Below are 135,815 nucleotides of genomic sequence, written 5' to 3'. Positions count from 1 at the left end.
ACACCAGGAAGACCTGGTCTGTGCTAGGCTCACAAACTGATGTGCACCGCCATCACTGACCAAAAAAATCCTGTTTGCTTATTCATATTTTCACTAATTTATTCTTCATTATATATTCCTATTGACGCATTTTGTCCCCCCTCTTGTAGAGAGACGGTGAAGAGACGGTCAGTGGAGCTGATCTGCCAGGCCTACCACCTGATGTACTCGGCCATCACCGACCCCAAGCACGACTACAAGGATGCCCAGACCGCTGTGCCACGCACCCCGGAGCAGGTCACCAAACTGCTGTCCTGAGCCAGGCAGCAGACGTGGTGGACAGCCAGGGAAGAAGCACTGTCACTCAGCGCCTGCCTCACCTGGCAGTGGCTGTATCATCAGAGGAAAAGAAAGATGGTGTTTTCTTGGTGGGGGTCGGGAAGGCAGGAGGGGGCAGGGGGGTGGGCTCCACCTTGAGGTGGTTCTGATCTTTTTTTTTTTTCTTTTTTTTTGCAGGGGAAAGGTCTGATCTGTAAAGTGAATGAAAGAACCAAACAAAGTGTCGTTTCCCTTGCTTTTATTGTCTTGTGCCGGTTTCGGTTGGGTTTTTGTTGTTGTTTCGTTTTTCACAATTTAAAAGGGTGTTTAGTGTCTTGTGTATCAGGGCATGTGAAAAATGTGGGATTTGGCTTAGGCTGGGTGTAGATTCTCAGGAAATGTTAAGTATTTCTAACGAACAAGTTTTGAACGATGGGATGCGAACATGTAGTTCAGTCTGGGAAGGTGGTTTCCAAGCTGCTATTCCTTGGAGAAATATACAGATGGTTAAGTCAGTGAGATGAAGAAGAAGAAGATTGACAGTGGATCTAGTGACTACCTTGGATGGTTTCCACAAGAGGAAGAGTACTGATACTGTGGTGACGAATGATGGTAGTTCTAAGTAGTCAAAACAAAAAACGCAAAAAACAAAAGTATACCGTAAAATTCGGACGATCAGTCACAACTTTTCCCCCCAACTATGACCCCTGAGGCTAAAATAACGATGCGGCTTGTTTGTGGTATTTTTCTGATGTTGCGGGTTTTCCTGATGACATGTTCAGGTCAAAACAAGTGTTGCTGTCAGTCTCCAGTCTATTTTTGATTCACAGTAGGTTTCAAAACTGGTTTTGACTCTTCTTGAATTCAAAACTCACAGTTAAAGTGTGCTAGTGTTAACAGTTCATGTTTTTTTTGCTCCAAATTTATACATGGCCTATATGCTCATGAAAGAGTCAGTTGATCGCCCTTGCTTTAAACAACTTCCACCATTTAGGCAGCTGTTAACCGGTTATATTCAGGTAGGCAGCCTTTTGTGCAGTGAGTCTGTAAAGTGCTTAAAGTTTGGTCTTTGATGGAACACAGGCACCATATAAGTATCAGTCACAAATAATAACTTTTACATAACTGTTAACCCTCCAGATTTTTTTTTTCTTTAAGGAAACTCCCAATTAAGGGGGGAAAAAAGGCAAAAGTTAAGTTTGTGAGACAGAAGATCAACTTTGATTTCATTGATAGATGATAGATAGATAGCACAGTCACTTTAGTTTCTTGGCGGGATTGACCCCTTACGCCCTCCTGCGATTCCATGACCCTCGCCACGAGTGAGAAATTAGTGATTCTCACAGGGTGGCAGCTATTGAATGGACCAGTGTACATGCTGACTGGAAGAGCAGAATAGCCGTAGCTTGAATTTGGGTGTCATTTTGCGAGTGAAGGTTACTGTGCTTTTTCTTCTCTCTTTTTTGTGTGGTGTTGTAAGTCATAAGCATGGTGTAGTTAGTGTCACTGGAAGCATTCTGTCCAGAATTGGTATTTCTTTTCTTGTGATTGCAAACAAGAAAAATCAATGTCATGCCATCTTCTTACCAAACACAGCCTGTGTTCGGAAACTGGGAAGCAGTAAATGGTGGGTTTTTTTATTATTCCAGAACAAGCCTTAGCAAAATAAACCATCAATCATCTGGAAATATGGCATAATTCGGGAAACTTTTAACCAATTATTGGTATGACTGTGAAGATTTTTTTTTTGTGTGTTGTTGTCAGTCATAAGCATGGTTTTTAGGTTTACATGGTGTAAATCCTGATGTAAACAATTGTGTTACAAGACATGTGGTTCTCTGGAGACTGCACACATGATTTGGTCAAGTTCCCTCAAAGAATGAGTGGTGTACAGTTTTGGTGTTGAAAGTTCTCAAGTTTTTATTTTGATTTTTTTTCCCCTACAATGCGTACGAGTGAGTGAGAGAGAGAGAGAGAGAAAGAGTGTGTGTGTGTGTGTGTGTGTGTGTGTGTGTGTGTGTGTTTCACATGTGCATACATTGAAAGAGAGCAAATATTGTCATGTGTCATGGGGGAATGAATGCATGCTTGCAAACTAAGGACTGTGATTAAATTTGTTAACATTTCCACGTTTGGGCAACATTTTCCAGGTGCGAATAAAATTATACCAATTGGAATTGTTATCCGTACTGTTGTTTATATGAAGTGGAAATGTATATGAACACTGACGCTTGCTTGTTCCTTACATCAGCAGTAATTTGTATGGAAAGAATACACACACACACACACACACACACACACACACACACACACATATATATATATATATATATTACCACTTCTTATTATCATCATTATTATTATCATTATAATTATTCATGTGTTTGCATGCATATAAGGATGTCAATCTGCTTGTCTTTGTAGACATGCACACCGCACACACACACACACAATATCTGTGTGTGTGAATACATATATGTGTGCGTGTGTGTGTGTGTGTATGTGTGTACAAAGACAGATTCACATCCTTATATGCATGCAAACACATGAATAATAATGATGATGATAATAAGAAGTGCACATATACACATACCAAACAAGTACACAGTTTCATGCCTATAGACATGTTTACACACACACACACACACACACACACACACACACACACATATAAACACACACACACACACGTTTGCACACACACAGAGATACACACACACCAGATAAAATAATAAGAAATGATTACCACATCATAATGAAATATCTGATGAGAACAAGAATGAGAACTACCCAACTTGAAATGTTGGGTCAGAACTTCTTTTTTTTTTCAAAAGAAAAAAGTGAGTTTAAATGTATTGTGCATTTTTTGTCAGAATGTGTCAACTTCTACACACATACACAGAAATAAAGGTGAGAGAAAGAGACACAAAACTATGAAAAAGTGGAAACACGGTAAAGTATGTGTCGTTGAAAGTGGAAAATGAGAAGTGAAGAAAAAAGAAAAAAACAAAGACTTCAGAGAAACAGAGAAGCTCCACCAAGAAAGATTCACTGCTTTCTCATAGCAATGTATATAGACTAGACAGTAGTTTGATCAAGCTTAGTTTCTGTAAACAATCCAGACTCAATTTGTCAAGTGTTGTTCCTTTGTTTTATTGTTTACCCCACATGTCAGTTGGTGATAATACTGCGAAAATCATTGCACACACTACACACACACACAGAGTTCACCTTCTGACTTCACTACAATGTTGACAACCACACACTCCAAACTCAAAATCAGCCACTCATCATTTGTGTCGGGGCTGGTTGTATAAATACACACATACACACACACACACATGCCCACCCCCACACACACATGAACAATATAAATGTTTGCAAGAATATAAATGCTTAAAAGCAACATGGAAAAGAAGAGCAAAAGGAGCTCTTAGAGTTTCCAGCTGTTAAAAACAAGTACGCCATCCGGGAATTCTCTTATTCATAATTATTATCGTTGTGTCTGCATTGTTGGTCATGTAAATTAAATAATATCTGATACCGAAAATGTATATTATCCAGCATTATGAAAAAAGCTAAAATATACATTTAAAAAAATCCTCTGTTCATTACTTGATGTTATAAAAGAAAAAGTGATGGAAAACGATAAAATGTCAGCACTGTATATGAATCTCAATGTTAACGAATCTCAACTGTTGTAGTTTGATAAAAAATCCAAAGGTAAGCATAAAATGTACTGACTAGAAATGTAACTGCCTGACTATTTATATTTTTGAAGGTCTTGATTATTGTTTGAATATGGTTACCTTTTAACGTTTGTCTCTTGCCTACCGCTCCCTCTATGTATACATGTCTACTTCTCTCCCTGAATCAGTTAATGTCTTTTTTCATTGTCAAGTTATATAATTATCGTGTTCTTCTCCTGTTCCATTCAGTATTTACTGCTTCGATATGACGCTTTCGGATCTGTTCGGCTCCTCTTCTGCTTTACATGGTAATTAATACCAAGTCTATTCTTTCTGTACAAAGACCTGTTCCTGTCTTTGAAATATAAACCATGAAGCGCAAAACACATTTTCACAGTCTTTCTTGTAAACTTTAACAGAAACTGTACACACACATTGTTTCAGGCCTCACTCATCACTCATGCCTCCTGCGTAATTTTAAGAATTACTCTAAAAACTGAAATATCAGACAGGTATCTCTCTCCCTCTCTCTCTCTCTCTTGAAATGAATCTCTCATCTCTCTCCCAATTTTTTTTCTACTTTTTTTTGTTGTTGGTTTTGTTGTTTTTTTCCTTTCTCATTCTTCTCACAAGGCATACACTTGATATTTCACAAACATTTCTTTCCAAACAATCTGAGCTCCACACGATGACATCAGGACATAGAACTAGTAAGAGTACATCTTGGTTTTGTGGATCTCCTTGTCTGGGCACTCTCTGGTTTTGTTGAAGTAGTAGAAGCAGCCATCACGTCTCACCAGCTTCTTCACATATCCGTTGTGAGGCCAGCGATCAATCTGAATTTGGAGAAATGTAGTTTGTTCATCAGTCAGTCAATAAAACATCAGGGTTTCTGAGGGGTAATGGATTATATTATAGTCATTCAGATGAGATGATAAACCAACGTCCCGAGTGCAGCATGCACTTAGCGCACGTAAAAGAACCCACAGCAACAAAAGGGTTGTTCCTGGCAAAATTCTGTAGAAAAATCCACTTCGATAGGAAAAACAAATAAAACTGCATGCAGGAAAAAATATTTTAAAAAAGGGTGGCGCTGTAGTGTAGCGACACGCTCTCCCTGGGGAGAGCAGCCCGAATTTCACACAGAGAAATCTGTTAGTGATAAAAAGAGAAATTCAAATTCAAATATAAAAATAATAATGATCAAATAATTATAATAATAACAATGATAACATGTATTTATGTAATCCATGCCATAGTGTGGTGGGTTTAGAAATGAAAAGATACTTAGCATACACACTTAAAAACACTATGGCTGTGACAATGTAAAAACAGTCATGTATGTTTAAGTCCACTGGTACAAGTGAACATGGGAGTTGTGGCCCACAAACACAATGGAAAAAAGAAGAAGAAGAAAACAATATCTGACATGGAAAGTATACTTGCTAAACAGTGAGTATATAAACATAAAGGACTCCCCTTGTTGTGAATGATAATTAGACATTATCTTATGTCTATGCATACCAATATATACTCATGTATTAATATATGATGTAACATGTTAAAAAATCTATGTGCATACCCTGACACAGAATCAAACCAGTTACTATAGCAGGATTTTATCAGTATCAGTAGCTGAAGGAGGCGTCACTGTGTTCGGACAAATCCACACATGTTACACCACATCTGCCAAGCAGATGCCTGACCAGCAGCATAACCCAACATGCTTAGTCAGGGCTTAAGAAAAAAAAAAGAAGAAGAGGTAATTGAATATCTAAAACATATATATATATAAAGATAATAAAAATAATAACAGTAATAATACTAAATAAAAATGAAATAAAAAGACAATAATCATAATGATAATAAATAAATAAGCAAATTAATGTAAAACATACAGCCTACACACACACACATAGACACACACACATACACATGCACAGAGCTCTCCTGACACGTGTACACTGACACACCGCGCATGCATACATGCACACAAAGACACAAACGCGCGTGCGCACACACACACACACATACACACACACAAACACAGGTTGCCATTGACTGGCCACAAGAGGGGTGGGAAAAGATCTCTGATGCCAGGATTTTTTCACCAATTGGTAGCATATAAGCCTTTGTCTTTGGTTTCCTTTCCTTTCCTTTTTTCTTTTTTAAAAATAATAAATATAGATGATGATGATGATATGGATACTTATATAGTGCCTATCTTCAGTCGGAGACAGCTCTAAACGCTTTTCAAACTTGGGATCATTTGCACAACAGGCTGCCTACCTGGGTAGAGCCAACACACGGCTGCCATTTAGGTGCTCATCATTCGTTTCCTGTGTCATTCAATCAGGTTTCAGTCACGCACACATATACTCATATATGGACATATAACATTTTACATGTGTGACCATGTTGTTTATTTACCCAGCCATGTAGGCAGCCATACTCCATCGTTTTTGGGGGATGAGGGTGGGGGGGGAGGGGGGGTGCATGCTGGGTATTTTCTTGTTTCCATAACCCACCAAAAGCTGACATGGATTACAGGATCTTTAACGTGTGTATTTCTCCTTCTGCATGCAATACACACAAAGGGGGGTTCAGGTACTAACAGGTCTGGACATTATGTCGACCTGGGAGATCGGGAAAATCTCCACCCTTTACCCACGAGGCGCCGTTATTGAGATCCAAACCCGGGACCCTCAAACTGAAAGTCCAACGCTTTAGCCACTTGGCTATTGCACCTGTCAATCAGTATGCATACTGTCAGCTTTTGAGTAACTCATACAAATGACAACAAACAAACAACCCCCCACCCACCCCATCCCACACCCCCTCCCCCCCAAAAAATCACCCTGATCCGTGCTGGTGGACTTACTTGCTCAGTTTTCTGGATCTGTTTGTACTCCACAGCATCCCTGTAGCCAGCCACCTGGAACCTGTATGCCTCCTCCACATCCTCATCCCACACCTTTGGGCGGACCATGGACTTGGGCTGTAAAACAGCTGTATTGGCCATGCTGTCGCTGCAACAGGGCGTATGATGTAGGTGATAAAAAGTTAGATTTGGATAAAGTACTGAAGTTCAATCAAAATAGTACTGTCATATCGGAAATGGGTAAGCGGATAGGTATCACACACACACACACACGATATATATCAGGGTAGATAAAATATGGCCATCGTTGCAACAGACTTGGGAGAGTGCATGCAACAAAACAAAAATAAAACCAATTAACTCTACTGGAAAACAGTAGCTGGCAGGGACCTTTTGCAGTCGTCCCTGCACACACAACTCCTTCTTCCAGCTGATTCCATTCTGCTATTGTTTTAAAAAAATTAGTTCTTTAGCTGGTTTGTCCTGCAGAATATATATATATATATATACAGGTAATGTATATCATTCATAACAAGGGGTGTTCCTTTGTATACTCACTCTGTGTGTGTGTGTGTGTGTGTGTGTGTGTGTGTGTGTAACACATATAAGCAGATATGGAGGCATACGCATAACTGGTTAAATGATAAAAAAAAAAGTCTAGTGGTTGCTTATGAAATGAAAACATTACTAAACTAAAATAAGATGCAGCCCTTTGTGCGGGCACTTTAGTCTCAATAAGACTTTTTTCAAATATTGAAATCTATTCCACTAACCCACATTTCAATGCCAATGCCAGTTGTTGTTGTTGTTTTTTTTCACGTACTATGGTACAAAATCCAAAGAACTGCAAATCACCTTGTTCGATGTTGACTTGCAATGACATTCCCTCGTTCTCTAATAGAGACAGACAGTGACACAGTCACTGATGGTCGTTTGATGAATGGGGTAGAAACAGAATGTTCAGCACTAGTGGATGGAGGGTCTTCTGACATCATTACACACACATACCAAAGGAGAGAAGAGAAAAAAAGAAAGGAAAAAAAAAAGAGAGAGAGAGAAACCCTGAAACCGGTACGTTTACCCCTCCCTGGATCCGTTAAATTTTGCATCTAATTATTTGTGAAGACGCGTTTTATTACTGGCATCATTCTTTTCTTTAACGCCTGTCGGTTGAAACATCGACACAGGTGAACATAAAACCGTGAAAAAAAAACCAACACATAAATACTTACATTACACAGCTGTTCGCTTCAGTTATGGAGAAGGTGATAAAACTATTGTGCACTTTGTTGATATCGTTGCTTGACAATCTTCAACAGTATCGCAGCGTTTAACAGTGCTTGTCTCCGATTGGTCAAATATGTGGGAGAGTTATTTGGGAGAGTTATGTTTTCTTGAAGCGGGAAATTATCACGGGTAACCGCTTTTGTTGTGAAATTGATGCTTAAGGTTGGCCTGTTTTGAGCGTCTGTGCTCTTCAAAAGCTTTTCATGATATGGAGGGTAAAGTCCTTTTGCATCCTAAATTCATGAGCCTATGTTACTGGCAATTTTTGTGCATGTTAGATATAATATATATCATATGAAACGATATTAGTATTTATTGAAAGCAATGAAACCATTTTCAGTGGATTTCGACTCTTTTTAAGTTATTTTGTCCGTTATTATACTCAATTTTGATGCGGAGCACTGAACTAACATGCCACCATCTTGTTTTTTCATTATTTGGTCCCACAAACCATGAAACTGTAACTTACAGGTGCAATAATTCTACAGAATTCACACACACACACAGAGTTAATTACTTTATGGTCCATACTGAGGTACATAGATTTCACAGAATCACAGAAATGTTTGGCTATAGGCTAAAAGCCTTTTGCCCTCGTAATCAGTGTCCATTTATGTGCTTTTGGATCACTTGTTGTGAACAAACCCTTGTTTAAATCTGGCATAGTGTATACTATATTTATCTACAGCTCAGTAAAGATTTAACTCTGTGGAAAATACATGGTTCTTAAACTTTTTGTCAATGTGATTTTTGAAGGCGTTTACCGATGGTGCATTGATGGTGTCATAGGAAAGGTTATTCCACAGATTTATGATACGGTTAGTAAACAATGAAGAGGTGGTGCAAGGATCATAAATATTGTGCATGATCTTATATACTTCAATGAGATCACCTCTTAATCTTCTAAACTCAAGGCTAGGCATATTAAAAAGAGCCAGACGCTCCTCATAACTAAGATCACGAGTACTAATAGTATTACTAGTTATACACTTGGTAAATCTGCGTTGAACTCCTTCAATCATATTTATGTGCTTTTTAAGGTAAGGGCACCATACTGAGTTTCCATATTCAATAATGGGTCTAACCAGAGCTTTGAACAATGGAATCATAATTTCGGGAGATTTATTAGTTATAGTTCTCAAAAGAAGACCAGAAATTTGATTTCCCTTTTTCACTATATTATTTATATGTGCCTCAAAGCATCGTGATCCCTAAATCTCTTTCTGCTGTTGTACTATCCATTGTTCGAGTTACCCCCTTTTCCTGTATCATGTACTGATACTGTGGATTATTCTTTCCAAGGTGCAGAACTTTGCATTTCTCGCTGTTAAATTGCAACAGCCAAGTATTTGTCCATTTAACCAGATTATGTATACACATTGAGTGACATTTGCAAGTGATCTCTATCTTCTGTATTTCGGATGGCAGAGTAAGCCTTGGTGTCGTCTGCAAAAATTTTTACTTTACAATCTACCTCACCAGGCATATCATTTATAAAGTATATGAACAAGGTTGGGCCAAGAACACTACCTTGTGGTACACCACTAGTTACCTTAACCTTTGAAGATTTACTTCTATTTACACTTACAAACTGTGATCTTCCATTTAGAAAATCTCTGATCCACAATAGTAGCTTGCCTTTTATCCCATAGCCTCCTAGTTTATTCATGAGTCTGATGGGAAACTGTAGCAAAAGCTTTCCTTAGATCAAGGTAGACTGCATCGACTGGTACCTTCTCATCTAGCATGACTAACCAATCTTGTAATGTAACAAGTAGTTGTGTAACACACAAGTGCCCTCTGGTAAATCCAAACTGTTCTCTAGATAACAGATCATGTTTGGTTAAATGTTGGCAGAGAGCGTCTCGAATAAAACCCTCAAAAACTTTACAGACAACTGATGTTAGACTGACTGGATGATAGTTACCCGCAGAATTTTTGTTACCTTTCTTAAAGATAGGACGTACTTCTGCTTCTTTGCAAGCTTTTGGTATTTCACCCTTATCTAGTGTTCTATCAAACAAGATCTTAAGTGGGTGAGCAATAACTTCAGCAAGCTCTATTAATACTCGTGGGTGTATCTCATCAGGTCCTGGGGACTTTGATGGGTTTAGGCTCTTTAGAGCTTTTTTCATCTGTTCAACTGTGACCTCCACGTTGAAAATTTCAGTAACCTCTGTCTTACATGAAAACTCTGGGACATTTACGTTACTCTCCTCGGTAAAAACACTAGCAAAAAATCTGTTTAGCACAGCTGCTTTTTCTGAGTCATTTTGTGTTAAGGTACCATCTTCCTTTATTTGATTAGCAATTTGTTCTCTTGGCAGAGTTTTACTTGCAACATAACGGAAGAATCCTTTTGGATTGTGCTTAGATTCTTTAGCTAATATAGTTTCCTTAGCTTTCACGTTTTTTCTTGACTCCCATGTTACCTGGTTTCTAGCACGTGCATATATTTTATAGTTCTCACTAGTTGGATATTTCTTATATTTTTTAAAGGCTCTACGCTTTTGATGAATTTTATCTAAAAGTGACTGGGGAATGGGATCACGTCTTTGTTTATTGGAGGGTCCTTGTTTGAATGATTTTTTTTGAATAAATTTGTTCATGGACTTTATTATTACATCATGAATAAGTTCCCAGGTTTCATCCACAGATGTCTCATTTTTCAAAAGGTCATCCCTGTTTATCTCACCTACGTAATGCTTCATGCCTTCGTAATCTCCTTTATCTAGTTGATATTTCACAGAGTGACCAGATGGATGTTCCCACTTGATCTGAACATCAAAGTAGAGGGCAGAATGGTGGCTCTTCCCCAGAGGGGGCCAGTAATCCAAAGTGTAGATGTTTTCATAAGAGTTAGTAAACAACAGATCTAGCACATTAGGTTTTTGTAAACCTCTATAATGAGTGGGCTCGGAAGCCATTTGTACAATGTAATTTTGTTGAACACAATCCAAAAATTTCGTAGCTGGGTGGTCCTCATTTTTACAACTTATCACATTTTGCCAGTCAATTTCTGGATAATTAAAATCTCCAGAGAAAATAACCTTGTTTTTAAAACTGTTAAATACATAGTTTATTAGTTTGATTACACTAGCATGATCCTCATAATCTGAGTTGGGGGATCTGTACACTACACCAAAGATGATGTGCTCGTTACTACCAGGTAATGATATTTTACAAAAAATTGAAGGAGAAAAGATCCTTTCAATTTCTACAATCCTGGACACCTCCCACCTTTCCCGCACGAACAGACTGACACCTCTTCCCTTGTTGTTTGTAAAACCTGTATAACCAGGAAGTACAAAATTTTCAGTTTTAACCTTGGAGGTTTTTGGTAATACTTCAGTTAAAGCAATAATATCAAAGTTGTGTATGTTACACAATAGTCCCAGTTCATTTAGTTTGTTTGTCAGCATGTCAGCGTTTGCATAATAACATTTAAGAGAAGAAAACTTATGAGAAAAAGAAGAATTGTTTGCTGGTCTATATACAAAACACGTATTTACATTGTTTGTTCCCTCGGCACTGGGAAGTCAAATTTGGGCAGGGCTACTTGCCACTGCTCCTCCTGCTTCTTCCCTCCCCGCTAAGTTCCCGTCCCTTCCGCTCTTGATTAAAGCATCTCTTTCAGCACGAGACATCACATCACCTTTATGCCAGACCACATCCTCTCCATTGTCTTTCCGCTGTCTGAACTCATCTCTCTTAACTTTATCTTCTTGTCTTTCTGAGTCTTGTCAGCAGCAATGCCAACAGACTTGTATGAGTCATGCTCTCTCAGTTTCCTGGCATTTCTCAGGATGTGTGTTTTGCATGCAGTATTAGTCAGAATGACCTTGATGGGTCTGGGTCTGGGGTTGGGATCACTTTGAGTTTGATCCCTTTTTCTGCCGAGTCGGATGATGCCATTCGTAGCCACTTTGCTACTGTCAAACTCTGGACTTAAATGTGTAAGGATTTCTGAGATCTGCTTTGCATCATGCACAGCTGTGTCTCCCTGTGCCTTACTCTCACATTCTTTTACATTGAACAACACAATGTTGTTCTTCCTTTCCTCCTTTTTGTGCTGCTCATCGAGGTACTCTTTGACCTGCACCCGGATCTGATTTTCTATTCTGTCCTCCTTTTGCAGCAGCTTCAGGATTGCCTGGTTCTGCTGTTGGAGGGTTTTAACAATTTCAAAGAGTGCCTCCAGCTTTGCCCCCTGCTCTGCTATTCTGCCTCCAGGAGTGACATTTTTGCACTCTACCTCACAGAGGCTGCAGAACCATTTGAAACTTGTCGGTTTGGCAGTTTCCAGGAAGTCGTACTCTGAGGGAGACACCTCAGTACACCCGAGATGGACCCATCCACTACACCTGTCACATTTAATAGATCTGGCATTTTTGCCAATTATTTTTGTGCAGATGCGGCATGGGGTGGGTACATCATCATCGTCCAGGTATACTATAGGGGAGGTGGTGCCGGATGAATGGCACTCAGCTGCAGAGCTCCCGCTCTTTGAGCGAGTCTTATCTCCAACTTTGGTCCAGTGTGCTTGACTGGCCGAAGGTGCCTTGGCACTGGCTAAAGGGCTACCATCATAACTTTTGTTACGTACTCCCTTGTTTCTGGTGTTAACCATCTTGAAATTTTGATTTTCACACACTCAGTCCCTTGGGATAAAGCAAGTTAAACTCAGATAAGATGAACAAATAGACCACTCACCTTTATTTAGTGCCCAACAAATTGAAGAAAGTTTTTGTCAGGAAGGATAGTCAAAATAAAGAAAAATGAAAAGCAGTGCAATAACAAAAAGTGGTTATTTAAGAGAATGGTTAGAGTAGTCGTGTCTCTGTTATGTGTATGTCAACTTCACTTGTGTAAAGCTTGGCTGACACAACGTGATCGAGTTCACTCAAGTCATGCCACCATCACATCCACCACACAAACTAGCTGTAAGAGCCACTCAATGGGCTTATTTCACCCTTTCTGCTAAGACCAGTTTGTTTTTTTTACACCACAGAAATAATAACTAAATAATTTGATGCCCAAACAATTAGAGAAAATGAGAGAAATAGGGTGAAAAACTGAGGCGGTAATTCAGTACACGTCCGCCATCATATCAAGGGCAGTCACTGATTTGTTTTTTGGTAGCATTTTTCCAACATAAAAACAAGCAAATAAAAGAGAGAAAAAAGGAAGGCACCAAACAGTTGAGTTACGCAAGATCGACATCACATCGTTCGGACAAATCTATACGTTCAACACCACATCTGGGCAGATGCCGAACCAGTAGTGTAACCCAACATGCTTTGTCAGGCCTCAAGGGAAACTGAAAATAAAACCAAAAATAAATAGCTTTGCACAGATTATTGAATTCCCATGCACCTCCATTGCAACACACACACACAGACACACACACACACACACACACACACACAACCACACAGTTTGCAGATGCTACAATGCATAGTTCACTTATAAATTCACAAATTGAAATATCAAGTGTAACATTGAATTGCAACGCAGCACTTCCTGAGAGGCAACACAGTAAAACAACTGTAGTTCATCCATACTAAACCAACAGACCACTAATATCCCTTCTTCCCCTACCCCACCCCCAAATCCTCTCCCCTACCCCTCAGGTAGAGAAATACCTACATGCCTAAGCTTATCCCCACCCCCACCTTACTCCCTTCCCTTGCACACACACTTACAGTTTGTAAATACAAAAAAAGAAAAGAAAAAAACCCCACCTAATTTAACAAAAGAACACTTGCAGGAACTTAAGGGACTGATTTTTTTTTTTGTTTTTTAAGCGTATCGTGGCCAGGCGAAGGGGGTGGTGGTGATGGAAAGGTGACACCTCACTGGGGGAGGGGGGGGGGGGGGCAAAGCCCTCCCTGAAACTGACAAAAGAAAAAAAAAGTTTACAAACCCCAATAAGAGTGCAGGGATCACCAATGTTTCATTGTTCTGCAGAGGTCAGTATTTTCTTTTTTGTTAAAAGCACATAAACATAAAAAAAAGTTTCCTGTAAGCCTACAATCTGGTATAAATTTAAAAAAAACAAAAAACAAACATTTTCTGCTGGTAATGGAGATGAATCTATGGTACTTCATATATAGATCTCAGATCTTAATAACTGTAGCCATCATGTGTATCACATCATCGGCTGCTATAATTTCAGCACACATTTTGCCAGAGGACAACAATTAAATCAGTTAATGACTCCGCTTTATCCACATTAACCTCTCTGTGTGACTGGCAGATGCAGAGTGAACATCCATGCCTTGTGAACACTCAGTACTCATTCCATCTTGAAGGGAAAAATTGCAGATATTGCCAATGTCTTACATTGCCATGGTTTCTTTTTCTGTGAGCCAAGTGCATGCTGCTCACAGGATTTAGGTCTATTGTCTCATTTAAATGACCAGATCAGTAAATGCTCAGCTTGATTTTTCAGTCAAATTGGGAAGAAAGGGCAAGACCAGGATAGGATTCAAACTCAGACCCAATGTATTGGCAGATAAATGTCTTAGCTTTTTTTGCCACCATCCCCCTTTGACTATAACATGCACTCAGTTCAAAATACCTTGTCCGCTTCAAACAAATCAAACAAAAAGTTTTCTTTTGGCTCACTGAAATACCCAGTCAACAGATAAGAAAAATATAACATATGATACAGGTTAAATAGAAGCAAAAGAATAACCGTACACCCCTTCTTGATTACTTTGTAAATTTGAATATCATCAGGTAAAAGGAAAGCATTCAGGTAAGAAGAATATGACATTTTAAAACCAGTCAATTACAAATGAATGAATAATCTGAACACCTGTCCTTGATTACAATAGTAATACATACCAATCATGTAAAAAGAAACCAACCACTGATTAAGGTAAGAAAAAAAATAAATTCCAGGACAGGAGTGAAAAAAACAAAACCCAAAAAACTGATTCCCTCCACAACCACCATTCCTGGCTCTTTCAGTCAAATAATATAGAGCTACAAGTAATTACAAGCTGATATATTATAAATGTTCATGTACAAACAACACCTAGTGGAGCCTATGTGATGGTTATACTACTTCTTCTTCAGTATTCCCAGGCCATGCTCTGAAGGTTATACAATTTCAGAGTGTACCAACACCTAGTACAGCCTGTGTGAAGGTTATACTATGTCAGAGTGTACCAACACCTAGTACAGCCTATGTGAAGGTTATACAATGTCAGAGTGTACCAGCACCTAATACAGCCTATGTGAAGGTTATACAATGTCAGAGTGTACCAACACTTAGTACAGCCTGTGTGAAGGTTATACTACGTCAGAGTGTACCAACATCTAGTACAGCCTATGTGAAGGTTATACAATGTCAGAGTGTACCAACATCTAGTACAGCCTATGTGAAGGTTATACAGTGTCAGAGTGTACCAACACCTAGTACAGCCTATGTGAAGGTTATACTATATCAGAGTGTATCTACACCTAGTACAGCCTATGTGAAGGTTATACTTTGTCAGAGTGTACCAACATCTAGTACAGCCTGTGTGAAGGTTATACTATGTCAGAGTGTACCAACACCTAGTACAGCCTATGTGAAGGTTATACAATGTCAGAGTGTACCAACACCTAGTACAGCCTATGTGAAGGTTATACAATGTCAGAGTGTACCAACACCTAGTACAGCCTATGTGAAGGTTATACAATGTCAGAGTGTACCAACACTTAGTACAGCCTGTGTGAAGGTTATACTACGTCAGAGTGTACCAACATCTAGTACAGCCTATGTGAAGGTTATACAATGTCAGAGTGTACCAACATCTAGTACAGCCTATGTGAAGGTTATACAGTGTCAGAGTGTACCAACACCTAGTACAGCCTATGTGAAGGTTATACTATATCAGAGTGTATCTACACCTAGTACAGCCTATGTGAAGGTTATACTTTGTCAGAGTGTACCAACATCTAGTACAGCCTGTGTGAAGGTTATACAATGTCAGAGTGTACCAACACCTAGTACTACCTATGTGAAGGTTATTCAATGTCAGAGTGTACCAACACCTTGTACAGCCTATGTGAAGGTTATACAATGTCAGAGTGTACCAACATCTAGTACAGCCTATGTGAAGGTTATACAATGTCAGTTTCAGTTTCAGTAGCTCAAGGAGGCGTCACTGCGTTCGGACAAATCCATATACGCTACATCACATCTGCCAAGCAGATGCCTGACCAGCTGCGTAACCCAACGCGCTTAGTCAGGCCTTGAGACAATGTCAGAGTGTACCAACTCCTAGTACAGCCTATGTGAAGGTTATACTATGTCAGAATGTACCAACATCTAGTACAGCCCATGTGGAGGTCATACAATGTCAGAGTGTACCAACACCTTGTACAGCCTATGTGAAAGTTATACTATGTCATAGTGTACCAACACCTAGTACAGCCTGTGTGAAGGTTATACAATGTCAGAGTGTATCAACACCTAGTACAGCCTATGTGAAGGTTATACAATGTCAGAGTGTACCAACATCTAGTACAGCCTGTGTGAAGGTTATGCAATGTCAGAGTGTACCAACATCTAGTACAGCCTATGTGAAGGTTATACAATGTCAGAGTGTAACTCCAATGAAGGTGTGGTAATGACCAGGTGTAAAAGCTGATATATTATGTTGGACACATATAACCAAAAATTGACATCAGCATAATCCCTGTATTTGTAATCATCAAAATAATGAAGAAATGCCCTATTACTGTACCTCTCCAATCTGTTGTCTGAAACTACTGAGGGTAAGGAAATGAGACCTTTAACAGCACTGGCATCAGTAATTAAATCATTAACATTGGCATGCTGTCAGAGAGAACAGACTCAAAAGACTGTCAGAGGGTGCACACAGATGAACAAGGGGCAACCTATGAGTTCCCCACCAGCTTTTGGCATCAGCCATATGGTAGTAATGATCACCAACTTTAAATCATTGAAATATTTGATTTATAGCAAACTTATTGCTGTAATTGTATGTAAACCTTATGTTAAAACACAAAAGTTGGTGTGTGTGTGTGTGTGTGTGTGTGTGTGTGTGTGTTCCTTTATTGTTTCTCGGAAGGTGTGCAAGAATTGCCTGCAGAGGCCCCTCAGCTGATGCTTCAGACTGACATAGTGATAGGGAAGGAAAGTTCCTGAGAAGAAGAAGAAAGGTGGATCCAGAGAAAAGGATGACTCGACAGCTCCTCAAAGATTGTACTCACCTCCGAACAGCTCCGCAAGTGAAAGGTTCAGGTATGAGGGAGACACAGCATCAGAAGGAATGGCCAGTGATTCTGCCCGAACAGGGACCCTGGATGGTCAGCACACACAAAGGGGACAGCTGTCAAGGACTGCCGGCACCAAGGCGGCGAAGAGAATGAATCGCCCAAGAGCCAGGGGAAAATCTGGGCTTGCGCAAGGTAAAGCACAGCAAGATTTGTCCACTATCTTTATCATGTTTTATGTTTTCACTGGTGATTTACACCATGCTTGTATTGTTCCACATACAACTGACAAAGTCTGGTTATTTTTTTTTATTAGTGAAATATTATGTGAAGTGTTGGCCTAGAGGTAATGCGTCAGCCTTGGAAGCCAGAGAATCTGAGCCATAGTTGCCAGTATTTTCTCCCCCTCCACTGGACCTTGAGTGGTGGTCTGGACACGTGTCATTTGGATGAGATGATAAACTGAGGTCCTGTGTGCAGTTAGCACTTAGTGCATGTGAAAAAAAAAAAAAAAGGCAACAGAAGGGTTGTCCCCGGCAAAATTCACAGGAAAACAAATGAAATTGCAGGCAGAAAAAAATAATGGGTGGCACTCTTGGAGAGAAATCTGTTGTGACAAAAAGAGTAATACAATGCAATATGATAAATTAATAATGATCAACGCTGAATCCAGCACGTCGGTAACTGTTGTATGGATGCACAAAACAAAAACAGTATGGTTTATTCAAATGTTTTCATGCATAATGTGAGGAAGATGTACAGAATATCTGCCTTCACTAAAGTTCCCGAGGAAAGATCATGCTTGGAATGTTAAGTGGTACTGTTTTAAATGAGCTCCACAGTGATGCTCTAATAGTAATATATTCATATATATGATTTTATGGAGAAAATCACTTCAGTCAAGAACATTGTTTGTAAATCGAATATTGTCAGAATCCACTTGCTCATTTCCCAGAGGGGAGCAGCTCTGAATTTAACAAAGATGAATCTGTTGTGACATGAAGCTAATGAAATTGAAATACATAAGAAAAATAATCCTAGGCTGTCCAGCAGTTAATCAAACTGGTACAGAGGAAGAACTAACACAAATGTTAAGTCATCTTCTTTTACCTTCTGGCCTTGAATCAGTGGAAAGATCTAATCAGCTTACCAAGACAGTTATTTCTCACACATTTAGATTTTTACATCCAGTCATACAACTGTCAAAAGAAGAAAAAAAAAAGAAAGGAAATGAAAAAAGGCTGAGAGATCTTTCCAGTTGTAACCATGGCATACACAAACAGCTGCCATTACAAAATAGTTCTGCCTGTTATTCTTGGGGGCTGCTGTCATACCATTCTTGTTTGTAACTGTGTTACATTATTTTGATTTCACAACTTAAAATGGCCTCCTCACCAAAGAAATAGTGTCACAGAGTGCATGGCAAGATTACTTCGAGGGCCAAAATAAGCTGGTTGCTTACCAAATAAGTTGTCTGTCCCCATCCTCTCTCCCCACCCCCCCTCCCTCTCTTAGCCATCCCCTCATGGATTGACAGTGGTTTCCTTTGGCACAAGCAAGGAACATACTGGTGGGATGTTTGGGGATAGGGGGAATAACGTGTGGTTTAGCTGCCCAGTGTGCAGTGATGTCTGATTCGCTTTTTTGGGTGGAGAAGTGAACAGGACTTGTACACTCGTAACACAGGGTGCTTGGATGAAGCGGTGATTGTTGCCGAGTGGCAAGTGAGGTCATGTCATTGAGAGTCAAGTGAAGTGTCTGTCTACAGCTCATCGTGTCTCACCAATGACAGCAGTCTGTGGTTGATGGTGGGATGTCACTGTCATGTTTAATATGCATGGTCAGATACAAGCTTCCTTGTTTGGGAAAATGTGGCGTTGCAATGAGTCGTGTAAAGACTTCTCTAAAAAAATCCACCTCTTTTAATATGTATTGATATTTTATGTTATGTGATGTATTTTAGAATCGTTGCTCACAGAAGGAAAGAAGTATGGAGACAAAAAAAATAAAGAGGCTTGCACTGCACACACACACACACACACACACACACACACACTGCACCACACCACGCAATGCAAAACATGACACAGATGCATTCACTCTCTCTGTGTTCAGTGTTCTCTCTCTCTCTTTATCTCTCTCTCTGACAGTCTCTATTTTTTCTCTTCTCTCTCTCTCTCTTTCTCCTCTACCACCCTCTCTCCTCTACCCCCCTCTCTCTCCTCTACCACCCTCTCTCTCTCTCCTCTACCACCCCACTCTCTCTCTTCTACCACCCTCTCTCTCTCTCCTCTACCACCCTCTCTCTCTCTCTCTCTCCTCTGCCACCCTCTCTCTCTCCCTCTACCACCCTCTCTCTGTCTCCTCTACCACCCTCTCTCTCTGTCTCTCCTCTACCACCCTCTCTCTCTCTCTCTCTCTCTCCTCTACCACCCTCTCTCTCTCCCCTCTACCACCCTCTCTCTCTCTCACCCTCTCTCTCTTTCCTCTACCACCCTCTCTCTCTGTCTCTCCTCTACCACCCTCTCTCTCTCCTCTACCACCCTCTCTCTCTCTCTACCACCCTCTCTCTCTCTCCTCCCCTCTCTCTCTCTCCTCTACCACCCTCTCTCTCTCTCCTCTACCACCCTCTCTCTCTCTCCTCCCCTCTCTCTCTCCTCTACCACCCTCTCTCTCTCTCCTCTACCACCCTCTCTCTCTCTCCTCCCCTCTCTCTCTCCTCTACCACCCTCTCTCTCTCCCCTCTCTCTCTCTCCTCTACCACCCTCTCTCTCTCTCTCCTCCCCTCTCTCTCTCCTCTACCACCCTCTCTCTCTCTCTCTGCCACCCTCTCTCTCCTCCCCTCTCTCTCTCCTCTACCACCCTCTCTCTCTCTCTCTGCCACCCTCTCTCTCCTCCCACCCTCTCTCTCTCCTTTACCACCCTCTCTCTCTTCTCTACCACCCTCTCTCTCTCTCTCCTCTACCACCCTCTCTCTCTCTCCTCTACCACCCTCTCTCTCTCCTCTACCACCCTCTCTCTCTCTCTCTCCTCTACCACCCTCTCTCTCTCCTCTACCACCCTCTCTCTCTCTCCTCTACCACCCTCTCTCTCCTCTACCACCCTCTCTCTCTCTCCTCTACCACCCTCCCTCTCTCTTTCACCCCCCTCTCTCCCTCTCTCTCCTCTACCACCCTCTCTCTTTCACACCCCCCCTCTCTCTCTCTCTCCTCTACCACCCCCCTCTCTCTCTTCCACCCCCCCCTCTCTCTCTACCACCCTCTCTCTCTCTCTCCTCTACCACCCTCTCTCTCTCTCTCTCCTCTCTCTCTCTCTCTCTCTCTCTCTCTCTCTCCTCTACCACCCTCTCTCTCTCCTCTACCACCCTCTCTCTCTCTCTCCTCTACAACCCTCTCTTTCTCACTGTAATGGCTCTAACCACCCCCCCCCCTTACCCCGTGTGTATAATGTCATGACTGAAGCACATTACAGATTTCATGTAAACCATCTGAGCCCCATTCTCCCTCTCCCTCCTTCTCTTTCCCTCCCCTTAGTCCCTCCCTCATTAAAGAAATTGACTCAAGGTTCCAAGATTTGTACTATGTCAAGCCTGTGGCCTGTCAACGCGGTAGATATGCATGATGTCATTGACACACATGATCAGCACATGAAAGAAAAGTATGAATTCTGCCCAAACATATTTGTCATTCTCAAAGTTATTGGTGCTATTATTTCTGCCCAGAGGTAAGGACCTGCTACAATCAGTTCTGCTTTTTTTTTTTTTTTTTTTTTTTAATGCACATTAGATGTGTGAGAGATAGAGACAAATAAGAACAAAGATCTCTCTCTTTTTCTCTGTGTGTGTGTGTGCGTGTGCATGTGTGTAATTGTTTGTTGCTTCTACAGTTGTTTAAATGTTGTTTTTAATGTGCATGCTTTTTCAAATTCAAAATATATTACTTGATGTTGATCATTATCTTGACATATGTTAATTTCTTTAAAAAAAAATTTTTTTTTTAATTTACCCAGAGCTGTCCTCAGCACAGTTTTTAAATTCTTCCACAAGTTCCAGTATCACCACTCTTCTTTTTATTTCTTGGCAGCTGATTTGTAGAAATAGAAAATTTTGTTTACCATGTTAAAAAAAAATATGATTTTTTCTTTTGTTGTTGTTGTTGTTTTGTCCCCAAAGAAATCTGAAATAACTGAATGTAGTTTATGATTTATTGCAGTTTTGCTGTCACTGGATATTATTATTAAAGTTATGGAAACATGTACAAGTGTGATATACGAAGTGAATGCACTAAATGCAGTGCCTGTGTAATAACAAACTTGTTTAAAGAAAAACTGTTTTGAGTTGGATAAATTGCATCAGTGTTTTGTCAGTGGTGGTGCATGTCTTGAAAAAGGGCCATTTAGGTGAGAACCAGGTCTGTATATAAGTTTAAATTCTGAATGGTTTATGATGGGATAAAGTGTGTTGAGTGTACGGTGCACACTGGTGATGTGTGTGTGTGTGTGTGTGTGACAAAGGCCATTATGGTTGACAACACTAGGGTCCAAACTGCATCCTTGTGGTGAAGAGAGGCCGTCTCACTGGAGCCAGCAGAGGTGAATGATAGCGAACTGTACGTGTGGTCTGTACAAGTGGAGACTTCCCCCTCACTGTCGTGTTTAGAGTCCTGCCTCGAGAGGCCTGCTTTTGGTTTGCTTCACTTCCTGGTTGGGGGAAAAGGAAGGACTGTTTGTATGGCAACCTGCTCTAGTCAGGCTGGGGAGGAAAAAATAAGTTCTTGCTGGGTGATGGAGAGTGTCTAGTATGTTGGACTTGTTATGTATTATCGTAATTGTTGGTGATTTTGCTGTGTGTGTGTGGAAGGGGTGGAGGATGTACGTGTGCATGAAGGAGGGGTTCAGGATGTATGTTTGTGTGTATGTGTGTGTGAAGGAAGTGGGAAGGATGCATACATGTTCGTGTGAAGGAGGGAGGGAAGGATGTATGTATGTGTGTGGGGTGGGGGGGGAGGGGGTGGGGGGGGAGAGGATGTGGGATGTGTGTGTGTGTGTGAAAGAGGGAAGGGTGAGGATGTATGTCTGTATGAAGGTGGGGTGGGGTAGGGAGGAGGATGTATGTGTGTGTTTGTCAAGGAGAGGGGGAGGATGTATGTGGGTGTGTGAAGGATGGGGGGAGGATGTATTGTATGTGTGTGTGTGAAGGGAGGGGGTGAGGATGTATGTGTGTGTGTGTGTGTGAAGGATGGGGGCGGGGGGAGGATGTATGTGTATGTGAAGGAAGGGGGAGGATGTATTGTGTGTGTGTAAAAGAGGGGGGGAGGATGTATGTGTGTGTGTGAAGGAGGGGGGGATGTGTGTGTGAGTGTGTGTGAAGGATGGGGGAGGATGTATTGTATGTGTGTGTGTGGATGGAGGGAGGATGTATGTGTGTGTGAAGGATGGGGGGAGGATGTATGTGGCGTTTGAAGGAGGGGGAGGATGTGTGTGTGTGAAGGATGGGGGGGAGGATGTATGTGTGTGTGTGAAGGATGGGGGGGAAGGATGTATGTGTGTGTGTGGGGGGAGGATGTATGTGTGTGTGAAGGATGGGGGGAGGATGTATGTGTGTGTTTGAAAGATGGGGGGGAAGGATGTATGTGTGTGTGAAGGATGGGGGGGAGGATGTATGTGTGTGTGAAGGAGGGGGAGGATGTATGTGTGTGTGTGAAGGATGGGGGGGATGTATGTGTGTGTGTGTGAAGGATTGGGGGGGGGGGGATGCGTGTGTGTGAAGGAGGGGGGGGGAGGATGCATGTGTGTGTGTGTGTGTGAAGGACAGGGGGAGGATGTGTGTGTGGAGGAGGGGGGGAATGTGTGTGTGAGAGAATGTGTTGTTGTTTTTTTCTTTTTAAAAAAAAGGGGGAAAAAAGTCTGAAATAGTTTTAGAGAGATTGATGAGAAGAATATATATGTTTTACTTTTAGTTTTTAAAACATTCTGAAATTTTACAGTTGAAATGACTGAGGTAAATCACCATTATGGACCTGAAAGTTCCTGATCTAAACAGCACAAACGCATGCATGTATGAATTATGTATAATCATGCATGCGTTCACATATATGAACACCATGTGTACATAATTTTCAAGTATTTTGCCTGTTCACAGAAATATTGAAATGAGAATGAAGCAAACATGATAAAATAGATTTTTTTTTTTTTTTGTAATGTAAAAGAGTCAGTGTGAGTCATTTGTGAATCCAGTTTTATTTCTCTCTTTTACCCCCAAAACAGAGTACGGCTGCCTGCATGTCGGGGTAAAAACAGTCGTACACCTATAAGCCCTCTCGTGTACATAGGAGTGAACGTGGAAGTTGCAGCCCATGAACAAATAAGGAGGAGATTTCTCTCTTTTGACAGAATGGGCAGGCCATAAGAAGGAAGTGATGCGACAGTGGTGCTGTCTGTGTGTTGCTAGCAGAGAGGATGGGACTGGCCGTCAGTTCAGGCAGGGATGGCCCAGCGGAGAGACGTGGGCGCCATGGGCTCTGCTGCTGTGTGGCTGGTCTGTCTGGGGTTGTGGGCCGTGCTTCAGTGTGCCTGTGCTGCCAAAGGTAAAATTTTCAGTGTCTCTTTTTTTTGCAAACCCCCTTCCAAAGCATTTCTGGGTCTATCTGATTGTTTTTACCTGCTGAATTGCAACATTTCTTTTTTGCAACTTTTACCTGCTGAATTGAAATGATTCTTTTTTGCAACCCCCCTCCAAAGCAATTTAGGATCTGTCTTGATTGTTTTTACCTGCTGAATTGAAATATTTCTTTTTTGCATCCCCACTCCAAAGCAATTCAGGATCTATCTGATTGTTTTTACCTGCTGAATTGAAACATTGCTTTTTGCATCCCCCACTCCAAAGCAATTCAGGATTTATCTGATTGTTTTTACCTGCTGAATTGAAATGTTTCTTTTTTGCAACCCCCACTCCAAAGCAATTCAGGATTTATCTGATTGTTTTTACCTGCTGAATTGAAATGTTTCTTTTTTGCAACCCCCACTCCAAAGCAATTCAGGATTTATCTGATTGTTTTTACCTGCTGAATTGAAATGTTTCTTTTTTGCAACCCCCACTCCAAAGCAATTCAGGATTTATCTGATTGTTTTTACCTGCTGAATTGAAATGATTCTTTTTTGCAACCCCCCTCCAAAGCAATTCAGGATCTGTCTGATTGTTTTTACCTGCTGAATTGAAATATTTCTTTTTTGCAACCCCCCTCCAAAGCAATTCAGGATCTGTCTGATTGTTTTTACCTGCTGAATTGAAATATTTCTTTTTTGCATCCCCACTCCAAAGCAATTCAGGATCTATCTATTGTTTTTACCTGCTGAATTGAAACATTGCTTTTTGCATCCCCACCCCAAAGCAATTCAGGATCTATCTGATAGTTTTTACCTGCTGAATTGAAACATTGCTTTTTGCATCCCCACCCCAAAGCAATTCAGGATTTATCTGATTGTTTTTACCTGCTGAATTGAAATATTTCTTTTTGCATCCCCACTCCAAAGCAAGTCAGGATTTATCTGATTGTTTTACCTGCTGAATTGAAATATTTCTTTTTTGCAACCCCCACTCCAAAGCAATTCAGGATTTATCTGATTGTTTTTACCTGCTGAATTGAAATGTTTCTTTTTTGCAACCCCCACTCCAAAGCAATTCAGGATTTATCTGATTGTTTTTACCTGCTGAATTGAAATGTTTCTTTTTTGCAACCCCCACTCCAAAGCAATTCAGGATTTATCTGATTGTTTTTACCTGCTGAATTGAAATGTTTCTTTTTGCAGTCGCTCTCCCCCAGCCCCTCCCCAAGCATTTATTGCTGGATTTATTGTATTGTATTACTCTTCAGTCACAACAGATTTGTCTGTGTGAAATTCGGGGCTGTTCTCCCCTGGGAGAGCATGTCTGATTGTTTTACCTGTTGTGTGCACATTTCTTGGTGATAATTGTTTTGGTTTTCTGAGTTGTGTGTTGCTTGGTAAGGTTTTATTTATGTTCTTTTTTTTTGGTATGGTATTTTGTGTGTGTGTGTGTGGGTTTTTTTTTTTCTTCTTCCAAATATTGTTTTGGTTTTGATTTTCTCAGTTACATGTTGTTGTGTAACATTAATTTATATTCTTTTTTTTTTAAGGATTGTTTTGGTTTTGATTTTCTGAGTTATGTGTTGTTTGTTAAGGTTTTATTTATATTTTTTTTCTTTTCTTTTTAAGTATTTTTTTTATTTTGATTTTCTGAGTTATGTGTTGTTTGTTAAGGTTTTATTTATATTTTTTTTCTTTTCTTTTTAAGTATTTTTTTAATTTTGATTTTCTGAGTTATGTGTTGTTTGTTAAGGTTTTATTTATATTTTTTTCTTTTCTTTTTAAGTATTTTTTTTATTTTGATTTTCTGAGTTATGTGTTGTTTGGTAAGGTTTTATTTATATTCTTCTTCTTTTTTTTTTAAATATTGATTTGGTTTTGATTTTCTGAGTTGTTTGGTAAGATTTTATTTAAATTTTTCATCTTTTTTTAATTAAAAAAAAAAAAAAATCTCTTACTGTCTCTTTCTTTTCCTTTTTAATCGTTTACATTGTTTCCCACATATATATGTTGCTGATAACCTGCATTATGATAAGGGTGTTCTTTATATGTTCTTTATGGCCGTCGGTTTTATTTGCTTTGAAAATTGTTTGATGTTTTTCGTTGTTTGTTTTTGGGTTTTTTTTTTTGTCTCTGTACTTTGTTATATTACATCAGTCTCGCTGGCTCCTGGTTGCCTTTTCTTGGTGTACAAATTGTTTGAGTTTGATTTTCTTCATTCTGTTTTGTGTCACTGGCAAAGGTGATGTCCAGTTATTGTGAGGAATTTTGCTGTCACTCAGGACAATCACACTGCAAGGGTGGGCTCAGTGAGGATGGACGACAATGCAGTGCAGGCTGTAAGTTTGGTTTCGCAACAAAAGGCCCGGTCAGCGTGTGCAGCACTAACATATGTAAGTGTAAAAACGGTTCTGCATGTGTGTGTGTGTGTGTGTGTGACTGTGAGAGAGAGAGAGAGTTAATGACTCTGTGTGTGTGTGTGTATGTTTGTGTGTGTGTTGGGTGTGTGTGTGTGTATTGTGTGTGTGTGTGTGTCTTGTGTGGGTGTATTGTGTGTGTGGGTGCATGTGCATGTATATACATGCAAGGGATCAGTTGCAATCAGTTCACACGGTCCACACTTCACTCATGCATGATTAGAGTATGGGATGTGTCTGTGTGCGCTTGTGTGTGCATTTATATGATGTGTGTGCCTGAGTATAGTATATCTATATTATATTTGTCATACATTGAGTTAATGTGGTTTATATATATATATATATATATATGTGTGTGTGTGTGTGTGTGTGTGTGTGTATCTCTCTCTCTTTATAATGCTGCTTTCATGGCTGAGTTTGTTTTTTTTCCACTTCAGAACTGCACCTTGCTTATTTGCTCATATCGAAACAACCATCTGTCAAACATTAACTTTTGAAGACACACACACGAAAAAAAAAACAAAAAACAAAAAAAAAACAAGAACTGTTATCCTAAGTACAGACTGCAAGGTTTAAAAAAAAAAAAAAAAAAAAAAAAAAAAAAAAAATTGGAAGGAAAATATTAGCAGTTGTTGCACTGAACACCACCACTCCTTCCCCCTGTTCCCTCTTCATGCCTTCTTGCCTAGCACTGACGTTGTTCTTCTTCCCATTCCCCTCTGAACCCCTTCCTTCCCTGCCCTTCCTCCATTCCTTTTTGCTTGTCTACCACGTCCCTCCAACGACACTACCCCATGAGACTGCTGACACAGAAGACCTAAACAGGAACTCACCACCCCCTAATATGGAAGTGGAGGGTGTGGGGGTGTGGAAACTGAGGTCATCATCTGCCCACATGGCTAATGGGGGAGAACGGTCAGAAGTGTAAAAAGCCCCTTGGTGGGTCTGAGTGAATGTGGGAATCATTGTCTACAAATGCAGTTCTGAACATGTTGTTTGTTTAACAGAGTCTTTGTCTGAAAGTGTGGTGGACATGAAAGGGTTTGACCATCTTGTTTTGTTGTTTTTTTTTTTGCTGCTGTTTGTGCAGTGATGCTTGCATACAGGAAATGCGGCGAACCAGCTGGTTTGAAGAGAACACAGCCTGAAGACTATCATCCAAAGATGAAGTGTACCAGCTGTAATAGAGGCTGGAGTGGCGCCTTCTGCAGACAAAGTATGTTTATATTTTTGTGTCATGACGATTGAAAAAACATAGCGTAGGGGTTGAAATGCATCCCCCCCCAAAAAAAGTATATAAGCCAGGTGTTAACTTGAATGCTTTTTGGTGTGTGTATGTGTGTGTGTGTGTGTGTGCATACATGTGTATTTCAGTTTAATTTCTTTCCACTTCAAGTGATACCAGATGGGGAGGGGGGGGGGGGGGGGGAAGAAGGATGTGTGTGTGTATGGAGGGGGGATAGAGAATAGAGAGAGACAGAATTTTGGAGAAGAAGAAAAAGAGAGACATAAGCAAACTTGAAAGAAACACCAACATCAAACATCTATAACAAATGTCCTGTATTGGACTGTGCAGCAAACCTTCTGCAGTAACAAATGAAATTGTCAAAAACACATTCACAAGAACTTTCCAAGAAGTTAGGTAAAAACTATTTTAGACTCTTGACATTCAAATATTACGTGTTTGAAAGAAATAAGTTCTCCACATATGCATTTGACATCTGTGCTGAATTAAGCTATATAAGCGTTCAACTTTATCCTGTTTGATAATGCATGAATCTGCCTTAATCTGATTAAATTACTGTGCGTATTTGATTGATTGATGGCTTCCAGTTGTTGAATATTAATTATACTATGATTTAAAACTTTGTCATTTTGCTGGTATATTTCTCTGAGTTTGCACCACAATGCTGCTTCTAGTAATAGGTAACCCTCTTGCACAGACAAAGGCACATAGAGTTCTGTGGTTCCCTGTTCCTGTTTTGCACCTTTTCTTGCAGCCCTGTCAGCCCATTCTTTATAGAGTAGACCAAGGTGTGAAGGAACCCAGAGAAAAGTAATGTGTTCCTGTCAAACTGAAAAGATATGCTATGTGACTGATTTCTATTATAATTTTGGACTTGTTCTTACAATTTGATGACTAGAGCATAGGGATGGATTTTGAATCAGTGCAAAAATTGATAAGACTTGAAGAAGGCAAACTGGAAGACCAAGAATATAATTTTAGAGCCATAAGAGCAGCAGTAAGTTCAGCTGTGAACATTGAATGATTTTTACCAATATAGTATGATTTTTCAGTTTTGGCGAAGCTGAACCTGTTTGGCTTTTGTCTAGGAGTGAACTTGTGAATCTGTAAACGATCAGATATCTATTCTGAAAGTGTAATCCAACTTCCATTGCCATGATACTTGGATTTTCATGTTGTTTTTTAAATGTCAGTATGATTAATATCCACCTGTGCTTTACTCATCTCAAGGGGCATGGACTTACGGTTTTCTCTGTGTCTACATCACCCGAATTAATTTCAGACTTTTGGAAACAGTTTGACTCAAACGTGCCAATGGGTGTTAAATAAGATATGTTTTTAGCTCTTTTTGGGAAGTTGCTTTCAGATGTAATTCTTACCTTCTCTGATGTAAAACTTTCAGTTGTTGAGCTTCTCAGTGCCCATGTGTGTGCATCAAAACCGTATTCCGTTGAGTATTAGGATTAGAGGGTTGAAAAAAAAAAGTATGTTTGTTTCATTTTCTGCCTGCTCCTTTTCCAGTACCATGGCTTGATGCCCCCATGCATAGTTCTGCTCAGGTTCAAAGCTTTTGACCATGTTTTACAGGCTATATTGCAATACTTTTTTTTTTCTCAACTTAGTCAAAGTGTATCATTAAAATCTGTCACTGCCCTGAATCAGAAATTATTGTATCGAACTTAACCTCGATATGTGAAGTGATGGCTTAGAGGTAACGTGTCCGCCAAGGAAGCGAGAGAATCTGAGTGCGTTGGTTGGAATCATGGCTCAATCGCCAGTATTTTCTTCCCCTCCACTAGACCTTGAGTAGTGGTCTGCACGCTAGTCATTCGGATGAGATGATAAACCAAGGTCCCATGTGCAGCATGCACTTAGCACATGTAAAAGAACCCACAGCAAAAAAAAAGGGTTGTCCCTGGCAAAATTCTGTTGAAAAAATCCACTTTAATACAAAAAACAAATAAAACTGCATGCAGGAAAAAATACAAAAAAATGGGTGGTGCTGTCAGTGTAGTGGCGCACTCTCCCTGCGGAGAGCAGCCCAAATTTCACACAGAGGAATCTGTTGTGACAAAAAAAGAGAAATACAAGTATGATGTTTGAGGCAGTGAAAATGAATAAAACTTTCCCTTGAATCAGAATAAAAACAGCTCATGAACGATAACTCACTTTCAAACCAGGCTGTACTGTTGATGGAAGCTAGGATCATTTTATGTAAATACTTACATACTCCGGTTGTTTTTTTAGTCTGGCTTCTTGGAATCTGTTTTGACTTTTATGTTTCTGTTTGCTGGTGCCATAAGTAGAAAATTCTTTTTACATCTTTCCATTTTGAGCAATGCTACGGTGAATCGAATGTGAAATGCAAGAATGTTCTTGTCAAACTGGTGAATGTAGGAAGAAAAAGTGTGCGTGAAAGTCAGAGGAGTCTGTGTGCATTGTAGAGGATCCACGTTGTAAGGGAAGGATGATTGTGTGTGATGGAACTCAGTTTGAACGTCTCCCTTCTGGAAGATGCTGCTGCACATTCAAATCGTTGGCCTCCTTCCGTCTCGAGAGATGATGGCTGCACCAGAAATGTAATCACTGATGGGCGTTGCACTTCCTGCTGTGGCTGTGTAGACCGATGCTGGAGTGGAAATCTCTACTGCATGCGGGACAGTTACAGGAAGAAGCTGCTTGATTTACAGAATTTGACATGCCAGTGGGTCTTTTTCTCCTTAGCGAGTCAGTGCGACTTTTCTCTGTTTGTTTCACCCTTCTCTGAAAGGCAGATTTCCAGGGTCCACATGAGTCTGCAAAGGTTTTCCCAGGACTGCACATCAATACCTGTACTTTTCAGGTCGTCCCTGACTCAGAGTGCTACTTGAATTGAAATGGAAATAAAGTTTTGTGCAGTACATGAATTTAGATCTGTATTTGAGAAGGAAAGAGGGAGAGAGATTGCTCTTTGATATATTTTAACTTAACTGTTCATAGATGATTTTTTTTCCTTTTATTTTTTTGGTCAAGCTTATTTGATATGATCTCATTAAATATTCAGAGAAGTGCATTATGTGTTGTTGAAGTGGGAACTCTTTTCAGATTTGGAGGAAGCACCTTGACACTGAAGCACCTTGTAGTCAGAGAAATACAGCAGTCCACATGACTTCTCCACTGTCAGGCTGCCACCAGGGCATTGATGTTGATAATTGGGATTGTGATGAATCTATCAACCCACTTTCCATTTCTCCAACTCACTCTGTTTGTTGTTATTGATATATATAGCTTCATTATTTTGAGGGGTTTTTGTTGTTTTTTCTACAGGGAATATTTCATACAACAATACCAAGACGCTTCAAGATGAGAAGATTAAAACGTGTGAGCAGCTGACAGGAAGTGCAGAAATACTGCTGAACAAAGACCGCTCCAACTTTTTGGTAGACCTGTATCCGAAAGGTTGGTTACTGTTGTGTTTTTTGGTTTTTTTCTCTCCCTTCCTTCTTCAATTTCTCAGTTTTTGAATTATGTTTGTATATTTATTTATTGAATTATCACCCGTAGATCAGCTGTAACTTTTCATCTGTCTTAAACCAGTGAGTAAAAAGTCAATGATAATGTGAAAACCCACCACACCCTCCCCCAAAAAACAGAAGAAGACCCTCCCCCCCCCCTAAAAAAAAGGCTTGCTGTGATTGCGGTCAAAACAACCCTTCCTGTGTGGAGAAGAGTTCTCTTTGGAAGCTTTAAAAAATATTTTTGTGGTCCCTTGACTTATTTATCTTCCAGATAAAGCCATTAACATTTAAAGTTCCTTAATTTCTGGACTGTAAGGCAATGCTTTATTCTTGATTTTTGTTGAGGGTTGCCTCATAATCCAGAGAGATTTGTTCATGGCTGTCTAAAAAAACCCAAAAAAACCCCATAAAAACATGGTCAGTGTCAGTACATTCAGCTGGGAATAAACAGACTGAAAATGGAGGAGAAAGCCTAGGAAAAGCATATCATAACCTGCACACAAACTGACAAAATATTTCAGGGTCAGAAGTCATGGGTGCAGTAGCCAAGTGATTAAAGTGTAGTAGGACTTGGGTTCAAATCCTGGTCACAGCACAGGGAAGGTCAAGGGTGGAAATTTGTCTTCTCTACCTGGTCAACAGATGTGCTAATTTGTTAGTGCCTGAACACCCTTCATGTGTATATACACGCAGAAGATCAAATATGCATGTTAAAGATCTCAAAATCTCAGTGGGTTTTTGAAACAAAAAGAAACCCAGCTTGTGCACCCCTGAAAATGGACTATGGCTGCATACGAGGTGTGTTCAAAAAGTATCCAACCTTATTTTTTCGTGCGTAAACAAATGAAGCTAGGGAGGTGTGGTTTGGTGCACTTATGAAGGTGACCCTTATGCGCATGCATAAATTTTTTCCCGCCTGCAGAAGCTGTCAGTCAACGGCAGACCGCCGATGAGTGAGGAGGTGTAAGTGAGCGCCATTGGATTTTTGTTTTTGACAAAATGACTGAAAAACTTGAACAACGCTACTGCATCAAATTTTGTGTCAAGCTTGGTGATTCCCAAGTGGAAACGATCCACAACATTCAACAGGCCTTCGGGGACGAAGCAATGGGCATCACACAGATAAAGGAGTGGTACAACCACGTTAAAGATGGCCGCACCTCAGGAGAGTGAAGCTCTTTCTGGTAGGCCCTCAACATCCCGAAATGAGATCGTCATTGACCAGTTGAGGACCCTGGTGATGCAGGATCGTCGAATCATGATCAGAGAACTTCTAGATGAGGTAGGCGTCAGCATTGGATCCATTCATTCCATTATGCAGGAGGATTTGGGCTTGAGGAGAATCTCAGCAAATTTTGTACCAAAGCTGCTAATGATTGAGCAGAAGCAACTCCATTTGGAGATCGCACAGGAAATGCTGGATCCCAGCTTCCTCAACACAGTGATCACTGGCGATGAGTCCTAGGTTTATTGGTACGACCCAGAAACCAAGTTGCAGTCATTACAGTGGAAGCATCCAACATCCCCGAGGCCAAAAAAAGCAAGGCAGGTCTGCAGCAATGTCAAAGTCATGCTGACCGTCTTCTTCGACTCCAGTGGCGTGGTTCATCACGAGTACACACCACATGGCACAACCATCACCAAGGAGTATTACCAAGAAGTTCTGCGTCGCATTCATGATGCTGTGCAATGCAAACGGCGGGACCTGGCAGTTGGCAGCTCCATCACGATAACACATCCGCCCAGTCTTCACATTTGATACGGAGTTTCCTGGCCCAACAAAACACACCTGTGCTTCATCAGGCTCCCTGCTCTCCAGACATGACTCCGTGTGACTTCTGGCTGTTCCCACAGCTGAAAATGCCCCTGAAAGGTACCAGATTTCAGTCCAGAGAAGACATCATGCAGAATGCGATGGACCAGCTGCACCCCATCCTAAAAGAGGCGTTCCAGCGCTGCTTCCAGCAGTGGCAGAACCGTTGGGAGAAGTGTGTGGCAGCCCAAGGGGACTACTTTGAAGGAGATTAGTGTAAGCTTGTTGTATCTGGATACGAGTAGTTTTTATGAGCAAAGGTTCGGATACTTTAAAATTTAAAACATCTCGTACATGTTGAGGTAAGAAAAAACGGTCATTCATGTTAACCCTTTCGCTGCCAGAAAATAAGATTTAAGTGAAATCTATTTGCCAGGGTTTTTACACAAAAAACGGGTATAAATTTTCAAAAAATTCTGTGCTCTTTGTTATTGGAGAAAGACCCATAAAAGTATATATTTTCTGAAAGGTAAATGAATAAAGAATACAAAACACACGCTGTTTTCCCATTTTATATATTTTTAGTGACATGCTGTTGTTTTCAAATCAGTGTTTTGTTTTTTGTCACATTTTCAACTTGTTCATTACAAACATTAGTCAGGTAATTTGCACAAAAACATCATATTTTCTGGACAAATGGATATCTGCAAACACAAAATCATACTAGAACAACCACAATATATATATATATTTTTTTAGAGATAGATACACAATACATTGTGACTTCTCCAAGTGATAAGATGGATGTGAGGCCACGCCCCCTCAGTCTCCCCCCCCACGCCCCCCTCCTCCTCACCCCTCTCACACGGTCACTTGATTCAGTTCTCATCAGACCACGTTGGCTGCGTGCCAAGAATATCGCTCTGCTGCTAATTCGGTCATCTGTCGTCTGCAAACATCTGTACAGCTGGCATCACTCACTGACAGTCGCATCTTGGCCACTCTCTTGATTACTCCCTTTATTTTCTATCAGATCGTCCTATAAATGTTCATCTCTATCTTCTCCTTCGAATTTACGCTTCAATTCTTTCTGAGCATCAGCTAAAGAAGCAAATCATGGTTGATTTAGTTCGTCACGATCGCATGTCTTGAGCACGGCGTCAGTCCGACATTTTGTTGAGCGAGTGAGGAGAGAAGTCAGGCAAACACTTGGACAGTGACCCAACCAAAACGTTCAAATAAAGGACTGCTTCATGACGTAGATGGGGTTTCTAGCTATGAATAGAATCTAGAGAGATTCCCCAGGCTAAAGCTACCACTATTTTTGCCAAGGAAGTGAATGCAAACCAGGGAAAAGTCAGAATATTTCGATGACGAGTTATCTCGTCATGCAGGCAGCGAAGCATACATGCTTGCCATGACGAGTTATCTCGTCATGCAGGCAGCCTAGGGGTTAAAGCCCACTCACAGATCTACGCAAGTGAACATAGTAGTTGCAAGCCATGACCGCAGTAGAAGAGGGTGATCAGAAGTGATGACAAAACTAAGGACGCAGCTGCACTTCACCGGAACTTCCCATGTATCTTTGAAATCACACGGGAATAAAGATTTTTGTCCATCAAGTTTCACCAGTTTTGATATCAGACGGGCTTTCTACCACATCAAGTCTTCTCCCCTTTTACAATAACCTTTTTGACTCACTTGTGCAAACAAAGTGAGTCTATGTTATAACCCGATGTTCAGGTGTCTGTGTGTGTGTGTGTGTGTGTGTGTGTCTGTATGTATGTCTGTGTGTCCTTGGTAAACTTTAACATAGCCATTTTCTCTGGAAATACTTTGTCTGTCAATACCAGATTTGGCTTAAAAATAGGGGAGGAAAAAATCTTCACAGTCATGCCAATAATAGTTTGTAAGTCTCCCGAATTAAGCTGTGTTTGCCGTATAATTAAAAAACTCCACATTACCGCATCCCAGTTGCAGTAGCATTGGCGATGCTTAGTAAGAAGACAGCGTGACCTTATTTTTATTGTTCACAATTAAATGGAAAGAAATACAAATTCTGGACAGAACACTTACATTGACACAGACTGCATCAACGACATGTTTACTGCATATGAATCTTTAAAGTGGATCCTCAGTTAACTAAAAATAAACATAAAAGAGAAATTGACCGTGTCATACTTTCCCGGCGAGTGTAACTAAACTTGTACATCTATCTAGAGCCAGAGAAAAGGGCTAAATGTTGCAGTGTGATTGCGGCATTAGTAACGTCTCCTTTACCGCAGACTTTAAAGAACTCTTAAATGTCCGAGATACACCAAAATGATATGATTTAAACAGCGTTATCACTTTGAATACCGCAATCAATTTATTGCCCTTAAAAAAGCATGCTTAAATGTTAATTTTTGAACATCATTCATGGATCGGCAATAGTGCAGTGACTAAGACAATTTCATCCCACCTGAACATGCCCCGGTTCAAATCTCCACTCAGGCCTTTTTTTTTCTTAACCCGATGCTTTACAATAACAAACACAGAACACATTTTAATGATTAAATTTATTAAGAATTTTTTTTTTTTTAAGTGTATCACAAGTGAGTCTTGAAGGCCTTGCCTCTCTGTTTTCACTTTTCCCTCAAGATGAGAATTGTGCCTAAACATCTGTGCTGAATGTATGCTACTTAAAAATAAAAAATAAAAAAAGCAAAAAAAAGCAATGTATGTTCTATTTTGCACAGACAATTCGTCCCAGAAGATGGTGCAGAACTGTTGGATACCGGAATGTAATAATAGCTGGATCCAGAGGCCCGATGGTGTGCTGAGAATGAAGTGCAGGGACGTTACAGGGACCAAGCTGCAGATTAAGTGCCCCAAACCTGTGAAGGTTTGTGAAGTCAAGGTTCATGGTGAGTGTTACTGATCACCTTTACGCCTGTCTCTCTGTGTGTTAGTCCTGCCAGTGTAATGTGGACACGTTTTACAAGTCGTCTGGTTGGTTTGGGTCAGGAAGAGGATTTGTTTAGTTGTCTGACGGGCGCAGTAGCCGAGTGGTTAAAGCGTTGGACTTTCAATCTGAGGGTCCTGGGTTCGAATCCTGGTAAAGGCGCCTGGTGGGTAAAGGGTGGAGATTTTTCCAATCTCCCAGGTCAATTTATGTGCGGACCTGCTTGTGTCCCTGAACCCCCTTTGTGAGTATACGCAGGCAGAAGATCAGATACGCATGTTAAAGATCCAGTAATCCATGTCAGTGTTTGGCGGGTTATGGAAACAAGAACATACCCAACATGCGCAATCCCAAAAACGAGTATGGCTGCCTACATAGCGGGTTAAAAGTGGTCGTACACGTAAATCCCACTTGTGTACGTATGAGTGAACGTGGGAGCTGCAGCCCATGAACGAAAAAGAAGATGATGAAATTTTATGAGTCGTCTGGTTTAGGTCAGGAAGAGGATTTGTTTATTTGTCTGTCTGTCTGTCTGTCATCTGCCGCAAAGAAAGTCCAGTATACTGAGTCTGAGCTCAGTAAAGCTCCAGTTTGCTATGCTGTCCCGTTCTGTGTCTTCTCTTTCGTTTGGGTTTGTGTTCTGGTTTTGAAATTTATAGTGGGTATGTTGTTGATATGTTGTTGAGTTAGAGTTAATTTACATTTCAGAATAATGACCCATTGCAGACTAGTTTTGGGACTTGCACACAAGTGCACACACACGACTGGATGCCATAAAAACAAAATCTACTTCTAATGTGACTTGAATTTGTGGCAATGAAATTACTCCCGTGCATATCATCCATAAATGTGAACAGTTAAAACCATATTTACCTATCATTTACAAAATCTGCAGTTCCATCTGCTTCCATTAGAAATGTCTTGTATGATAATCAACATGTGTTTGAAATAGTTCAGAGTTTAATTTGAAGCCCAGTTGGCTCTTTGTTGTGATTCTACTGGTTGACTAGTTAGTTTATTTTATATCATTTATATTATTCTTCATCTTTTTTTTTAATGCTAATTTAGGAGAGAGGAACAGGGAAAGTATTGATGATTTAAGGCATGGGTGGGGTGGGGGAGATGACCTAGTGGGTACAAGTGTAATAATAATAATTATAATTATTATATTTATATAGCGCTGAAACTTGCACAGAGACAAATCAAAGCGCTTTCATACCTGTCATTCAAATGCACGCATAACTTTTAAAACTGGAAAAACTGGAGACTAGGAAGAGGCAGGGAAGGGAGGCTATTTTGGGAAGAGGTGGGTTTTAAGGCCAGACTTGAAAGAGCTGAGTGTGGAGACCTGACTAAGTGAAAGAGGAAGTTCATTTCAATTACAAGGTCCAGAGACAGAGAAAGAACGGGGCCAACAGTCGAGTGTATGAATCTGGGTATGCGTAAACAGAGTGGATCCGAAGCCGATTGTAGAGAGCGAGATGGAGTGTAGAGGTGAAGGCATCCACAGAGATAGGAAGGGGCAGAGTTGTGAATACATTTATAACATAGAGTGCTGATCTTGTACTTTATTCGGTGTGAGACAGGGTATGTACCTTTGGATGGCTTTCCAACCATTGCTGAAGACACTTCCTTAAGACTTATGGAAATGCTGCCAAATAGATTACCAAAACTATTTCTGTCTGAACAGCATGGAAGCCATTTTGTGAAAGTCTGCTCGATTTCCGTCACAGTCGAAGTAATTTCAGCAAGACCAGTGGGCATGTGGGTTAGCACCGACTTTTTGAATGCGGACTGCTTCTGGCTGTCAAATGACTGTTGTATGTTTGCTGACATGTTCCTGAAGATAACACCCTATCCCTGATTCTAATGTGTGTTGTCCCTGAAAAGTATATTTGGGGGTAGTCATGGCTGCATACTTGTGCAATAGTCAATACAACATCACATTTAAAGGACAGGCATAGAATAGCATACTAAAAATAGACATGACATTACATAACAATCTGCCGTTCAACAGTGTTTTGATTTCAGATCTCACATTCCATACACACACACACTCTGGCATACACGTGTAGTGACAAGTGGAGGATGGTGGTACAGGTGGAGGTGAGAGGTGACACAGCATTGTGTGTCTGACGTGAAGTGTTTGTGGGTTGGCAGTGTGTGCAAAGTTCTGGACAGGGCTGGAGAGTGGCTGCGATACTCCCTGCAGCTGTCAGGATGGACGAGCTGCGATCAGTGGACTGGGGTGTGCCCACGTGGAAAAGGTGTGTGTGTGTGTGTATGTGAGTGAGTGAGTATGAGTGTATATGTGTTAATACATACTGTATGTATGTGTGTAGGTACATACTGTGTGTGTGTGTGTGTTGTTGTTTTTGTGTGTGTGTATACATACTGTTTGTATGTGTACAGGTACATACTCTGTGTGTGTGTGTGTGAGTATGAGTGAATGTGTGTAAATGTGTGTAGGCACATATTGTGTTTGTGTGTGTGTGTGTGTGTGGATACATACTGTTTGTATGTGTTTTGGTACATTGTGTGTGTGTGTGTGTTTATACATACTGTATGTATGTATGTAGGTACATACTGTGTTAGTGTGTGTGTTTGTATGAATACATAATGTATATATGTGTGTAGTTACATACTGTGTTAGTGTGTGTGTGTGTGTTTGTATGAATACATAATGTATGTATGTGTGTAGGTACATACTCTGTGTGTGTGTGTGTAAACATATACTGTTTGTATACGTATGGGTGTATGTGTGTAAAAACCCCAAAAAACATACCGAATCTATAAGTATTGTGTGTGTGCAGATATATACTGTGTTTGTTTATGAGTAAATACATACTGTGTGTATGTGTTCACTGTGTGTGTGTGGTTGTGTGTGTGTGTGTGTCTGTGTAAATACAATATATATGTGTATGCATGATGTACTCCCATGCTATATGCACATATGTGTGTATGTATCTGTGCACACACGCACACACCAGCATGCAATGTGATTGTGTTCCTGCCTGCTTCCCTGTTGACTTCCTGGCTGATGGTTTGGGTATCTCACATGTACTGTGCGGGAGGGGAAGGGAAAAGTGAAGAAGAAAGAATCTGATCTGTTTTAATGCGCAGTTGTCAGAAGGCTCAGAGATGCTAACTGTTAAGATTTCACAGTATTTTGTTACGCTCCCTCGCAGTTTGTTCTGATGTTACACCAGCATCAAAATTGTTCCGACGAATTCATTTTCGACTGCATAGCATGGTCACATGCTTTCCTGTTGTAACATTACCCAGACGCTCTAGACCTATCAGTCACGAGGCCAGGGCAGTCACTACTGACCTTGGTCTCACGTGATGATGCTCAGCTGATCACGTGCATGTTTATATATTTAAACAGCATTGAGTGGACCAGTCAGCTTAATCATTTGCCCAAGCAAGAGAGAATGTGGTTAAATCCAGTCTCAGTCAAACAGTGGCTGTGCCCGGTGGATTAAGCTCTGGAGTGCAAAGAAGGAACAAGTGGCTCGAGACAAAGAAAGTCAGACATGGATTCCGAATGTGAGAAACAAGACGAACAAAGACCATGTACCAGGGAAGCGACATAGTGCCATAGATGTGTCAGCTGTAAAGAAGCAGTGGTGGGAACAGAAGTTTCCCCACATGTGTTTGAATGCTTTGTAGATACAATGTACGTTTGCTGATGTGGCTCGGTGTCTTGAGTGTTCCCACCAAATTCAAAATGTTTCCACCAAATTTCCTGATTGTTCCTACAAACACTTGACAGGGGTTAACATCTCTGTGAAAGGCTGGTGCAAAATTTATCTGTGGTGTGGGGCAGATCTGAGTTTGGGAGTGTGGTGTGTGTGTCTGGTGCACTGATTTCACTGACCATTTCTGTCCAGTTGGGTGGCCATCTGAAGTGAACAAGAAAAAGTACTGTGTCATAGGGTTCTTTTCTGAGACTTTTCTTCTTCCGGCTGATGCCTATGGTCAACCAGTTGACCAGTATCAGCATTTCGTGGTGGTGGGTTCCAGTTCAGAAAAAAAAAAAAAAAAATCAAGTGGCAGTGAATCAGCAGAGTGCCACCTTCTTAACGAAGGTGGCAAGAGTTGAGGCATCAACAGTCTCCTGGGGCTGGGCGTTCCAATCGTGGATTGATTTTAGAAAGAAGGCATTCAGCCTGATGTCTGCTGTACGGGGGATTCTGTCTTCTTCTTCTTCTTCTGCATTCACTCGTATGCACACGAGTGGGCTTTTACGTGTATGACGGTTTTTACCCCGCCATGTAGGCAGCCATACTCCGTTTTCGGGGGTGTGCATGCTGGGTATGTTCTTGTTTCCATAACCCACCGAACGCTGACATGGATTACAGGATCTTTAACGTGCGTATTTGATCTTCTGCTTGCATATACACACGAAGGGGGTTCAGGCACTAGCAGGTCTGCACATATGTTGACCTGGGAGATCGTAAAAAGTCTCCACCCTTTACCCACCAGGCGCCGTCACCATGATTCGAACCTGGGACCCTCAGATTGACAGTCCAACGCTTTAACCACTCGGCTATTGCGCCCATCGGGGGGATTCTGTCAGATGTTTTGATGTGAGCTCTTCTGGCCCGTTGTTGTTGCTGGTGGAGGTGTGGGCACTTGACTTTGGTCATGCCCCTGCCGATCTTGTATAGCATGACCAGTCTGGCTCTTCTCCTACGCCGTTCCAGGGTTTCCCACCCAGTGTCTGCAGCGGTTCGGTTTTCATTCGATCACTGACTAAAATGAATGCATAGTGAGATTTTTGCACCAGTTTGTGATGAGATCTTTTAAACATTTTTTTTAGGGGGTAGTGTCGCAGCTGTAATTGACTGAATTAAATGAACTGATTGTAAGAGTTTGCATCAGTTGATGATGAGATCTTTGGGAATGGCATGGCTGTAAATGACTGAATGAAATGAATCGACAGTGAGGATTTTGCATCAATGAACGATGAGACCTATATTCATCATGTTATGTTTTTTTGCATCAATGAACGATGAGATCTATATTCATCATGTTATGTTGTGCAGAAATACCAACAACCACCACCACCACCACCACCACCACCTCAAGAATGGACCCAAGGACCTCGGAAACACGCTGGTCTTCAACAACAGCAGCCACTGGTCTCCCCACCTCTGCGCTGGTGTCGGTGACAGACACAACGGCGACCGGTCAGGGAGTCACTGATGGCGACACCACCCACCAGCCACTCACCACCCAGGACTCTCTCACCTCGTCTTCGGTCCCACCAAGGCTGACAACAGACAAGGTGACGTCTCAGCCGTCCACCCTTGGAGAAATGACTGCTACATCCGTGCTATCCACCCCTGAAGAAACAACTAGTACCCCTGAAACCACTGTTACCCCTGAAGAAACCACTGGTACCCCTGAAGAAACAACTGGTACCCCTGAAGAAACCACTGGTACCCCTGAAGAAACAACTGGTACATCCAAGCTATCAACCCCTGCAGAAACAACTGCTACATCAGAGCCATCCACCCATAAAGAAACAGCTGCTACATCCAAGCCATTCACCCCTGAAGAAACAACTGGTACCCCTGAAGAAACAACTGGTACTCCTGAAGAAACAACTGCTATGTCAGAGCCATCCACTCGTGAAGAAACAACTGCTACATCCAAGCCATTCACCCGTGAAGAAACAACTGGTACCCCTGAAGAAACAACTGGTACTCCTGAAGAAACCACTGGTACCCCTGAAGAAACAACTGGTACATCCAAGCTATCAACCCCTGCAGAAACAACTGCTACATCAGAGCCATCCACCCATAAAGAAACAGCTGCTACATCCAAGCCATTCACCCCTGAAGAAACAACTGGTACTCCTGAAGAAACAACTGCTATGTCAGAGCCATCCACTCGTGAAGAAACAACTGCCACATCCAAGCCATTCACCCGTGAAGAAACAGCTGGCACACCCACCCTCACCACTAATCCAGCAGAAAGCAGCGTGCCCAGCGCGGAGCCGACGCCTACCCTGAAAGGAAGGGGTGGCTTTGGGAACCAGCAGACGCACGAGGGAGGGAGCAGCCGGAACAGCAACGGGCAGGGTGGGGACAGCGGGGGCGGGATGACGGGAGTGTGGGCTGCAGTGGGGGTGATGGTGGTGGTGGTGGCACTGGCTGCGGTGGCCGGCATCGTGTACAAGTGAGTACCAGTCACCACACTGTTGTCTAGCTTTAGGAGAAAGGTGGCACAGTGGTTAAGATGCTCAGCTGTCAATACAAAGTCTGTTAAGGTGTGGGTTTGAATCCCCCTCTCGCCCTTTCTCCCCAAGTTTGACTGGAAAATCGAACTGAGCGTCTAGTCATTCGGATGAGATGATAAACCGAGGTCTCGTGTGCAGCATGCACTTGGCGCCCTGAAAAAGAACCCATGGCAATGAGAGCGTTGTCCTCTGGCAAAATTATGTAAAAAGAAATCCACGCTGATAAGTACACAAATATTTAAATTATAAGCATGCACTTAAGGCCTGGCAAGCGTGTTAGGTTATGCTGCTGGTCAGGCATCTGTCTAGCAGATGTGGTGTAGCGTATATATGGATTTGTCTGAACACAGTGATGCCTCCTTGAGAAACTGAAACTTGTGTCTGGCTTTGTCTTCACACAGCTGAAAACAGTCATGTTCAGCATCAGAAAGAAAGAGAGAAATAAAAAGTTTTGCATTGTTCTACTAGTTTTGTGTGCCACTAGTCGGATTGAACAGTCTGACGAGGGGTGCAATAGCACCTGAGGGTCACGGGTTCGAATCATGGTGACGGCGCCTGGTGGGTAAAGGGTGGAGATTTTTACAATCTCCCGGGTCAACATGTGCAGACCTGCTTGTGCCTGAACTCCCTTCTTGTGTATACGCAAGCAGAAGATCAAATACGCATGTTAAAAATCCAGGAAACCATGTCAGCAATCGGTGGGTTATGGAAACATACCCAGCATGCACACCCCTGAAAACAGAGTATGGCTGCCTACATGGCGGGGTGAAAACGGTCATACATGTTCAAGCCCACTTGTGTACATAAGAGTGAACATGGGAGTTGCAGCCCACGAACGAAGAAGAAGACAGAAGAAGAACACTGTGGACATGACAAAGACAGGAAATCTGGAAATTGCATTGGTTCGGAAACTTGTTTGTATGAAGGCTGTATCACTGGCAAGCAGCTGTGTGATTGCCACAGTATCATGTTGCAAAGTCCTTTTTTAAATGAAAACAGAATCTGTAAACAGCTCTGTCTGTCTGTCTCTCTGTATTTGTATGTATATGTATAGATTCTCTCTCTCTCTGTCTGTCTGTCTGTCTCTCTCTCTCTCTCCCTATATATATATATATTGGTAGGTATTCTTAGGTATTCTGTTTTTGTCTAGGACACAAATTGGCTTAAAGTGTGTATACCTTTAAAAAAAAAAATCTTATGGTTATGTGCAACAGATATTTACACAATTATCACTCATTTGTGTTGACTGCTGAGAGATCCCATGTGTGTTGCATGTTTCTCCAGAGAGTACCCCATCCCCTTTGGAAAAAAAAATTATTGAGAGGTACATTTTTGACTCACTTGTGTAAACAAAGTGAATCTATGTTTTAACCCAGTGTTCGGTTGTCTGTGTGTCCGTGGTAAACTTTAACATTGACATTTTCTCTGCAAATACTTTGTCAGTTGACACCAAATTAGGCATAAAAATAGGAAAACTTCAGTTCTTTCCAGTCATCTTGTTTAAAACAATATTGCACCTCTGGGATGGGCACAAAAAAAAAATAAATGAAGCCTAATTATATGCAAACTGCATTTACTGTTATATTTATATTTTTTGTATTCTCTAAACTTGGCACTTAGATCTGATATTCTGACCCAACAACAAGAGCAGTCATAATGATCATTTTTTGTTCAAACAGGAACTTCTTTTGCTAAGCATGGAAGTTTCATTTATTTTGCAAACGTTTTGGTGCAGAGAGTAAAAAAGGGAAATTACTCTGTAATTAATACTAGGGGACCTAATTTGCTTTAAACTGATCTTTCTCATCTTAAAAAGCTTCGATTTTTTTTTAACCCTCAAAGTGCTGGATATAATAAAACATACATACAGAAATCATGCTTAAAACAAAGGGGTAGTTTGCCTCCGCTACCTGTGCTCTGATTTGGGGCATTTGTATGCTTATCAGTAAGAATAAATAGGTAAACCTATACATTTTTGAAAAGTAGAGTGAATGAAGAATCAGATAAAAGTAAGAAAAAGGCTGTACCTTGTAAGTAGTTGGAGATATTCCACAGGATATAAACAACAAATTTTGCACACTTCTTTTTCCAAAAACGTCAACCACAATGTTTATAGGTATTTTCACATCTTTTACAGAGTCAAAATCTCAAAATTGGCATTAAACTGTGCAGAAAATGTTCTGGCTGCAGAATCATGATATGAATATAACTGAAACAATGAAATTATAAGCATTGTATTATTTGTTTGAGACACGCCCACCGACGCCATGCACGCGCACATCTACAATACTTTATGCAATCACAGGCAAAAACAGAAATAAATGTTTTCTTTTAGCTCATGTTGCTTTCAAAAGCAGCAAGAATGCTTTAAATCAAAATAATTTCCAGTTTTCTAGCTTGATTTGGTCAAGAAATCACAATAGACCCATGCCTAACCCACTTTACCACCCCTCCCCACCCATCCCCCAGTTTTTGTGGCTGGAGACACAAAACTGAATGAACAACAAGCAAGCCAGCATGCCCAAGTGTCAAAATAACAAAGCCGTTTTCACCAGAATCCCTGTCAGCAAACGAATCATCACTAGTGACAAGGTCACTCATTTCCTGAGCTTTGTCAACTTCAGTGTCACTCATTGTTTACAAAAAATATGAAGAACTGGACTTATAAACTCGGTCAAAGTTTGTGCAAACACAAGCAGGGAGGCAGTAACACCAGAACGAGGCAGTTTTACGAAGGCTGCCGAGTATAGCCGTACGATGTCGGACCTTATGTAAACAGAGCCACGATCGTGGCCCATCGCACTTTACCGGGAAAGCCACGATCGTGGCTCATCGCGCTCTCCGGGTTAAGTGTATCACAAGTGAGTCTTGAAGGTCTTGCCTCTCTTGTTTTTGACTCACTTGTGTAAACAAAGTGAGTCTATGTTTTAACCCGGTGTTCGGTTGTCTGTGTGTGTGTGTGTGTCTGTGGTAAACTTTAACATTGACATTTTCTCTGCAACTACTTTGTCAGTTGACACCAAATTTGGCATAAAAATAGGAAAAATCCAGTTCTTTCCAGTCATCTTGTTTAAAACAATATTGCGCTTCTGGGATTGGCACAAAAAAATAAAGAATGAAGCCTAATTATATGCAAACTGCATTTACTGTTATATTTATATTTTTTGTATTCTCTAAACTTGGCACTTTGATCTGATATTCTGACCCAACAGCTAGAGCAGTCATTATTATCATTTTTTGTTCAAACAGGAACTTCTTTTGCTAAGCATGGAATTTTATTATTTTGCAAACGTTTTGGTGCAGATGGTAAAAAGGGGAAATTACTCTGTAATGCTAGTGGAGTTAATTTGCTTTAAACTGATCTTTCTCATCTTAAACATTACATTTTGAAACAAGAGAGGCAAGGCCTTCAAGACTCACTTGTGATGCACTTTTTTTTTTAAAAATCCAAGCTTTTTATGTATTGAGTATAATTTTAAAATGTAATGTTTAAGATGAGAAAGATCAGTTTAAAGCAAACTAAGTTCCCCAGCAGAGTAATTTCCCTTGTTCTGCTATCTACACCAAAGCGTTTGCAATAAATAAAACTTCCATGCTTAGCAAAAGAAGTTCCTGTTTGAACAAAAAATGATAATAATGACAGATCCTTTGTTGGGTCGAATATCAGATCAAAGTGCCAAGTTTAGAGAATACAAAAAATATAAATATAACAGTAAATGCATTATACTCAATACATAAAAACATGGATTTTTTTTTTTAAAGTGTATCACAAGTGAGTCTTGAAGGCCTAGCCTTTCTTGTTTATAGCTTGTGTTGGCCTTGCTGTGGTAGTTTACTTGTGGTTCAGAGATTGCCTTAATGTGTTGGCATGAGCGTCACTGTTTCAGAATATTTCTGCTGTCAGAATTATTTGGTGGTTATTATTTGGGGTGTTCCTTTAAGTATTGTTTAATTTTTATTTATTTATTATTATTATTATCATTTTTTGTGAATTACAGAAGGACACATGTGCCTAAACCAAACCGTGATCAAACTGCATGCGGTGAGTGTGAAGATTAATGTGCTTTTTTTGTTTTGTTTTGTTCTTTTTTGGTTTTGTTTTGTTTTGTTTTTAATCCTGTGGCTTAGCCTGTGACGTAGAATAGATCTAGACTTCTTATAAGTCAATGTTTGCTGTGTTAATGATAGTGATGATGAAATACACTGGTGATGGATTGAAATTGGCTGTTCTTTCTCTCCCTCGTGATGAAAGTTTCAGACTTTACTGTTAAATAAATTTAAAAAAACAACTAAAAATGATGGTGGACAGATTTCAGGTGCGACTAAAACAGATATCTGTTAACCAGTATAATGTTATTTGCAACTTAGAATAACATGTATAATTAAAAGTTCATTGTATACTAGTTTCAGTTTCGGTTTCTCAAGGAGGTGTCACTGCATTCGGACAAATCCATATACGCTACAACACATCTGTTAGGCAGATGCCTGACAGCAGCATAACCCAACGTGCTTGAGTGACTAGACGCTCAGTTTGATTTTCCAGACAAACTTGGGAGGAATGGCAAGAGTGGGATTCGAACCCACACCCTCTTGGACACTCTGTATTGGCAGCTGAGCGTCTTAACCGTTCTGCCACCTTCCTCCTTCCTCCTAATAATATTATGTTACTTTGTGTTCAATCCCTATCGTCCCTGTACTATGGCCACCTATGTGTCAGACAATACTTTCATCTAATTTCCTTGAAGCAGTTAAAAATGAGATACTCTTATTTCGATGATTTGGCACTTAATTAAGGTAATGGAGAAATATTACAATATATGAATTATTTGGTTTGTAGTAGGTTTTTTTTTTCCACAACAAATGAGCATTTCAAAAAACTGTGTATAACCTGTGTGTGGATATTTTTTAACATTTTTGATGATACAGACTTCAGACACAAGCTAGAATTTGCATATTGGCCCACGCACTCGCGTGTGCACGCACAAACACACACACACACACACACACACACACACACACACACACACACACACACAAACACACACACACACACACACACACACAGAGAAATACACACACCAAACGCACACCTACACACACAACACGACACACACACTCTCTCATGCTCACTCACTCGTTCCTGTTATTCTCTTAGTCTAACAATCATTGTCTCATACTGAGAACAGAGAGGTAGTGGAGAATAAAATTTGAATTATCCCATTAATTTTCCATCTGTATGTGAGAGACTGAGCGAGAGAGGGTGAGAGAGAGGGAGAGAAAGAGAGAGAAGGAACGAACCCTAAAACCTTGTATGCCCCCAGCCTCCTTCCCCGCCCGACCCCATCATCTCCCCACCCCCGTCCTTCCCTTGCTCCCTTCCCTCCCCTCACCCTGTTTTGAATTGTGGCCCATGGCCAATGTTGAATAATGAGAGAGAGAGGGATCTTTTATTCAATAACAATGACAATTTGGTTCGTAATGACAACCTGTTCAGTAGCGCCGTTGATTCTGTGGACAGTCGTGGACATGGAGATGAACGACTTGACCCCGTCAGAGTCAAAAGACGATGAAGAGAACGAGTATGGCAATGCAGAGCCGTTCACCGTGACGACGGAAGCCATCCCTCTGGACGCCTTCAGAAACCATCTGAGTCACATGAAGAGAGTCGGTGGCTACAGCAAAGAGTTCAAGGTGAGTTGTTAAGTCCTCTGTTTTTGTAGCTGTTAACCCATTTCATCCCAAGTTAAACTCGGTAATCCCTTGACTCACCAGACGAAGTTATTTTTCAAGCTGTGAAGGCTCAGAGAGGGTTAAGTCCGAAAAAAATAATCTTTGAAATTTTGTTTCTGAATATCCGGATTGTAAAATTTGGTGTGCGTGTTGTAAAGTGATTACTCAAGCACATGTAAAGTGTAAATTGGATAAGCTGGTAAGTTTGTACTGTCATAAACAAAACAAAACAAAATAGAACTATTTTGTAGTTAGGGGAGCTAACCGGCATTACTGAGTGAGTTAACCTTTGACATTGTTGTACAGGAGCTTCCCCATGGGATGCACAGACCCGTCTCAGCTGCCGAGGAAGTCAACAATGGGAGTGTCAAGAAAAACCGCTTTAAGGACATCTCTCCTTGTAAGGCCTCTTTTTCTTTCTATGAGTGCGTGGAAGGTTTGTCTCTTTGTGTGTGTATGTGTGTGTGTGTGTGTGCGTGCGGTTGTGTGTGTGTGTGTGTGTGTTATCTGTGATCATGCATGTGTCTGTCTCTCTGTCTCTTTTTGTGTGTCTGTCTGTATCTGCATGTGCACGTGTGTGTTTGAGTGTGTGAGAAATTTTTTAACTTTTTTACTTTTTCTATTTATTGATGATAAGACTGAACTACAGACACATTGAATTGATGCAGAGGTACTGTGAAATAACGTTTGTTTTTCTGTCAAGATTATTTTTGGCTGTGTTTTTTGTTTATGTTTTTGGCTTTTATAGTACATCTGTTTTTGTTTTAAATGATTGCAATTGTTTTGCTGTTGAATGTGTATACTGGTTTCTTATTTGAAAGGGGAAGGGGGGTGGCGGAGGGGGGGGGGGAAGCCTGCTTGAAAAACCAGTGAGCTAATTGAAGAATTTTGGATTAAATATTTTCCCTTCTGTCCATCGACAGATGATGAGTCACGGGTGATGCTGAAGAAAGAAGAAGACTTGGACTCAGATTACATCAATGCCAGCTACATCTCTGTGAGTGCTGATGTTGTGTTTTTCTCTGTTCATGGCTCTGTGTGTGTGTGTGTGTGTGTGTGTGTGTGTGTGTGTGTGATGAGACTGGGGGATTCTTCTTCTTTTGCGTTCGTGGGCTGCAATTCCCACGTTCACTCGCATGTACACGAGTGGGCTTTTACGTGTTGGACTGTTTTCACCCCACCATGTAGGCAGCCATACTCCGCTTTCGGGGGTGTGCTTGCTGGGTATATTCTTGTTTCCATAACCTACCGAATGCTGACATGGATTACAGGATCTTTAACATGCGTATTTGATCTTCTGCTTGCATATACACACGAAGGGGGTTCAGGAACTAGGAGGTCTCACATGTTATGTTGACCTGGGAGATCGGAAAAATCTCCACCCTTTACCCACCAGGCGCCGTCACCAAGATCCGAACCCGGGACACTCAGATTGAAAGTCCAACGCTTTAACCACTCGGCTGTTGCACCCGTCAGACTGGGGGATAAACAGGGAAGGAGAGAACAGAAGAATTTTCATAAAGATAAGATCAATAGAATGGTTGGACAGAAGTCTGGCATGTGTGTTCTTCGCGTGCAGCATTCACTTGGCGCACTGAAAAAGAACCCATGGCAACAAGAGTTGTCCTCTGGCAAAATTCTGTCGAAGAAATGCACTCTGATAGGTACACAAATATATACATATGCATGCACTCAAGGCCTGACTAAAAGCGCGTTGGGTTATGCTGCTGGTCAGGCATCTGCCTAGCAGATGTGCTGTAGCGTATAATGGATTTGTCTGAACGCAGTGATACCTCCTTGAGAAATCAAAACTGAACTGAACTTTTATGCGTATACACATTTATATGTGTTACCAACAAGTACAGATCCACCATATGGTTAATTTTATCCCTGAAAACAACTGTGGTTGGCTGTATGTACATTGTAGATGCTTCTGTTATGTCATTGTCAAATGTGTAAGAATGTGATTGTAATTTGAATTATGAATAGGCGTTGCTTTCATGCAGTTCAGTTATGCATTGTTACAAAGCACAATAGGCATTGCTTTCATGCAGTTCAGTTATGCATTGATAGAAAGCAGTATCATGATTTTCTAATCTTATTTTTCTGTCAGCCGTCTGTGAGATAAATTTGTGTGAATCTTTTTATCATATTTTTATTTGCTTTTTAAAAGAAAAAAGTATTTGAAGGAAATTTTGATAACTGAAAACTTGTAATCCCTTAATTGTTTGTATATCATGCATTCTTTTTACTTTCTTTTTTCTTAGGGATTTGTTGAAGTCATGGCCTACATTGCTGCACAGGGTGAGTTTACATATTTTTTTGTTTTGTTTTTGTGGGAGGGGGATGTCATCATTTTGTATTTAACAGATGAAAAAAGATACACTACAGAGGAAATTATATATATATATATGTTTTTTTAAAACAGAATCAAAGATGGATCCTTCTACAGATACCAAGTTGTCATTCCCATCCATAATTGTTTCATTAAGTTATGACATTTTAACTCTTTCGGTGCCAAGCCTAGCCTACTACATGCTCAGTGGCAACTATTTGCCAAGGGATGTTTTGGTCACAGGGGGTAATTATCATTGTAAAAAATCTTGTGTGCAAATTGATAGGAGAAAGTATAAACTTTCTTTTTCTGAAAGGAAAATTAACACACTTTCCAACAATGACAGTTTCTGGTGAAATTTAATGATTTTGTGATAGGAAAATTATTATAATGATGGAAAATTCTGTCCTAGGGCATTCTCTTTTTTTAACACCTGGATGGGGCAGAAATTTCTGTCCTTGACCTCTCAAGGGGTTAACAGGTTAAGGACGTAATTTGTGCCCCAGATCATGACGCTTGTTACAAAATTTGATAGGAAACGATAGACACAGTGACTTATTGATACTCAGTTATCCTTTTTTTCTTTTTTTTATTATGAATTATAAAATACTGACAAATAAACAAAAAAAAAAAAAAAAAAAAGAACCCTTGATTACCATAACATTGAAAGCAAGTTGTGGTGAAACTTTATTTGCCTTTTTTTTTTTCAGGTATTCATTTATTCATTTTCAGTGCTGTGTGGTGATGATTTGTAACCCATTGAAGAGATGATATAAAAGTGAGAGCAATGACTTGTCAGCTTTTGTCCTTTCAAAGTGAAGGGGGGAAGAGATGGATACAAGTGTGGTGAGGTTAGTACTGTTTATTTTGTTTGTGATTGGGGTTTTGTTGTTTTATTCTTTTCTATAAAACATCATTTGTCTGCATTTAGATGTCGTTTAGATATCTTCTGTGGTCATGGTGAGAACTTCAGAATGGACTAAGAGAGCTGCCCCCTTATTGGGCATATCTGTTATTTTCAGTCAAATATATACAGAGATGCCAACTGTTACGATGTAGCTCTATTTTGTTACGCTGGATCACAGTTTGTTCCGACGTTACGCCAGCGTAAAAATTGTTCCGACGAATTTGTTTTAGACTACATAGCATGGTCACATGCTTTCCTGTCGTCACATTACCCAGACGCTCCAGACCTATCGATCACAAGGCCAGGGCAGTCACTACCAGTCTTGGTCTCACGTGATGAGAGGACCAGTCAGCTTAACTCACTCAGTACGGCCAGTCCTCTCTTCTCCTCTACACAGAGCCCTCGGATGTCCAGTGGGTGTCTGAATGACCCAACCTTTAGCTTCCGTCGTCAGAATTGTGGTATTCTTTGTCAACATTCACCTCTTCAGTATAAGAGCCTTCCGCTTGCAATATTTTGATGATGGTAATTGGGGTGAAACGCTGTTTACGTCGTCTCTTTCGCCGTTCGTATGGAGAGAGTTAATCGTTTGCCCAAACAAGAGAGAACATGGCTGAATGAAGTTGCGTCTTGGTCAAACAGCGTCTGTGCCCGTTTGTTGATGTGGCTCAGAGTCCGAGTGTTCCTACCAAATACAAAATGTTCCTACCTAATTTCCTGATTTTTCCGACAAATACTTGACAGAGGGGTTGGCATCTGTGAGAGAGTGAAGAAGTGAACGTCTGGCGGTGTGTGTGTGTGTGTGTGGCAGGTCCGTTGCCTGAAACAGTGGGGGACTTCTGGCACATGGTGTGGACTGAGGGCTGCAGCAAGATCGTCATGCTGACCAACTTGGTGGAGGGCAACAAGGTGTGTGGGTGTGGGGGGGGGGGAGGGGAGGTTTGTGTGTGTGTGTGGGGAGGGGACGGGGGGTTGTGTTTGTGTGTCGTGTGTGCGTGTTCGGGCATGTGTGTGGAATCAGAATCATATTTATTTGTCATGAAAACCGTAAATGAAAGGTTTATAGACACAACAATAAAGGGTAAGAAACAACAATAAATAAAATTAAAATGTATCGAAACAGGGAGCAATTAACTTCTCTTTTTCAACCTCTCCTGCAGCATTTAAAAAAAAAAAAAGGAAATGCATAAAAAATTAAAACATTAAAAACTTATTCCGAAGAAAATGTGGACACGAGAAAAGCATATAACTCCACAGGAATACACGCATGCAAACAAGTTACTCACACATGCCGTGATAGACATAAAGCTGTGACAAAGAAAATATGAACAGAAATGATTAGAACACAATGTCTTTATTACCAAGTGTACCGGGGTCACAAGGAATATCGGAGGGAGGATAGTGCATGAAAAGCTACCAACATAAATCGAAAATCATACACAAACATAGATACAATGGAATTTGGACACACACATGTGCGTATGAGTATAAGAACTTGTGCCTGCATACTCTCACACACACACACACACACACACACACACACACACATCAAGTGCACAAAATGAGAGACTAATATATTTATAGAGAAGGAGCACACACAACTGGAGAAAAAAAAAAGAGAGAAAAAAGGATGATAGTGTAGAAAACAGACACAGTGACCAAATATACATAGCAACATGTATGCTTGTTATGTTGCGTAGCTACCGCATTTAGAGAAACGACTATTAGTTTCAGTTTCTCGAGGAGGCATCACTGCATTTGGGCAAATCCATATAAGCTACACCACATCTGCTAGGCAGATGCCCGACAGCAGCATAACCCAACGCAGCTTGTCAGGTCTTGAGTGCTTGCATATATTTGTGTACCTATCAGAGTGGATTTCTTTTTACATTATTTTGCCACAGGGCAGCACTCTCGTTGCCATGGGTTCTTTTTCAGTGCGCCAAGTGCATGCTGCACACGGGACCTCGGTTTATCGTCTTATCAGAAGGACTGGACGCTGAATCTGATTTTCCAGTCAAACTTGGGAGAAAGGGCGAGAGCAGGATTCGAACCCACACCCTCAGGGACTCTCTGGCAGCTGAGCATCTTAACCGTTCTGCCGCCTTTCTCCTGAACAGCCATTAATTATCAATGAGCATCTGTTTTTATAACCTACCAATGAGTTAATGAACAGTCACATTAGGTATGATTATTGACTCCTGTCGTCTGTTTATTTATAGCATATTATATTAAAACATACATATATACACTTCACACAAATGTCCATAAACTTTTATTCCCTGTGTGTCTCTGTTCTTAGTTAATCAAAACAACATCAACAAATTACATATGTCCCACCGTATGTTTTCGCTGTTGGTTGTGGGAAAACACGCACACCGAAACGCAGCTGTATGCATGCACGCGTTTTTATATGCATGCATACACATGAACAGAAACACACTTGTGCATGCCTCGCAACCCGCTCCCACACACCCACACACACGTACCTCATAAAAAAAACCCACCCAAGCTATATACGTACAGACACATTTGTGCATGTCTTCCATCCTCCATCCCCGCCTCCACCCATAAAATTTTTTTTTTTTACACGAGAAAAAAGCAAGCCATTTTATCTGATCCCAGCAAGGGTGCTGGCCACGGTTTCAGATCAAGTGTGAGCGTTACTGGCCAGAAGGGGAGGGCACTATTCAGATCTTCGGCCGCTACAAGGTCACCTTGGTCAAGGTCGTCCAGAAAGCGCACTTTGTGCATCGTCTTCTGAGCATTGTCAAGCTTGCCGGCCAAGTGAGCAGTGTGTGTGTGTGTGTGTGTGTGTGACATTTTTCACTGTGTGGACATTTTCTTCTCTATGTATGTGTGTGTGTGTTTGTGCACATGCCAGTGTATGTGTTTTGTGTGTGTGTGTGTCTGTGTGTACAATGTTTTCCACTGTATGGATACGTTATCATCAGTGTGTGTGTATGTGTGGTATGGGTTTGTGTGTGGTGTGTGTTTGTGTATTATTGTGAGTGTTTGTTTACAGGCATGCATGCATTTGTATGTGTGTGTGTGTGTTTGTGTGCACATTCATGTGTGTGTATATGTGCAAACACAAGCTTGTGCCTGAAGTGTGTATTCTATTGTGGGAGCATTTCCTTCAAATGTTTGTGGTGTATGCGTTTTTTGTGTGTGTTTGTTCGAGTCATGTGCTCGAGCATGTGGATTGTTTATGTTTTGTGGTGTGCCTGTGTGTGTGTGTGTGTGTTTAAACACCATGGAATAAGCAGTTATTTCATGAGATATAAAGATGGTATTCTGTTTTGAAAGTAATGATGACAGAACACTAACTGAAAATCCAGCATATTCCGTGCATGGATACTACGGGGTTATTGATTATTTATCAATTTATTTATTGACTTGATTGTTAGTGTAGCTCCTTTTGAACAGGTCCAGTCTTCGGAGAGCATTCATTGTTTGTATGGCTCTGTGTCTTGTTTTGTCTTTTTTTTTCTATTCATTTATTTGCTTTTTGACTCATCTGTGTAAGCAAAGTGAGTTTATGTTATAACCGGGTGTTCAGTTGTGTGTGTGTGTGTGTGTGTGTATGTATGTCTGTGTGTCCATGGTAAACTTTAACATTGCCATTTTCTCTGAAAATACTTTGTCTGTCAATTTGGCTTAAAAATCGTAGGAAAAAATCTTCACAGTCATACCAGTAGAGTTTGTAAGTCTCCCGAATTAAGCTGTTTCCCGTATCATTGATGGTTTATTTCGTTGAGGTGATTTCCGGGATTCTGAAAACACCATATTACCGCATCCCAGTTGCAGTAGAGTTGGCGATGCTTAGTGAATAGACGGCATGCCTCGATTTTCTTGTTTGCAGTTAAATGGAAAGAAATACAAATTCTGGACAGAAAAGACAGTGACACAGACTACATCATCAACGTGTTTACTGCATATAAATCTTTTAAAGTGGATACTAAGTTAACTAGAATGAACATGACAGAGAAATTGAATCAACTGTGTCGTACTTTCCCGGTGGGTGTAACTAAACTTGTACATCCATCTAGATCCAGAGAAAAACAGCAAAATGTTGCAGCGTGATTGCGGCAATAGCCATGTCTCCTTTACTGCGGACTTAAAAGAATTCTTAATTGCCCTTAAAGAATTTTTAAGTACTTGAGATACACCAAAATATATTGCCCGAGATACACCAAAATAATATGATTTAAACAGCATTATCACTTCAAATACCGCAATCGATTTGTCGCCCTTAAAAAAGCATACTTAAATGTTAATTTTTGAACGTCATTCATGGATCGGCAATAGTGCAGTGACGAAGACAAATTTCTTCCCACCCGAACATGCCGGGTTCGAATCTGCACTCAGGCCTCTTTGTTTTTCTTTTCTTTTTTTTAACCCGAAGCTTTCTAGTAACAAATGCAGAACACATTTAACAATTGAATGTATTTAATTTTTGTTTGGTGTCATATACTGTACCATGTCAAACTGATCCAAACTAGGCCTATCGGTTTGCTCTGCTTGGCCAAATTTCGCGTGGCTAACAGTGAAAAGACCACCCGTCTTGCCCGGTCCGCTCTTAGCCAATCAAACGCCTCTGAAAGCTGTAAGCACTGAATCATTCCTTTGGCCAAGGCTCTCCATGCCATCTTGTCAGGTTTTCGCTCTGTCTATCTAATTTTTGTTTAATTGTATCACAAGTGAGTCTTGAAGGCCTTGCCCGTCTTGTTGTTGGTTTGTTTCTTTTCTTTCTTTGATCTTCCTCTTGTTATGTTAAGAAACAGAAATAACCTTGCAAGTTAATTGTTGCTGTAGTACTCTGTAATTGTTCATGGTGTATTCTGTCTACAGTGATATGTATGGACGTGCAAAAAATTCTGGTAATGATGATGATGATGTTTCAATGTAAGAAATATAACCTTCAGTGCAAGGGAAATAAAAAAACCCAACAAAACAAACAGAAAAAAAGAACCTACCTTTGCCTGGCTCTGTTGCACACAGAGCATGGGAGGAGGGGGGGCGGTGGCGCGGGAGGTGCACCAGTTCCACTTCACGGCATGGCCAGACCACGGGGTGCCGTGCCCTGTGGCCCTGGTTCGGTTCTGGGCCTGTGTCGTCCTGCAGCCCATCAGGTTTGGAGGGCCCATGCTGGTACACTGCAGGTGAGTGTACAGTGTGTGTGTGTGTGTGTGTGTTAAGGGTGTATGTGTGTGTGTGTTAAGGGTGTGTGTGTGTGAGTGTGTGTGGGATGTGTGTGTGTGTGTGTATGTAGGGTGTATGTGTGTGTGTAGGGTGTTAAGGGTGTGTGTGTGTGTGTAGGGTGTATGTGTGTGTAGGGTGTGTTAAGAGTGTATGTGTGTGTGTAGGGTGTGGGAGTGGGTCTGTGTGTGTGGGTAGCGTGGGGTGGGTGGGTGTGTGTGTAAGGTGTGGGAGGGTGTGTGTGGGTAGTGTGGGGTGTGTGTGTGTGTTTGAGTGTGTTTGTAGGGTGTGTGTGTTTGTGTGTGTAGGGGGTGTGTGTGTTTGTGTATATTGTGTGAGTGTTGTGTGTGTGAGTGTGTGCATTGCGTGTGTGTGTTGTGTGTGAGAGTGTCTGTGTGTGTGTTGTGTGAGTGTGTGTATTGTGTGTGTGTGTGTGTGTGTGATAGGGGCAAAATGGTCAGTAAATCTGAAGACTTCTTGAGCAGATCTGGCTTTTTTTCTGAAATGAAATTGTGGTTATTGACAGGGGTTAGCTGTGGGTTAGCGATGCATATGGAACCGTGTTTTACACAGTACAGCCAGATCAGTGATTTATTGACAGGGGTTAGCTATGGGTTAGCGATGCATATGACAATGACGATGGCAGCAGCTGTGTGTTTATTGACAAGGGTTTGCTGTGGTTAGCGATGCATATGACGATGACAGAAGCTGTGTGTTTATTGACAAGGGTTTGCTATGGGTTAGCGATGCATATGACGATGACAGAAACTGTGTGTTTATTGACAAGGGTTTGCTATGGGTTAGCGATGCATATGACGATGACAGAAGCTGTGTGTTTATTGACAGGGGTTAGCTATGGGTTAGCGATGCATATGACGATGACAGAAGCTGTGTGTTTATTGACAGAGGTTAGCTATGGGTTAGCGATGCATATGACGATGACAGAAACTGTGTGTTTATTGACAAGGGTTAGCAATGGGTTAGTGATGCATATGACGATGACAGAAGCTGTGTGTTTATTGACAAGGGTTATCAATGGGTTAGTGATGCATATGACGATGACAGAAACTGTGTGTTTATTGACAAGGGTTTGCTATGGGTTAGCGATGCATATGACGATGACAGAAACTGTGTGTTTATTGACAAGGGTTTGCTGTGGGTTAGCGATGCATATGACGATGACAGAAACTGTGTGTTTATTGACAAGGGTTAGTTATGTGTTAGTGATGCATATGACTGACAGAAGTCATGTGTTTACTCAAATTACTAACAAGGGGTTAGCTATGCAGGCATGCCTACCATTACTGAGTGCCCGTATTTGTCCCGGAATATTGATTAAACAGACAGGGTGTCCTGGAAGTACGGATATTTGCTGCATGTCCCAGAGATTTAAAAAATCTGACCGTAACATTTTTTTTCCGAAGCATCTAGTGGGAACAAGTGTTCCCTGAGATGGCTTTCCGACCATTGCAGAAGGCACTAAGACGTATGGAAATGCTGCTGAATATTACTGAAGTCACATTGTGAAAAGCCGGAACTGTCTGATCAGTACTGACGCCATTTTTGTGAAAGTCCGCTCGCTTTCTGTCACCGGTGAAGTAACTTTGGCAAAACCAATGCACATGCGGGTAAGCACTGGCTTTTTGAATGCAGACGTTTTGAAAGTGGAGGCATGTTTCCATGTTTACAACCGTTGCTTCTGGCTGTCAAATGACTGTTGTATGGCTCCTGAAAATAGTACCCTGTCCCTGATTCTAATGTGTGTTGTTCCTGAAAAGCAAACTGCGGGGTAGGCATGCCTGGCTATGGGTAGAAGCGATGCGGGATACGATGCTGACAGAAGCAGTGTGTGCGTGTGTGTGACACAGTGCAGGCATAGGGCGCACGGGGACCTTCATAGCCCTGGACATGTTGACTCACCAGGCAGACACCACGGGCAAGGTGTCCGTCTTCCCCACCGTGCGACGCCTCAGGAACCAGCGCGTCAACATGGTGCAGACTTTGGTAAGGGAGACAATTGTTCATTCATGGGTTGCAACTCCCACGTTCACTCGTGAACGGGAACATAGAGTACAGCCTTGTAATGTCGTCCCAAACCTAAAGTGGACCTCCAGGGCATCAGTCATCATCATCCCTCTTCTTCGTTCGTGGGCTGCAACTCACACGTTCACTTGCATGTACTTGAGTAGGCTTTTTTAACGTGTATGACTGTTTTTACGCCGCCATGTAAGCAGCTATGCTCAGTTTTCGGGGGTGTGCATGCTGGGTATGTTCTTGTTTCCAAAGCCCACCAAACGCTGACATGGATTACAGGATCTTTATCATGCGTATTTGATCTTCAGCTTGCATATACACACACAGGGGGTTCAGGCACTAGCAGGTCTGCACATATGTTGAACTGGGAGATCGGAAAAATCTCCACCCTTTACCCACGAGGCGCTGTTACCGAGATTCGAAACCAGGACCCGCAGATTGAAAGTCCAGCACTTTAACCACTCGGCTGTTGCACCCATCTGGTAAGGGAGACAGTTCAACTGTCAGTAATGGCCTTGGGGTTTACATGTTGTGGTGTGCAGGGTTTCTGATGAGTTTGAAACCTCGGCAGCCCTGGGTAATCCTTGTGGCATGGATCTGGGGGGTCCCAGACTGCCTTCCGAGGGTCACTGTCATGCAGCACACTCTGATCAAATCTGCATTGCCACACACAGTTACAAAGGGAGACTGAAACCCCGACACACTTGTGTTTTTGTTTTTACTGTTTTTGTGTGTGTGTTCTTACTGTTTTTATGTGTTTGTTTTGGATACTTTTATGTGTTCATTCTCACTGTTTTTATGTGTTCATTCTTACTATTTTTATGTGTTTGTTCTAGACATTTTTGTAGTGTCCTAGGGACACGTTCATTGAACACGCACTGTGCCCTAACCATTTTCAAAGCGTCAGGGATGCATGTTTATGTGTTATCATGCCCTAACCATTTTCGAAGCATCAGGGATGCATGTTTATATGTTATCATGATCTAACCATTTTCAAAGTGTCAGGGATGCATGTTTATATGTTATCATGATCTTACCATGTTCAAAGCATCAGGGATGTATGTTAATATGTTATCATGCCCTAACCATTTTCAAAGCGTCAGGGATGCATGATTATATGTTATCATGATCTTGCCATGTTCAAAGCATCAGGGATGTATGTTAATATGTTATCATGCCCTAACCATTTTCAAAGCGTCCGGGGATGCATGTTTATATGTTATCATGATCTTACCATTTTCAAAGCGTCAGGGATGTATGTTTATATGTTATCATGATCTTACCATGTTCAAAGCATCAGGGATGTATGTTTATATGTTATCATGATCTTACCATGTTCAAAGCGTCAGGGATGCATGTTTATATGTTATCATGATCTTACCATGTTCAAAGCATCAGGGAAGAACAACGCTCTCGTTGCCATGGGTTCTTTTTCAGTGCGCCAAGTGAGCGCTGCACACGGGGGCTCGGTTTATTATTCAAACTTCTTTTACCCTAGCCATACCTCATGGGATGAAGGAATGAAGGGCTGGTATATGTCACTGATATCTTTAAACCTAGCCATGCCTCATGGACGCTCTGAAAGATCAAGTAAATGTCATTATTTCATGGCATGAAGGAACAAAGGTCTGGTATAGGTCACTGATATCTTTAAGCCTAGCCTATGCGGGATTCAAACCCGCATCCTCCTCACGGACTCTCTGTATCTGCAGCTGAGCGTCCTAACCACTGTGCCACCTTCCTCAGAGTCAGTACAAGTTCCTGCACGAGGTGGTGCAGGAGTGGCTGTCGTCCCGGGAGGGGGACATCATCAAGGACGACCTGCAGCACGGATCTCGCTGGAAGGTGGAGGAGGGGGAGACCCTCCCAGCCGCCGTCAGACAGCAGTGTGCCGCCCAGTACCAGGTACCCTGTGGGGAGGGGGGGGGGGAATGGGGCAGGGGTAATGTATGCATTTGGCACATCCTTGTTTGGTTTAACTCATTCTGGACGACGGAACGCTGTAGCGGTTTCGACAGTTAAATTTTTTTCCATGTTTTCCTCATGGGGTAGCATAACAATCACAGCTACACCAGGCATTGCGAACGTGTCAAGGGTCGAATGGAAAGTTTCTTCATGGGATTCCGTAACAACACACGCCACACACTCCGGCGAGTTCAGGACCCCACACGACAAGCTAATCTGCATACGTATCGAAAATGGCATCGCAGGTGATACAAGTGGAAATTTTTGGAGCAGACTAGATCATGACAGCGGCTTTTACCACTGCTGAAGTGATTGAAATGCTTCAAACTGAATGTTTTGACATCAACGAGGATGATGAAGACATTGAATAAAGGATCTGGAGTGAAGAAAGCTACCAGCAAGTAGGTAGGTACTGATAGCGATTCAGCTTCTGAGAACAATGAAGAAGGAGGGGGGTGGGCGTTCACACAACGTGAGGAGAGGGGTCAGTGGGTTAAGTACAGTGAGTTTCATTCAGTTCCTTTATGTTTTGTGTTTTTTGTGATTTTTTTTCCTAACGCAAACAAAATGGGTCGTCTGTAGGGAAACGCAAGGGAGAGAACTCGTTGTCCGGAGTGAGTTAAGCTAACTGGAATAAATACTTGGTTCAACTGGTAACCAACTGTGCTGACTGGGCTGTTGTTTAACTGTGTGTTCTGCAAAGTATTTTAGTGTGCCCACACCCATACACACATCATTCCACAGGTCGGGGGTGCAGGGTTTTGTGGGGAGGAGGGGTTGTATGGTGGTGAGAGTGTGTGTGTGCACGTCTGTGGTTGAATGGTATAGTGGATGACTCGATTGTTATAAGCTGTAACCAGGTATGTATTAAAACACATATTATGTTCGTTCTTTAGTTTAATGTCTTTTAACGATAAGTGATATCAGACGAGGGAAGTGAAAGAAGTCGAGGGAGGGAAAAGAAATCATAACTGCACGCATGCGAATGTGGGTGTGGGTGTGCATGTGTGTGTGTTGCATACAGAAAATGATTGATCGAAGACACTACATATGTGTGATTTGTTTACGTGCACAATATGTTTGTGTGATTGTATGCGTTGTGCGTGAGTTTGATTGTACACGCATAGTACATGTATGTGATTGTATTCATAAACAGTACATTATGTTATTGCGTGCATACAGTTTATGCATGTGCTTTTATACACACACAGTACATCTGTGTGATTGTACAGATGCACAGGTATATTTTTTATAAGGCATTACACTGGAATACACGTGTGTGCACAAGCTTGTGTGTACATCACAAGTACACGTATGAAAAGCAAGACAGTTCTTGTTCTTTGAGCATCCTTCATCCTTTCCAGTCGCTGAAGGATCTGCAGCCTGCGCTGAAAGACAAAGACACAACCACAGCTGGAAAGGAGAATAACGCAGGCAAAAACAGGTCTCCCCAAATTCTGCCAGGTATGATCATGGTGACGGCGATCCAGTCTGTATTGTTGTTCACCTTCTGAACTTTTGTTGTTGTAGATCTGAAAACGCTTGGTGCTTAGTTTCAGTTTCGGTTTCTCAAGGAGGCGTCACTGCGTTTGGACAAATCCATATACACCACACCACATCTGCTAGGCAGATGCTTGACAGCTGCATAACCCAACACGCTTGTCAGGCCTTGAGTGCATGCTTATATATTGTGTACCTATCAGAGTGGATTTCTTTTTTTACATAATTTTGCCAGAGGACAGTACTCTCGTTGCCATGGGTTCTTTTTTTCAGTGCGCCAAGTGCGTGCTGCACACGGGACCTCGGTTTATTGTCTCATCCAAAAGACTGGACGCTCAGTTTGATTTTCCAGTCGAACTTGGGAGAAAGGGCGATAGCGGGATTTGAACCCACACCCCTCATGGACTCTCTGTGTTGGCAGCTGAGCGTCTTAACCATTCTGCCACCTTCCTCCTTCCTCCTCGGTGCTTAAAGAAGAGTCTCCATCAGGGTATATGTCATGGACTTTATCATGCCAGTTAGAACTGCGCTTTACTGTTTTATTCCAAGTGATACTGTAGTTGTCATGAAAGCTATGTGTGTGCGTGTGTGTGTGTGTGTGTGTGTGCTGCAGCCTAGATCTGGATTTATTTTACCAAGATGTGTTATGAGTTTGATTTTGATCATTAAAAATTATCAATTAGAAGTAGATAGTAGATGTAATGATATCCAAAACAAAAGTTTTTTCGTCATCATTTTTACCATGTTCCATGTTATTTGAAAAAATATATATAAAAAAAAATCAAAAAAATCTGCAAGGTTTGATGCTGACTGATTGTGGATTTTGACAAAGAATAGTGAGGTTGTGTTCGTGTATGTGTGCATGCGTGTGTGTAGTTGTTGTTGTTGTTTTTTGTTTTGATTTTTGTTATTGTTTTTTTAGTAAAAAAAATTGTGACTTTAAAGAATATGCTGCTGGAGTTAAGATATTTAATTTTTTAAAATTTAGTTGCATATTTTTAGAACTGGGAAAATACCAGCATATGTATCAGCAGTTCAGTTTGGTGTGGGGGTTTTTTGTTTGTTTTGTTTTTTTTCTTCAATGGGATGACTTATTTGTTGTCTCAATGTGTGATGAGATAAGAATTTTATTGACCCTTGTATTGTTGTCTGCTTTTGTCACCTAGTGGAGTTATTTTCACGCCAAGCTGATCACAGTTCAAGTAATTAGTGCCAGTCAGTGTTGTGTAGTTGTACAGACAGCCCCTCACTTTTGTTTCTGTTTATTTATTTATTTATTGTTGTGTGAGTGGGTGCAGCGTTTTGTAACGCGCATAGTTGAAGGTATGTGGTCTGAATTGAGTGTATGCGTTTGTTTGGGTGTGTTCTGAAGGTGACTTTGGTCGTGTACAGTGGTGTGCAAGGTTGATGGAATCATCACCACAACAATTTCCTTTTTTTTTCTTCTTCTTTTTTTCTTCTTATTCTTCTTCTGTGTTCGTGGTCTGCAGCTCCCACATTCACTCGTATGTACACGAGTGGGCTTTTACGTGTATGACCGTTTTTACCCCGCCTTGCCACTCCGTTTTTGGGGGGAGGAGGTGCATGCTGATGTATGTTCTTGTTTCCATAACCTACCAAACGCTGACTTGGGTTACAGGATCTTTAACGTGTATATTTGATCTTCTGCTTGCCTGTACACACGAAGGGGGTTTAGGTACTAAAAAGTTTGCACTTATGTTGTTGACCTGGGAGATCGTAAAAATCTCCACCCTTTACGCATCAGGCGCCGTCACCGAGATTCGAGCCTGGGACCCTCGGATTGAAAGCCCAACGCTTTAACCACTCAGCTATTGTGCCCGTCTGTTGTTTTGTTTTGTTTGTTTTTGTATTTTGTTTTTGATATTGGAGAAATAAAATCTGTTTGTTTCGGTTTTGTGTCTTGGAAATACGTTTATTCCTGAAATATAAATAAAGTAAAAATTCTGGGTTTTTTTTGTTGTTGTAATTTATTTAGAGGAGGTAAGGAGAGGTTTTTTTTTGAAGCTTGAAAAATTTGTGAAGAAAGGAAAGATATCTGATAAGTTCTTGTTTTTGCTGTATTTTTTGGTTTGTTTTTTTGGTTTTTTCATCACTGATTTCATATGTAAGAATGTAGCTTCAAAACTTTATAAAGAAGGGAAAGATATGTGACATGTTCTTGCCTTTTTTTTTTATAAAAAAAAAAAAATTGTTATCACTGATTTCATGTGTAAGAATGATTGTACAGATTGTTTTTTTTTTATATTGAATTTCTTTGTTCACGTTTAATGTTACAAATATTGTTGATGTGTATCATCCATGCCCAAGCCAGGGGTCAAAGGATTACGTTTCTTAATTCTTGCAGTGGAACAGTTTCGTGTGTGCTTGGCAAAGACCGGGGAAGAGGACAGTGACTACATCAACGCCGTCTTCTTACCTGTGAGTGCTGCCACCCCTCCCACTTCCCCTCCACCCCTTCCCCAAGACCCCCAAGCCCTCCAAGGGATCTGTGGTCACTGTCAGTTGTCTGCCTTGTCTGGGTGAAAAGTCCCTGAAGTGTTGGTGTCTTCTGCACCGTATAAATGTTGACCCCTGTCTAGGACTTGTTCAAAATTGTGTTGTGTTGTACTGTTTTTTTGTTGTCGTGTCTGTCTAGGTCTTGTCCAAAATTGTGTTGTGTTGTACTGTTTTTTTGTTGTCGTGTCTGTCTAGGTCTTGTCCAAAATTGTGTTGTGTTGTACTGTTTTTTTGTTGTCATGTCTGTCTTGGTCTTGTTCAAAATTGTGTTTTGTTGTACTGTTATTTTGTTGTCGTGTCTGTCTAGGTCTTGTACAAAATTGTGTTGTACTGTTTTTTTGTTGTCGTGTCTGTCTAGGTCTTGTCCAAAATTGTGTTGTACTGTTTTTTTGTTGTTGTGTCTGTCTAGGACTTGTCCAAAATTGTGTTGTGTTGTACTGGTTTTTTTGTTGTTGATTCTGTCTAGGACTTGTCCAAAATTGTGTTGTACTATTTTTTGTTGTTGTCTCCACAGATTTGTTGATGTTGACTGCACCCTATAAATGTAGCACATGTTCAAAATTATATTGTATTATTTCATATTACTTTGTTTTATATACCAGAATAGATATCTCTTCCGAACACTTCCGTGGAGTGTTGGCCAAGAGATAACGCATCCGCCTTGGAAGCAAGAGAATCTGAACACATTGGTTTGAATCACACCAGAAGTCACCAGTATTTTCTCACCCTCCACTAGACCTTGAGTGGTGGTCTAGATGCTAGTGTTTCAGATGAGATGATAAACCGAGGTCCTGTGTGCAGCATGTGTTTAGCGCACGTAAAAGAACCCACAGCAATGTCAAGGGTTGCCCCTGGCAAAATTCTGTAGAAAAATCCATTTCGATAGGAAAACAAATTAAATTGTAGGCAGAGAAAAAAAAATGTAGCGATGTGCTCTCTCCCTGGGGAGAGCGGCCTGAATTTCACACAGAGAAATCTGTTGTAACAAAAAGAGTAATGCAGCAACAATACAACATTTGGGCTGCTTTCCTCACAGAGCATCCATTGGCACAGTGTAACTTCACTTTTTTTTTCTTTTTTTTTTTCCTTTCTGTTTGCAAATGTTTTTTGTTTTACTCTCAGTGTAGATTTTGCCGTGAGGAACCCTTTTGTTGCTGTGTTGCTGTGTGTCCTGTATGTGCGCCAAGTGCTTGTTGCACACAGGACCTTGACGGGGATTGTGTTTTGATGCGTCTCCATTGTTTTTAGCTCTTTCACTTTTTTCCACAATGTATTTGGATCATATACTAGATCTTTGTTTAGTGAGTCAGCTAGTTTTGATTTTTTTTTTTCTTAATCATTTTGTCATAGAATTTTCTCTTATAAAAGTATTTCTGACGTAGATTTTTATTAAACGGGTATCTGTTAAAAGCATTTAGAATTGATTTTGACTCCTTGCATTGTAAATCACATTCTTTGTCCAACCATTTTTCAAAGATGAGGTAATGTGTGTGCTCAGACATGCATTGTGTACCGTGATTTTCGGCCAATAATGCACTACTTTTTTACTCAAACCTGACCCCTGCGTCTTACAGGCTGTTTGCGCCCTGTCTGTGTCTGAAAACTAAATTCTGACCACCATGTGGAGCCACTTTACACAATAAACTCAATATATGACAACAGTGATCATGATTACAATCGCACAGCAACAATCTTATCACTGTTTGAATCGACATGGTTCATGTTCATCATCGAATCAAATTAAAACGAATCGCATACTCAGTAGCACAATATTTCAGCTGATCGTTATCGCAGTTTACCCTTAGGCCATGAAAATGAACAGTCTGAGTTGGGGATCAGTTAATTTATGGTGTGAAAGTAGAGAAATCGGAAGAGAACTGATTGTTTTTCAAAAGCAGAATGCACAGCAAAATGGCGGATGGGACTGAAAGGCAGGGCTAGCAGACTGGATTCGGACTGAACAAGTTGATGAACTGGGGCTTTACAACAGTATACATTCGACTAAAGGCTGTAAAATTATGGAAAAAAAAAAGAAAGCAGCAGACAACAAAGCAGATAAACGCAGGAATAGAACCCAGTCAACAAGCAAACAAAACCAAGTTGGATTCCGATCCAGTTTTCCGAAGATGACGTCACTACTTGGAAAAACAACATCCGCTGTAAGCAGAGAGAAAATGGAGGACTTTCACTTTACGGCAGGTCAGTTTATAGGATGTGTGCGTCTTATACAATTTCAAAGTAACTTTTTTCTTTAAAATCAAGGGGTGCACCTTATGTGCTATAGCGCCTTGAAGGCCGAAAATTACGGTACTTTGGAACAAACTCAAATGGACACACATCAAATGGATACACATAAATACCCACACAACGAAGGCCACACAATGGAAAGTGTCTATCCCTGTGTTGGACAGTCGGTGAGCAGAGAGCTGGGCTACATCGTGACCCAGCTTCCCCTGGCCAACACTGTGGGCGACTTCTGGGCCATGGTCAGAGACTGGGGGGTCCGCACTGTTGTGCGCTTCATGGACGCTCCCAAAGACCAGGTGAGGGTCTCTTCTTCTTCTTCCTTTATACAACCAACGTCATTATATTGATGATTCTGTTGTAGTTTGGGGGGGTTGCTGAGGATTGTGCTGTTGTGAGGATTGGGGAAAAAAAAAAATTTAATTTTTGCGACCTGGCCAGCCAGTGTACGTTCAGCGTGCACTGACATGATGCCAAGCCTCTGCATCAGCTGTGAGGGGGAGTGGGGGGGGGGGGTCTGTCACTTCTTTCAGTTTCTCAAGGAGGCATCACTACGTTCAGACAAATCCGTATACACTACACCACATCTGCTAGGCAGACGCCTGACAGCAGCATAACCCAACACGCTTTTCAGGCCTTGAGTGCGTGCTTATATATTTGTGTACCTATCAGAGTGGATTTCTTTTTTTTATATGATTTTACCAGAGAACAGCACTCTCGTTGCCATGGGTTCTTTTCCAGTGCGCCAAGTGCGTGCTGCACACGGGACCTCGGTTTATAGTCTCATCCGAAAGACTAGATGCCCAGTTTTGATTTTCCAGTCGTCTTCTCCGTTTGTGGGCTGCAACTGCGACATTCACTTGTATATACATGAGTGGGCTTTTACATGTATGACCGTTTTTACCTTGCCATGTAGGCAGCCATACTCCATTTTCAGGAGTGATTTTCTAGTCAAATTTGGGAGAAAGGGCGAGAGCAGGATTGGAACTTCTTTTACTCTAGCCGTGCGTCATGGGATGAAAGAAGAAGGTCTGGTATATGTCACTGATATCTTTAAACCAAGCCCTGTCTCATGGGATGAAAGAAGGTCTGGTATATGTCACTGATATCTTTTACCCTAGCCATCTCCTCATGGAATGAAGGTCTGGTATATGTCACTGATATCTTTAAACCTAGACATGCCTCATGGACGCTTTGAAACAACGGGTTAGGGTCATTATTTTCTTCATCCCTGGTCATGCTTGGCGGACTGAAAAAGCCCCAAAGATGAGGTAAATGATGATGATAATGCAGGAGGTGGTGTTGTACCCTGACTTAGAGCAGAACATTATGCTGATAACGATGATGCGTGCTGTAATCAAATGATGATGACAACAGTGATGATGGTGATAATGATGTGTGCTGTCATCAAACGATGATAATGATGAAAAAGAGGATGTGTGCTGTCATCAAGTGATGATAACAACGGTGATGATGGTGATTCAAGAGATGTTGCTATACCCTGACCATGCAGCATGATGCTGATAATGATGATGTGTGCTGTCATGAAATGATGATAGCAACGGTGATGATGATGTTAGATGATAACAATGGTGATGATGATGATGATGTTAGATGATAACAATGGTGATGATGATGATGATGATGATTCAGGAGGTGTCGCTGTACCCTGACAAAGAGCAGAGCGTGCAGTACGGAACACTGAGCGTCCACACACAGAGCAAGGAGGTGTTTCTACCTGGCGTCTCTCGACACACCATCACTCTTCAGGATCAGGTAGGCATGCTGTCCTCATCCTGTTTTCATGATTCACAGGGGGCTGGAAGGGGGGGTAGGGGGGGGGGAGCAGGTGATTGGGTGAAATTCTGAACATAGAATGCAAGAGAACGTACTTTCGGAGATGCCAGTTGTTATGATATCGCCATATTTTGTTATGCCCAATCGCAGTTTGTTCCAACATTACACCAACATCAGAACTGTTTCAACGAGTTTATTTTCAACTACATAGCATGGTCACATGCTTTCCTGTCGTAACATTACCCAGACGCTCTAGATCTGTCGATCACGAGGCCAGGACAGTCACTACTAACCTTGGTCTCACGTGATGATGCTCAGCTAATCACGTGCATGTTTTCATTCTTGTATGCCTTGTAGATAAAATGTATGTTTGCTAATGTGGCTCAGAGTCCAGGTGTTCCTACCAAAAAATTCAAAATGTTCCTTCCAAATTTCCTGATTGTTCCTGCATACACTTGACAGGGGTTGGCATCTCTGTACTTTGAAGGCAATTTAGAAAATTCCGTTGCTCCATGATAACACTGATCTAGATCACCACTCAGATCGATTGGCTGGTTCTCAGCCCGTTGGTGATACTCCCACAACATGTCAGGAAAATCTGTCAACATATTGTTGTGTAACCTTGCTGACAGACGACAGGCCACTTGTGTGGACATGGAGGGGCTATGTTGATGAGACCATTTTTCACAGTGTAACAAAGCTTGACAGCTGTAGCCAGTTTCCTCAATTGACCAAGGACTAACCTTTGCCCCCTGACCCAGTTTGAAGTGAACAAGTCGGTTGTGTTGTTTTGACATGAACCGAAGCCTGTGACTGCGAGCATCATTTCTAAAATATTTGGCGCAGGGGAATGTTTTTCACAGAGAAACTTGGTGGTGAAAGAGTTAAGCTGTTGAAGTACTGAAGAAGATTTGAATTGATCCTCAAATCAAGTTGAATTTGCGGTGCATCAGAAGTTGGGGTGGTTTCTTGGGGGGGATGGTTTGTGTTGCGTTGCAAGAGTTTGTGCGCCATGAGTTGGGATGGTTTCTTGGGGGGACGGTTTGTGTTGCGTTGCAAGAGTTTGTGCGCCAGGAGTTGGGATGGTTTCTTGGGGGGACGGTTTGTGTTGCGTTGCAAGAGTTTGTGCGCCAGGAGTTGGGATGGTTTCTGGGGGGGACGGTTTGTGTTGCGTTGCAAGAGTTTGTGCGCCAGGAGTTGGGATGGTTTCTGGAGGAGGGGGGTGCGGGCAGGGGGGAACTGACTGAGGTTTGTGTTTTGTTGCAGGCGGATGAAGGAGGTCAGCAGGTGAGTGTGTACTGTGTGGAGTCCCAGCAGGCACTGTGTCTGAAGGCAACCAAGGTGTTTGTCAGCCTGATGGACGTTCTGCTGCCCAAGGTCATGCCTCCTGACCAGCCCCCCATTGTGCTGCAGTGCTTGTGAGTTTGTGGGTGGGTGTGTGTGTGTGTGTTGTGCATTTCTGTGTGTGATCCTGGTCATGTGGAGTGTGTCAGTGGTATTTGTTGTGCCGGTGTGTGTCTCTGTGTGTTTGGTGTGTGTGTGTGATCCTGGTCATGTGGAGTGTGTCAGTGGTATTTGTTGTGCTGGTGTGTGTCTGTGTGTTTGGTCTGTGTGTTTGGTGTGTGTGTGTGTGATCCTGGTCATGTGGAGTGTGTCAGTGGTATTTGTTGCATCGGTGTGTGTCTGTCTGAGCGTGTGTGTGTATGCGTAACTTTTTCTTGGTGGCAAAACTTCATGCAAAAGTGTCCATTGCACATGAAGCGTATAATAACTTTTTCCAAGGGGATGTCAGCAAATGTAGATGTAAATTAAAAAAATTCTGGAAACTTTTCTGTTTGAGGCATAATTGTACTGACCACGTCAAACTGGTGCCAGTTGTTGCTGTTAAGTTGCTAGCACAGTACTAATATGCCTTTGAGCCTGATTGTGGCTCAACCAACAGAGCAGTGATAACTGGAATGTATTTCCGTGTGTTGCAGTGTTTGATGATAATGATTAGTGTATATTCTTTTGTTAGGTTTTTTTTTTTTTTAAAATAATTTTATCATAACTCACTCTACCCCAAAGCTACATGCCTGCTACAACTCCCCTGGACCAGCACTACATGAGACCACTGCAGAAAAAACGGGGTGGTTCACTAAAACAGCGGAAATTGATGGAGAATTGTTTATTTTATCAGTCAAACAAAGCTTCCTTTTTATACTTACGGAATCTGTAAACGGTTTAGTTTAGAATGCCAGCTGTACCAAGCAAGAATGAACAAAATTAGAACAGTGTGATGGTACGAGAATACTCGTACCCAGTCCACAGGGGAAGTAATCATGGTACGAGTTAACCTTTCCCGTACGTCGTGGGTGTGAAATCACCCAGACAAGTGTTTTTGCTCTGTAACTCAAGTAATATTGAAGCCACTTCCACATAATTTCATGACTTTGTCCATAATATAGTTTACTACATATCCACTGAACATTATTTTCTTTTATACATAAACAAAGAAGTTATTAATCAATTAATATCCCAGTACGTCGTGGGTGTGACGACACCCATACTCCCAAAGAATAAACCTTGCACGCCGTACGTCGTGGGTGTGGAGCCACCCATGCAAAGCTTGCGCGCCACGGGTTGTCGACGTGACGTCACTTGGGCTCGCTACAGAGAGAGATCAGAGTGACCTTGTTTTTTGTTGATCGTATCCCGGTTCAAGTCTGCGGTAAGTTTTACTCTAAAGTTGTAACTAATTTCAGAAAACAATATTTATTGCACTAGATATCTTCAACAATATTGAATGAACTGTTTTTCTTGTAGAGAATGATCGGGAGCAACTGATTGATAGCTTTTTATCAAGTTGGAATTAAAGTGCCTTTCTAAGAACTGGATATTTTTGTAAGTCTGAAATCAATTGATCTAAAATCTAGTTGATATAGAAATTTTATTCTTATCCTAATCTGTTCAAAGTAGAGAAAACCCGACTATGGCTAAAAAAAGAAAGATAGTTGATATAGAAATTTTATTCTTATCCTAATCTGTTCAAAGTAGAGAAAACAACACTCTCTTCTCACGGGCAAAACTTATTCACAATGCGCCTGGTCAAGCACTGGAGTAAATAGCCTACACGCACAAGTGGAAGCTGCGCATGCAAGTCTGCTGAAGAAAAGTCAAATTTGCTTTGGTTACTGTGCACCCACGACGTACGGCAAGGTCTTATTTCTTCAGTGAAACCATGGGTGCCTACACACCCACGACGTACAGCGAAGGGTTAGTTCGTACACAGAAACCATGGGTGCCTGCACACCCACGACGTACAGCGAAGGGTTAGTTCGTACACAGAAACCATGGGTGCCTGCACACCCACGACGTACAGCGAGGGGTCATTCCTTCTTAGAAACCATGGGTTTCTGCACACCCACGATATACGGCGCGCAAAATTTTAGGCGACGTACGGGAAAGGTTAACTTGTACCTGGAGTAGAATGAGTTAATGTTTTGCACAAACCTAGGGTAGACTCTCAAGGCCAAATCAGTTTATGATGTCAAGCATCTGCTCTTTAAAAAAAAAAAAAGCTGATGTGGTGTACTTTATATGGATCGATCCTCTGCACACCTCGACACCTCAAAACTGTCAGACCCCTCTTGTATAATACTGAAACAGATACGATGATAATCATCATGGTACGTATTGGTGTAGATTGCAGTAACAGACATATTTGATACTTCTTCATTTATGGACTTCAGCTCCCAGGTTCACTCGTATGTACATGAGTGGGCTTTTTGTGTGTATGACCGTTTTTACCCTGCCATGTAGGCAGTCACACTCCGTTTTCAGGGATGTGCATGCTGGATATTTTCTTGTTTCTATAACCCACCGAACACTGACATGGATTACAGAATCTTTAACGTGGATATTTGATGCTTTGCTTGAGTATATACTCGAAGGGATTGAGGCACAAGCAGGTCTGCACATATGTTGACCTGGGAGATCGGAAAAATCTCCACCCTATATCCACCAGGTGCCGTTACTGAGATTTGAACCCGGGACCCTTGGAAGGAAAGTCTAATGCTTTAACTCTCAGCTATTGTGCCCGTTGTATTTGGTACATGTTGCTGTACATTGCAGTGAGAGACATGATGGTAGCCAGAAGAACGTGGTGTGTGTTGCAGCAACGGATATGATGATTGGTACACAATGCTGTACAATGCAGTAACAGACATGGTGATGATGCTTGGCATCTATTGCTATACAGTGCAGTAACAGACCTGATGATGATTGGTACACAGTGCTGTACAATGCAGTATCAGACACATGATGATGCTTGGCATCTATTGCTGTACAATGCAGTAACAGACATGGTGATGATTGGTACACACTGCTGTACCCTGCAGTAACAGACACGACTATAGCCAGGAGAGCGTGTGGTGTGTGTTTCAGTACCGGCGCGGACCTGAGCTGTGTCCTGTGTGCAGTGATGATGGCTGTGGAATCACTGCTGGAGGAGGGACGCACCTCCCCCTTCCTCACTGCCCGCCTCATCCACACCGCACGCCCGCACGCCTTCTCCACACCTGTGCGTCCATACCTGGCCTCCTCCTCTTTACCTGCATGTTTTTCATTTCTTGAAAATAATTTGTTAAAAACCCATAACACCTGTGCATACACAACTAACATACTCTTAACCTGAAGTTTTTCATTCTTAAAAATAATCAAAAATCTTTTTGAGGCGGGAGGTAACTGGCCGTGCACCTACTTTTTTTTTTTTTTTTTCTCCCCTTCTCAGAGAAGTAACTAGCCACACCTACTTTCGGTTTTTTGTCTTCCCTTCTGAGGAGGGTAACTAGCTGCACCTACTTTTGTTGTTTTCTCCCCTTCTCAGGGAGGTATTAGTTTGTGCACAGTTTAGGGAATCAGACCCTGCCAGTCTGTACCATTAGGTCATGGTAAGTGTATGACATTATACATCAATTTTTTTGGGGGAAAAAATCCTTTAATTCTTTTTTTTTTTTTTTTTTTTTTTTTTTTTCCATTTGATGAAGACAGACCAGATGAAAGTTGCATACATTGCTGAGTAACCAACTGCTCGGTGTTGCTTATAATGTATTTTTGGTGTCATATACTGTACCATGTCAAACTGATGCAAACTAGGCCTATGGTTTGCTCTGTTTGGCCAAATTTCGCGCGGCTAACAGTGAAAAGACGCCCCTCTTAGTCTGGCCCGCTCTTAGCCAATCAAACGCCTCTAACAGCTATAAGCGCTGAATCATTCCTTTGGCCAAGGCTCTCCACGCCATCTTGTCAGGTTTTCGCTCTGTCTCGTCTGGCTATTAAGCGTTTTCATTTGGCCTTATTTTGTTGTATGCGGCTTGCATGTATATTGTTCTTACATTCTGTGTACTCGTTTCGACTCGGCCCCCTCGATTTCTTTGTATTTTTCTACCTCTGAGTCGATCCTGTCTTTCCTTTCTCTGTTGGGGATCGAATTGTTCGCTGGGTGCTTACGCGTGGTACCATGCCTCGTTTGCCATCCTACGAAGGCAGGGATCATGATGCTGGCAGAGATACTCGCCAAGAGACTCTCCCAGGCCCGGAGCTCATGATTTCTCCCGATAGGGACCGCGGCGATGCATCTGCAGACGCAGATCGCGGAGGGGACGCTCGTCCCGATAAAACGGTCATGAAGGGGACCGGGGGGAAAGGGATACGAGCGTCACCTCCCGAAGTGTCCCAGCGCGAGGCAGGGGGAAGGGGGAGTAGCACGTCCTCTCTTGGTGGTGGGAACTCACGGCTGGGTGCGGACTCCCAAGGGGAGGCCGCCCCCCGCCGTTACCCGGGTCCCCACACGGAGACGGCCCTCAGGGGCCCCAGTGCTGTTTCCCCTCCTCCCTTCTCGGTCGACCCCCCTCCCCCACCTCCTCCTGGGGGAGAAAAACATTTGGTTCCGGGGGGGGACCTCCACTTAGCCCACCCCGGGCCAAGCCACCCCAGTCTCCCCACGGGAGGGGATTCGGGGCGTGTGGCAACCTGCTCTGCAGGTCTTCCCGCTATCCGGACGGTCTCCCCTGCTGGGGGAGTCCCACGCGTGTCAGGCGGTTCCGGGCAGTCAGACCGCCGGCCTTTCGGCCTGTCTGACACCCAAGTCGGACCTGACCTCCCTCCGACTTGGCCAGGTTTTTCCCTTCAGCGAGGTCAAAGCACCAGTGACCCTTGGGGCTGGGGTCACGGGATGGCTGGTGCCCACGGGTGGTATCCCCCATTCTACCCGTACTGGGGTGCACCTATGGTGCATGCTGGGTTCCCGGGAGGACCAGGGACTAACCCCTGGTCCGCTCCCCACCGGACCCAACCCAGCACAGACCACAGAGTGACACACACAGCCCCGACAAGAGGGATTGACTCCTCGTCGGGCAGGTCGAGCTCCTCGACCAGTATTAACACTACAGCCTCAAATCGGTCCTCTGTCAGCACGCAGGTGACCTCCACGGTCACTACGGCTTCCTTTTCAGGACCGACGGCAGCTGAGGGACCCCGCTCAGCCCGTGGGAGCCTGCTGTTCCCACCTACCCAGCCCTCGGTCCTAAAAGGAGATGAGTGGGTGTTTGTCCCCTCACAGCACTCGTGGGTCCCTCTGGCGTCCAGGGACGCTCTCTCTGAGAAGGTGTGGCACCCACCATCCCAAGCATGGTTGGACCTACGGTCCACACACTCCCCACCCTCTTCAGGTGTCAAGGACATAACAGAGGAGACCAGGGTCCCTGCTCGGGATCGCCCCAGCTCATCCCGCTGGGCTGACCACAGCCCACAGGACGCCCCCGTGGGTACATCCACTTGGGATGGCACCCAGCAGGGGATGGACTGTGAACAAGAGGGACAGCCCCTGTCTTCGGATGAGGACGAACAAGCGGATGAGCACTCTTCGCCCCCATCCCAGGGCGACAGATGGAGCCCACGCCTCCCTAGGGACCAGCCTGAACCAAACTCGGACTTTGCCGAGCTCGAACTGACCCTCCCCATTAGGGTCACACATGCTGAATCAGTCCCTCAGGCAACTTTGTCACCCTTAACCCTCCTACGGTCAGGTGACTCTAACTCCAGAACCACAAGGCGACTCAGAGTGCCAGAAATGGCTCAGGAGTGGCTTAATAAGCCAGCCCGCACCGTCAGGGGTGCTGCTTCCATCCCTCCCCCAGGCAGGGAGTCCCTCTCTGCCCCGGGCGCTTTTGCCCCAGGCAAGTTCCTTAAAGATCCCTCCAAGGGAGGAGTGTGGTCCTGGTACACACAGGACCACCCTGCCTACAGGGAAGCAGAGCCCTCCGCGCAGGACAGGATGTTGGTCTCACAGCGCACCACCTTCCCCACCTCAGCTACTCTTCCCTTTAAGACATTTGCAGAGTGGGACAAACTGGCCCGCCGCTGCCTCCTCGAGGTTTCCACGGCTTATACCTTCTTTGACGCGTTCCTCCACAGAGCCAATGAGCTGTGGGAACGACGTCCAGTTCAGCAGGACACGGAGTCTCCTTCCTCTGGCCTGCCTGGCCTCTTCTCAGACCCGAGGTTAAACACTTTTGGCAATCGAGTAGCGTCTGGTCTCACGGCAGCTGCAGACGCAGCTACCAGCCTAGCGCGGCGGGATGCTGTTCTCCGCCTCTCTAACATTCCAGTAGAGGAGAGGGCTGCCCTGCGGTCCATCCCAGCACAGCAGCACTCCCTCTTCGGCCAGTATGCGCCGCATTTTTGTCAGCCACAGGGCAGAGACAAACCGGGAGGTGGCCTCATATTTAGCCCAATCCTCCCAGGGGCGCCAGGGTTCTATGCCATTGAAGAGACCCGCCACCAGGGCTCCTCCATATACCTCGCCTCCTAAGTCAAAGCAGCGTGCTCAGAATCAGCGGCAGAGGAACAAACCACCTCATGGCCGTCCAAGCCGTCCGGCCATGCCCAAGGCCAGAAGGCAGCACCCCCAATGACTGGGCCCATTTGGCTCTGTGTGTACCTGGACGACTAGCTTATTCTGGCCCAGTCACAGGCTCTGTGCCAGAGTCATACAGCCAGACTTCTAGACCTGTGCTCCCAACTGGGCTTCATCACGAACCAGGAGAAATGCGATCTGTCCCCGAGCCAGTCCTTCGACTTCTTAGGGATGAGATTCGACACACGGTCCACGATAGTCTCTCCGACGCCAGATCGGTGGGACCGTCTGGCAGGCCTCCTCAACCACTTGCGCCATTCCTCCCAAGCAACGGCGCGGACACTTTCTTCCCTCCTGGGCATGATGGAGTCCATGGCACCTCTCATCCCTCTGGGCAGGGTTCTCAAGCGCCCTCTTCAGAGGGCACTCAGGCTACGGTGGTCCCAGAGCACTCAGCCATGGGATACCCGGATATGTCTGGGCGAGTGGTTCCTCGAGGTGACATCAGAGTGGTTAACCACCCCTCTTCTGACACAGGGGGTGCCCATAGCCCCACCTACTCTTCAGGTGGCACTATTCACAGACGCCTCCTCCATGGGCTGGGGAGCCCACATGGACTCACTCCATGCAGCAGGGACTTGGTCCCCGGAGGAGCGCCTATGCCACATCAATGTTCTGGAACTGGAGGCAGTTCGCAGGGCTCTCCAGCACTTCATAGCGGAGGCCAAAGGCAAGACCATTCGCTTGTTCACGGACAGTACAACAGTCGCACGTGAACAAAGGGGGTGGAGCGCACTCGGCAGACCTCTCTCTGCGGACTGAGGCTCTCCTCCGTTGGTGCCACAGCAAGGGCATTGCACTTTCAGCGAGACACATAGCAGGGAAAGACAACATTTTGGCAGATGCTGTCAGCAGGTCCAAGAGTGTCGTACACACAGAGTGGACCCTGGACAAGGACACCCTGCAAGGAGTGTGGGAACAGTGGTTCCGGCCGATGGTGGACCTGTTTGCGACAAGGTTCAGCAAGAGACTTCCCACTTAGTCTCTCCAGTCGCCGACCCAGAAGCATGGGCAGTGGATGCTCTCTCTCTAGACTGGAGCAGTCTGATTGCCTACGCGTTTCCTCCCTTTCCAATCCTGTCCAAGGTGATACGGAAAGCCAGGTTGGAACGCCCGCAGATGATCCTCATTGCGCCGAAATAGCCAGCCCAGCCCTGGTTTCCGGTCCTTCAATCCCTGACACATGTTCCACCACTGGAACTGGAAACCAAACCTCATCTGCTCAGGCAGCCTCTTTCGGGCATTCCTCACTCCAATCCTCAAATGCTCCACCTGCACGCGTGGCTGCTGTGCGGGCGGATCTGTCAGCATCACCATTGAAGTCTTCCACCCCTCGGTCAGCCTCTGTGTCGGCCGCGCTGACCAAGGGGGGTGCCTCCTCCGACCTCCTCTCCATAGTCTCCAAAGCCAGGAGGGAGGGAACAGAGACTTTGTATGACTTTCGATGGAAGAAATGGCTGAGTTGGTGTACAGCTCAGAACATTCCCCCTACTAACCCTACGAGCATGCAGCTGGCCAACTTTCTGGCTCACTGCTCCTCGGTTCTCAACCTGTCTGCTAGTTCGGTGAGAGGGTACAGGTCTGCCATTTGTACCACTATCAAACAGCTAGGGGGTCCCGCTTTTGAAGCCGATTTCCTGCTCAGAGAAGTGGCTAGGGGCACCTCTCTGAAGGAAACTAGGAATCCCAGAAGAGTGCCCCTCTGGGACTTGTTCCTGGTGCTGGATTTCATTCGAAAACAGCCCTTTGAGCCATTGGGGACTATTCCTTTTGACCTGCTCACTCTCAAGACCACTTTCCTTCTGTTGCTGGCCACAGGCCGTCGTAGAAGTGAGATTCATGGTCTTAGTGGTATGCCTCAAGATCTAGCATTCCACAGAGATGGTTCCATCACTCTTCGTTTCCTTCCAGAGTTTCTGGCTAAGAACCAAGACCCCGAGGTCCCTTCCCCCTCTCTGAGGGTCAGACCTTTGTCTGATATTCTTGCACAAGATGATGAAGATAGGCATCTCTGCCCCGTTCGGTGCCTCAAATACTATTGCAATAGGTCTCGCCATAGGCATTCTTCTCAGAGGCGCCTTCTCATCTCCCTCAATGAGAATTACAAGAAAGATATCGCTGCAGGCACCATTTCCCGCTGGGTTTCCCAAGTCATTCGTAGAGCCTACTCTCATGCACACAAGGATCTCAGTTGTCTTAATCCCAGAACACACGAAGTGCGGGCCATAGCTACTTAGGCTGCTTTCCAGCACTCGGTACCACTTGCAGCATGTCTTGGAGGCAGCCTTCTGGCGGTCGGAGAATCCCTTCATCAACTTCTACCTCCGGGATTTCCGTATGACCAGGGCTGACGGTTCCAAGGGGATTTCCTTTGTCGCGGCTAACACTGCCATCTCAGTTTCAAGGACTCCCCATACAAACCAGTAGGCGTTGCCCTCCTCCATTTGCTTTAAATTCTGCATCAGTTTGACATGGTACAGTATATGACACCAAAAGGAGGAGTTTGTATTATACTCCATGTTTGGTGTTTACATATACTTACCATGTCAAACTCGAATGCCCGCCCGTCCGTCCCCGCGTCTCCGCCGTGGTTCTTATGGGGCATTTTCATTCATGGCCACGGAATGATTCAGCGCTTATAGCTGTTAGAGGCGTTTGATTGGCTAAGAGCGGGCCAGACTAAGAGGGGCGTCTTTTCACTGTTAGCCGCGCGAAATTTGGCCAAACAGCAAACCATAGGCCTAGTTTGCATCAGTTTGACATGGTAAGTATATGTAAACACCAAACATGGAGTATAATACAAACTCCTCCTTTTAGTTTCTGTCCCCCCCCCCCCCCCCCAAAGAAGCACAGTGGGGGTTTTTTGTGGTCAGTTTTGTTGTTGGCGACAGAGTAACTGTTAGTACAGTGGATGTGCAGGGCATTGAAAGCAGTACTGTATGTATCAACCTGCCCATGAACTTGATTTAAAGAGGATCTCCAGGTCATTTCAGCTTTTAGTGATATCTGAGAGTTGTGAAAAGCCTAGGACTGATCATTCGATCAAAATCATGATACACACAACATATTGATATATCTTTCCATCAGACAGTGTCTGGTTGCAGAAAAGTATGTTTTAAGAGTAAGAGGTGAAAACTGATATTTGTTGAAGTCTGTGTTGACGACAACCAGAATGTTTTAACCCCCTGGAGTGCCATAGGACTTACCACGTACGTGCATTGTGAAGTCACTGATGGCATCATCAGAAAGAGGGAAAATAACTCTGCAGGGCTGAAAATTCACACAGTTTATCTAGAGTGGTATATCTCCAGACTATTTTTCTCACTTTTAGGCTTATTGTTTTGCAGTGATGTTTTATGACTTGAATCACCACTTTCTACGGTTTTTCCCCAGGCGCTGAATGAGGTTTTAAACGACGCTTTGTTTTTCCAGTGCAAAATATATATTGCGCTTTGTAGGTTTTTTTTTGTTTTTGTTTTTTTTTCTCTCTCTCTCCATGTGGTACTTTTTGTTTTTCCACATTGGATTGCACTTTGTAGTTTTTTCATATTATGGTACTTTTTTTTTTTTTTTTCTCCATATATCCAGTCTTATTGCAACTTTGCCACTCATTGATGCCATGATCTGACTAGTGGTGGAGTGATGGCCTAGAGGTAATGTGTCTGCCTAGGAAGTGAGTGAATCTGAGCTTACTGATTTGAATCTCATGGCCACCAGTATTTTCTCCCCTTCCACTAGGCCATGAGTGGTGGTCAGGACACTAGTCATTCGGATGAGACGATAAACCAAGGTCCCATGTGCAGCATGCACTTAGCACACATAAAAGAACCAACAGTAACAAAAGGGTTGTCCCTGGCAAAATTCTGTAGAAAAATCCACTTTGACAGGAAGCAAATAAAATTGCAGGCAGGAAAAGCCAAGGGGAAAAAAGGTGAAGCTCTCAGTGTGGCGATGCGCTTTCCCTGGGGAGAGCAGCCTGTATTTCCACACAGAGAAACCCGTTGTGACAAAAAAGAGTAATACTGACAGGTCTGTGGTGTGTGCAGGAGCAGTATGAGTTCATCACACGCTGTCTGCTGCATGACGCACGTAAGATAACGGAGAAAGGGGACGCCGACAATTCCACAGCTGGTGAACAGAGCGCCTCCACTTCCACTGATGCTGACAACGTGTACAACAATGTGGAGTCTGACAACGTGTACAACAATGTGTGAAGTTCTCATCTAGGCAGTGGATGTGTTTGTCATGTACCCATTTTGAAGGGTAGGTTTTTTTTTTTTGTTTTTTTTTTTTACACGAAGAACAGTTTATGGATTTTTTTTGGTTTGTTTGGTTTTGGTTTCAACATTTTGAACTATGTAAAACTTTGTGGATTTCTCAACTTTTTTTTTTTTTTTTTTTTTTTTTTTTTAAATATATCGTTTTATACAAAAGAAAAATTTCTGATTTGTATATTTTCCGTATATTTTGTAAAAACGGATTTCTTCATTTTTTCCCTCCAACATTTTGTACCAAGTAATACTAATGAATTTGCACATTTCTCCCCTTGTACTCGATGAAACTGAAGGATATGTTCATTTTCTTCATACACTTTGTACCAAGCAAAACTTATGGATTTGTAGCTCGCCCACCCAACTCCCTCCCTTTACATTTCCCCTTGTGATAAGAAACTCTAGGGAGAGCTGGACAATACAAGGTCTTCAGAGAAGCAGCCCCCCTCAGTCAAGTGTTTCGGCCCCTAACTCCTTACACTCTGCATTTTATAACGGATAAAATTTCTGGATTTTTGTTTTTTCACCCAGTGACACTTATGTATTTGTACATTTTCCTGCGTACATTTTGTAACAAATGAAACTTCTGTGTAATGAATATGTGCATTTAATTTTTTTTTTTTTTTTCTTCCATGTTTTGAACCGTATGGCCAGATTTGCTGCATGTGGAGGTGTTATATTTTAGTACTGTTTCCCCCCCATAAATTTCAGAGACTTGAAAGATCTTGGTTATCTTCCCATAGTTGGAAGTTATCTCATCCTGTCAGCATTGAAAATGACAAATATATTCCCAATTCATTTTCCTTCAAAAAAAACATGTACTTTCAAAGTTTTTTTTTTTTTTTTTTTTTTTTCCAATAAAAAATTACAAATACTTTTAGAAGTCACAGGTTATGTGATTCTTAGTAGTCAGAGTTTGAACATTTTATGCTCATCCAGAAACTGTATATACCTTTGATTCTGGAATCTGTCTGAGACTGCACAATCAGTTTTTATTGTCTTTTCAAGAAGTGGTCACGGCATCTGCATGGATCAAATGGGTCCGATTTGGGACAGCAGGGTACTGTTCATGTGTTTGCTTTTTTCTGTAATTACTTTGGGCCTGTGCTCCCTCCCTGTGGAACATAGGCCAAACTCGACTCTGGGCTGTCCTTTCTGCGTCCCTCCAGCTGGATCCCAGCCTCTTTAGCTCTGCTTCAAAAAATAAATAAAATAAAAATTCAAAATGTTCCAACCAAATTTCCTGATTGGCATCTCTGCTGATGGCGGTAAGCTTTTCTTTTTCTCTCTCTCTCTCTCTCTCACATCCTTGAGTGCAGCTACAGGAAATGTCTTTTCCCTGGTGTGTAAGTGATCGTTCATTTATAAAAGTGGTAGTATCCTTTTGAGTTGTATATTTGCTTGTCTTATTTATCTCAATTAAAAGTAGTTTTTGCTTCACATGTACAAATGTTTGGTTTTTTAACAATAAAATTGTACTCAGAACTTTATTTTTATCGAGTTCAATATTAAAAGTTCAGTGTCTTTTTATTTTATTTTATATTTAGATCTTATGCACGGAGTGCTGGATGCATAAAGAGCAGACTCACTTGGGTTTCCTGTGGACTGGATTTTTTTTCATAAAGTTTTTACTTTTAATTCCAGTGTAGTGTTCATATTTAATCAATGTGCTGGGTATGTGCTTCCATAATCCCCCCCCCCCCCCCCTCCCTCATTAATCTTTTTGATTGTGTGCAATTAGCCGAACTTTTCCACTTTTTGATCGTCCCAAAACTGCCCGTTTTTGTAAAGAGGTGGCTGTCTCTGAATGCCTTGAGTTCAAGTGTAGTGAGTACATCTATACTTAGGCCCTCCACTCCCTGTGGAGTATAAGCTATCAACGACATTTCTCCACTGAACTCGACTCTGGGCTGTCCTTTCTGCATCCCTCCAGTTGGATCCCAGCCTCTTTAAATCCGCTTCAGTGTTCTGCCTCCAGCTGTTCTTGGGCCGTCCTCTCTTCCTTCTCCCCTGGAGGTTCCAGGTCAGGGCCTGGCGTGTAGTGCTGGATGTCGATTTCCTCAACGTCAGGCCACAATCTGTCCCCACTTCCCGTCAAGATCTGCTTCTCCACTGGTTTCTGCCTCCCTCTTCGCAACAGGTCTTCGTTTCTGATTTTGTCTGGCCAACAGATCTTAAAAATGCAGATCACGCAACTGTTGATAAAGGTCTGGATTTTCTGTAGCATCTTTTCAGTCATTCTCATAGAGTACACAGACAACTGTTGATAAAGGTTTGGATTTTCTGTAGCATCTTTTTGGTTATTCTCCAAGAATACATAGATTACACAGACAACTGTTGATAAAGGTCTGGATTTTCTGTAGCATCTTTTCAGTCATTCTCCAAGAGTCTGTAGAGTATATCCATGGTGGTGGGCCAATGCACTGCTGTACCTGTCACCCACCACTTGGATGTGAAATTTCTGAGCCACCTCTTGCACTCCGTCAGGCACTGTTCATCTGAACAATAAGCTAAGGTCAGCCAGTTGCCATCAGCAACACACATCCAGCCAGTTGCTGTCAGCTGAAAACAGTAAGGCACTCTCAAACCGAAGAAAAACAACATTTGCCTCTTTTACCCCATGTAAGTCGACTTTTACTAAAATTCTTTTAGTCTACCTCTTACTGAACATTGCTGGGATTAACGCTACTGGTATCACTGAAGAGTTCTGTCCCTTGAACCAGCATCCGTCTTATCTGTATACACAAGACAAATAAAAAATAGCTGGAGACGGATTGAGACAGATGGTCACCATTGTGAACACTACCACTGGAAGACAGTGGGTGGTGGTGTGTGTCCATCGAGATCGATGATGACCATCGTTGTCATCCAGCTGGGGGAGGGGGGGAGGGTGGTGGGGGGGGAGGATGCTCATGAATCTATCTGTGAATGCGCAGATGGCTGAATAGTCCAATCTGCGCACGAAATGTTCGCTGACAGTTGAGGCACACAAAGACAGGCATACCATTATCAGGGAGCTTGTTTGCCCGTGACTTTCTGGCCTGCCTCTTCTGAACAGCTGCAGCAGTCCTGTTGGCCTCGCACAACTTGGCGCCTTTGTGCACAGCAGCACGCCATTTGTCACGGTCCACTGCAGATTCCTCCCAGGAGTCAGGGTTGATATCAAACGCTTTCAGAGAGACTTTCAGAGTATCTCTGAAGTGCTTCTTCTGACCTCCGTGTGATCTCTTCCCTTGTTGCAGCTCGCCATAGAAAACCTTTTGGGCAGCCGATGGTCTGGCATGCGCGCCACGTGTCCAGCCCAGCGAAGCTGGGACTGCATCAGGATGGTGAAGATGCTGGGAAGGGTGGCTTTTGCGAGCACCTCTGTGTCTGGGGTCTTGTCTTGCCACTTGATGTTCAGTAGCTTCCTGAGGCATGTTGTGTGGAAGTGGTTCAGCTTCTTGGCATGTCGTTGGTACACTGTCCAAGTTTCGCAGGCGTACAGTAGTGTGGGGAGAACTACTGCTCTGTAGACCTTTAGCTTGGTCTCAAGACTAATGCCTCTTCTGTTCCAGACATTTGCACTGAGTCTACCAAAAGTTGCGCTCGCTCTTGCAATCCTGACGTTCACTTCATCGTCGATGGTCGCATTTCGTGACAGTGTGCAGCCAAGGTATGTGAACCGCTCCACCGCACCGAGTCTCTGACCGTTGACTGTGATGTTGGGCTCAACGTAGGGTTTCCCTGGGGCTGGCTGATGGAGAACTTCAGTTTTCCTCGTGCTGATGGTAAGGCCGAAGTTCCTGCTGGCAGTGGCAAACTTGTCGACGCTGAGTTGCATGTCAGCTTCAGATCCAGCGTTGAGGGCACAGTCATCAGCAAACAAAAAGTCTCTGATGATGTCTGTCATGACCTTCATTTTTGCTTGAAGCCTTCTGAGGTTAAACAACTTACCATCTGTTCGGTACTTTAGGCCGATTCCAACATCGCCATCTCTGAAGGCATCAGTAAGCATTGCAGAGAACATGAGGCTGAACAGCGTTGGAGCCAGGACGCAGCCTTGCTTGACACCATTTGTGACAGCAAAAGGAGCAGATGTTTCGCCATTGTCCTGGACTCGAGCCTGCATGCCTTCATGGAATTGGCTGACCAAGGAAATAAATTTCCGAGGGCATCCGTACTTGGCCATGATCTTCCACAGTCCCTCTCTACTCACGGTGTCGAAGGCCTTAGTGAGGTCGACATAGGTGGAGAACAGATCAGCATTTTGCTCCTGACATTTCTCTTGCAGCTGCCTTGCAGCAAACACCATGTCGGTGGTTCCGCGCTCTTTCCGGAATCCACATTGGCTCTCAGGCAAATGACCTTGGTCAAGGTGTGCTGTGAGGCAGTTTAGTAAGATCCTGGCAAGTATCTTGCCTGCGATGGAGAGCAAGGAAATGCCCCGATGGTTATCACAGGCTTGCCGGTTCCCCTTTCGCTTGTACAAGTGAATGATAGATGCATCTTTGAAATCCTGGGGGATCGTCTCTTCTTTCCACATGAGTGAGTACAGCTGATGGAGCTTCTCAGTCAGCACAGTGCCTCCATCCTTGTAGACCTCTGCTGGTATGGAGTCTGAGCCAGGTGCTTTGCCACTGGATAGCAGACGAATTGCTTTCTGGGTCTCAAGAGGTGTTGGCGGATCGTCCAGTGCTTCGTTGATGGGGACTTGTGGGAGACGGTCTATGGCTTCATCATTTATGGAGGAAGGGCGATTTAAGACACTGTTGAAGTGCTCAGCCCAGCATTCGAGAATTTTCTCCTTCTCGGTGATCAAGGTATTCCCATCTGCACTGAGGAGGGGGGATGATCCTGAGGATGTGGGGCCGTAGACTTCTTTTAAGGCATCATAGAACCTCTTCATATCGTGCCTGTCAGCATATCCCTGGATCTCATCAGCTTTGTCACTCAGCCACTTATCCTGCATCTGGCGTAACCTTTGCTGAACAGTCCTGCGGATGGCATCGTACGCATCCTTTTTTGATGTGGACTTTGGTTTGCTCAGGTAGGCTTGATGCAGACGGCGTTTCTCATCCAGAAGCTGCTTGATTTCATCACAGTTTTCATCAAACCAGTCTTTGTGCTTTCTGGACATGGGTCCCAGGGTCTCTGAAGCTGTACTATAGATCAGCTCACGCAGGGTCCTCCAGTCAGACTCCACATTCTGGTTGTCCAGAGAGGCGGATTCCAGACGATCTTCCAGCAGCTCCACAAAGGACTGTTTGATGGTGATGTTTTTCAGCTTAGCGATGTTGAGCCGTTTTGGAGCCTTCTGGCCTTGGGGGCGTCTCTTGGGCTGGATTCGAATATTCAGCTTCGAGACTACAAGGCGATGGTCTGTCCAACACTCGGCGCCGCACATGGTCTTTGTTACACGTACATCTTGCCTATCCCTTTTCCTGACGATGACATAATTGATGAGATGCCAATGCTTTGAGCGAGGGTGCATCCATGACGTCCTGTTACGGGTAGGGAGGCAGAAAACTGTGTTGGTTATCAGCAGTTCGTGCTCTGCACAGGTCTGAAGCAAAAGCAATCCATTTGGGTTGCAGTGTGGCCCACACTGATGTAGTCAAGAGCCAACTCTAGCATTGAAGTCCCCAAGAATGATGAGCTTGTCTGCTTTAGGGATAGCAGCAATGACAGAGTGAAGGTCCTCGTAGAACTTCGCCTTCACTTCATCCGGGTTGGTCATGGTTGGGGCGTAGGCACTGACAATGGTGAGGTGCTTCTGGCCAGATGCCAGTGGGAGTTTCATGGTCATAAGCCTATCATTGACTCCCTTTGGGATTCCAGCTAGCTTGCTGACAAGTGCTGTTTTTACTGCAAAACCAACGCCAGCCTCACGTCGCTCTTCGCTTCCTCGTCCACTCCAGAAGAAGGTGTAACCAGATCCCCGTTCACAGAGCTCGCCTTCACCTGCAAGCCGAGTCTCACTCAAGGCTGCGATGTCAATGTTGTATCTGGCGAGTTCGGATGCAACTAGTGCCGTTCTCCTTTGGGGTCTGTCCGCGTTATCTCTGTCCAGGAGAGTCCTTATGTTCCAAGCACCAATGGTGAGAGGAACGATCCTGGTTTTTTTTTCTTTCTTTCTTGTTGTTTCGACCGCTGATGTAGGGTCCCCGCCAGCCGCGGTATGCTGGCCAGGGTGATATGGAGCAGGCAATTTTTAGGGCACCTTTTCTAGCCCCTTCCTCATGCCAGGGAGGTGAGCAGTGCATTCCTAAAGAGGGCTGCTCAGATGGCTGCCGAGCTCCATCGCTGCTCCTGTCGACGAAGAACGACCCTATGGCCTGAGCCGCCTGCGTGCAGGTCTGCGACTGCGACTGCCAGTGTACCCACACCTGTCGTTTCGTCACTCGCCTGTCGCCACAGGACTTGGGGGTGATGAAATGATGAAGGATGAAAGGTCATTTTGGATGACTGATGACTTGCGCGATGAGTTTGTTTAAAGTGAAGAGGAGTTGCGCAACGTCAACCTCACTCTCTCGTCCGGGTCCACCAATTTCCAGTGGCAAGACTAAGTCGAGACGACTGGAGGATGAGCACGGATGCAGTGGATGACCAAGATATCCTTTCGGTGTCTCATCTTGCTCTCTGCACTCCACAGTGCGTTGCTGTAACCGCCTTCCTCTCCGTTGAACCGATAGGTTTCTTCCGCAGATTCTGCCCGATCCAGACTTCGCATGCATGGGTAGACACACCCCGGGGGCCAACTGCGTGTGGCATGCACACAGCACAGTGGAGCTAGATGGCCGTCGGTGGCTCTCCTGAGCCAACGCCCTTTTATGGATCTCCATAAGGGTGTCTAGCCACCCGCCTCACCAGTCCCGGAAGGGAGCGGTGGGAGTGCCGGTTTAGTCGCCGGCAACCCGACCCTGAACAGGTTGTACTGGATTACAGGTTACCAGTAGCAGATCTAATGACCTGACCTGACAGTGGGTAAGCACAAAATGACACGCACAATTCTGTCAGCAACTGACTGGGTTTAGTGTGAACTTTAGTGACCTGTGCCTGTGAATAAAATTTCGCACTAAACATCATCTGATTAAGACACCAGCAGGATATGTACCACTGGCCAGGCACTGGGACAGCAGAACTGCCCTAGATGGACACTAGTGAAACATCTGTCACTGTGTTCCAGAAGTTTCCACTGAATCGTGAGAGTCCATCATGGCTGAGATCTTGGTGCCTTTGGGTGGAAGTCCGGCTGTAAACCTATATACCTGCCTGCATCCTCCTTCTCCTGTTTAAATACAGAGATGAACTCCACCAACAAGTTCTCAGTTTATGACTAAATTTTAAAAGAGGATGCACTGGTTTGCCCCCATCTGGACAAGAATGAACAGAGGGTAATAAACCCATTCAGTTTGACAGGAGGATAATTAACATGGGCGAGTCTGTGGCATGAACAAAAGAACATAAAGCTAGGAAAAACACTGTTTTAAAATATACAAACGTGTCTGGCTCAGTGACACTAACATTGCAATGGCTGTTCTTTTTTTGTTTTTTTATGGGTGCAGGTCTATTGTTTCTACATTCTCTAATAATAATAATAAAAGCATAGAGAACAAAAAAAACCAGCACTGGAAGAGATACCAATGGTACACTGTTGGAAAGCATCCACAAAACACCACATCCATCATCTCTGCTTCATAGCATTAAAAAAAACATTTATTGCACATAACAACAATCCTTGGAGAGAGTATCAAATCTCACGCAATAGAGGCATCATTCCCAAATAAATTAATCATCTGTACATAAAACTATTTGGCTCCAAAACTGCACACACTTATCAAAATGGGTTCATAAATGAAAATGGAGAAGGGGGGTGGGGGAGAAGTTCCATCACCATCTCGGTTCTCCAGTTCCTGTACCAACCATCTGCACTGGCATCTGACCATCTCCATCTGGATCACAGAAAACCTCAATCCAGTCACATGGGGGCAAAAAAAAGGAACCAAAATCAACTGACAGACTGCACACTGTACACAATGCCAGCTGCATCCCAGGGGAAGAAAACCCACAGCCTTGAGACAAGTTGGTTGGGTTGGGCTGTGTCCTGGTCAGGTCATGACAAAACGCTTTCAACACAAGCACTGAACAAGATGATGAACACAACACAGTATTCAGGTGCTACCATGTCCAAATATGCACAAGTGGTGGAGTGAAAGAAATCTTTGGTGTGTATGTTAATGCAACAATCACTCACTTTCACAGAGTAAGGCGTCGAGGGGGCAGCGTGTGTAGTGCATGGGGAATGAACATACACATGCGTATAATGCACTCACAATTCTATGTCACACCAACGTCACTATGGTCAACAATGCAAAAGAGAAGGAAAAAGACTTTCAGCGGAAAGATCAGCATCGAGTCATACAAAATACATTTGATTATTAGGATTGGGGTCAAGACATCATGGGCAGACATGGCCCAAAATTAACACAAAATAAGATTCACTGGAAAAACAAAACAAAATACATTTCCAGGACAATTCTAGGCTGCTTCACTCCTTGAAAACACACACACACACCACCACCACCACCCGGACACCGCCAATAGATCAGACGAAACTTTGTACACATCTCTCATAATTCTGTGTGGAGGCATCTACAATGCTAGGAACACCACCAGATTTGTGTAGAAAGAAGATTCTGTCAGTCAAGATTGATTTAAGCAGAAATTCAATGTAGAGTGTTTTTTCTTTCTTGTCAGGAGCTTTTGTTTTGCAGCACTTTGCATAGACAGGGAGACTGAAAAAGGAAGTATTAGAACAGAAGGCTGACATGTGAACAAAACAGCTGGCACGTGCCTCTGACCAGAGGACATGTGGCCCAGACTCTTCCCTCCACAGGTCACATGGGGGAGGTGAGCAGTCACCAATGCCCAGTCAGCACTTGGCAGCCACAAACTTTCCTCTGGCATGTGTCCACGTTTATATTCCTGACATGCTTTTCAGCTCATTCTTTAGACTAAACGTGCACTGACAACTGTTCATCCATGCTGCTTGATCACAAAACCACCTTCACTGTAGAGAAAATGAGACAAGTGCAGATGACCAATGTACCCTTAATTAATCTTATAGAACAATACTAGCGTTCACATGCTATGTTTACATCAGCCTTAAAGCAATCTTCCAGTAATAACCACATTAAATGATGATGTCCTTTTGACAAAAAACCCCTGATATCCCCCCCCATCCCCCTCTACCCCAATGCACTGGAAAAAATTTGCACATTATGTTAATGATATATTGTGAAAATTACACCCCGTCACATGTTCCTGTGACTGCAGATGATGCTAACACTGCAAAAAAGCCTTGTTAAATGCATTGCTTATTACTCTGTATTGTTTTAATAACCTCTATACTTAAGTCCAGTTTTATTCATAAAATGTCCAGTTTGGAGGAGGTAAGCAGTTTCTGGTTTATTTTGCAAAGCCTTGTGGTGTTCACTGAATCTCTATTTCCCCAACTGCAGGCACATATCCACACTGAGTAACCAGTGACAATTACTGCAACACATTGTCAGACTTTATTTACTATTTTCTCTCTCTTTCTGTCTCCCATATTTGGCAAATGCAAATTTAAAAAAAAAAAAAACATTTTCCATATTTCACCTCTGAGTCAACTCATTTGTAGATGCAAAAGTGACAAGAAATGAAAACAACTCTTGTTTTTTTATTTCAGATAAAAATTTGAACAGATGACTATTCCAAGGATGCTGAACTTAACAGGTCCTCCACTAGTCCGTGTATGACTGTACCAATTAATACAAGCTAAGCAGTCCTCTGAGGCAGGCTTTCTGGCCTTTTGCTGCCCCCGTCAGATAAAAACTGCACCAGCTCGAACGCTTCACAGGAACACACCAACGAAAGTACCCTGCGAAAGACACCCCTAAAACATTCCCCTCCAGGGACACCCCAACAAATGTACCCCTATCAACACCACCCTCATATTGTACCTCACCAACACCCTACCAAGAACATCCTAATAAATGCACCCCCACCAAAAACAACATACTCCACTACAGACACCCCAATGAATGTACCCTACAAAGAACACCACACAACAATGCACCATACTAAGGATATCCAAACAAAGGTATCCCCCCACCCTCCTCTTCCACATCACAGCTGAGTCATTAAAGACAAAGCGTTGAGCAGAAGAGCCAGTGAACCACACAACTCCATACAAATTAGCCAGACCATGTCAGTGGTGCCATGTAGCCTGCTGAATATTAAGACACAAAAAAAGGAGGAGGAAACGACAAAAATTTTTTAAAAAGTGTACGAGTACAAAAAAAAAGACAGACGTACTTGAACACTCTAATATTTTCCATCATAAAAATACACAAAGGATTATGAATGAACAGCAATCTTTTTAAACATCCCCCACACTCCCAACAGCAATCTTTTTAAACATCCCCCACACTCCCCATGCTTCACCAATAAGAAAGCCATATGCAGAGATTTCTATGGAGAAAAAAAGAACCACCACCATGAAAGAATACAGTATTTTATAGAAACTTCCTGAAAGGCAGGTGTAGTACCAACACTACCAGTACGCCCAAAAGGAATACAGTATTTGATGCAAACTTTCCAGAAAGCAGGGGTAGTACCAACACTACCACCCACACCTTCCCCACAAAAGAAAAAAAAGAGAGAGAAAATGCATGCAGCTGCTCTCCTTCTATGGGGTGCCTCTTTTCTCAGGCATTAGGAAAGTTTCCTATACTGGTGAGTCACCTCCAAAGCAAATGATTAATAATTAGTTTTTTTTTGTGGAGGATCTGGCAAGAAGCTGAGCCTCCTCTGGAGTGTTAAGCTGTGTTTCTTTAGTTCCCGTTGTGAAGTTCAATCAAAGCTATGTTCCAAAACATGAATGCATATCCGAAATAGGGGGAAAGTTATATTCCAAATTAAGAATATATACATAAGAACCAGAAAGAAAACCATATACTGAAATATATACCAGAATAATTTTTCAAAAAACCCAACTTTTCCCTTTCTTTTATTTTCTTTCCCGTTTTATTTTTCTGTGAACATGGCCAGCCAAACATCCAAAAAGAACAAGACAAATAAAAGTATTTCCTTTCCTTTCTATTCCTTCCTGGTTTTTTCTCCGTCAACAGAACCAGCCAAAAAGACCTAGCCAAAAATCTTCTCCATCTTTTTCAACTCAGCTATGGAAACAAGTAATAAAAAAATAAATTAAATAAAATGATACCAAAAGAACTGAAGATATTTCACAGAGACGACTCCATTCAATTTACAGTATACAACCAAAGCACACACCCTATTTCTAATTTTTTTTTTTTTTTATCTGCGACTTTTCCGCATAACCTGGATGCATTAAAAAATATGTGTGTATATATATATATATATATCTCTTCCTGGGGCATACAATAATTTGCAAGAACATCACAGAATAGCCAGTGAGAGACAACACTCATCCTTCAGTCAGAAATCAGAGAGAGAGCCCAGGCTGACCCGCCCACCCCCACCAGCCACCCACATTTTGCATAGAGTGAACAATGAGCCCAGTTTCACACCCTGATGACAGCCTTTCTGACCGCGACGCACAGTGCAGGAGTGAGTGTGCAGCTTTGGTTTTCATCATGCTGGGGAGTGAGAACAAGAGGCAGGATCAGAAAGCTAGGGATGGGGGGACCATGCACTCACCTGACCACTTTTAGCTTGACGTACACATCGGCAAAAAGGCAACGCGTTATGGTACAATGCAGACAAGTTGACAATATACACAAGTTTTTTTTTTGTTTTTTTTTTTCTTCTTGTTCTTTTTATAAACAATTTGATCAAAAAAACAACAACAAACAAAAGGACATAAAAGGAATGAGAAGCTGAAGTGAGTGATGACCAAAAAAAAAAAAAGAAAAAAAGTTCATCATGAAAAAAAAAACCCAATCCAGTTTCCACATCAGACTGTTGTTATGTACATGATGGTTGTGATCGCTCTGGCAGGCACTTCCAAAAAAATGGCAGAGGTTAGGGACACCACTCCTCCCGACAACAAAAAACACCACCACCCTCTGCACCCCACGGCCACAGGCACTCACTCCACCCCCACACCCCCTTCACCCACCTAACCCCAACTATCAGCAGCGGAAGGCAGGCCACAAAATGCACGCATCATTTTCCCTCATCCACGACAACTCTTGCTGTAGCTCAGGTCCGTGTCTGGCTGGAGACCACTATGTACATCACTGCCAAAAACCAAAACTGGGAAACGTCTGCCAGTGTCCACATCAGGGCCACAGTCACAGACGCTCCCTCAGGGACAAAAGGGGACAAAAGGGGAAGCAACCGGCAAGGGGAACAATTCATCAGCTGTTTCCACCAGTTTCTGTAATGTACATACCCTCCCACACACACACACACGTGAATAAGCTAAGAGAATGAACCGGCAGGTTAAAAACCCACTGACATCTTATCATGCACATACATGCAAACACATGAATCAAGTGATCCTGATCAACAGGATATAAAACAACACAAAGGTGATTGTCACAGAAGGATGTTTCACCATAACGTTTAGTACACACCCAGGCAAAGAAGGGTAAGAAAGAGGGGGATCGTGCTGTTGTTGATCAAAGATGAGACAAAAAGTATTCTTCAAAAGTATTCCAAGGGATATGTGTGCATACTGGAGTAGCTATTTAAATACTGTCCTGGAGAGAAATTTAAATATTGCACCAATAAAAAAAAAATACAGATGTAAAATATTGCGCAAGTCACTGTGCTGAGAAATGGAGAGATCTATGAAAGAACTTCACAACACATCCAAAAGGGAAAACTGGTAACAGGGACTGGGGGGGGGGGGGGGAAGTTTTCTATGCAGATGTTTAACACTTGCTTCCTCTTGCCAAACAGCCGCTAATTTCTACACTACAGTTAATATTATGTATCAACTGTAAGATCTGTGGTTTCAATCCCAGCAGAGCCAGGATAAGGGTGGGGATTTTTCCACCGTCTGAGATTAACATGTCGCATATCAATTTCTTGCTTTCTCCCATTCCCATACTGAAGGTAATTCACACTTTAAAGACCCCCACAATCCACAACAGCATTCCATGGATATGGCCACACAAATACACCCAGCTTGCATCCACCCATCACCATTTTATGGCTGGCTGAATGACAGGGAAAACACAGTCATATTTCAATAGCCCCTACAATGAGTGACTGCAGCACATAAACAGTGAAGCCTTAGAATTACAGACTGCAGTGACTGGATCAATAACGAAGACAAATGTAACGACTGGATCTATAACGAAGACAACTGAGTGACTTGATCTATTACAAAGACAACTGTAATGACTATCTATAATATAAAAAAAAAAACCCATTGCAATGACTGGATCTATTTACAAAGACAACTTAATGACTGGATCTATAACAAAAGACAACTGTAATGACTGAACCTATAATAATAATAATAAAAAACCAACTGCAATGACTGAATCTATAACAAAAGACAACTGTAATGACTGAATCTATCATAATAATAATAATAATAATTTTAAAAAAAACAGCAATGACTGGATCTATAACAAAAGACAACTGTAATGACTGAATCTATAATAATAATAAAATTTTAAAAAACTGCAATGACTGGATCTATAACAAAAGACAACAGCAACGACCGGTTCTATACCAACTACAAACATAATAATATGTATGCTAATTAATCATTGGGATCATATTGATGTCTGTTTATTCAACTGCCTGCAAAAAAACCACAAAAAACAAAAAAACAAAAACAAACAAACCAGCATTAGTGGTGCAACATTCTATGAAGAACAATTTCACATCTGTACAGCTGTTTTATGGTGGAATGGCCTGCCAGTTAAATATCACTGAATTCACTAAAACAGCAGCCTAGCTACGCCAGTCAAGACTTGCGCAGCTTCAGCGACACTCACAACCAGTGTTATATATATATATAATATATATATATATAGCCCTTATAATCCCGGTTTAATGCAAAGCAAAGCACACGCTTCCCTGTACACTACCTTAAGGCTGCCCACATTATGTGTGGCCAATCACATCCATTTCATCACTGTAAGGCCATGCGCCACTTAGCACTCTCAACATCAATTAGCCATTTTAGCTCATTCCAATCAGCGACTCCTTTCTGAACAGAGATACAGCCGTTTTCTTCTTCTCATGGTATAAAAGTAAAAGGGTGCCATGAAAATAGTTTTCTGACATTATTCAATCGCATTCCTTACATGAAAATAGTTTTCTGACATTATCCAATCGTATTCCTTACAACTTCAGCTTCTACTTGTTACAACTTTAATTTGTGGTCATGTCTATACCTCAGTGACATTGTGAAGGCATCAGTGGAACAGGAAGTCAGCATTTACTGTTAAAAACAAAAAAAATAACAGTTATCACAAAACACATTTCTCCAATCTAGTCTGTGAAATGATAAATCCATTTCTCCAATCAGTAAACTCACACTACTTTCTCTATTCTGTGAAATGATAATAATCACCTGCCTTTACTGTATGAAAATGAAAAATGATCGAAGGACTATGAATGCCTGTCAAAGGCCTACACCTCATCTACCTACCACCAAAGCGGTTTTGCTTACAAGTCTCACACAGTCAACTCTTGGGGGTGGAAAGGGAGGGAGATCAAACAGGCTATTTCAATGGGTGCACATGCTGTCATCTTGCAGCAAAGTGACTGCACCGCCCCTTGACAAACAAGTAGTGCTCAATGCTACAACAGCTCATGGCGGGGTGGAGGGGGGGTGCAGGAGGTGGGGTGGCAAGATGTGGGCGAGCGATCCGCTGCCAGCCACTGCTCCCCTGCGGTGTGTGTGGTGCCGTGTTGCAGGCGGGTAAGCCAACCGGATGGAACCACAGCAGGCGGTGTGGTGGGGCAGGGAGTTGGCACGCGTCAGCAAAACAGGCCGTGGCCCGGGCAGGGTCAGACGTTGGATACTGGATCTCTTCCCAGCATGGCTCAGGGCTTCACACCTGCCACTGTCACACACACACACACACACAATGTGCTCGTGTTTATGTTCCATTGTGTCTTATAAACCTTAGGGATTTATGACAGTAAAATATTCCATTCTATTCTATTCACACACACTTTTTGTTGTTGCAAACTGCTGGAAACTGTTTAAGTCTAGAGGTGGGTTAATTGAAAAAAATGAATGAATCAACCACCCCCACCACCCCCCACTCTCCAAAAAAAAAAGTTCTTTGACACTTTGTTGGTGTTGTGAACATGTAGCATTTATGTGTGTGTGCGCATGCATGTAATGTGTGTGTGTGTGTGTCTTTGTGTGTGCGTGCACACGCGCGCCTGTGCATGTGTTTGTGTGTGTTCTAATTGAACAAGTCTACATCCTGTATTTCAAGTTAATGATCTGATAACTGATAATTTTCCACCTGCCCTTTTACCCAATCCATTCAAAGTGAAACTTGAAAACCGACAACCTACAGCTGTAACTGTCAATCTGTAACTTAGCTGTGATTTGTCCATGGAGCTCAAAACAAAACATAAGTGATAGCCTCTTGTTGGGAAGATTTATGATTTTTTTTTCTGGTCAAGAATCTGAACTGTCATACTGTAGCACGTGTAACCTTTTTTTTTTTTTCTTCTTCTTCTTCTTTTTTAAAAAAAAATTTAAGTACAGGAGGAATTAACAGGAACAGAATTTCAGAAAATCCAGATTGGATAGATATTCCTCTTTTCTTCCCTCTTCCATGGAAAGGCTTAAGAAAATTTTGTGGCCTTAGACTAAATCAAAAAAGTGAAATTTTAAAGAAGAAAAATATAAAAGTACAACATTGATGAAAATTTCTAAATGACAGTTAATAAAATTGTCCTAAACAAACTTTCAGATTCTTAGACACACTAGACACATTACAACTGCATAATCAACTGTATTGTATCTGAATATCACAACTAGTAAACTTCATTTTCATGAATACTGTAAATCATTTTCACAGACAATGAAGACCATCTTGTGAGTGAGTTCATATAATTTCTAACTAATTTATGAATTTCCTTGCAAGTACACCTTTACTTCAAACGTCTTTCTACCACATTTGCAACTGTTAAATGTACCTCTCTTTTCCACAGCTCTACATTTGCATAACCATTCATGGATAGTTTCACTACTGTCATATTTAACTGCATGGTATATATGATCACTAATCATCAGAAGTGTCTAGCTGAATCAATTTGATACTATTCTGAAACATTTCTTTACCATCTATCAAATAATTACTATATGCATGAGCAATTTAAGAAATTATAATAGATAACACTACTACTACTACCACCACCACTGAATTATTTTATGCAGTGCATAATAAATATATACAGAGATTAAAACAAAAATCTAAGATGATGAAACATATCACTGACTCTGATCGCACAATGTGTGTGTATGTACACAACAACAGAGCTATCAACCCTAAAGTAGTCAAGGACTAGATGCAGGAAGTCAAGCATTACACTCCTGAGTATCAATTAAATCCTTGAGAGACACTGAGTCACAGGAAATGAACCATCCACCGACATCTGTTAACATCACACCCATCACATGGTGGAGTGGTGGCCGAGTGGTAATACATCTGCCTGGGAAGCAAGTGAATCCGAAGTGCATGGGATTGAATCCTACCACTCACCTGTATTATCCCCCCTCTCCACAAGACCCTGAGAGATGGTCTGGACACTAGTCATTCAGATGAGACAATATCTTGTGTGCAGAATGCGTTTAGCACATTTAAAAGAATCCATCACATCAAGAGGGTTGTCCCTTGCAAAATTCTTAGGAAAAAAACACATCCACTTTCAAAGGAAAAAGAAATAACACTTACAAACAGAAAAAAAGAAGAAAAGAATGGTGGTGCTGCTTTTTAATGATGCATTGCCACTTGGGGAAAGCAGCCCTAATTTCACACAGAGAAATCTGATGTGACAAAGAGCAATAAGAGGAGCTTTTACCCACAAAGTGTTACTCAGCTGAGATGTGGATTACCTGCTGAGGCCATGGGTTAGAGGTGTTACTGAAGAAGACGGAGCAATAGCAATAGCTGTGTGACAAAGAGCAATTGGAGGAGCTTTACCCACAAAGTGTTACTGTGGTAGAGTTACCTGGTGGGGCCATGGGTAAGTGGTTGTTAGTGAAGGGTCCAACATGCAGGGCCTGCCTCCCTGTCCTCATGCACATGGCGTCGCTGTCAGCAGGCTCAGGGCCGATCCCGGGAGTTGGTCATTGAACCATGATCATGCCCACCACACACAGTACGTGCACCAGCCACTCACTCTCAACACCACACCACACCTCTCTACATGTCACACAAAGCTGGGGTCAAACTCATTTCTCTGTCTGCTGGGCACAGCATGCTGTCAACCATCAAACACCTGGATGTATTAGTGGTAAAAAACAGTGTCACACTACAACTGGCACAGACAGACAGAGAAAGAGAGGAGAGAAAGAGAGAAGTACCAGCAAAGGATTTACTGTGGTGAGTGCTTAAATACACAAATGACAAAAGTACCCCCTTTCCTATGACTACTAGCTGTTTCAACTAACAACCGAGATGTCTTAAAAAAAACACACAAAAAAACCAACTAATTCTATGTTGTGTTTGTATTTGGGTGTGTGTGTGTGTGTTTTTTCCCCGAAACTTTAACTCCCCCCAAAAATTTACTTAAGACACAGTCAATATTTCAAGGGAAAAAAAAAGAAATAATTCCTAATCACTGACTGTTTGTCAGTGAAATTTTATCCATCACAGACACGAAACAAGTGGCATCTACTCTTTGCCATAAAAATATGACAACGTACTTACTGTTCATCTTGCATTCAATAACGTTCACACACAAAAGGAAACAGGGAATTTAGTGCAGAGAGAGCAAATTTGCTGCATTGTGGAGACAAGATTTACACAGTGAAGTGAGCCATGTAAAAAATGTAAAAAATACAGCTTTGCTGGCAAAGATCCAAGAACACAGACAGTGATACAAAGTCATGACATGGAATGCTGGGGTCACCAGAAAGCTCGGCGTTGACACGTAACATGCAGATAAGGAACAGCACGAACATCACCTTCACTTTTGTGGTGTCATTTCACAAATCACACACACACCTTAAACAGTTCTGAACAGGAGGACTGCTGTAAGCTACCAATGAACACATAGCTTTTCTGCACAACTTCTTCATGGAGAGCATACAAACATTCACATGAGTCGCTTTATACACCTAATTTGTTTCTCTCACAAACATTTTCATCAAGCATTTTCTGCCGAGTTGAAAGCTGTCAGCAGACCATAACATGATCAGTGAAAGACTTTGGTATCAGTGAAAGAACACATATTTGTTTATATCTGTTTTCAAGAAGAGGAGGAGGAGAAAAAGCACAGCTCAACAGCAAATTTCAAAGGTCCAGTCCCACAAAGGTGACAAATCAAGATATCCCATTGTTCTGTACACAACACACGACTCAACATCCCCATTTTGCTCTTTGTGAGAAAACCCAGTTCTTTGTCATGCCCAGTGTGAAGGGTTGGAGGAGGAGGACATTTAACGAACAAATCAGTGGATCAAACCATGGTACATGCCTCGTTCTTTGATCATAAATCATTTGTGTCACATTTACAGTCTCGTCAGCACAAACATGATACATGTCTTTATCTGCATGCACACTCACATACATGATTCTATTAGGAATCTGTGCCATGCAGACAGGACATGCAAGACAAATCACCATCACTTGAAACAATATGCTTCATTTAAAAACATCATCCCCTGCAAACCAAGTGCACATTTCACCATGTTAGTGATTCAAAGCATGCTGGTGTTCTTCATTCTCTTTCTTGAATACATGATTACTTTGTTATAAAGAAAATCTACAGGCAGGTGAACAACACTAGCAAAACATATCATCACAAAGCCATATGTCAACTTCTTTGTACTTAAAAATATGAATGCAACAAAACTGAAAACAAAACAAATATCTAACACAACCAGATCACACTCTAGTAGGGAAATACCTGAACAAAGCTCATTCAACTTGACTGCTTAAAAACCTTTTGATGCAAGAAAATGTTTTTTTCACTTCTTGTGTGCATGTGTGTGTGTGTGTGTGTGTGTGTGTGTGTGTGTGTGTGTGTGTGTGTGTGTGTTGGAGGATGTGTGTGCTCATGTGCACACATGCATTATATGTGTGCAGGGCTACAAATAAAAGAGATTTATAAATTTTATGCATTATATGTGTACAGGGCTACAAGTAAAAGAGATTTATAAATGTTATGCATTATATGTGTGCAGGGCTACAAGTAAAAGAGATTTATAAATTTTTACCACATATGTATTTAACAGATGTTTATATGTTTGTGTTCTTCCACATAAAGGGAAAATGGTGATTGGCAAAGAAAGTTGCTAAATAATCAAATAAATAGTCTAAATATGTTTTTTGAACCCTGACAACAGAACAGCATGGCCTGATCAAAAAGGCATGAAACTCAGGAATAAAAACTGACATGGTTGGAGAGGAGACAAAGAAATCTGTTTCATCATCCCTACACAAGAACAAGAACAGGACACAAGCAAGCAAACCAAATCCACGAGGGCAATATACATCCAATGATGTGCTCAAAGATTATCATCCATTTGTCCAGACATTCAACAGATTTGAGAAAACATAACACTGGTCTACAGGATCCTTTCAGTAGCTGATATGCTCTTTTCTACATGTTGTTCTGAAGTCTAGCTCAATTAGCTGATATGCTTTGTTCAGCACATAATGCAGAAAATCTTTTTTCTAAATTTCATGTCAGAATTCACTTGAATCAGATTTAAAACAAAACAAACAAACAAAAAATTGTATCATCACTTAGCAATACTAGTTAAAATTTTCAACAAATTATACAATACCCTAAGGAATCCAGAAAACCTTATCACAACACCTAACGACAATGACAACTTCTGCCAGCAACAAATGTAAAAGACATCCAGCATACTTTATACAAGATGTCATCAACCTTTACTCACTGATAAAATCCACCCAATGCCGAAGACAATGAAATGGGTCAACCAACAATACAGCAATACCTTTCAAGATCATCCAATTCTGACTGACATCAGATCATAACAGTTGATCCCTGACAATATTCTTTTTTGTTTCCGACTTGAGGACACCAAATTCTTGATTCCATTTCTCCAATTTCCTTGGAATACTCATCCCAAAACAGGCTACACTCACAGATTTCTGATGAGAAAACACACACAAACAAAAGCATTAACATATAAGGCTAATCCATAAATATGGTGTAGCTTAAGACTCAATGGAATCCTGTCAAAGTGATCCATTCAAACAGTATTTCATGCAACTGTTTAGTACACATGCAAACGTTGCTGGTCAAGTAATGTTTGTAGAACTTATGCAGGCCTATAAATCTGGAAGCGGTTCTGTCATAGATGATTAGTAGACCTTTCACTTATACAACAGGGACAGTAATCATGTATCAATAATATTTGAACTATCAATGCTGATGCAAAAAGTTGCTCCTTTCCAAAAAAACACCAATGTTTCATACATTCCTCCACAACTGTTTTTAATGCTTGCAAATACAGCCCCTCATCTTATATCCCCACCCTCGACCTTTTCTTTTTCAAGTATTGGCCAGTTTCCAAATGGACTCAATGATATATCTGTCTGCCAAATTTTGCCATTTGTATTTTTTTTTTTTTTCAAACCACTTTTTGCTAGAGCTGAGGTGTTTTTTTTGTTTTTGTTTTTTTTTCTAAGCGATAACAACAACAGTCTGCAACAGAACACCAAGACACAACCGATTCAGGAGACAGACAACGAATGATACAGCTGGTCCTTAAAAGTATAAAGACACCACCCACCACACTTCCTCTACACTGACTGTAATGGGAAAAAATACAACAAAAAAAACAACAACAAAATGTTGCTCAGGCAGAACACAAATAGAAATCAGTAAATAACACAAACACACACACACACACAGACACCAAATTGCCCACAAATTCATGGCACTGTGTACAAAACGTGTCAAAGTGTGTTACGCATCTGTTAAAATCACACTGTGTGCCACACCAGAACCTGCTGGTGTTGTGGACACACACACAGACAGACAGACAGACATACAGATAGTCAGGTAGAGAGAGAAAGAGACAGGAAACATACAATCAAAATACACTGCAAGCATTTCAGCATGCTCCTCCAAACCTGTGCTCCTCACTGACTCCCTGTTCAGGGACAATCAGCACATTCCTGTGTTAGGAGTTAATGAAGCCGTCAGAAAAAGGTCTCACACTTCTTCTACACCTCACCTGTCTCCCGGCAAACATGCGTGATGAGCCAACAATGAAGTGAAATTCTCCTCACAGACAGAAAAAAGAGATTCAGCCACATGCTTCTGAACCTCTCACACACCAAACCTCATCAGTTTTGTTCACAGCTCATATGTCTGTTGGACAACCACTGAAGATGCAATCATGTTTAAAAAACAAAAGAGTTGCAGATCACATTTGGCTGGTGTCTGGAAGTTAAAAACCCATTCAGCTGTCAGTCCTCTCACACACTGGCTGTCTGGCTGTTCTCCATGCAGCGCAAGGCAAAAGACAGGCTTCCATCACACACATGCACGCACACACACAGCTGCTAGCCAGCACTCTTCAAGCAGAGGCAGACCAGTTTCAAGGGGGCAGGCAAGCACAGGAGGGAGGGGAGGGGAGGGAAGGGAAGCCGATGCTATAAGGTGGTGGTGGCCTGTACCACAGGGTCATGGTCAGCGCTGTCCTGGGAGTCTCTAGTGGCCGACTGTTGTAGATGTTGCTGGGCGCCGTAGGGGTGCCGGTGGTGCATACTGCTGCCGTGCTCCCCGCCCCCAGAGTACTGGTTGTAGTCTTTCAGTTCCTCTGCTCGGAAGCCTCCCATGTGCTCGTAGTACTGGGGGCGGGGCTGCTGAGGTTCGTGGTAGGAGCGACGTATCAAGTCGCGAGCTGCCTGGTCCAGCTCCTCAGGCGTCATGTCCGTCGCCTCCTGGATCTCCCTCTGAAGACACTTGGGGTCCACGTAACCATGCAGACCTTCCGCTTGCAGCACCTGCACACAGGGCCACAGGTCTCTACAGTCAGCTTGCTACAGGACACAGGAGGCAACTGCTGTCCTGACTACTGGGCGGCTTCTTCTTCAATTGTGGGCTGCATCTCCCACGTTCACTCATACGTACACGAGTGGGCTTTTACGCATATGATCATTTTTACCCCGCCATACTTTGTTTTGGGGGTGTGCATGCTGGGTATGTTCTTGTTTCCATAACCCACTGAATGCTGACATGATTCCAGGATCTTTAGCATGCCTATTTGATCTTCTGCTTGCATATACACTTGATGGGGGTTCAGGCACAAGCAGGCCTGTACATATGCTGACCTGGGAGATCGGAAAAATCTCCACCCTTTATCCACCAGCCGCCATGACTGAGATTTGAACCCGGGACCATCAGATTAAAAGTCCAATGCTTTAACCACTCAGCTATTGCGTCCGTACCACTACTGGGCTAAAATCTGATTATAGTGTAGAGTGTCTTGCCCAAGTTATGTTCCCATTCTCTTGACCAAGAGAGCTAGAGAACAAATGTGTTAGGACAATCCCCAAAGGCCAGCTAGCCTCCATGGCTGCAGCACTAACAACCAGTGCAATTTTGCCTCTAAGTTGTAGTCCTTAAATGAATTCTCAGTGCAGTGGAGAAACCACTGACTGAACAGGTCTCACTTCGTTGTTGACCCAACTGTTAGCTAGTGTCAGTGCATGACAGTCTACTGTACAACCTGTATCACCATGAAATGGACAATACCTTCACACATCCACTGGGCCATGCACTCATCTTGCTGAATCAGTGTTCATTAAACAAATAACACATGAATCACTTTGAAAAACTATTTTTTATTGCAACTTATACTTGATTAGGCTTACTAAAATGATAAGCAATGTATACTGAATCCTTGCATTATTTCAAATGACACTTTGTGCAGTGCTCAGTGATTTCATAAATTTATTCATATTTTAAAACCTATTCTCTACTTATCCTGCAACATTGTTCACAATTAGTAAATGTTTTATTGTAATGACACGTAAACTGATTCTTGCATAACTGCAAAAAAAAAAAAAAAAAAACAAAAAAAAAATCATTATAATTCTTTTTGGTTTTGTTGCAATTCCCATCCTTACTCTTATCTACGAGTCAGCTTTTATGCTCGAGCAGCCATATTCTATTTTCAACAGTAATCTTACAAATGATGTACAGCACATTTAATGGTGCTGTGTAGTATATGGGTACCTAGATATACATTCATCAGAATCATTATCAATAAATCATTAACTGATCAAGATCAAATAACTTGACAGTGCTGTGACCCACCCTCCGTCTTTATCATCCACTTTCTCTGGCCTTGTATTTGCGGTGTATTTATAAGCTTTGTCTTCCACCCCTCTAGATCAATTATGCATGCGTGTGAATGACTGGTGTGAGAATGCTTTGATTTGTCTCCGCATGATGGTTGTGGTCTTTTTTTTTTCTTTTTTTTTTTTTTTCTTTTTAAATATAGATCAGACTCCCCCTCTACAAATGACAGAATAATCAAAACAATGATTGTGGTTGCCAACGAGGAAGAAGAAGAAGAAGAAGAAGAGTGTTAACGAGAGGAGGGAAACCAAGCGCTCACTTTGGCCACCAGGCTTTCAGCGGAGGACCGACGATGGCGAGCGAGGAGGTTGTGTCGGTACTGTGACTGGACGTGGGGGGGGATAACCAGGGGCCCTCGCTCCGCACTGCGGTGCAGGTGGGTCGACAGGTCCGGCAGGGCCGCGGAGTCACTGTGCCGGTGCTGCATGCGTGGCTCGTCTGTGTCTGCCATCAGACGCATTGTCTATCAATACACCATCAGCTGTCAACACATTGTCTATCAACACATTGTCTATCAATACACCATCAGCTGTCAACACATTGTCTATCAACACACTGTCTATCAATACACCATCAGCTGTCAACACATTGTCTATCAATACACCATCAGCTGTCAACACATTGTCTATCAACACATTGTCTATCAATACACCATCAGCTGTCAACACATTGTCTATCAACACATTGTCTATCAATACACCATCAGCTGTCAACACACTGTCTATCAATACACCATCAGCTGTCAACACAATGTCTATCAATACACCATCAGCTGTCAACACATTGTCTATCAATACACCATCAGCTGTCAACACATTGTCCATCAATACACCATCAGCTGTCAACACACTGTCCATCAATACACCATCAGCTGTCAACACACTGTCTATCAATACACCATCAGCTGTCAACACACTGTCTATCAATACACCATCAGCTGTCAACACACTGTCTATCAATACACCATCAGCTGTCAACACACTGTCTATCAATACACCATCAGCTGTCAACACACTGTCTATCAATACACCATCAGCTGTCAACACACTGTCCATCAATACACCATCAGCTGTCAACACACTGTCTATCAATACACCATCAGCTGTCAACACATTGTCTATCAACACACTGTCTATCAATACACCATCAGCTGTCAACACATTGTCTATCAATACACCATCAGCTGTCAACACATTGTCTATCAATACACCATCAGCTGTCAACACATTGTCCATCAACACACCATCCTCCATCAACACATCAACATGCCATCCTTCATCAACACATTGTCTATCAACAAACCATCATCCACCAACACATCGTCATCCATCAACACACCATCCATCAACACATTGTCTATCAACACACCATGCATCCACACATCAATCCATCAACACACCACCATTATCCACTAACACACCATCCTCCATCAACACACCATCCATCACCTACGCTTCACCACCAACTTCTTAACCAACACAGCTTCATTTCATTGCCTGCTGGCTTCAACAGTACAGTCACTGATACATCAAGTTTTACATCTGCAACAACCAACCAAACCACTTCAACTACAGGAGTCCACTTATCATGAACCATTCTTCAAAAGATGCAATGCATAAAACCCCTTCAGTTCTGTCAATTAATTCAGCTTCAAATCACATAAAATCACCGTACCAGGTGTGCAAATATCATCACAAGAAATCTGAAATACATGCAAATCATGTGCCAATAAAATGACAAGACACATAAAAAAAAATACATCAGCACCACCTCCATGTCCTTTTCTTCTAGCATCCCTGAAATGAAAAAGTCCTTTGGTAATGTTATTAAAAGATCATTCACAAAGATCCCTGCAGATCATTCACAGAGATCCCTGCTCATCATTTTCAAAGACCCAAAAGCATGACCTGTCCATCCATGTGGAGTGATAGCCAAGAGGTAACGCATCCGCCTAGGAAAGTGAGAGAATCTGAGCGCGATGGTTTGAATCACGGCTCAGCCACTGATATTTTCTCCCCCTCCACTAGACCTTGAGTGGTGGTCTGGACACTATCATTTGGATGAGACAATAAACCGAAGTCCTGTGTGCAGCATGCACTTAGCGCACATAAAAAAACCACAGCAACAAAAGGGTTATTCCTGGCAAAATTCTGTAGAAAAATCCACTTTGAAAGGAAAAACAAATAAAACTGCACGCAGGAAAAAATACAGAAAAAAAATGGGTGGCTCTCCTGGGGACAGCAGCCCGAATTTCACACAGAGAAATCCTGTTGTAATAAAAAGAGAAATACAAATACAAATAAAGGCCTGTCTTCTATACACACTGAGACAGGAGAACAACGGCAAAAAGCGTAGACACCATCCTAGCTGCCAGGAGGCTATACACTGGAGGAGACCTTGCACTGCTGCCCAGCCACTTCGGAGAGTTCAGTTTCGTGTCTGAATTAAGTAAAACTTCCTTACAACAACTGCACTGCTTTCAGTTTTCTATTGGTCATAACTCTTCAGATAATCAAACACTTCCACCGAAAAAACACATTACTTTGAAATTTTCATCAGCTGTAATTCCTGAAGGAAAAAAAAAAAACACTCAACATTTACTGAAAACTTAGTGACCGTAGATGTCACAAGAGTTTACTGTGTGAATCCATACTGACAAGTTAGTTATCAATACAATGTCCTGAATTGGTCCATGACAAACAACAGATTATCAAGCTGAACTGATATACTTCTAACTGAGAGGACATTAATGCACATCTTAATGGAAAAAAACCCACCTCTTCTGGAGTCATCTTATCAAGGCATATCATAAATCCTGACAATAATCTTCACTGTTTGTAATAGCTGATGGCAAGACTACAGGATACTCTTTCTCCAGAAGAAGAAATTGGAGATTTGCCAGTATGTGTGAAGAATTGCTACCCAGTTTTGAATATTTACTTTGTAGGTTACTTGGGAACCAAAGCAGCATGTCTTATTAGCTCTTTCCCAAACACCGGTATCTTCTAATGCCTGTGCAAACTCTTTGCAAAGCTACAAAGTACAACATAAAAAATTTAAAAACTTGTCATATACACAGCCTCAAAGTGCAAAATCTTTCCCATTTAGTCAACTTATTTTTAGCAATATTAATACTACTACAGCCTCAAAGGACACATTCTTCAAAGGATACAATCTTTCTCATTCAATCAACTTATCTTTCGCAACATTCATTCCACAACAGCCTCAAAAGACAAAGCTTTCTCATTCAATCAACTTATCTCTAACAGCATTCATACTGTAACAGTCTCACAGGACACAATCTTTCTCATTCAATCAACTTATCTCTAACAGCATTCATACTATAACAGTCTCACAGGACACAATCTTTCTCATTCAATCAACTATCTCCACCAACATTCACACCAGAGATCACAAGCACAGAACCACAAAGCACACCACAATACCAGCTACTACCCACAAACAGCTTGTACAATAGAAAAGACCATATGCCATCAACACCATGCCAAAAAGCAAAGAACTACACTACATATACTGCCACTGCCAACTATAAGATCAGTTACATCATGAATGTAGTGGGGTGAAAGTTCTTCACGTTGTCTATGGATACAGAATTTTATCAGTTCAACAAGACAGACAAGGATTCCAACCCACAGTCAAGTATGATTCCTTCAAAATCAACCACAGAAGTTGCTGAACTCAAAATCAAATACTATCTGGATGGTAAGCTTTAGAGGCAGTGCATCATTTGGAAATCTTCCTATTTATTTACAATTCTTTACCTTCAATGATAAGGACAGCGCTGTTGGTAAAGGGATGTTGGACGTATAGACAGACTTAAGTAAAGGACCCCACATAACAGAATTTTCAGCGAACGAAAAGAGTCTGCTCATAAGAACCAGTATCTGTGTTAAGTAAATGATGTTTCTGAACAGTTCAAACAGACCTTGACTGCTACCAACACTAGTGTTCAATTTTGTCAACATCAAGATTTTCTCTTGAGTGTGTGGGTGTGTACGTGCACGTGTATACTAAGGTGGACTTAGTGAAGCCATGACTGCAACAGCCATTTGCATACACAACCTAAACAAAGCAGGGTGGTAGCCATGGCCCAAGTAGGTACTGTCAGTAGTGAAATGTGCGTTTCTGACCGTAAACATGGGGTCAGTCAGCACATACTTCATAAGCCAGTTATAGCACAAAACAAAACAGCCACTGGAACAACTGAATCAAAAAAGTGAAAGCAATGTGTTCATCTTCATGAGAATGTTAAATTTCAGTATGCTTGGATGTTCAGGCTTTAACTTGCAATGCTTGGCAAGTGTGTTAAACAGTTTGGAATGCAAAATTGCCTGTATAAATCTTGTTGCATCCTGTTGACTGAACACCACTGAAACTGTGTGTGCGTGTGTGCATGCATGTGTTTCCGGTTGTGAATAAAAAATGTCCTAAGAAGTGGAATATTTTGCATTTCAGATATATTTTTCTGCATTTGCTTTTTCTAGTCTGCAAGTTCTCACTTGCATGTGAAATTCAACAAATTTTCAAAGCATGAAATACAAAAAACTGGTCATCCTGATGACTAGACTGAGAATAAGTTCAAGCAACAGCAGATCTCAAAATGTGTAAGAGATGACACACACTTCATCTCCTTATCATCAAAACTTTACTGCCAAAGAGTCACGACTTTATATTCAGTTTCAGTTTCCAAATGAGGCATCACTGCATTCAGACAAATCCATACACACTTCACCAAATCTGTTAGACAGAAGCCTGACCAGCAGCATAACGTTAAGTGCTTAGGCCGGCCTTGGGTGCTTGCATACATATCTGTTTACCAATCAGTGGATTTCTGCAGAATTTTTGCCAGAAGACAACCCTTTTGACGTCATGGGCTCTTTTTCAGTGTACCAAGTGTGTGTTGCACTTAGGACCTTGTTTTATCATCTCATCTGATTGACTAGATGCTCACTTTGATTTTCCAGTCAAACTTGGGAGAAAGGGCGAAAGCGGGAATGAAACTCAGTCCCTTGCAGACACAGTACTGACAGATGAGCATATTACTCATTCTGCCCACAACTTTTGCTCTGCCATATCCATTTGATTTAAAAATAAATGATGTTAATTAAACAAATGACCAAGGATATATCTCAAATGTACTCTTACACTCATCAAATTTTCTGTGTGTTGTCTTTTAACCATGCGTGATTGCTGTTTGTTCAGTGATCTGACAGCAGGGGGCACAAGACAGAATATCGAACCAAGGCAACTGATGTCATCAGAGTTGCCATCATCAAAGATGTCTTTTTTGATACAAATAAATCATGGACTGCACACTGTTTCGCAGAATAATTTGTTTGCATGGATCATGACAGAACCAAACTTTTGCCACATCCACACATGACAGGGTCAAACTTTTGCCAGATTTGCACAGTCTCAAAATTCTTGTCAGTTTGCAATAAGAACCATTAAGAAAGAATGTAACTGCATGGCGCTGTTTTTCTATCTCTTTACTTGCTAGAATGAAATTCCCAATTCATCTTGGTTTTAAGATATATGGAATTAACACTGATCCAGCCAGACCAGTCTGATCCATTTCAGATACCTGTTTCAATTCTCACTGGTACAAAATATCACTTCACACACTCTACAGTATTGTAAGCAATAACAGATTGAGAAGCAAAACGCAGAAATCGAAAAGAACTAAAACAACAACAGCAGCAAAGCTTTCTAAGTTATAAAGGATCCCACGGAGCAGATGGTGAAGCACCAGTATCACCCAAGAAAAATGAAACTGTTCTTGAGAACATACAAAAGACTGAATGACTGATATCATGACATATCTAACAACTGGTGTCATGACAACCTCAGTGGAAGCGCAAACGTCTGCGTTAAGTGATGCCAGCAATCAAAGCACCAAGACCAAAACAAAGGGCCATTCCCAAGTCCAGCATTATCCAAAACTAAAAAAGCCTTTCAAAGAGAGACACTACCAAGCACACAAATCCTCTTCACACCTCAACTATCCTCACACTTCACAATACCAACACCTCCATCAACACACTGATGCAACATAACAACAGACTACACAGTTACACCAGCCATCACCATACATACTAGTATTATCTATTCACAAGAACATCTATTTCAAGTATCAAAAAACACAACCCCAAATTTTTTTTTATCACAATAGTCATATTACAAACAAAGCACACATCTACATCAGCCATCACAATACACTACCAAATATCTACAGACAAGTACATTCCTCACAAGAATAGGGAAAAAACAAACAAACAAAAAAACCCACACCTAATGGAATAGTCACAATCACAAACAAAAGCACGCATCTACTACAGGCATCCTGCTCCTATCTAGCACCAGTGAACACTACTGCAAGACAAAATGCAAGAATCAGAAACAGAGAAGTCAAAACAAGCAGAGAGCATTGAAGCACCAAGGTACAACCAGGCCCACCCTGTCCACACAACCTCCTTTCACACAGCGTCCCACAGACACACAGATCAAGGCTCTGGCCCTCCAAGCAGCAATGGACACAGACACACACATCATGCATGGCACAAACAAGGACCGATGCAGCAGCGGCCAGTCTCCACATACCTCGATGACGGCCTCGCCCCAAATGTTTGAAGAAGTTGACCAATCTACCACCTAGTTGGCAATAAAGGGATTGAACACAGCAAAGTTAGTCCCACACACTGTGCAATGATACAGCACATCAACATCATTGCTGAACAATATAACAGAAATCCAACACAAAAAAAAGTTCAAAATGTAGTATATCTTTCACAAAAATGATCTTCTTCTTCACCATTCGTGGACTGTTAACTCCCACGTTCACTTGTATCTTTAAGTGAGCTTTTAAGTACAATAATTTTCAGCCCATAAGGCGTAACTTTTTTTAAAACTTAAATCTGACCCCTGCATCTTACTGGCTGTATTTGCCCTATCTGTGTGTGAAAACTAAATTCTGAGCACCACATACAACAAACTGAATACATGTATGACGACACTGTTGATCACAGTGAACGCTCACCACCACACTGAAGAGAAACACTAGTCTTACCACTGTACATGTTCACCATCAAATCCAGTTGAAACCAAATTGCATACTACACAAAATTTCAACTGAATGTGATCGCGTTTCGCCCTTAGGCCATGAAAAAAGAGCAGCGTCTGAGTTGATGATATATTTATGGCATGAAAGTAGAGAAATCGGAAGAGAACTGATCGTTTTTCGAAAGCAGAATGCACAGCAAAATGGCAGATGGGACTGAAAGGCAGGGCTAGCAGACTGGATTCGGACTGAACAAGCTAACAAACTGGCACTTTACAACTGTGTACATTCGCCTGAAGGATGCAAAATCATCACAAAAAAAAAAAAAAAAAAAAAAAAAGTATCAAAAAAGAAAAAAGAAGAAAAAAACAGCAGCAGATAACAGAGCAGATTAATGTATTAACAGAGCTGAATCAACATGCAGAAGAAACTGAGTCAGATTACGATCCAGTTTTCCAAAGATGACGTCACAACTTGGAAAACAACATCCAGTTAGCGGAGACAAAAAGAAGGGCTTTCACCTTGAGGCATATGTGTGGCTTATCAGATGTATGCGCCTTATACAAGTTCAAAATAACTTTTTCCTTTAAATTCAAGGGGTGCGCTTTATGCGCTGGAGTGCCTTGTAGGCTGACTATTCTTACCCTAAAATTTTGGCATCCATGCTCTTTTTTCAGGGAGGAGCAGGTTTCCTGATTTGGCCAAAGACATAGAAGGAAATGAATTCCTTTCCTTTCAATCTGAGGGTCCCAGATTCGAATCTCGGTAACGGCGCCTGGTGGGTAAAGGGTGGAGATTTTTCAAATCTCCAAAATAAAAAAAATATGCAGACCTGCTTGTGCCTGAACCCCCTTTGTATGTAGTATACGCAAGCAGAAGATCAAATATGCACGTTAAAGATCCTGTAATCCAAGTCAAGGTTTGGTGGGTTATGGAAACAAGAACATGCCCAGCATGCACAGCCTGAAAACAGAGTAAGGGTGCCTACATGGCGGGGTAAAAACAGTCCTACACGTACAAAACTCACTCATGTACATACAGTTAATGTTGCAGCCCATGAACTAAAATGAAGGAGAAGAAAGAGATGAAGAACTCCATTCCAGCACAGCGTGTTCCAGTCATTCTCACTAGACGTCGGCTCTGTCAGAGAGTGCTCAGCCAGCTTACAGTAAGGAGTGAAAGGGGAAAAGTGCCATGAGGAGGACACGCCTTCAGCCAGAACAAAACTGAAGTCTATGACAAAAAGAACGAGGTCAAGGCAATGGAAATAACACTGCTTTTTCTTCAGCTCCTCCACAGCCTCCAGTTTGGGCTGAACCATGTTTGAAACAATGACAACACATAGGAGTGTATGCGCGAGAATGTGTGTGTTTTTGTAGATGTGTGCGTATTTTCTCTTTTTTTTCTGTTGTTTCTTGTTTGTTTGGGGTTTTTCAGCCAATTAAGAAAGCCTCGTGTTAGTGCTATAAAAAAAAAAAGTATAAAAAAAAAGAAAAGAAAACCCCCCAGAAAACCTGTGCTCCACTTGCATGCAACTGAGGCCACACAAAAATAGAAGAAGAAAAAGAATGTGGAGTTCAAACTGTAGAAAGCTACAGAGTTGTCCAATACTCATCTACAGTTTCATTAACTATGACAAGAGTTGTCATCCTTGTGTGTATATGCAAACATATTTTTGGTTAGAAAATTAAGGAGATGAACTCTGCTATCATAAAAATTATTCTGAAGAAAAACAAACACACACACACAAAGACACAAGAAAATACAAGTTCCCTGAAATCAGATGAACTCAAGACACCACAGAAATTATTCTGAAGAAAAAAGAAAACATACACGCACACACACACACACATGCACCCCCCACACCCCCCCAAAAAACCCCAACAACAAGACCAAACAAAAACCACCAAGCCACATCCCTATACAGTGCAGTGGGCAGCAGGACCCAAGAGTGCCGTGCCACACCAACCAACCAACCAACCAAGCTAGCAATGAAGTGAGGAGGCCACTGACCTGGAGACAGGGAGGCCTCAGGCCCCCCAGACACCCCGGGTGACCCAGGGGGGGTACGCACAGCGTTGCCCACACTGACCGGACGGGGCTGTCCGCTCGCTGTCAGGCGGCTTGCAGGCAAACCCTGCACACATCGCGGTGTCACACATATTGTGTTGTGTTGTGTAGCTTTACATTGTATTGTATTGTATTGTATTCCACTGCCTTGCATTGTGTTGTGTTGTATTGTATTGTATTGTATTCAACTGCCTTGCATTATGCTGTGTTGCGTTGGGTTGCGTTGCGTTGTATTGTATTGTATTCAACTGACAACTGCCTTGCATTATGCTGTGTTGTGTTGCGTTGTATTGCATTGTATTGTATTCCACTGCCTTGTCACAACAGATTTATTTCTATGAAATTCAGACTTCTCTCCTCACAGACCACTACATGCTTTGCTTTTTTGTCTGTTTGTTTGTTTGACTTTGTTCTTCTGTCTTCATCAAAGTGGATTTTTCAATATATAACTTCACCAAGGACAACACTTTTGTTTCCTTGGGTTCTTCATCAGTACACTAAGTGCCTGGTGCACATGGGACCTTGGTTTATCGTCTCGTCAAAAGTACTCAACGCTCAGTTTGATTTTCCAGTCAAACTTGGGAGAACGGGCCAGCTGGGATTCCAACCCAGACCTTCACTGACACTGTATTGGCAGATATAATGATGACATGATGATTAAACTTTGATGACGACACTACAATTTAATGACATGACAGCACTACAACATGACAGCACTTAAATGACATGGTAACAGCTCTTTATTGACATGACAGCGCTTTAATGATGACACAACATTTTAATGACATAACACTTCAGTGATTGCATGACAACAGCACTTTAATGATGACATAATCATAGCACTTTAATGATGACAGCGCTAAGATAATGAGGACATGAAGACAACACTTTAATGATGACATGAAGACAACACCTTAATGATGACATGAAGACAACACCTTACATGAAGACAACACCTTAATGATGACATGAAGGCAACACCTACACCTTAATGATGACATGAAGGCAACACCTTAATGATGACATGAAGGCAACACCTACACCTTAATGATGACATGAAGGCAACACCTTAATGATGACATGAAGGCAACACCTTACATGAAGGCAACACCTTAATGATGACATGAAGGCAACACCTTAATGATGACATGAAGGCAACACCTTAATGATGACATGAAGGCAACACTTTAACAATGACAGCACTTTGATGACATGACAATAGTACTATAATGACAACATAACTTTAATAATGATATGACAACAGCACTTAAACGAAGACATAACAACAGCACTTTAATGATGACGACAGCATTTAATGACACCACAATGACAGCACTTTCAACCGTTTCAGATGAAGGGCCCTGATCGGGGCCTTAGATAGTTTTGAATTTTTGGAGTGGCACCTACATTGCATAATGATGTTATAAGCAAAGAATATCTTAACTAACCTTTCCACTCTCAACTGCAATCAATAAATGCAGTGTGTTACTGTGCCCATGAGCAGGAGAGATATTTTCATGGAGACTGGTTCACGTGAACAGTGCACGTCTAGCAATGGTGTCTGACCCCAGTTTTGTCTCAAGCACAAGACAGACAATAGAATTAGATGAAGGGGCCCTATCGTGGCTATATTACGTTCAAAGTTAATCTGTTTCAAACTCTTTGTGCTTTCCTGGATTCCATTTACAAGTCATCAGTGTGTGCAAATTTCAAACAAAAAACATGGATACTTTCATCATCTCACTGTATGATACCATAAGAAGGGTGGAAGTAATATATTCTGTTCCCAACTAACTTGTTATGTTACTGATCAGTCTGGAAAGTTTTCAGTTCATAAATTCTAACATTTGTTTCTTGGCAATTTTATTTCTTACCCATGCAAATGGGTTGTCTGTGGGGAAAGTCAAGGGAGCCAACTGGCAGTACTAAGTGAGTTGATGATGACACGACAGCAGCACTTTAACGATGACAGCACTTTCACGATGACATGACAGCAGTACTTTAACGATGACAACACTTTCACAATGACATGACAGCAACACTAACGATGACAACACTTTCACAATGACACGACAGCAGCACTTTAACGATGACAACACTTTCACAATGACATGACAGCAACACTAACGATGACAGCACTTTCACGATGACATGACAGCAGTACTTTAACAATGACAGCACTTTCGAGATGACACGACAGCAGCACTTTAACAATGACAGCACTTTCACGATGACATGACAGCAGCACTTTAACGATGACAGCACTTTCACGATGACATGACAGCAACACTAACGATGACAGCACTTTCACGATGACATGACAGCAGCACTTTAAAAACGACAGCACTTTCACGATGACATGACAGCAGCACTTCAGTGATGCAACGTATGTGGTTTACCTGACTGTGGGTCAGCATCAGAGGCTGCCCCCCTCCTCTGCGCATCAGAGGGTTTTCGTCGGACTCCTGCTTGCCGATGCAGGCCAGTTTGAAGGAGTGGCCCTTGCGGCTCAGCTTGCGTGCCGGGGTGGGAGGGGTTCGATCCCGCTCAAAGTCACTGTCCTCTTGAGGAAGGCTGAAGAAAAAAAACCAAAAAAACAAAAAACCCACTGTGTCACAAACAACTCACACTCAATTAACACACGTCAGTTTCAACAGGCTAGATTTACTTCAGTTTCACATGTCAGAATTACATTGTCAAAACAAAAACCTCACCCACAGTGACATGGATATCAATAATAACAGGCTAAAAAAACAAAGAAAAAGTAACACTTCTGATAAATACAGATGTCAATGTGACAAGCTATATCAAATCCCCCCCCCCTAAACCCACCACCACCTCAGCCAAAAAACCTAACTTATCTAAATAAATAAAGATATAAGTGCAAAAGCTAGATTAAATGAATAAACAAATAAACCAACTCACTCTCAATAAATATATATGTCTATTTTACTGGCTGAAATGAAAGAAATAATTGAATGTTATCAAAAAAGAAAAAAACATTCTACCTGACACTCAATAAATATAGATGCCAATGCAACAGGCAAGAATTACATTAATTTCTTAAAACCCAGCTCTCGAGAAATTACATGTCAATTCAACAAGCTAAAATTGAACAAATAAAACAATAAGGAAACTCATACTCATTTTAACAAGCTAGAATTTAAAAAAAATTAATTTTCATCAAAAAATCCCAAACAAACTCACAACTGATAAACTTCAATTTAAAGGCTTAAATAAAGGATGTTACAAAAACACCTGAACAACTCACTCACAATGTACCTAGAAGTCAATGAATGGTGGGATTATCTAAAAATAAGGATGTATTTTGACTGTGTTTTGAAGTTTTTTCCCTTCCTTTTACTCTTTTTCGCTTCTTTAGCTTTATTCCCCTCTTTAGGGCGAGGGCTGATGTAAAAAAAAAAAAAAAAAGAAAAAAAAAGAAAAGAAAAAAAAAAGCATGTTACTTGCTTATCTATTACCCTCGATGATAAAGATTTTGTCTTGTCTTCAAACTGGCCAGAAATAAGCACACGCCAAGCACTCACTCTCGATAGACATAGATGCCATGTTTCTTGTCCTGGTCGACAGGCCCCGGGTGGACCAGGCTGTTGGGAATGATGGAGTCTGCAGGGGGATGTGCGGGGGAGGAGGGGACGGGCGTGCGACTGAACACCTCCTCCTCCTCCTCTTCAGAACCTTCTCCTTCCTCCCCTCTTGACCCCACCTCCTCGGCCTCCTCCTCCTCCTCCTCTTCCTCCTCCTCCGGCTCATCTTCAACGTCTTCCGGTTCTGATTCTTCATGGGCGGAGACAGCCCGGGAGGTGGGACGCTCTTCTTCATCACCAGATCTCACACTGTGAGAAATGAGTCAGCTCAGTTACACTCGAAAACACTCTTAAGAGATACATATGCATGATCTGAGAGATTGAAAAAAAAAAAAAAGGGTAACAGCTGCTCAATCCTTGTTACTGATTTAAATTTGGGCATATATGAAATAGAAAAAAACAACAAAAGAAATGATGTAAAGTCCTGAATGGTTATGCATGAGACAACAGCCATTCCTTTCTTACTGGAATGGCTAACAAAAAGAATCAGCATGTTTTGAAAACCACTAATTCATCAATATATGAGGCTCAACACAGATAACACCACTAATTCATGAATATACAGGGCTCAGCAAACAATGATGGCTAATAATGTAAAATGTCTGTGCCTTTCAATAAACTAATAACACATACAAACTTATGCTTATTACACCTAGTACGACTGGGTCATTACACATCAGTCTTTTATAAAGGACTATGCCTCTCTAACAAGCAGGCAAGACTGCACTGGCTCTTGATGCTTCAGCCTTGGGGGCTAGTTGGCCTTTGGTAACCATCCCAGTGCCAACTGTCCTAAAGCCTTCTTGCCCAAGAGAGTGAGAGTTAACTTGGGCAAGACTCTTTCCACTATAATCAAATTCTAGTTCAGACAGTTGGGACAGAAGTTGCCTCCTCTCCTGATGTGATGCTCATTGTCGGATATGACTATCATACGACCGGAAAATACACATAAATGTAAGGACACTACATCTAGTGTGACTGGTAACATCAATAAACTATTACTATATAATAGCACACAAAAACGTATTCATATATCAAACCTGGTATGACTGGGTATATTGATAAATAACACGTAAACTCACAGAAACCACACCTGGTATGACTGGGTACACTGATAAATAACACACATCAATGTATAGATATCACACCTGGTATGACTGGGTTAATTGTTAATTGTTGCTTATAGTCCAGCTGACTGCACAGGGCCATGTCAGGACTGTCAGATCATACAAATGCTCAACCTCGTCAACAAAAAACTGTCACATACACACACAAGAAAACCTGTAAGATAAACACAGTTCATGACACACAATTCAAACCATTTAGCTCCTTATGGCAAATAAGATTAGGCCGTGCAGAGGACGCCAGATTACAAAAAAAATGGCAAATAAAAAAGGAAAAAATTATTTCAAAGCCAAACAAAAAATACATTTAAAAAGCCAACACTGTCAAATAACACTGCAGAATGGACAGCTAGTGCCCATCCCAGTGTTTACAATTTCACTAACTTATCATGAGCAAAACAGCACAGACAGTACATCATAAGACTGTGGAAAAGAGAAAAAACTGTCAAGGCTCGCTTGAAAAAAGAAAGTGGAATAGACTGGGATGGCAGAAAAAGGAGACAACAGTGAAGGAAGAAAAAAAGCAGAAAGAAAGAGACGGTAGAAAAGAGGAAATTTCTAGTACAGGATTTCCAGAAGGCAGGGATGCTATTTATACTAAACGACCTCCAGCAACCCCATGGGGTAGTATGACTGGGTACACTGACGAACAACACACACAGACTCACAGACACCACACCTGGTATGACTAGGACGACGAGAGCCATCACCCTGGGGCACCACCAGGGAGGGCCGCGGTGACGGGTTGCGGCTGGAGCTGAGGATCAAACCCGGCCTGTCCCCGGCCGCCAGGTGATTGCAGGACGCCGCTCCACCAATGGTTCCATTGACAGTCTGGGTCTGCAGCAGCTTGGCGGTGGCAGCGCTGATGGTGGAGACGGGGTCGTACTGTGTCTTGTCCCCACCGGTGGAGTTGCCGTGCAGGGACTGGGTGCGGTTCAGGAAGGGCAGGATGGGGCGCACGCCCGTCAGGGTGCTGACCACGCTGCCGAACAGCGTGTGGTTCCTCTGCAACATTCAGAGGAAGATGGCAGAATGGTTAAGATGCTCAAGCTACCAATATAGACAGGTGTGGGTTTGAATCCCACTCTCTCGCCCTTTCTCCCAAGTTTGACTGGAAAATCAAACTGAGCACCGTGTCTTTCCGAATGAGACGATAAACCAAGGTCCCATGTGCAGCACGCACTTGGCGCACTGAAAAAGAACCTATGGCAACAAGAGCATTGTCCTCTGGCAAGATTGTGCAAAAAGAAATCCATGATGCCAGGTACACAAATATATAAGCTGTCAGGCATCTGCCATCTGCCTAGCAGATGTGGTGTAGCATATATGGATTTGTCCGAGTGCCTTTGTGACGCCTCCCTGACAAACTTAAAGTGAAACTGCAACATTCACCACAGCACACACACATGCATGCACATGCACTCATGTGCACATACGTATGCATACGCACGCACAGCATCAGTATCCACACTGTACTTCCAGTGCTGAAGGAGTCGTTTAGGTGTTAGGGACTGAGGAAACATGACATTACATATATGTGAACACACACACACACACACACACCACACTCACACACACAGCGTCAGCATCCACACTCTTATTTCCAGAGCTGAGAGAGTAGTTTGGGTGTTAGGGACTGAGTAAACATGACATTACATATATACCGTAACCTGCTGAGCACAAAAACCAATGTAACAAAGCTTAGTGGGGGGTTTTTATGGGGTTTTTTCCATGCTGTATGTTTAACCAACTTTTTTTGTCTATTTGTTTTTTTCCTACTGTTTGTTTGAAATAAAGCCTGAAATACATCTTGTCAAGAAATCACTGGGTTTTATTAGCATTAACCAAATTAGAATGTTTTCCATCAATTCTGCAAACAATACTGATAAAGACACATCAAGATGTTCAAAAAAAATTAAGCTTCATCAAAATCAGATTTTAGTTAGTCTTTCCTTTCCCCATTCACTCATTCCTCTGGAAGATGACATTAATGCTGGGTCATTCACCATGGTACCAACAGATACTGAAAGCATTATCTACAAAAATGTCCACATATTTATTTTATTTCGTCAGATTGTGTTTTTTCATCATTTAGTGTGCAAAACTAAAGCCTTTAAAAAAAAAATTTTTTTTTTTAGTTTTAAAGTATTCATTGGAGAAATAAAGTATACTTGTGTGTATGCATTCATGTGCATGGAAAACAAATACATGAAGTGAGTGAGATAAGGCACTGAGAGAGAGAGAGAGAGAGGCGGGAGGGAAGATGGACTGATGGATCTCGTGAAAGGTTGTCAGAAAATAAGTGTTTGAATGAAAGAGAAGACAACAAATATTCATCATAAAGCGAGAACAGTGAGTAAGAGAGACAGAGCGAGAGAGAGGAGAAAGTGTGTGTGTGTGTGTGTGGGGGGGGGGGGGGGAAGAGGGAGAGAGAGGGAGGGAGAGAGAGAGAGAGAAACAGAGAACGATAGAAAGATACGGAGAGGGGGAGAGGGAGAGAGAGAGAGAGAGAGAGAGAGAGAGACGTGTTTTAGGTTACAAGGCATTTTTTTCTTAAGAGACTGACATGAAACACACACACACACATTCACACAAACTTATAGACACAAACACATTCACACACACACAAGGACACAAAACACATTCACACATGTGTACACATACACACACATACTCATAGACACAAACATATACACATTCACACACACATACATTCATATACACACAGCCATTTACACACACGCACGCACACACACACAGCCTTCTATCAACACAACACAACATCCTACTCTGTGCATGGGTTCCTCAATCTCCTTGTCAATGAAGTCCTCCTCATCCAGGTTGCCAGAAATAGCGCGGCGGATCTCAGGGCCCAGGTCGTGCACCGCCCGCAGGCCTGCCTGTAACACCACACACCACACCTTTACACACCTGTCTCAGGCCTGTAACACCACACCTTTACACACCTGTCTCAGGCCTGTAACACCACACACCACACCTTGACACACATGTCTCAGGCCTGTAACACCACACGCCACACCTTTACACACCTGCCTCAGGCCTCAACACCACACACCACACCTTGACACACATGTCTCAGGCCTTAACACCACACGTCATACCTTTACACACCTGTCACAGGCCTTAACACCACACACCACACCTTTACACACCTGTCTAAGGCCTGTAACACCACACACCACACCTGTCTCAGGCCTTAACACCACACACCACACCTTTACACACCTGTCTAAGGCCTTAACACCACACCTGTCTCAGGCCTTAACACCACACATCATACCTTTACACACCTGTCACAGGCCTTAACACCACACACACCTTGACACACCTGTCTCAGGCCTTAACACCACACATACCTTGACACACCTGTCTCAGGCCTTAACACCACACACACCTTTACACACCTGTCACAGGCCTTAACACCACACACACCTTGACACACCTGTCTCAGGCCTTAACACCACACACACCTTGACACACCTGTCTCACGCCTGTAACACCACACACACCTCGACACACCTGTCTCAGGCCTTAACACCACACCTTGACACACCTGTCTCACGCCTGTAACACCACACACCATACCTCGACACCATACCTTGAAAGCACAGATTTGATAATTGTGAAAATCAGCAACTGGGACCACTTCCTTTACTGGACAAAGTTTTCAACACTTTTTTTTTTTTTGATATGATGCAACCCCCTTTCCACATGGTCCAGTTATCAAATCACTGAGTAGAAAAGGGTCTTCTACCTGATGTATGCTCATTTAAATAGTATTTTTATAATCCAGACACATCAAACTAACCGTTCAGAGTCTGTTTATGTGCACTAAACCAAACTCCAATGAAGGAAAAATCAGAATATATGCAGGACATCAGTAGATGTCTTACAGGCACAATGGCAACACTTTTTGCAGGACATCAGCTGACGTGTTAGAGGTACTACTGGTTAATTTTCATTTTTATTTTTTGATTTTCTGGTCTGCATCAGTGGTGTCTCAATCTACATTCTCACTGTCACAGCAAAAAACAACAACAAAAAAACAAAACAATCGCCTCAGAACCCAAGCAATATACCCTCTCTCTACAACTCCTTGACTGAAAACAGCCAACAGCATTTTGGCTGGGGAAATTTATAAGTGGTGAAGTACAGGATTGGCTTCAACCTTCACCTGCCGAGCCCTAGATACAGCGGGTATGAATTCACTGCCCAGCTGGCTGCAGGATCTTTAACCTGAACCTTCTGACTGAAACGGTCAATGGAACTGAGAATGATTACTTGCAGATGTTTTCCAAACAGCTGAGTAACATCTCTTGCTGCAACAAATACTCCCCATAACCCTGATGACATGCACTTTTCCAACCACCTCTCTCTAGCCAGGGGTTCAGCTCAGTTATAAATCTTGGGGGTCCCACAGTCTCAAACCACCTTTAGGCCACTCTAATGCTGCACATTCTCATCAGACCTGTGTTGCTGTAGACACACAGTGGCAGGCCTATCTTCAAGTCACAACTATCAAAGTTTCTGGGCCCCAAAGTGGTGAAGGGTAAGAACGATTTTTTTTGTAACAGATTACCCTAGCATAAGACAGGATTTTAACTCAATTCATTATGTGTTTGAATGAAAAATTGAAAATCTGTGGGACCTGATTCTTTCAATCTTCGAATCATCAGGGATGCATGTTTATGCGTTTTGAGAAGCCTGCAAACCTGTCTGTTGTCTGAAGGGTAAGAATTCTTTTTTTTTTTCCTAGCATAAGACAGGATTTTAACTCTATTCATTACGTGTTTGTTCATTTCAAAATCCCAGGGACCTGATCCTTTCAACTTTCGAAGTGTCAGGGATGCGTGTTTATGCGTTTAGAGAAGCCTGCCAACCTGTCTGCTGTCTCACCTGCAAGGCGTTGGTGTGTTCCTGTCCCTTCTGAATCTTCTGGATCTGCTCCTTGCGTTTCTTGAAGCGTCGGAAGTAGTCCTGGATCAGGAAGGTGGCATAGAACTTGCCCACTGTCACGTCATCATCTCCTGAAATCCCATCCCCCACCCCAACCCATACCATCATTAGACACTGCCAGAAAACACAGCACACCTCAGGTAACACACAGAGAGCAGGAAACTCAGCAAAGAAATGAGAGATGATAATCACACTAAGTGTGATAACCTGAAATATATAATTATCCTGTATCATAATCTGAAATACTCATCCTGAGTGATACAAAATGAAAGAGGAATCATCCAAAGTGCTTATGGAAGTAATCATCTCAAGTGCAATGGGATGAACAAGTATATATACCTAAATATATACTTACATAATTATATGGACTCTGCACAGCGATTATACATTTTCTCTTTACAATGAATGATTCAAAGAAACCTGACACAACCCACCTGAACAAATCACTGTATGATAAATGTCTAACAATAAATATCTAATTATATCACATGGATAAATAAAAATACAATAAAATAAAATAAAAGAGGAAAAAAAAGAGCACATAAACCATGACCACATCATGACAACAGGAATCACAAAGGATTAACTATCAATCTGGGAATCAGAAAGAATTCACTATCAGTTTGGAAGTCAAAAGGTATTAAGTATCAACCAGGAATCAAAATGGATTAACTATTAATCCGGGAATCAAACTGGATTAACTATCAATCCGGGAATCAACATGGATCAACTATCAATCCAGGAATCACAAAGGATCATATATCAATCTGGGAAATCACAAAGGATTAACTATCAGTTGGGGAGTCACAAGGTATTAAATATCAATCAGGAATCAAAATGGATTAACTATCAATCCAGGAATCACAAAGGACCAACTATCAATCCGGGAATCACAACAAAGCATCTATCAATCTGGAAATCAGAACGGATCGTCTATCAGTCCAGGAATCAAAGGATTAACTATCAATCTGATAATCAAAATCGATGAACTATCAATCCAGGAATCAAAAAAGGATCAACTATCAATGCGTGAATCAAAAACGATGAACTTTCAAGATCAAACAGATGCTGAAGAAGTCTCTATCACTGCAACAAAGGTCTGCTAATGACATCTACATATTGACAACAAATCAGAGTCTAACCCCACGCAGTATGACTGATACTGACATGACCATGCTTTGTCCTGTCATGAATCAAGTGCCACAGCTGGCGAAGGGAGGTACTGCAGAATAAAACAACTACCCCTTACAGACCTTACTGCTGATATTATGTGTAACCTTTAGCTAAGAGCAAGCCTGTGCCAACAGTGTACAACCAAAACAGCCGGTGCGATTCAAAATAAGTTTGCAGCTATTGCATAGTGATGATTATTCACAAATCCATGTAACCAGTGTTGGAAGCTATGGTGTTCATAAAAATTACAAAAAAGTGAAGACAAAAACTGGGTGAATACATTTTGAACAAATGTTTTTGGAGCAACTCACAACAACTACAACAAAAAAGACAATAAGATATAACACTTAAAAAAGCAACAGAGACAATCTTGACCACTCAATGACACTGTTCCCAACTGTTTTTATTTGCTAAGGAGTATGCTCAAATTTTTTTTTCCTGTTTGGTTGTGGTTTTTTTGGAAGAAAAAGTGCAGATGATCTCCAAGAGATACATTTACAGAACAAAAAGTGTTGGGATTACACAACCCACATTATTCTTCAGTATTTTATTTATCACACACGCACATGAGAAATCCCAATCATTTCACAAATATCTGAGCCACTGTGTGCATCAGAAACCCCACGTCAGTGTTTCAGCTTTAACATTTTTTCTCTCACTCTCTCCTACAGAACATTAATAGCTAAGAGTCTGGTTTCTTATCTTTATTTTTCTTTTTTTTTTTCTAAAGACTTCACTTTTTAGAATTTAAACAATACATTACTGACTGCATAAGAAAATAACTGACTCATCATCATTTCTACCTGAGAAATAATCAACAAGGAAAGGATTTTGAGCTGGCACAAGAGCACACTAATAATCTTTGACTGCACAGACATAACACTTAATGAGCGTGCATACCAATCTGGTTTGGTTCATCAGCTGAAGAATCCTAACAACCACTATTTGATATGCAGGACTGGGACATCTTTGCAGGTCCTTCTATCCACTGACATACAGCTAACAGTACTGTAACTCCAAGGGACAGTCTGTCAAATAATCAGAAGCAGCTCAGTATCATCTGTCAAATAATCAGAAGCAACTCGGTATCTGGAAAAAAAGATTAACACCATTCACAATCATACTGTTTCAGTGATAATTCTGAGATATATACCACCATTTACACCTTTACCACAACTTCCCATGTCATCCTATTCTGCTAAGAAGGGACAGAGAAAAGAGACAGACAGCAAGAGAGAGAGAAAAGAAGCCATCAACTACATCAAACAGTGCCCACGGTGACAAAAAGGACTCCCAACAGAAAACTGAGAAACCACAGGTGCAGTCAGTCAGTCAGTCAGTCAGCTACTGGCCTCCCAACAGCGGTGGTGTGTGGTGTGGTGCCGATGGTGACGTGCGCACACAAGGACAACGGTGGGGGTGGAGCAGCAACTCTGGACTCTACATCATCACGCCACTCACACAGTGGGTGGAGGCAGCAAGTGGCCTACGTGCTGGGGGGTCAACACAAGGGTGGCGTGGCGGTCCAGACGGAAGGAAGGAAGGAAGGACGGACGGACGGAAGGAAGGAAAGCAAACCATGCGGAGAGCACTACTTACTACCTGCAGGGGGGACCACTTGGTCAAGGAGTTTGGGACTGGTGCGCTTCCAGATCTTCTTGATGACGGCGCGAAGCTCCTCGTTGGCCTGGTCGATGTTGCCCTCCGTCTTGATCTTCAGGGAAGTTCGAACCAGGGCGAAGAGAGTGGCGTTGAACATCACAGTGCCGTCGCTGTTCAGCGGCATGTTCATGCTCACCAACCGCTGAACACGCACAACAGACAATACATCACTTTTCTCATCAAATGGTGAACACACACACACACAACACAGACAATACAGCACTTTTCTCACCAACCGCTGAACACACACACAACACAGACAATACATCACTTTTCTCATCAACTGCTGAACACGCACAACAAAAACAATACATCACTTTTCTCATCAACTGCTGAACACACACACAACAAAGACAATACATCACTTTTCTCATCAACTGCTGAACACACACACAACACAGACAATACATCACTTTTCTCATCAACTGCTGAACACACACACAACACAGACAATACATCACTTTTCTCATCAACTGCTGAACACACACACAACACAGACAATACATCACTTTTCTCATCAACTGCTGAACACACAGACAATACATCACTTTTCTCATCAACTGCTGAACACACACACAACACAGACGATACATCACTTTTCTCATCAACTGCTGAACACACACACAACACAGACAATACATCACTTTTCTCATCAACTGCTGAACACACACACAACACAAAACATACTACAGTGACTATGGAATTTCCTACTGCCAATGAGTCATACAGAGCAGACTGTGCAAGTCCAAGAAGACATTCTAGAAGACAGGGAGAAACAAAGTAGGTAATTCCCCTTTTAATATCAACTGTGAATTACTGACGAAAACTGGACATGAGAGAGATGTCCTGTTGGCGCACATGCAACAAAAGGGACGTAAGTCTCATGTCCCATGGCAGGCAACAGATTAAATGCAAACTATGAAATCCTCAATAACAAAAAAAATATTGCCATCAATTCTGTAAAACTCTCAAAAAGTTTGCCCATGTTTGTTTACTTGCTCGCAATTCAAATCACTTGTTTTCAATAACACCTCACAGCCTTCGGAGAAGTTAATTCAAAGGTAAAGATTCTCTTTTTTTCTTCTTTTTTTTCTGATTTGTCTTCTTATCATACATGTTCATTTGTTTTCACCGACAAAGCCTGCAGTTTAAAAAACAAAACAAAACAAATGTCATGGAGAAATAGAGCGAGTTCTGAAAAGAAAACACAAAGGACACATTCATGTTCCAGGACAGTAGATGTCACATACAAAAGTAATCTTTCTTCTTATTTTTCTGCTGGGTGGGACTGAAAAAAACAAAGAAACAACAAATTTCTGAACTCTCTTTTCCCTTCCATGTCGTTCACCCTGGCACTGTATTACACTCACCTTACAGGCCACTCTGTGAGGACACAGTTTACCAAAGCCCAGGGGTGGAGAGATCTTCCGCAGCAAAGTCACCACGTCCAGATGTTTGATCCGACCCCTGACACACACATCGGCCAATCATCAGGCGGCATGACATGACCCAAATACTTAAAACACAAACAAAATTTGTGCTCAAATACTGGTTAATACCAATCTTCTGATCTTCTATCAAGTACCAAAATGATTACTGGTATTAGTATTTCACCAGATAAATATCAGAGAATAAATAATATGTTTAAGACATGAAAATCGTGTTATACAAATTGAAAATGTGGACTTGTATGTAATGCAGTAGACCACACTGAAGAAATGTTACTTAACACTGTCATTTCTAATGGGTAATTGTTGATGATACCCTGTAATAAAACACTGTGGGATACAAGTAATTAGAACAAGAACAACATGAAGTTATCAAATACTCTAACAAAGTGTGCATATAATAACAACTAACAATAAAGAATTGCTTCAAAACAAACAGGAAAAATATGCATTAACTAAAAAAAAAAATTCTTTTTTAAATCCACAAGCATCCACCACTGAATGGAACGTCAGCAGCTTTGACTTTGACTCACATTGTGGTAACTGAGAAATACACCAATTCTAACTCAGTTTAAACGAAACTGAAAAAAAACAAAAAACCCCAACTTTTTCAAGCAAGCTTCTGTGTGAACACTTCTGAAGTTTTTTTCCCCTGTCCCTGCAAATGTGTTGCACACTTGTGGGTTCTGTGTGAGTGTGTAAAATAAGGTGTACGTGTAGTGTGTGAGCTGTGTTGTAATGAGTTTCTTTTGAAGAAACTGTACTTTACAAATTCCATGTAGTACCAGGATTATGATTATCGCTGATGATGACACTCACTTTGCCTCTGGGTCATACTCCGACCACAGCCGTACAAACTCGTCCAGATGGTGGGGACCCAGGATCGACCAATCACGTGTCAGGTAGTCAAAATTGTCCATGATAACCGCCACAAACAAGTTGATGATCTGGTAACAAAATTAACACAACTATGCGGAGAGAAGACCTAACAATTCCATAGGAGACATTTATCTCAACAATAAAGGACTCTTTTCTAGGTAAGTTAGTAAGACTAGGAGAAAACAACGTCACATTAAATTTCCCATAATAGAGTGAGTGAGTGAGTGAGAGACAGAGAGAGAGAGAGAGAGAGAGTGCATGCATTTGCGAGCAGGCCTGTGTATGGAAACACATCTGATGTTAATCAGAGAAAACTATAAACAGCACCACACTTTTTACTCTTTAAAAAAAAAAAAAAATTATAACAACAAATGACTGAATGAAAACTGTGTGTCTGTATGTTCAAGCGTGCACGTCCATGTATGTGCTCATGTATACATACATCTGTGCATGACAGAGAAGATAATATACAAATCAAAAGGAAACAGGATGAAGTTGAGATAACGAAAAAGTTGGGCAATGAAGACAAGCTGAGACAGAGAGACATTAGGACAGAACAGAAAGGGAACACCCTCCCCAAGACAAGCTGAGACAGAGAGACACCAGGACAGAACAGAAAGAGAACACCCTCCCCAAGACAAGCTAGACAGAGAGACATCAGGACAGAACAGAAAGGGAACACCCTCCCCAAGACAACCTGAGACAGAGAGACATCAGGACAGAACAGAAAGGGAACACCCTCCCCAAGACAAGCTAGACAGAGACATCAGGACAGAACAGAAAGGGAACACCCTCCCCAGGACAAGCTGAGACAGAGAGACACCAGGACAGAACAGAAAGAGAACACCCTCCCCAAGACAAGCTGAGACAGAGAGACACCAGGACAGAACAGAAAGAGAACACCCTCCCCAAGACAAGCTGAGACAGACAGACATCAGGACAGAACAGAAAGGGAACACCCTCCCCAAGACAAGCTGAGACAGACAGGCATCAGGACAGAACAGAAAGGGAACACCCTCCCCAAGACAAGCTGAGACAGACATCAGGACAGAACAGAAAGAGAACACCCTCCCCAAGACAAGCTGAGACAGAGAGGCATCAGGACAGAACAGAAAGGGAACACCCTCCCCAAGACAAGCTAGACAGAGAGACATCAGGACAGAACAGAAAGGGAACACCCTCCCCAAGAACGGACCAGGAAGGAGCAGAGGATGTAGAAGGAGATGAAGTAGACGACAGAGAACTGGGTTCCACAGCTGTTGCCATCAGGGTCTGTTGCATTGTAGCTGTCGGACCTCATGTCACACAGCACATCCGGGGAGTCACCACACGACAACATGATGTCCTGCCACGCTTCCCCTGTCGCAGACCTGCACTCACATACATCAATGACAACACGTGATTGATATAAGTCTGACACCATGCAAGCATGCGGACGTGCACACACACACACACACGTACGCATGCATAAACACACTTAATTTTTAGACAGATATGCTATGAATACTCTAATGGACTCTAACAGACTTTTTCTCATGATAATTTTATAAATACTCTATTGGACAATCAACAGATGATTTTAACAATTAAGAAGAAAAAGGGGGCAAACAAAACTACTTAAAAATAAAATAGACACACTGTTCATGAGACATCCATCACCAGATTACAGTGTTACAAAAAAAAGTTTGGTCTAAAAAATAAGGCGTTAATTCCATAACATTACTAAAACAGCAAATCAACCCACGACACCAAGGAATCAAACCAGAAACAGAACAGCTAATTCTGGGTTCATATCACCTTCTCTGTCAAATGGAAGTCATTTGTGAATCACTGTCAATGAGCTAAAAGAAACAATGTCAGGAACTGTTTTAGATGGGGGGATGTGTGGGGAAATCTGACAAAACCATGCAATAAAGTTTACAGGCATACATAATCTCAGGAGGAGGGTGGGGGAGATCGTCACAAACTAGATCCTCTAACAAAAACATGCAATTAAATTTCCAGGCACATTCTCTTGAGGCTGATGACAATTTGACTATTTGTATTCTGACATCTGCCCTATTTTCTGCATACAAAAGTAAGGTAACTGTTTTCATATTTTGGTGCCAGAGTACAATGAAATGTTGAATGAAAGGAATGTGATGGCATCACCATTTTAATGTCTCAAGGAACTGTCTGTCACTCCTTTTCCTTTATGCCTTTATGTCTGTCACAAGTAGATGGGCAGAATGAGACACATATTTCCACAGTAACCATTGTGCAGACAGAATTGCCTGAAATGTTTTGTATATTTAATACTCAACACCGTCTTCAGGGGTGTATGTCTATAAAAAAGACTCAACATCATCTCTGGTTTGTCACAGACATAAACACAAAACAAAATCCTGACAGAAGCCAACATTCTCACCTGAAGAGAACCAAGACAGCATGTGGGAAGGTCTGGAAGTTGTTGTTCCTGTGTATCTGTGTGGAGTCGTCCAGTCGGATCTTTCCAAACACCTGTACAGACAAACAGTCAGATCTGTCCAAACACCTGTACAGACAAACAGTCAGATCTGTCCAAATACCTGCACAGACAAACAGTCAGGTCTGTCCAAACACCTGTACAGACAAATAGTGAGATCTTCCAAATACCTGCACAGACAAACAGTGGGATCTGTCAAAACACCTGTAAAAACAGTGAGATCTTTCCAAACACCTGCACAGAGAAACAGTGGGATCTTTCCAAACACCTGTACAGACAGTCACATCTTAACACCTGTACAGTCAAATCTTTCCAAACACCTGTACAGACAAATAGTCACATCTTTCCAAACACCTGTGCAGACAGTCACATCTTTCCAAACACCTGTACAGTCAAATATCTCAAAACACGTACAGACAAACAGTCAGATCTTTCCAAACACCTGTACAGACAAACAGTCAGATCTTTCCAAACACCTGTACAGTCAGATCTTTCCAAACACCTGTACAAACAGTCAGATCTTTCCAAACACCTGCACTGAGAAACAGTGGGATCTTTCCAAACAGCTGCACAAACAGTCAGATCATTCTAAACACTTGTACAGACAAACAGTCAAATCTTTCCAAACACCTGTACAGTCAAACAGTCAAATCTTTCCAAACAACTGTACAATCAGACAGTCAAATCTTTCCAAACACCTGTACAGTCAAACAGTCAAATCTTTCCAAACACCTGTACAATCAGATCTTTCCAAACACCTGTACAGACAGATCTTTCCCAAACACCTGCACAGACACAGTCAGATATTTCCAAACACCTGTACAGGCAGTGAGATCTTTCCAAACACCTGTACAATCAGTGGGACCCACTATTAGAAACAAGACAGTATGGGAGGTGCAGCACATGACCAAAGAAGAAGCGAGAGTGTCGGTAGAATGTTCCTTTCCTATCATTCTTACCTGCATTCCAATGACAGCAAAGATGAAGAACAGCATCACGATCAGCAATGCTACGTAAGGGAGTGCCTGCAGACACACACACAGTTTTCTTCTTGAACTCACACTTCAAACTTCTCACGAAATGAACTAAAATATTGACAGTCAGTATTTTCCTCTCATAATGTGAGATCAAATTCTTCAAGAGCAAGTAAAATACATACTTAAACTTTAAAGAGACACAGCAAACACAAAAAGAATCTTTGAGACATAAGAGCTGATCATAAACACAACTGTGAAAAATCTTTATGATACTATTTGTTTTATTTCTTTGACTTCTGCTAACAATGTATTCTACAGCCTATAGATTACCTTTGTGGTTAGCTGAGAAGTGTGTAATAGGATTGATTCAAACACAAAGTCCAGAACTCAACACATGCATTGTTCTCTCCTTTTGGATTCTTAAAATAAAACATTTGCATGATTTCTTTTAATGTGTCATAATTACTGAATCACTAATTTTGATAGAAAATTTGTTAAGTTCTGAAGAACCCAGGCAAATGAAAGGAGAAAATTGTTAAGTTCTGAAGAACCCAGGCAAATGAAAGGAGAAAATTTGTGTAGTTCTGAAGAACCCAGGCAAATGAAAGGAAAAAAGACAAGAAAGTTGAAATACTGCTGACTGAAAACAAAAACAAAATTGGATGATATTCAGGATAAAGCTGGAATTCTCCACAAGAAAGAATGGTTTACAAACAAGGCCTCCTCATTTCATCCAATCAAATCAGGTGAAAAAAAACCTCGAAAACAACAAACCAGCTTATTATTTCCATCACTTTTGATGCTAAAACATCTAGCACAAGTCACTCAAGACCAGCTGACAGCAACAACACCATTCCTGGGTGGTGTTAAAAATAGATCACACTCACTTTAACAAGAACAGGAGGAGGAGGAAAGACAAAAGTGAGTGTGTGGGGGGGGGGGAAGTCATCAGTTCAGGTACAGACAGGCAACCATCCCCATGCAAACCACCATGACACAACAGCGTACACACCTGAAACGACTTGATGAAGGTCCACAGCAAGGTGCGAATGCCCTCCCCTCGATTCAGCAGCTTGATGAGTCGCATCACACGGAACAGGCGGAAGAAATTGATGCTGATGATAGATTTCCCCGGCTAGAAAACAACAGGCATGAGTATAACAACATCTGTCGCACACTTCTAGATTTGGCAGGTTTTACTGAACATGTGATACTGTCATGATCACTGCAATCATTCAATGGGACATCAAAGTTAGGAGAGGAAAGAGTGAGTCTACTGCTGGAGACTGCTGTGTTTTGTTCCTTACCTTTTTCACTCACTGACAAGTTACAGTCATTCCATTCATGGTAGACTGCAACACACCCTAGGTCTGGTCATTATTTCTGACTGATCCACACTATGTTCACCACTTTTGACTGGTGATAACTATGCCCACTCCTTTTGACTGGTGATAACTATGTTCACTCCTTTTGACTGATAACTATGTTCACTCATTCAGACTGGTGATAACTATGTTCACTCATTCAGACTGGTTTTTAACTATGTTAACTCCTTCTGACTGATAACTATGTTCATTCTTTCGACTGGTGATAACTATATTCATTTCTTTTGACTGATAACTATGTTCACTCATTCAGACTGGTGATAACAATGTTCACTCCTTTTGACTGATAATTATGTTCATTTCTTTTGACTGGGGATAACTATGTCCACTCCCTTTAACCAGTGATGACTATGTCCACTCCTTTTGACTGAAGATGGTGATTACTTTCACTTCTTTTGACTGGTGATAACAAGAGTCATGATTCAGTGAAAGACTCTGGATACCTATCACTGTGAAGCAATTCCCCTTTTCCTGCACACTGTATTTACACCTCTTCTTTCTGATCACTAACGTTTCCACGATGTAAAATGGTTTCATTTTGCTGTGTGTGTGTTGTTGGGTTCTTCCCAAGTTCACAGCAGTAGTTTTGTTTTCTTTTTCTAAATTTGTGTAATTTCACAACACTGCTTTTTCCTTCTACTTTGAAGAGAAATGGGAAAGAAAAAAAGAGATAATTTTTCAGGAGCAGGAGCAACAGTACTACGAGAAATGTTCAAATCATTCAGAAAGAGAGAAAATCAAAGCATCAAATTGCAACATACATGAAATGCAGATTCTATAATTTCAGTCTAAACATGACAACTGCAGTTAGGAATGGTTATATGTTAAAATTTGAACATTCAATTAACAACAGTTCTGATGTTAGTAATTATGTTACAGTTTTATCACCCAACACAATTTGACAGACTGCAAACCAAATGTACATTTCTTAAAGCAAGAGCAGTCAGAACGCACCAACATTATATTACACAACAAAGTGACACATGGCAACATTTTCACATATCTAACCATTGTTACCATGATAAATGCAACAGTCACAAGAGTAAACATAGACACAAATGCAGAAATTCTACAATCCTCTACACCCTCATTCAAGCAAGCTGACAACCCTGCCACAACATCATTTCAGTTTATCAACTTGTCCACATGCTGACCACCCTACAGCATGCTTTCACAACTGCTCCAGATCTTCAGCTACCAGGTCACACTCACATACCTTTGTTTCCCTTCATTTGTCCATACAATATACAGTTTCTTGCTTTTGTTTTTTCAATACAAAGAAACAGGAGTGAAAGCCTCTCAAACACTGCCGTTATCATATAAGAAATAATGTTCAACAGGACACAAACCATTATTTACAATCAACAATCTGCTTTATGGCATGTAAGCCTTATAAATTGCTTTTTTTTCTTACAAAATCAGCTGCTTTACTGCATATGAGTCTTGCAAGTTGCTTTCATTATATTTTTAATTTTACAAAATCCACATTCATGCTATATTCAGTGATAAGCTGCACAGAACTGTATACAGAACTGATCAGCAGAAAAAGAAATACAAATATGTTCTTTCATGCTAGTCGTAATCCTCCGTACATCTGACACTGTTGAAAATCAGAAAAACTATCCTTTTAAAGTTCGAAACAAACAGCAGTAACACTGCTCACAATACATGGCTAAAAGTGGCTGTATTGTGACGGAAGGATAGCTGGTCTCAGAATCACCTATCTTCTTTGCTGCAGCAGTTTTGTTCTTGTACTGCATCTTCAATAAATGAGGAACAGACCATATCAGCCGAATAATGTGTAAGTTGACCTCTTCTGGAATTTCTCACGGTTAAAGATTTCAAATTTTGGACATGTACAAGCAGCATTTTTGCCAGCCTTTACTGGGAACTGAGGTACTGCTTGTGGATCATAATGACAGTATTTATGTTTTCATGATTCTGCTGTCCCAAAACAGTGACACACTCAAAACTGGAATGGAAAGTCACTGCATGACTTTAATCCCATGAAAGAGCAGCCAAAGTTTCCCCACACATCTGGTGAACTGTCTTTTAAAACATGCCAGAAAGATGTGTGTTGAAAAACGTTAACTGTAGCTTCTGCAACTGAAATGCCTCAGGCAAAATCAATTATCAGATAATGACTTGGAACAGTCTTGTTCTCAATTGAAGGCAAAACAAATCAGATTATCCCTGGGACCACACTCAGAAACATCACAGACTAAATTTGAGGATGAGCTGCTACATAAAAACATTCTATCACATTAACAATCCACTACAAGAATGATGCTACTTCCGTCCAGTCAATCAAGTAGCCTGGAAAATGTGAACTGGCTGCAAATGAACCTCTGCATGCATACTCAACATGTTGATGAATAATGTTGGTAGAATGTATGGTTCCACCACAAGAGAGGGGGATACACTTCCAGCTATCACAGTCACAGACAGTGGGGAACACAATGGACAATTCCACAAGGGAGATAATATAATGGTATCAAATCGATGATCACAATGGACTATTCCAAATGGGAGATAATAATATAATGGTATCAAGTCAATGATCACAATGAACTATTCCAAAAGGGAGACAATAATATAATGGTATTAAGTCAATGGTCACAATGGACAATTCCACATGGGAGATAATAATATGATGGTATCAAGTCAATGATCACAATGGACAATCCCACATGGGAGATAATAATATGATGGTATCAAGTCAATGATCACAATGGACTATTCCAAAAGGGAGACAATAATATGGTATTAAGTCAATGATCACAATGGACAATCCCACATGGGAGATAATAATATGATGGTATCAAGTCAATGATCACAATGGACTATTCCAAAAGGGAGACAATAATATAATGGTATTAAGTCAATG

At 42.0% G+C, this 135,815-nt stretch overlaps 4 protein-coding genes across 6 annotated transcripts in view; 2 read left to right on the top strand and 2 right to left on the bottom strand.

The window, feature by feature from the left end:
* LOC143284842 (conserved oligomeric Golgi complex subunit 6-like) overlaps positions 1-2,513 on the top strand; it is a 23,393-nt gene extending 20,880 nt beyond the window's left edge. The window contains exon 19 of the mRNA XM_076591913.1: positions 150-2,513. Coding sequence (XP_076448028.1) covers positions 150-297 — 148 coding nt within the window. The 3' untranslated portion in view covers positions 298-2,513. The remainder of the gene's footprint in view (positions 1-149) is intronic.
* Positions 2,514-3,431: 918 nt separating this feature from the next.
* Positions 3,432-8,227, bottom strand: LOC143285193 (meiosis expressed gene 1 protein homolog). The gene is made up of 3 exons (XM_076592428.1): positions 8,100-8,227; positions 6,868-7,015; positions 3,432-4,822 (listed from the first exon to the last, which is right to left on the bottom strand). Exons 2-3 carry the CDS (start codon positions 7,006-7,008, stop codon positions 4,694-4,696), a joined length of 270 nt encoding a protein of 89 aa, XP_076448543.1. The 5' UTR covers positions 7,009-7,015; positions 8,100-8,227; the 3' UTR covers positions 3,432-4,693.
* A 25,034-nt stretch (positions 8,228-33,261) lies between these two features.
* On the top strand, positions 33,262-81,414 carry LOC143285294 (receptor-type tyrosine-protein phosphatase alpha-like). The gene is made up of 20 exons (XM_076592557.1): positions 33,262-33,269; positions 38,012-38,118; positions 40,903-42,040; positions 46,100-46,143; positions 47,620-47,792; positions 48,138-48,231; positions 48,755-48,828; positions 50,099-50,135; positions 51,885-51,982; positions 53,723-53,860; positions 56,078-56,238; positions 58,144-58,279; positions 60,056-60,214; positions 61,639-61,738; positions 64,140-64,213; positions 66,703-66,834; positions 68,189-68,311; positions 69,599-69,750; positions 72,758-72,893; positions 80,336-81,414. The coding sequence occupies exons 1-20, from the start codon at positions 33,262-33,264 to the stop codon at positions 80,501-80,503; spliced, it is 3,252 nt and encodes a 1,083-aa protein (XP_076448672.1). The 3' UTR covers positions 80,504-81,414.
* An 8,841-nt stretch (positions 81,415-90,255) lies between these two features.
* Positions 90,256-135,815, bottom strand: part of LOC143284841 (muscle calcium channel subunit alpha-1-like) — a 127,870-nt gene continuing 82,310 nt past the window's right edge. The window contains exons 30-46 of one of the 3 annotated variants that reach the window (XM_076591910.1): positions 132,556-132,678; positions 131,526-131,591; positions 130,510-130,601; positions 129,298-129,472; positions 128,043-128,170; positions 127,146-127,242; positions 125,713-125,917; positions 122,881-123,011; positions 120,753-120,863; positions 118,640-118,968; positions 116,777-117,085; positions 115,628-115,802; positions 113,172-113,295; positions 110,702-110,752; positions 104,340-104,524; positions 102,391-102,720; positions 90,256-95,604 (exon numbers count right to left, since the gene is read on the bottom strand). In XM_076591910.1, coding sequence (XP_076448025.1) covers positions 95,593-95,604; positions 102,391-102,720; positions 104,340-104,524; positions 110,702-110,752; positions 113,172-113,295; positions 115,628-115,802; positions 116,777-117,085; positions 118,640-118,968; positions 120,753-120,863; positions 122,881-123,011; positions 125,713-125,917; positions 127,146-127,242; positions 128,043-128,170; positions 129,298-129,472; positions 130,510-130,601; positions 131,526-131,591; positions 132,556-132,678 — 2,643 coding nt within the window. In that variant the 3' untranslated portion in view covers positions 90,256-95,592. The remainder of the gene's footprint in view (positions 95,605-102,390; positions 102,721-104,339; positions 104,525-110,701; positions 110,753-113,171; positions 113,296-115,627; positions 115,803-116,776; positions 117,086-118,639; positions 118,969-120,752; positions 120,864-122,880; positions 123,012-125,712; positions 125,918-127,145; positions 127,243-128,042; positions 128,171-129,297; positions 129,473-130,509; positions 130,602-131,525; positions 131,592-132,555; positions 132,679-135,815) is intronic. The other 2 variants (XM_076591911.1, XM_076591912.1) reach the window with 2 other exon arrangements.

This window comes from Babylonia areolata, chromosome 8 (assembly GCF_041734735.1).
Source record: "Babylonia areolata isolate BAREFJ2019XMU chromosome 8, ASM4173473v1, whole genome shotgun sequence".
Classification (NCBI taxonomy): domain Eukaryota; kingdom Metazoa; phylum Mollusca; class Gastropoda; order Neogastropoda; family Buccinidae; genus Babylonia; species Babylonia areolata.
This window is presented reverse-complemented; position numbering and strand designations above follow the sequence as displayed.

What these genes read in the sequence shown, in the direction of transcription:
- LOC143285193 (XM_076592428.1), bottom strand. Translation starts at nt 7,008, where the DNA reads ATGGCCAATACAGCTGTTTTACAGCCCAAGTCCATGGTCCGCCCAAAG. An exon ending in AGATCCAGAAAACTGAGCAA is followed by an intron (nt 4,823 to 6,867) that starts GTAAGTCCACCA and finishes CTCCAAATTCAG; the next exon opens with ATTGATCGCTGGCCTCACAA.
- LOC143285294 (XM_076592557.1), top strand. An exon ending in GTGGCCGGCATCGTGTACAA is followed by an intron (nt 42,041 to 46,099) that starts GTGAGTACCAGT and finishes TGTGAATTACAG; the next exon opens with AAGGACACATGTGCCTAAAC. An exon ending in TCAACATGGTGCAGACTTTG is followed by an intron (nt 58,280 to 60,055) that starts GTAAGGGAGACA and finishes CACCTTCCTCAG; the next exon opens with AGTCAGTACAAGTTCCTGCA.